Source organism: Perna viridis, chromosome 6 (assembly GCF_037379345.1).
Source record: "Perna viridis isolate PV_CMFRI_1.1 ecotype Kerala chromosome 6, ASM3737934v1, whole genome shotgun sequence".
Lineage (NCBI taxonomy): Eukaryota > Metazoa > Mollusca > Bivalvia > Mytilida > Mytilidae > Perna > Perna viridis.
In genome coordinates this window covers 16,202,139-16,346,317 of record NC_142450.1, presented here as the reverse complement: position 1 = coordinate 16,346,317, position 144,179 = coordinate 16,202,139, and the positions used below count along the sequence as shown (strand labels likewise).

At 33.5% G+C, this 144,179-nt stretch overlaps 4 protein-coding genes and 1 pseudogene across 18 annotated transcripts; 4 read left to right on the top strand and 1 right to left on the bottom strand.

Annotated features, from left to right (window-relative positions):
• The first annotated feature begins 28,628 nt into the window (after positions 1-28,628).
• LOC148613855 (P-selectin-like) lies at positions 28,629-45,400 on the top strand. The gene is made up of 12 exons (XM_088586598.1): positions 28,629-28,674; positions 29,025-29,249; positions 30,875-31,090; positions 32,440-32,625; positions 33,505-33,684; positions 35,281-35,460; positions 40,218-40,406; positions 41,223-41,402; positions 41,617-41,734; positions 42,557-42,660; positions 44,682-44,896; positions 45,371-45,400. The coding sequence occupies exons 1-12, from the start codon at positions 28,644-28,646 to the stop codon at positions 45,398-45,400; spliced, it is 1,854 nt and encodes a 617-aa protein (XP_088442724.1). The 5' UTR covers positions 28,629-28,643.
• A 119-nt stretch (positions 45,401-45,519) lies between these two features.
• Positions 45,520-82,636, top strand: LOC148613854 (receptor-type tyrosine-protein phosphatase T-like). Of its 10 annotated transcripts, XR_015923479.1 has the most exons (15): positions 45,521-45,724; positions 46,190-46,263; positions 46,527-46,563; positions 47,570-47,667; positions 52,393-52,518; positions 54,971-55,119; positions 56,116-56,251; positions 63,310-63,564; positions 66,974-67,195; positions 67,483-67,610; positions 68,182-68,379; positions 68,710-68,911; positions 69,310-69,395; positions 69,835-70,010; positions 78,088-79,215. XR_015923479.1 is itself a non-coding variant. In XM_088587498.1 (8 exons), exons 1-8 carry the CDS (start codon positions 45,721-45,723, stop codon positions 67,022-67,024), a joined length of 675 nt encoding a protein of 224 aa, XP_088443624.1. In that variant the 5' UTR covers positions 45,520-45,720; the 3' UTR covers positions 67,025-67,196. The 10 variants fall into 10 exon arrangements, 2 of the variants coding, with proteins under 2 accessions (XP_088443624.1, XP_088443625.1); XR_015923474.1 differs by lacking the exons at positions 63,310-63,564; positions 78,088-79,215 and adding an exon at positions 82,435-82,636 and having other exon boundaries at positions 45,520-45,724; XR_015923478.1 differs by lacking the exon at positions 63,310-63,564 and having other exon boundaries at positions 45,520-45,724; positions 68,182-68,361; positions 78,088-79,213.
• Positions 82,637-87,278: 4,642 nt separating this feature from the next.
• LOC148613853 (uncharacterized) lies at positions 87,279-92,694 on the bottom strand (annotated as a pseudogene).
• A 1,143-nt stretch (positions 92,695-93,837) lies between these two features.
• Positions 93,838-125,651, top strand: LOC148613852 (ubiquitin carboxyl-terminal hydrolase 45-like). 3 transcript variants are annotated; one of them, XM_088587496.1, is made up of 20 exons: positions 93,838-93,856; positions 98,735-98,859; positions 100,261-100,343; positions 101,722-101,859; positions 102,648-102,751; positions 104,372-104,475; positions 105,776-105,897; positions 108,161-108,208; positions 109,840-109,986; positions 110,235-110,371; positions 111,495-111,582; positions 112,552-112,642; positions 113,900-113,988; positions 115,310-115,366; positions 116,555-116,719; positions 117,700-117,883; positions 119,070-120,119; positions 121,836-121,930; positions 122,205-122,291; positions 123,025-125,651. In XM_088587496.1, exons 2-20 carry the CDS (start codon positions 98,751-98,753, stop codon positions 123,379-123,381), a joined length of 3,255 nt encoding a protein of 1,084 aa, XP_088443622.1. In that variant the 5' UTR covers positions 93,838-93,856; positions 98,735-98,750; the 3' UTR covers positions 123,382-125,651. The 3 variants fall into 3 exon arrangements, with proteins under 3 accessions (XP_088443622.1, XP_088443620.1, XP_088443621.1); XM_088587494.1 differs by lacking the exon at positions 93,838-93,856 and adding an exon at positions 93,995-94,131; XM_088587495.1 differs by lacking the exon at positions 93,838-93,856 and adding an exon at positions 94,008-94,116.
• A 4,454-nt stretch (positions 125,652-130,105) lies between these two features.
• Positions 130,106-142,802, top strand: LOC148613851 (placenta-specific gene 8 protein-like). Of its 4 annotated transcripts, none has more exons than XM_088587491.1 (5): positions 130,235-130,446; positions 132,186-132,275; positions 138,368-138,640; positions 140,134-140,273; positions 141,061-142,802. In XM_088587491.1, the coding sequence occupies exons 3-5, from the start codon at positions 138,376-138,378 to the stop codon at positions 141,154-141,156; spliced, it is 501 nt and encodes a 166-aa protein (XP_088443617.1). In that variant the 5' UTR covers positions 130,235-130,446; positions 132,186-132,275; positions 138,368-138,375; the 3' UTR covers positions 141,157-142,802. The 4 variants fall into 4 exon arrangements, with proteins under 4 accessions (XP_088443616.1, XP_088443617.1, XP_088443618.1 ...); XM_088587492.1 differs by having other exon boundaries at positions 132,186-132,295; XM_088587493.1 differs by having other exon boundaries at positions 131,769-132,275.
• The last annotated feature ends 1,377 nt before the right edge of the window (positions 142,803-144,179 follow it).

The following is a 144,179-nucleotide window of genomic DNA, read 5'->3' as shown; positions in this document are numbered from 1 at the left end:
CCAACTTTGACCCCAAATCGACTTATCAGTATCATAATAAAAAAGAGGAGGGTTGCAGGTTCAGAGAACATTCGGACTACTACCAGTCGAGTGTGAATGAAAATTATCGTATAGCTGCACAACATACGTGACGTCACGTAACACTCCGCCGAAAAAAAATCTCGAAAAAAACTGCAAATTCCATTTTTGTGTCTACTGATTTTCCGCTTTAAACTATGGATTTATAAAAATGTTATTTAAAAAAAACTAACAACAAAATATGGTTACATGTAAGTGTAGCGGGCTACAAATCGATACGAGTAAAACGATACTACAAAAGAAGACAATCCACGAAAATTTGAATAACTTTATCTATATCGCCCTTTAGGTGACAAACTGCGACAGACCACAGTTAGTTTCTATTTCTCCCTTACATAAACTAGGCTATTTCTCCAATGTTCCTATGTATATTGTGGTTTAGGATTGTCTTTCTGGTGATGATCTTGAGGGTTCCAGTTGTTGAGAAAGCTATTAAATTTCGTTTGCAAAAGAAGATCTGTTTTAAAGTTCTGCTTACCCAGTCATTAATGACATCCATGGTGTCAGTTTCTACTGTATTTCCACTTATCAGTTGTTAGAAATTTTAGTTTAAGTTTAAACATATGTATGTGCTCAAGAATACAAGCAAGGGGATTGGATTCAACCCAGCTAGCACAAAAACGTAGTAAAACTGTTTTAGAAGCGTTTCCTTAAAAAGACTGAAAACATTTTTTAGAAATGTTTTTAAAACGTAAAAATGTATTGATGCAAAAATGTTATAATAAGGTTTTCAACAACCATTCCCTATAATGTTATTATGGTTTATTGTTTTTCAATAACATTTTTTTTCAAAACAATCTATGTTATTTTAAAGCACACACAACAGGTTTAAGAGTAATCAAGGGAACCAAGGTTATAGCGGTAATCAAAAGAATGTAATCCAGGGACAAAGACCAGACATGGAAAACAGACATACACAACAAAGAACATAAAGTAACTAAAATCATAAATACAAAGTAACAAAAGTAAATGAGCAACTCGGACTCCACTAAAAACTGGGAGCATGGACCAGGTGCACCGGTAGGGTAAGCGTCCTGTGCATGATATAAGAAAGTTGTAGAGATCTCTATATTTTGTAGATATAGCAACAAACTAAATGAAATTTCAATGATAGGTTTTGTCAGTTCACTTTGGTTTCCTGAAAAAAGATGTATGGAATTAATGGTATAGACACGATATATACATGTATAAGAGTTCCTTAAAAATTATGTTTTGGTTAACTAGTGGGGTGCACGGAGGTTATGTCAGACCATGCAATATTAAAATATTTATATACATGAAGGTAGCTTCATAGTTTATGACATTTTAGTCAGGTTGGTTGAACGCACCTCCATCTAATTAATATTATTGAGAGACTGATTTCCCTCAGGAAAGTTCCAGTGTTGGACAATATTTAATATCTTCACACTATTTAAAAATTCAAACTACCTACATGTATTCAGCTTGAATTGTGTGTCCATATTGCCCCGTCTGTCATGCAGGGTTCTACCTCTGCAGGTCTATCTAGATGCATGTCATCTTATATTTCTGTAAGAATTTCTTGTAACTTTTTACTTTAGCTATAGACTACAAAAGACCAAAATGTACTTTTGATTATGAATTGGAGTAAGTTCCATTATGTTTGATTATCGCTCTCTCCAAATGTTTTAATCCTGCGTTCAGAAAAAAGGTTCTTATTGTTTTCTATTAATAATTTCACTGTCTTATAATACATATTTTTTTTACTTTCGAGTCTCAGAAGTTTCAAGTATGATTTTTAAAATGTCTGCATTTTGATATATATTTTTGTAAGTTTTTTAATACACCAATAAGTCTACACGGTTAATTATGCTCCCCAAACGTAGCGGGGGAACACGTTATTTCTGTTCTAACTTTACTTGGCATAGTCTGTTACATTTGTCCGCGGAAATCCTCTGAAACGGCTGAATGAAGTAAAACCAAACTTGGCACAGAAATAGGGACCATATATAAATTTTCCCAAACATTCAGAAATTTAAAACCTGGCCGCAGTTTAAAGACGGGAAAAATCATAGGATAAAAACATTGTAGGGACTTGATATTTGGTTTAAAAGAACTTCCGATCAGCCAAATTTAAAATTTTAAAAATGGCCACCATTCCAAGATGGCTGCAGGTCGAGAATGTTTTTAAAGAAAATAAAAAAAAACAAATAAACAAATTTCAGGAGCCGTAAAAACTGATTTTAGGATCTCCTGTGACAATAGGAATCCGTGTTTGTGTCCATCACAATTAACACTAGTTTTCGTTTTGTTTCTGAACGTGGCGAACTACAGTCTCGCCTTTTATAAAGCCTTTGAGTACAACATATGGGTGTGAGCTTGACCTTTCAGGGTACTGGAAAGTCTCTCCTTTGTATAATGTATTATATCCAAGACTGTAGTTGAAGAAATATGTCAACTTTATAAACAAGGTTATCCAAGAACGACAAGTACAACTGACCAAAAAGCTGCAGTTTAGTCCCTGCTTAAGTGTCAACAGATGTAATAAAAAAAAGATCAGTTTTACTTGAAACTGTTGAAATAAACTTGGGACCTTTTGTAATTCGTCTTTCCAATAAGGTAAGTTAAATGCAAATTTCACTTGAAAATCAAGAATTCCGAATCTGTAAAGGAGAATAAACTTAAGGCCATCTAACCGAGATAAATGAAATTCCAAGGCATAACAAAACCCTTTCTTTCTATTAATTCAGCTAAATGGACTACATGTTTTATGCATTAAATCATTTAACTGATCCAAACTCAAAAGAATAAAAAATAGGCAAGATGTACTGAGGGGACCGGGACGTGTAAGTAGAAATTCAACTTTCCCTCACCATTGCAAATGTATATAGAAAAGAAAAGGCGTGTCAAAATATGAGGGACGTTCAAGAAATCGTTTCTCTGTTTATCATTCTTTTCTTCAATTGACGTAGGTATATCCCGATCAACAAAGGACTAAAAAAAAAGAAAAATAAAATCAGGAAGAAACCAAAACAAATAAGAACAACACTAATCGTTATAAAAATTGAGCCTAAACAATCCCAAAATTTGAAAGAATGATGTTATTCTTATTTCATTTAGAAAATTCTCTTGAAAGTCTGTTATCAACAATATTTTGTTTTGCAAACTAATTACGCTCGTGGCAATGTATGTGGCATATATATAGTAGATTTAGTAGTATTTTATTGTTGTTTTTGTATTTTGTTTTCCTGCCTAAACTCTAGAATAGTTATTTTCTTGTCGTTACCTTTTGATTATTCTCCCAACGAGGGAAGCTGTACTGACTATTATATCCGTTCTAAGAATGGTGTGATCGGCCTCATCATAGATAAAGGTTTGAAATATATAACGCTCGTAAATTTTTTCTCAATTTTATACACTATTGTTAAAGTCTAACCATAAGAGGAATCTCAGACATAAGGTCTATCTGATTGATAAGGGACTTTATATTGCATTAATATACTAGTACACTCCCTGGATTAATACGAGAAAGTGACAGCAGAAAGGATATGAAGACTATTGTAGGCATATCTCCCCCTCTCTCTTCTACGAAAACCCCTTCTATATCTGAAAGATAGTCAAGTAGCATCCTTCGATAAGAATGTAATGAAATCAAAATTAACTGTTGTCAACGAAGTATACACCAGACTTGAATCAGAATTACAAATTATCACATTTTAGTAAGTTCTTATCCTTTACGTTTTAGAACGGTTTAAATGCTACATTGTATATAAACGGGGATTTGATTGGCTGACAGATTTGCAAAACTTAAAAAGTATCGGCTTACTTTTCAAAAGTAAGCTGATACTTGTTGAAAGTAAGCCGATAGAAATATCCCTATCATCACATGATCCGCCACTCATAGACATTAGGTTTTACATACGTCATGCACCGGAAGGAAATAAAGACCATCCTTTATATTTAAAATTGCGCGTGTTTGAAACTGGATTCGAGTATATTCTTTGAGTAAAGAAAGTAATAAAGATCTGAACTTAAATATTTGTGTCTGGAGATTTTATCATTATTCGGCCCTGTGTAGTAGTCATTTCAGTTCGTAAATCTGATTGCATTAGATACAAGATAATACATCTTTTTGTCTTCGCCATTACACCTGAATGCCTGTTTCCTCAACAAATCTGGCCGTCTTCTGTAGGTCTTCCACAAGTCCATACAGTTTTTCTGTAATGGGGGTTGGTTTATCCCATATCTTCTCTCTCCGTGTCTGGTGTAACTTGGCAGAAAGTGTTCTGTATTCTGCTCTGCTTCTCCATACGGACACACAGGTGATTGTATGACCTCCAAAACTCTGTACAGATGTTGGTTGAGTCTGTTATGTCCTGTCCTGAGCATGAAGATTGTAGTTTGCTCATCATTTTAGTTGATGGTAGCAATCTTGCTTCTGAGGGGTATTGTGCAGACTTGATGATGGTCTTCATCTCTGGGTAGCAGACAGGATTTTCATCTTGCTGTTGTTGAGCGCCTTCCTTTGCTAGCTTATCTGCTTTTTCATTTCCATGGATTCCACAATGTGAAGGTATCCACTGTATGGCAGTTTTAAGGCTCTTGATGGAATAAATAGCTCTTTCAAGTTGTAGTAGTTTGTTGTTGGTAAGTAGATACCGACCCCTCCTTTTGTTGTCGCATTTGTGGCTGAACCGTCTGTGTACACTCTTTCCCACAATTCTGATGGACACTCTTCTTCCAGCATGCTCATTGTTAGTTTTTATGACGATGTTTGTTTGGCACTGAGTAACGGAACTGTTCTCTGAATGGTTTCATTGTCCTCCTTCTCTGCATATAGTTTGTCATTCATTTTACAATCTATAGATTTGACATGCTTAGGTAGATGTTTTTGGTGTTTTCATTGTAATGTTCTTGTTTCTAGAGTGAAGCTGGATCTTTTGAGTCTGCCTGAGGATAGTTGTTTCAGTCTCTCATTCATTGGGTGGTTTGGTAAGCATTGATATTTGGTGGCCTGTATCATAACTTTACATTCTCGTCTCTTACTTATTGGTATTATGTTTATAATTTCCTCCATACTAGCAATAGGTGATTTCATGGCTCCTGTGATGATGCGGAGTGCCTGATTCTGGACTTTATCCAGAGTTTGATGGTGAGACTTAGCTGCTGTCATCCAAGCACTAGAGCCATATTCTAGATGTGGGCGTACATTTCCTTCGTAGACAGATTTCAAAACTTTCTCATTAGCACACCAGTTTTCATGGTGTTTAGTCTTCGTCTGGCTTTGGCTTCTGCTGTCATTATATGCTGTTTCCATGTACGTCTTTTATCAAAGGTTACACCAAGGTATGTTTGCTGATTTTCCATTGTGATATGGATGTCGTCCATGGTCAGTTTGACAGACTGGGTTTTAGGTGAGAGTGTAAAGAAGGTTGCTGTTGTTTTCTCTCTATTGATGCTAACACACCACTCATAGGCCCATTTGACTACCATATCTAATGCTGTTTGTATCCTGTACCTTGCAGTAGTTGCATACTCTTCAGAGCACCAGAGGACAAGATCATCTGCGTAGAGTGCTGATTGTACACCATTTGGTAGCTCTGGAACTAGGTCATTCATATAGAGTATGAAGAGATTTGGTGGCAATACTCCTCCCTGTGGTACATTTTGATTTAGAAGTATTTTTCGGCCATGCTTTCCATCTACGAGTACCCTTACCTTTCTATTGTACAGATATGAGTTGGTCCATTTGTACATTGTTTCACTTACTACAAATCTAAGACGTTTCACAAGAAGGCCATCTTTCCAAGCTCTCTGAAGATCTACAAAGACAGCTAGCTTTACTTTCTTCGATTGAAATGCATCCTCGACTAATTGAGATAGATGTGTTGTCTGATCTTCTGTGCTCTTGTACTGTTTGAAACCAGCTTGTTCATGACTAAGAATGTTCTCCGATTCCAAGTATGTCTGTAGGCGCTTGTTGATTATACGCTCCATTAATTTGCAGCAACTGCTTGTTAGGCTAATTGGGCGGTAGCTTTAGGCTTTCGACTTGTCCGTCCCCTCGTCAGTATTGGCATCTTTATGGCTTCTTTCCAACATTAAGGGACTTGACCTTGTCTCCAGTTTAGGTTGAGAATCTGTAGTAAAATTGTTAATGCTAAGGTGCCAAGGTGTTGGAGCATTTCATTGGTGATGTTATCTGGACCTGGTGTCTTTCATTTTCATTTTTCTGATGGGAGCCTTCATCTCAAACATGGTGATTTTTCTCTGCATAAGTTCATGTGTTGGCACCTTTGATCTTTCTCTCAATTCAGTTCTTACTTCTTTTTTCCGTGATGGTGGTATATCAGTGTTGCTTTCTTTCTCATAAATTTAAAAATTCATTTGCTGCCGCTTCCCCTATGATTGTTTCTACTTCAACTTCTAGCGTGATCGTTTCACTTTTGCTTCCCTCATCATTCAGTGCATTTGTCAAGTTCCAAAGTTTTTTTGTATCTTATATATCCATAGATAATGTTTCCTCTCTCCACCCTTTCCTTTGACATTCACTCTTTGTTCTTAGATGTTTGGCCTTGCACTTTTGGAGTTTGATGTTATTTTCCTGACTGGGATTTAATTCTGCATCATCCCTTGCCCTTGTGAATGCCTCCTGTGTTGCCTGTGTCTCACTGGACCAGTATGGCTTGTAGTCCTTTCTTACACCTCTTGGTATAATTTTCTTTTCTGCCTTTAATACAACAGTGTTGAATGCTTTCACCACATTGTTAATATTCTTTCCCTCTATTTCTATGTCCCTTGTGAGTTCATCTGTTTTAGCTTGAAACATACTCCAATTTGCCTTCTTTTAATTTTATCTTGGTAGCTGAGCATACTCAGATGCTGTTGTTTCTGCAATGAATATCATAACAGGTCGATGATCACTGCCTCCTAGCTGATCACATACCTTTCTACTGATTGTTTGGTGTATATCGTTAGTACAGAAAGCTAGATCTGGTGTGGCAGTTGTATGCCATCGACGAGAATAAAAAGTAGGCGCGTCAGTGGCGTCGTTGACAAGGATAAAGTGGCTTTCATCCTACCAGTCTTCTATGGTCTACCCTCTTTTGTCCATGGTATTATATCCCCAACTTTGTGATTGGCTGTTGAAATCACCTACTATGAGGAATGAACTGTCTGGTATTTGTATAGTGTCTAGTGACAGTTTCCTATCATTGGAACAGTAGAAGTTAACGATGTTATACGAGTTTTTCCCAATAGTTGCATTGATTTCAATGTATTCTGCTTCCTCTATAAACTTTTTTGTCTCTAAGGCATTAATATTGTTTCTTACAAGAGTCATTACACCACCTTTCTTTCTTTCCTTTCTATCACTTATGAAGACTTGGTATCATCTGATCTTAAAAGGTTTGTCCTCTTGGAGATGTGTTTCTTCAATACAGCAGATGTTCACATTGTTTTCATGAAGAAAGTGTTGAAGTTCTTCTCTCTTGTTTGATACCCCTTCTGCATTCCACTGCACGATGTTAATATGTGGTTGCTCTTTTCTTTTCGGTGTGATCTTTATATGGTCAGTAGCTCTCCTTGTTTGTCCCCTGACTTCACAAAACGAAACTAAGGTACCTCCAGTAGCATTGGTTGGGCGGGCTCCTTCGAGACAGAGAGCCCGGCACTGCACCTGCCTGGTGGGTCCTTACGGGGCGAGCACCAAATCGTTTGTTCATGGTTTCAGGTGTCATTTTGGCTGTTTTGCGTGGTGTTGTGGTCTGTTCGAGTGCGCTATATCACCCAACACACCTCCGTCTTCAGCACTCTAGGTTTTCTGTCGGGGTTACCTCACCCTTAGCTTCTGAACAGGAGTTTTGATCCTAGAAGTACAGGAAGGAAGTTACAGATTCCTAGTTCTGGATTTTCCTCGAGGTTGTCTCCTGAAGCCTTTCCTTGTCGAAGGGTGTAGCTGCAAGGCATCGGTGGTTTTATATCAGAGTTTTCCTTCTCCTAGATTGGCTACCCTCCAAGGTTTACGAGCCCCATCTACCAGAGGCTATCTGGTTTTAAGGCGCCAGTGACTCGCCTCCGCCTCTTCTCCAGTCAGTAGAAACGGCCGGACAAGGTCCACCAGGTAATAAACCCGTCGTGAAGGTTGGAGTTGGACTTTACTTGGCTGTTTGAGACGCACATCAAAAGGAGCATTTAAAATGATATTGAGAGCCCATTCCCAACACCACCCCTTGGCTTTGAAAACCTTCCGCGGCCAAGTTAATCAAAGTGCCTGCTTCTACGTAAATATAATTCATTGCAGTCGGTAATGTCATCTATAATGTATTTGTTGACCGTAAATGGGGGTTGAAATGCATTTGAAAAATACAAGAAGATACTGCCTTGTACAGTCATTTTATATCACTACACTGGAACTAACTTGATTAGGTTCAGCTTCTTTGTGTCAATAAACAAAACCTTAGTCCAGTCAGGAATGCTTCGAACTTAAATGACTCATTTGTGATGTATATATGCCTTCTAATGACGGTTGCGCTGTGCATAATGTTTCTGGTCATACCTATCGAAAAAAATCAATCAGACAAATGACATTTTGTAAACAAGATATTTGAGATTGGATGAAAATATTTGCATTTTCTTTAAACTTTTAGAATCTTTTCATATTCACACGATCGGATTTAGTTCATGCACTTGCGAATAAAACCAGTGGCGGCACGATCGTAAGATTAAAGATTCTAGTTGATTTTAGTTGATGACAAAGTTTTCACATAGTTTCATCGTCAAGAAAAAGGGAAGAATGTATTGCTCCAACAGGAGAAGACAGAACTTTATAAACAGTAACAACATCTCTACAGTCAATGCTCGTCTAAAGCATGTAAAGACTAAGTCTGGGTTGATGAGCACAATAATCATTTCCCCTGATCTATGCTTGAGTTTAGTAGTTTCGTCAAGTCGTCAAGTGAGTTTTGAACGATTTTTCACCAATCAAATTGCAGAAAGATTACGATCAACAAAGGATTTTGCCATATAGTCTCCATTTACTTTTGCACTGACCGAAAATGACAAAGCTTCCTTGGTTGCATGTATTCCAGTTGAAGAGTTGATAAGTGCAGCAGGATGTGATTAAATGTATCTTTCATGCTTACGTTAATATTGTTAACAACTAAAGCAAAGCACGATCGTTATCTCATTTCATGCTAAAAGGTTTAGCTTCGCCATGCGTAGTTTGATTGTTTATGGCAAACCTGACATTGCCCTCATTTGTAAACTTATATCTGCACATGATGAGTTATAGACTATTTGATCATTGCTGACTGTTCCCAGGTTATGCTGTCTATTCCACCATTTCGCTTCGCTTCATGTCTTTTATACTTGTAGCATTTTTTTCAACAGCAATATTAATCCATATCCCATGGAAACAACTACAATGTATATATTTGTCGAATGGAATGGTAAGCTGTCATGATTCAAAGGCTGACTTTGATTCTTTTATTCTGTTGGAATATATCATATCAATACAGTAAATGGGTAACCAAAGACAGTAGTTTACTCAGTAATGTTTTAATATGCACTGAGGCGTGGCTGTTCTGGTGATTAAGTCTTATCGTAAAATTGTTAGTATTATTTTAAAAGAAGGTAAAAATTCGTCCCAATACCTGAAAGTCGCAGACGTTTCACAAATCCACTTTCTGAAATGTTCCATTGAAAATGAAGTTTCACTTGTTTGTGCATTTAATTCAATATTGAATTCGTTTCCTTTCATCGTTACAAACAAAGGAAAAAAATGAAAATGCAAAAAAGATATCCTATTGTAATTTCAGCATTCAGAATGGAAAACAAAATAGGAGATGCTCAATGGCTTCATGGAATAAAACGTCCGTGAAATGTACGACAAATCTTTTCAGCGGTTTCAGAGGATTTGTGGATTAAAAGAGGGTCCTCCTTGTTCTACAAATAACAAAGTCCATATTTTCGACAAATGACAAAGATGTGAGGACAGCCTCACAAACGTGTTGACTTTGTATTCAGAATTGTAGACTTTCCTTTCATCTGTGGCAACATCCCTTCAGCACCTGCGTATGGAATGTGCATATCGCAATTCATACGTTATGCCAGAGCTTGCCGGGTTTTTTTTATCGCGCTAGACTACTATAAAATAGGCTTCTGGAACAGAGTTATGTTGCTACAAGATCGAAGTCATCACTACAGAAGTTTTATGGTCGTTATTATGAACTCTTGGATTGCTACAGTGTATCCATCTGCGTCATGAAAACTGATTTGTTCAACGTGTCACAGTTTTCCTTTCCCCTTTCGTACAGTACTGTATATCACGGACATGACTATTTATGAACAACCGGCGGGCGTATCTAGAAAAATTTGCTTTTATTACTTTGTATGTATAATTTTAGTTACTTTATGTAATTTGTTTTGTTTGTCTGTTTTCCATGTCTGGTCTTTGTCCCTGAATTACACTCTTTTTAGTACCGGTATAAACTTGGTTCCCTTAATTACTCTTGCATCAGGAAACCCAAAAAGTCATTCAGATGAAAAAACCAAAACGGAGCTGCACAATAGCATCATGTAATAAAAAACTGAGAAAGTAGCATCAAATGTCTTTCAGCAGTTTCAGATAATTTGCGGATAAAAATAGGACTCATTTTGGTCGACAAATGACAAAGTTTCTTTACCATCAGAAAACCCAAAAAGTTATTCAGATGAAAAAAAACAAAATTGAAGATGCACAATGGTATAATGTAAATTGTAATAAAATAATCTGTAAAAGTTTCCTTTTAAGCGGTTTCAGAGGAGTTGCAGATTGGAACAGGAGAAAGACGAATGTACGAAGAGACGGACGAACTCCAAAAAGATGTCAAACGAAGCAGGATGTGCAAAATGGCATTATGAAATATATAATTTACAAAGGTTTCTTCAAATTCCATTCAGCGATTTCGGGGGAGTTGCGGATTGGAACAGACGTACCGACGAACGGACGGATGGACACCATAATCACTATATAACTCCTGCTCAAGCGTGAGGTATAAAAATCACAATACATGATTGTTGACTTGCAATAGGAACGCGGATATACGTTGACCACTACAAGGGATGCGTTTTTAAGTCGCTAATATTGTTAAAGACTTCTTGCACTAGTAATTTCAGTGCTTATTATTCGCATATTATTTGCATAAATATGTGGTTATACACCACACAATGCTGCAGATCATCACCGTGTTTACCGCCATAGCAGCATAGTTATAGCTTCATACGTGATAAAAATGTACCTCTTAAGTATCACGTGTGTTCTACATGTGTTTCTTGCTTGTACGAAAACGGGAAGTTTACATGAAATGATCGGTTAGATTTGAACATTACCCGGTTTCCCATTCAGGCGCTGAGGCTCGTTACACGACTAAATACATGTAGGTCATATACATTAGCACGCCTCTATTGTTATTTCAGTTATATCTAATTGCCGTCATTATGCATTCTTTGTAATCATGATTGTTTGTATGGGAGATAACCTCCATAATGTTGTTATAACTTGAGTCCAATCCCCTTGCTTGTATTCTTGAGCAAATAAATGTTTAAACTAAGCACGCCCAAAGACCCTATCAAAAACATATCATACACATGTCTATGTGTGTTTTATGCTTGTATTAGAACGGGAAGTTTACATTAAAAGGTAAAACGATCGGTTAGCATTGAATTTATGTAATATTACCCAGTTTCTGAATCACACACAAGCGCTAGTTACAATTGATTGTATAAAGTCATATATATTATCAGGACACAGATAGCTATATATAGCCATTGACAGAACCGAGACCAAGTACGTTGGATATTCGATGTTCGATATTCGACATTCAAACTGAATATCAAACGGTAAAATTTTACCGGCTGATATTCGTTTGATATTCATTCCTGGCTACTTTTAAGAATATAAACTCTAAGTCAATATCAAATGAATATCAAACGCTTATCACATTCTGTTCGATATTCAATTGATATTCGTTGCCGGTTTAAAAATTGAATATAGAATGGACTTGAATATCAAACTGAATATCGAACATGAGTTTGGTCTGTTCGATATTCGTTTGACATTCGTTTCCGGTTTATATATTGAACATAGAATGGATTTGAATATCAAACTGAATATCAATCAAGATTTATTTGCTGTTCGATATTCGTTTGACATTTGTTTCCGGTTTATATATTGTCAGATTTCTGCCTAAGCCTTGTTCATAAAGTATGTTTTTTTGTTGATCTGATGTTCCTAGAGGAGAAAAACTCAAAGCTGTGCAATATTTTCCCCACTGGTCTATATTTCATACCTAGCACCATAGCAAAAGTGCAATTTCAACGGAAAAAACCATAGAAACCATATTTTTAATTAAATTTCAGAAAATAGAGAATAAAGGGCCAAAATCTTCATATTTCATGTAGATTTACTGAATTCTTGAAAATAAACATCAAATTACCCTCAGCAAACACTAGCAAATAAAATTTCTGATACCCAGGCAACCCCCTTCTTAGATCAGTTTATGTGCTCACGTTGGATAAAAACTATGCTCATGTCAAGATGAACCTTTTTTACTTCAACTACAAAGTTTCATCATAATTAATTGAAAAATATATAAGTTATAGCAAATTTAGTATCAGTGGTACATTGCATGACTCGCATGCCCAATGGTCGAAGGAAATAAGGCCCCTCTAAAATGTACATTTTTTTTACATTGGTGGCATCATATTATGTGTATTTGATGCAATGAAGTTCAGTTTATTCAAGTTCAAGCAGCTTTAAGGCCAAAAATTGGGTTTTTATACATGCAGCCATGGTCAATGCACTTTTAAACCATGTATAGGGGTACACATATGAAAACTCATTTTTTGATGCTGACAATAACTTAAATTGATCTCAACATAAAACATAAAGTGGTCTACACATATCAAATGTACACTGAAAACAATAAGAAGTGGATTCAAAGCTAAAACTGTCACTCCAGATCAATTTAAACCAGACCTGTACAGAGCTTGTTCAAGTGTGATTGTGTCCGATATTCAAAGTTAGCCTTTGTTTGGGTTTTGAATGCTAAAAAACTGAAACAAATGTAAAATAATATAAGGTTCTAACCTTATCAGGTACATAAGCAGACAGTCAGCTGTATTTTTCCAGTTTTTCTACAAAAAATATTTTTTTGAAACCTTACAGTGTATGTGTTACTCTTAAATTAGGCGTTTTTAAGACAACAAAGGTATATACATGTAGTGACTAACACTAGATGCATGAATATCAATGGAATGAATATATGAGATTTTGTTTACATTATTTATATTATTTACTAGCAAATACAAGATTCACACCAATAAAACACATATCTGTGATTTTATAGATCCTAAGACAAGCCGGTGGAAACCCCTGATGTTGCCATATTTCATTGGCTGGGTGCATAAAAATTACACTGATTTGTCAGATTTCTGCCTAAACCTTGTTCATAAAGTATGTTTTTTTGTTGATTTGATGTTCCTAGTGTATAGGTATAGGAGAAAAACTCAAAACTGTACAATATTTTCCACACTGGTCTATATTTCATACCTAGCACCCTAGCAAAAAATGCCATTTCAATTCATTGCAAAGTTTTACAGAAATTTGTTGAAAAATAAATGATTTATGTCAAGTTTTATATCAATGGTGTATGTCGCGACTTCAACTTTTTGCAGATTGGGTGAAGAAGTGTCCTCTAAATAGCCTCAATTCAAATATTTGATAGATTTTCTCATTTTTTCTCCTTTATTTCCATTGTAGTGCATGTTTCTGACGTAGAAAACACCAGCTAGTCAGGTTTCTATCTGATTAAAGTCAGAAATATGTGTTTTGATACATGTCACTGCAGTATTAGAGCATTTTCATCTGGTGCAGGGGTACTTATATAAAAACTCATTTTTAGAAGCTGAAAAAGAATGATTCAACCCAAATTCATTTCCAAAGTGCTCTAGACACATTATATGTACTTTAAAAACAACCAGAGGTAGTCTTTTAGAGTCAACTATCAGATGAGGTAATTAAAATCAAGCCAGGATCAGGGTTGTAAAACTGTGGGTTTTGGTAAATATGCCATTTGCACTAATATTTCACCACTACAGCCACAAAATAATGAATTTTTTTTTAAATGCATGTTTTGATGTTTATGTAGTACATATGAACTCAACTGGATGTTTCTTTATCATATCAGGTCCGTTTTTTTTTTTTGCTTTGAGGCTATTAAGTGTATGACTGGCTCCGAAATAACTGTTTTTATCTACTCTGCAGGGCTTTTAGTGGCACATTTATTAAAAATATATGTAAAAGAATGGGAAATCATGATTTTTTTTACATTTTAAAGACATTTTTCTGTCATTTTTCAGAATGTCATACCAATGCATTAAAAGGGTGTATTCCAAGAGGTTGAGACAATTGACATACACCGTATTTTTGCAAAATGACCTTTGCCGCAGATGAATGGTGTTTATTTGCCGTTATGATGACACTATGTATGCAAAAATCTCAAAATGAGAAAGTAATTAGCTCATTTGCCCAATTTTACCTTAATGCCATAAGCAAAATTTCATGAGTTTTACATTGAAAATCCCATAGAAACTCATTTTTGCACTAAAATGAAAGAAAAATTAGAAAAGAAATAAGTATTTTTGCCACATTTCATGTTCATTTTATGAACTCTGAGAAATAAACCCCCTGAACATACAAAAATAGCATGTTTTACAAAAATGTGACCTCCCTTAAAGGTACAAAAACACAGTTAATTTTGTAGTGCATTCCAGCAGACCCATTTTGACATATAAAACAAATTTCAACCCCTTCAAACTCAATAAAATTTCACCAATATGGAAATATGTATAGAAGCAGGTATCTATAAGAGTGCCAGAAAATTCCACATCATTTTTTTTTTTAATTTTTAGCCCCATGCTTTGGAGACCTTGTGAACATAAAATGTGACCTTCTCCCATAGGACCAAATCACAACTTTCACATAAAACTACAGAATGAAAATTTCTACATTTCTGCAGCAAATACTAAGCAATAAAGTTTAATACAGAAAAGAAAAAAAAAAAAAAAAAAAAAAAAACAGGAAGAAACACACTACAATTAAAGGAACTATATTTGTTATCTCATACCATCAGATGGCTGATTTTCAAAATACTTTATTTCGCATGAAATTTTGAAACTAGAATGAATCGAAAAGGGTCTTATTATTTTTACCTTTTTTCTACCTATTCTGTACGTGCTTTTATGCATTGGTAATGTCTAAGTGCCTGATATTTTATAAAACATAGTATTTGGCTGTTAGTTTTGGAAAGGCACCCTTGCTTACTCAGTAGTATTTTTTTTCAATATGTTACCATGGCTACTGGATTTTATAACAATAATCACTAAATTACTTATAAATGACTTGAACCTCCACACACCAAGGATTTTAAAAATATGCGCTTTTTTATCACAAAACTCTTGAAATTTCTTTGCGGACTGCCTCAAAACAGCTTTATTTCAACAAAATTGAACCAAATTTCAGAAAAAATACCTAACTGTATTGCAATAAATTATGGCAAGTTTTCAGGAACCCTACAAAACAGGATTTTCATCATAGAAACCACAATTACAATTCGTTGTGTAGGCGTTGTAGGCTGAGATGAACAGAGTAAAAAAAAAGTAGTTTGTGTTAAGAAATTCAATTGTTTAGTGCAAATTAATTCTTAGAAACCAAATTGTCTGAAGTTTCATCATTTCAAATGTGACGTCATAGAAGATATTCTTGTATCTTCTTGTGATATGTGCTCTTCTAACCTCTTTTAAGTAAAAAAATGTTAGTTCTTTAGCTTATGATAAGTAAAATGGATAACCAAACCAAACTTTGTCTGTGCAATTAAGTATTGCAATGCTGAAAAGAAATTCAAAACAAGCCTTTTAATACTTAGTCCTAAGTTTTTGTAAAACTCTATGATTTTCTATACTTTCATCCTCATATGTTATTTTTTTGGGTATGAAAACCAATGATGAGATCATAAACCTCAAATAAAAACTGTTTTAGTGCCCAGAGTGTGAAAACAATCTGTGTCTTAATGTGTTTTCTCATTTTTGCCATGTTTACAGCCTTTTTTCATTGTATGAATGCATGAAGCAGAACACAAGGCAGAATTATCCCCAATCTGGGGGAGCAGACCAAATATTAGATTTGCTCTAGAATCAATATCCTATGTTCAATCTTAGTGAATCTGGTATTTTTTAATTCCATACAAATAGAGCTTTCCAAAAATTTTAAGACACACACATGTTCAATATATAAACCGGAAGCGAATGTCAAACGAATATCGAACAGAAAAAGATAACCGTTTGATATTCATTTTGATATTGAAAAGTTTGAATGTCGAACATCGAATATCCAACATACTTGATCTCGGTATTGACAGTTGTTTAATCTTGTTCTGGATGATTGAAACCTTTCGGGTCTTAACGGTTACGATAGAGTACGCAATAATATTGAGGGAACCAAGATTGAATTTATGTATGTATACATATATAAATATAATCAATAATTTTACTTCATTTTTTTTTTCTTACACCCAGTGGCAAAATGAGTAAAACTGTCACTCAATTTTTGAAGGACGATTACTCTTTTAAATGAAAATATTTCTAGACTAGCTTAGATATAGAACGACTCTGGGTTGCTCTTCTATATCAGCGTATAAACTACATGTAGTACATAAAACTCATCTGGCAATCGTTTCACGAATCCTCGTAAACTACTTGCGGCCGAAAAGTCCTTACATATACTTTATGTACCAACTTTAAGCGTTTCACAAAACCAACGACCAAGCTCAAGCTAGCGAACAAGAAAGCCAGCGAACAATAAGCCCGATCAAGATAGCGAACAATAAGGCAGCGAACAATAAAGAAGCGCGGGGAAACTCCAATATCTAAAACCCATAGAACATAACAAACCCACAACGGACTTAGCCATTTTATGACATATTGATTGGATATTTCGTTATAAAATTTTTGACAGTATTTTGTTTATGCACGCACTTTTAATGCATTTCAAATTGCTTTATTGAAACTGAGTTTGAAAACTTTTTAAATAAATATTTAAATGCTTATATACGCAAGATAATAGTTTGCATACTGATATGATTAATTAACTAATTTTGGACCCTGGTCTTGGCCCGATTTGTAAATATCTGGGAAATTAAATTGTATAACTCAATTCAGTTAAACAGAAACATAATAATGGTAAAAATAAAAAACAAATTATGACCCACAACTGTTAAATTTCACTCCTCCTCGAAAAAGTAATTATATAAATAGTCAATTCGTAACAAGAATGAAAAAAATATAATGTGTTGGGGGATTCTGATTTGGGAGAACGATCCATATACACAACCTAGAAATTTGATGGTTAACTAAACCAATATATTGGGAACTCAGCCTTTAATTGTCCTTTAAAGTGCATGTACCTTCCCTTACCAAATCATTTGATCGCCAAAAAATAAACTGAAGCATTTTTTGTATTTTGTGGGCACTTTTTGTACGTCGTAGAGGCAAAAATCCGTTTTTTTTTATTCTTTTAACTTCTACTTTCTTCAGAACGAAGGACATTTTGTCAGACAGCTAAATAGATTAGCTTTTAATTGCTTTCAATTGGTACCAAAATGTTGCAATTAAAAAAATTATGTACCCCTACCCCATCGAAAAATCGCTTAAATTGACACATTTTTTTCAATGATATAAAACCCATAGAGTATTTATGCTTCAGTAAAAAAAATGGCTTATTTACTATTTTCTGTTAAGTATTATCATATTCAATACTTCTGGAGTTCTTTTTATATATTGTGTTGATTTTCAAAGTCAAAATTGATGAAAAATTGTAAAAAAAATGGATTTTCGATTTTTTGGACTATATGTAACCTATGGCTTCTAGATATTTCTTACACCAGAGACAATGAATATCATAAATACAAAGTACATATGTAAAACCATCATATGCGTGGCGGACACCGATTTATACAAAAGGGGAGCCTAGGGTGTCCCAAAATGACGTAAAAATGGGACAATGACTGTAATGACCGGGTTCACCGGAAACGTTAAAAAATGCATCAAGTCGGTAAACAGAAATTAGAAGCGCGACTGACCTGAACTCGCATTCCAGGATATGCAAATTGAATATGTAGTGGCTGTGATTTATAGTCGCTGAGACAAATGTTACGAAAATATTCTCACCGAAAATTGCCAAACACCATTTTATAAGCCATTTTGCACGAGTTCAACCCTGCCAAAACATACGCGTAGTAATGGATTTTATAATACATGTAAAGGTCCCCTTACATTATAACGAATTAAGGTAACGAACGTCTAACGGATTGAAAAATAAAATTGAAATGTCAGCTGTCAATCACCTATCAAATGAAGAGTTATTGTTTTGAACGAGATAAAAACGAATATACAACTAGTATACCGCATTCAGAACGATTTCTAATGAACGAAGAACGAACATGAAAGCGAAAATGGATTTGTATACGCATCATTAACGATCTAAACGCATTGAAAACGGGTAGCTAACAAATGGAATGAACGCATAGCGGAAGGATAACGAATGTAATTGATTTCATGAAATTTTGGAATGATAGAATACATAAAAATTAGTACGTTAAAAAATTGAAGCAGTATAAAAGGACGGAAAGAGCAACACTTTTATTTTCTTAAAAAATGTGAATAAGGTAATGGAAGTTGCAGGACCGTCAATGCATGTCACGCGAAATCTTGTTGTATGTAGAACTCGATTGCGGGAGTTTTAATTGATACTTTGGCTTTAATCTCTTACAATGATATTATCGTTACAACTCTACCATATTAGACACTTACATACATGTACATCAGTGTTAAAAAAAATCAGTAGTATATAATTACTCTTTCTTTCTCGAGTTCCGATAAATCTTGATTCTCCAACATTAGTTTGTGCGTACACTACTTAGTTGATATATTTCAATTTTATGCATTGTTTCCTTCATATATTTGAAAAATGAAATGGTAAATCAAAGGAAATCGGCCATACTAACCAAACTTTAATTTGAAGTCAATATATCATGAAGTTCTATAGTCTCACCAAAGTGGTAAAGAGGTAAGTAAGTTTCATTGTTTTCTTTTTTCGTTCTGCTCAATTTTAAAATTCAAGATCTCTAATAATATCATGAGAGATCTGCAGATAACCATAGTCAAAATCAGCTTTTATTGAAATTTTGTGGTTGCTTTCGATTATATTAAAATAAAAATACCAAAATATGCGTCTACTTGAATTGAAATTTGTTAAAGGCTTACACATACCTTGAACGAAAAAAGCCCATTTCAGTTGTAAAGGTTTTTTTATATCAAAATAATGATACTGAAATTAACCCATATATTTCGAAAGTAAATTTTTGTTTGTTTGTTTGTTGGGGTTTAACGTCCGAACAGCAATATTTCAGCTATATTCAGACGATGAACATGAACATGATGATAAAATGAACATGAAATGATAATGAAATGAAAAAAAAAGGATGGGATACAAGGATAATATGGTCGACAAATTCTGATTGTTACCAGAAAAAGAGAGGATGGGTAAGGTCGGGGTATTTAGCCTCCTGTGGCGGAGCTCAAAGATTCCTACTCCTATCGAATACCACAGCAGAGGTTCTTTAACGTGCGAGGAACGTGACATCTTTCCCAACACGGTGCATTACTGTGGTTGCGGTCAGGTTTTCCGTATTATTGTCTGACAACCCCAACAAATAACATGCCAGGGGTACCCCATTCCACCACCTGGGGCACACATCCCAGTTGCTCTGCGGGCAGAGTGCCTAGCCCCGGCTAGGTTTCTGAACAATATTTAATCGCCTTTTACGACAAGCTAAAACGGAAATGTTGATGAAGGGTTGGCTAAGAATATTTCTATGTTTCAAGAGCACGTTATCAAGAAATATGTCGTTCAGATATTATAGTCCATGGGCTGGGAGGGTCCTCAGTGCACCCCACCCCACTCATCAACTTCATGGTGATTTTTAGATACCTTTATACCTCCCATTACCGAATCAATTTGTCGCCAAAGAATTAGCCTATATTTGTACCCCACTGGGTCAAAAAGCCAAGATTTTTGTGACTCTATTGTTTGACAATCTAAGTCTTCCTGGGATAGCATGTGTAAACAAACTAAACATATGTAGGTATTATAATGTAGTCCAATGTCTCAGCTTTAAATGATACCAAACAATTGCGGCAACACTCAGAGTTCAGAGGTAAACTGAAAATAGTGTACCCCTACCCCGCCGATAAATCGCTTAAATTGGCATATTTTTCAATGCCAAAACCGCTCGAGTATTTATGCTTCAGTAAAAAGAAGGCTTATTTGGTATTTTCTGTTTAGTATTATCACAATTTATGATTCGGGGTTCTTTTGAAGGATTTTGCCGATTTTCGTTGTTAGATTTTATCCAAAAGTGCAAAAAATGGGAATTTCGAACTTTCTGTAGAAGTCAGATAAATTCTACTAGATACAAGTTATTCCTCAACTGAAACGTCAAAAATTAGGTATCATTCGATAGATAATTTTATTTTCTACATAAATAAACCACAAAAAAAAATAATTTTCAAGAAATATTTTTCAGAAAATGGTAAAAATATTATCCCTACCCCTAGAAAACTGGTCACAGTATCAAACAGAATTCTCATTCACATCATACCAACAGAGTTGAACTCATATTTTTAGCATTCATTATTAAGATAAAGGTATATAAAACATATCTGATAAATTCATGGACTCATTTGTTTCCTTTTAGGGTGACAATTACTATAAAATCGGAAGAATGGGAAATTTCAGAATTTCAGAATTTTCTTCTATATCACCCGTTCATTTTCTTTTTTTTCAAAATTCCGTAGTTTTAACAAGCTTTTATGTAATACAGCACATTAAAATTATGTCTAAGCTTCAAAATTAATCAAAGCAATAAATATTTGAACTTTTTTCATGTTATATTAGGTGGGAAAATGCCACCCCTATCCATGAAAAAAAAATGCCTCAACGTGAATTTAAATGTTAATTTTTGGCAAATAAAGGGTGTACAATAGACATGTTGGATTTTTTTTGTTAAAATAAGCGATGTATCTAACATTCCCTCTCATTTCAGTTTCAATGTAACAATAATGAGATCTTCATAAAAAGAGGAATTTTCGGAATTTAATATTGTCCTCAATTTTACCAATAATTGTCAGTTTTTTTTTCAAATACTGTACTTCAAACAAGCTTTTGTATATTCAGACACAATTAAATATTGTCTTAGCTTTCTAATGAACCCAAGTAATAAATATTGGAACTTTTCCAAGACCAATTAGGTGAAAAACTGCCACCCCTACCCATGAGAAGAATACCTTAACATGGACCAAATTGTTATTTTTAAGCTTATAATCGATACAAAAAGACATGTTGGGTACTTGTGTTTTACTAGTATACTTCGATGTATTAGACATTTGTTCTCATTTCAGGCGAGTATTTTTTCAGTTTGAAGCTTAGAATAATGATTTTTTTTTATAAAATGGGGACTTTTCGCAATTTCATATGTTCATCCATCTCAAATGTAATGAGTATTGTTTTTCAAGTATCCTACTTCGAACATTGATAACATTTGAGACGTTTCAGTCGAGCAATACAGGGAAAGATAACGTAAAGTTATAGAAGGGTCTGAAAAATTCCCAACGATGTTAGAACTGTCAAATTTGCGATGCCCGAGTGGTCTAGGGCGCTGGATTTAGTGCAGGCGGTGTTGCCATAGATGTCACAGCGGTACGAGTTCGAGTCCCGCGGAGGGAACGACCAAAAATTTGCATCGCAAATTTGACAGTTCTAACATCGTTGGGAATTTTTCAGACCCTTCTATAAGTTTACGTTATCTTCCCTGTATCAATTTGATCCGATGGAGGAGTGTAGCGAATAGAGTCGTCACATTCTTAGACGTTGTATATATATATATATAAGGTTCGTAGAGTCAAAATACTCAAACAAATTATTTTTGCCTCAACGAGGTATAAAAGAGTAATCAAGGGAACCAAGGTTATAGCGGTAATCAAAGGAATGTAATCCAGGAACAAAGACCAGACATGGAAAACAGATATACACAACAAAGAACATGAAGTAACTAAAATCATACATACAAAGTAACAAAAGCAAATGAGCAACTAGCCGAAAAATGCTTCAGTGAATTTTTTTGGCGACTAGGGGTATAAGGGTACCTGAAAGTCATATTTTGGTTGATGAATGTGGGGTGCATGAACTATACAAATATCGAAACAGGAAGATAACGAGGTATAGGAAGAACATAGCAGCAAAATAATCATTATGTTAGAATAAATAAGTAGGCGATGAATCGAAAGTTCTTCGGTCCTCTCTCGGGGAAAACCATCTCTAAAATTATTGCAATACCTTCAAAGATGTCAACAAAAAAGCCATTTGTTCTTCATAACCTTTTTGATTTGACAATATTGACAACTTTCCACTTTTCTCATATTATGTATCTAGTTAATTTGTCGGTTTGCTACAGTAAAATAAGATCATAGGGATGTTTCCTGGTTGCGGAAGCAACTACTGAATCTAGACTTATGCAGAAGCACTTTCCTATCAACTAATACCACCTTTTTCATTGCTCAGTTTAATTATGACAGGAATGAAAAAAAGTATCGGCTTACTTTTCAAAAGTGAGCCGATACTTTTGAAAAGTAAGCTCATACTTTTGAAAATTAAGCCGATAGAAAAAAAAGTAAGCCGATAGAAATGTCCCTGTTATGACATGAACCGCCACTGATAGATTATACTGGTTGTGCATGTCTAACAATGTATTCAATATCGATTCTACATCAGCGATTTTGAAAAAGTAACGAATGCTTTACAAAGCAATCAAAAGTAATACAAAGGATTTTAGTGACTTATACATGTATGAGCTTAGGAATTGTGGTATCGGTGAGTCGATTGATGCTGGCCGACAACCTTTTGCAAAACTGCACGATTCTATGGATAACTATAAGCCAGTGTGAAGCTAGCCGTCAATAATATTCATGAATATTCCTAAGATTGGAAGCGTTCAAACATTTTTTTTAATTTGAAATGCACGAATCGATTTCGATATTCTTAATAATTTGTGTGCAGAAAATAAGATTGATAGATTGTAAGAATATTAATTAGAGTGCTAAGTATAATAAACAATATTCAATATCTAATTAGTTTTGAATGATAATAAAACAAATACTTTGACCCTTGGAACTATGATAGTGTCGCTTATTGTCTCCCTTGAAGGTCATTTTGCTTATAGAAAAAAAACTCGGTCACTAAAAACAAACTTCAAAATTTCTTATAAATATAGATTGATTGATTGATTTTTTTAGTTTAACGTCCGAGCAGCAATATTTCAGCGATATTCAGACGTTGAAATGGATGATAAAATGAACATGAAATGATGATGAAATGAAAAAAAAGGGATGGAACACAAGGATAATAGAAAATGTTGATTGCCACTAGAAAAATGGAGGGATGGGTAAGGTCGGGTAATTTAGCCTCCTGTGGCGGAGCTCAAAGGTTCTTACTCCTATCGTATACCACAGCAGGGTTTTCTGACGTGCGAGGAACGTGACATCTTTCCCAACACGATCCACCACTATGGTTTGCGGTCAGGTTTTCCGTATTATAGCCTGACAACCCCAGCATGTAACACGCCAGGCGTACCCCATTCCACCACCTGGGCCATAGTTGCACTGTGGGCAGAGCGCCTAGCCCGTGGTTAGGTTTCTGAGCACTATTTAGTGGCCTTCTACAACAAACTTAGCGCTGCTGCAGGCCTATTTTAAACACCCGGGCCTACACGGGGCTATAAAATGTAGAAATTAATATTTTCTTAATACAATCATTTTGAACAGTAAAGTGCATGAAAACTTTAAATCTTCTAAATATTACAAAATTCCGGCAAATTTCATGTAGTATACTTTATTGTTGAAAAGTAATTATTTTTCTTTTAAAATTTTATAAGAAATTTTGAAGTTCATTATTAGTGACAGAGTCCACCCCCACTAAAATTTGTGTGTTTTTTTTATAAATCTGCAATCTTGACTTTTTAAAAACTCTAACCAACATAATAGATATTTAGATAATGTAAATTCCTTACAGTAACTTATTGTGCGGCTTTATCAGAATTATTTCTGAAAACTAAACAGAATTATGAATAGAATATCAATATAGCTACTTATTTTATATCCTATTCAACGTTTTCATTATAGAAATAACTTAATTCAAATTTTGAACGCATCGCTCATGAATATTATTGACGGCCAAGTTATTGATGGCTGGCTACCATGCGGGCTGGTATTGACGGCTAGATTCACTTTGATAACTATAAGGTCGAATACACAAATCAGAAAAAAACCAAGAGTGGCTACTTCAAAAGATTCGTGTCTAGCGAATTGATACCTTCATGTATATGTGGAGTAACTTTCAAGCAATATGTGCTGTTGTCTGTTTTACTAAGTAACTAATATTTGGAAATTTTAACATATACCCAAGCCGCAATCTAAATCACCGAGTCTTTTTAGATGGGTAGACAAAACAATGTTGTCAACTGTCCTATTTTAGGGACAGATGTTATCAAATTTTTCCAAGGGTTAGTTAGAAAACATAATTGTGCAAGGTATTACTTTTGTTTTGAACAGAACCTAGCAATGTCTTAAGCTGTGTCCATTTCAGGTTCCTGACATATTTATTCCATAACTTGATTGCATGTACCAAGACATGACCATTACCAATAATTTATCAGTTTTCGTTTTAAATAAATTACTCAATGAATTTTGTTACATCTTTGAAAATACTTTTAATGACGATGATACAATTTAATTAAGGTCCTGCTGAGCCTTTATATTTGGTAAGCAAAGAAATTAATGGTATCATGTTGGAATCTGCTTTTTAATAGGAACTTGACAAATATCATGCTGATGTTCGATACCTAAACACGAGGTATTTCACTTTTCAGTCGTTTTATCAAGAAAAAATCATTCACTTGTCCTTTACTTATCGATGTTTAATATCATTAATCTTTTATTTCTTTAAGGTTATAATAGCAACAATACAGATGAAGTATATACAGAATTGGGTTAGGAATAGACACAAGTTTGTCTTTAATAAAAGTACATGAAAATTTGTTTTGTGATCAGAATGCATCATTTCTTTTTGATATAGACAAAAAAATTCTCACACAATACTAAATGCTTTATACGTGTTATAGTTAGGCTTATCTTCCTTTGTTCTTCCCTTTTAGACGTGTTGTGAAAATATCAGGAACCGCTCGCACATCCAAAGTCACTGTTAACCCCGGCTCCATTTGGGATTCGTGCTGTCCATTTGTCTGTATACATTTATGTAGTATGTGTTCTGTGATTTCTTATTCGTCTGTTTCCATTTTGATTTCCATTTGATTTGGTATAATTTTCATTCGAGTTCAATACGTTTGTATATTGTCATACATGTAACATCTATCATATGGTTTTGTTAATGTAAACGGAACAACTATTAAAAAGTAACAAATAGTTTAACTGCATGATCAAAAGGAAAAACAATGATATAGGAAGTTGTTTTAGTACTCTACTTTCGCGTTCACAAATAAATTATATGTAAGAGATTTGAGCACCAAGATACAAAGATAAAGCAAAGTTTACGGGAGATATGCATAATGAAAACATAAAAAACAGGAAAACTGAAAAACTTTAACACAATTAACTGAATACCAGAATTAAGAAAATATTTTCGAAAAAAGAATACGTTTCGAAATGTTTTCTACTGTTTTGATCGTTATGCCCTTTGTGCTTAGTCATAAAGCAGAGGAAAACAAATATGACGAGTAAAATTTATTTTGCCAAGTAATAAAATTTAAAAATCGTTTGACCTTGAAAACAGTCAATATTAAATGTATTCAATTCTGCTCCACAACTTAAATGAGTATATTTTTGAAAATCCAGGAGCAAGTTCCTTTAAAAAGAAAAACAATATCTAAAAAAAATCTTTTCCATACTCAAAATTTAAAATCTAATTGATTACTTGCTAAATGATGGGCATTTTTTTATATTCATGGAATGTCATTTGGATTCATTTTTCAACCAGAAAATATTCATGGCTTACTTATGACCCTATATAACAGTATAAATAAATGTATTTTTGCTTAAGTTCTTAAATTTCCTATTTCATTTTATATTTAATTTTACTTTAAGTAAAGCGTCCAAGTCCAAGACGTTTATAAAATTATGTTTATTAGTTGTTATATATACATAACTTTAAATCCTTCTTGATTTACAGAAGGTTTGCTGATTACAAATGCATTACACGACAAACGCACAAGCAGAAGAGGTTTCAGACACATTGTCAGATGAAAAATACAAAAAAATCAATCAAAAGTTATTGAAGATGGTGTACATTTTATTTGTAAAAATAATGTTAGTTATTATAAACGGTTGAGATTTGTTTCATCTAATTTGAAGTCAGGATCACATGAAAAAACTGTTGTAGTAAACATCTCAGGAGTCATATTGTTTTAATAAACTTTGAAGTCTTTTGGGTCTGTGCTGATCAGTTCTTCCCATGGTTGTTTTCTGACATTGCTAAATTTATTACAGGAGCATATAATGTGTTTGACTATATTTGAACAAAAAAAAAATCGTCCACAGTTCTCACATAGCAGAGAATGCAAGGGAACCAATATTCTAACGGAAGTCAAAAGAATGCAATTCATTGACAAAGACCAGACATGGAAAACAAACACAACAAAAAACATAAAATAACCAAAAGAATACATACAAAGTAACAAACGCAAATAAGCAACTCGGACTCCACTAAAAAATGGGAGCATGGACCAGGTGCACCGGTAGGGTAAGCGTCTTCTGTTTTTCTAGAAACCAATGGAGTCTCTTCATATTTGACCAAAACACACAAGCCCACTTCATATTTCGCAGGTTGATAAAGTGCTGGACATTTTTAGCGAAGAAAGATGCACGATGCAGCACAACATGTTTTTGAGTCAGTCTAAAAATATCAAAATCAGGGTCCGTAGAAATTTGCTGAAATAAATACTTTTCTTCAGTATCCATGATGGTTTTATTCACAATTCTAGTCCACAATGTCTCTCACTAAGAATTTTACGAGCTAAAACCACACACGTGATCAAGTTCTACTTCGTAATTATATGCATACTTCGGGAATAAATCCACACTTTTGACGCACTCGTTTTTAAACTCCAAAAGTCGGATGAGGAAAATACATTATGTCATCAAGCTGCAATCCATTCTGCAGAGTCTACCGAGGAATAGTAATTTTCATTTGTCTATATAGCACTCGGTTGGAAGTCAACCAAGAAAACTCCACCATTTATCGGAGTATGTCATCCGAGGTACATTTTGAAACTATAGTCCCTGTAAAGTTTTGCAGACATATCCATGGAACGTTTTAAATATGTTTGCGAGTAAATTGGTCAACAGCTCACATCCAAAAAAAATGCTTTGGAATAACACAAATGAAAAATTATTTTGGTACATGTCATTTGATTCAGAAGAAAAGGGTGTATGGTAGTATGGACAGTTAATCTGGATGAACTGCCTCGTACTACTATACATCCTGTACTAAGTTACAGCCCTAGATTAACCCTACAAGGAGAAATGACCCGGCCAGCGGAAGCTATATTTAATTATATAGCCTAGCTGGCCGAGTGGTCTCGGGCGCTGGACTTTGTGCAGGCGGTGTTGCCATAGATGTCACAGCGGTACGAGTTCGAGTCCCGCGGAGGGAACGACCAAAAATGTGAAAGTTCTAACATCGTTGGGAATTTTTCTGACCTTTATAGATATATAACTATCATTAGTTGTGAAACCTGAAGAATGTAGCGAGTGGAGATTTGACTTTTTGACTAAATGTAGTTATATATTTAAAACAGGTAACATGTAAAAATATTGAACTTGTAATGGATAAATATACATCAATATATCATGGATTATTTGTATATCAAAAGACATACAGACCACGTGTCATGCAACTGTTTGAAATGTTATTGGTAGAGCCTTTAAATTGAACGAAAGCGAAATTTTGTATTTTTTTAATAAAGGAAAATCACAATGAATTTAACAACTGTGTTGCAATTTTGAACAAACTATACAACAACGTAGGTATTTCAAAGATAAAGGGTGTTACTGTAAACACGCAAATCTAACGCTTAAATTTAGAAAACAAACGCAGATAACTTTGTCAGATGTTATATCAATACAGTTTTGGAGATAAACATATTTGTGGCTTCTACTTCCTTGTTCTAATATTGTTGAATCAACTATGAGTCTCTTTCTTATATTCTCTTGTATATTGTTTTTTTTATCAAGACCGCACGGGACATATATATACAAAAAAAGTACGTAACTAATTCTAAATAAGACAGTAAGCTAAATTTATTTGGATTTGATATCACATTTGAATGTCGTTTACCGAATCAACATAACGACATTCCTAGAATGCGATTATTTAATTGACATACATGGATGCGAAAGTTCATTCTATTTCTAAAGGTGTCGAATTTTACAAATACCTATTAAGTGTTTTGAATGTTTTTAATGTGATTAATATGTTCAAGTGCCGTGATATTATGTTTGATTAAAGTCGGTACTTAAATAACAAAACAATTTAAACATAATGTAAAAATACAAAATTCCGAAAATTCGTGATCATTATTTTTACAAATAGGGACAGTTTTTAGGGAGCAAGGAAATGGAACGTGTGAGCTTTATAACTTATTAACGGGTCAAAAGGTGTTTCAACTCTCATACATAATGTTCCTATATAGTCGATCAATCAGAAACTCTTCATGATTTTTATTTAGAAGAAATCGCATAAATTGAGTTGCTTTTCATTTATTCAGGGTTAGGTTGCTACTACGCATACAATAACGGATCTAATTATAATGGTCAGCAAAACGTCACAGAATCAGGAAGACCGTGCCTAAAATGGAACGATGTCAGTTCGAAGTTCTCACATTACACTCAAAACCATTCTTACTGCAGAAATCCTTTACCGCTCTATATTTCAAAACCATGGTGCTATGTTGGATCCAACTTTCAGTATGAAAAATGTAACATACCGATCTGTAAGTACATTTAACAAAGTTTAGTCAAATGCACTGACCTGATTATGGACGAGTTGATTATGTTATGTATAAATTTGTTTGATTTATATAATAAATTCCGTTTAGAGCTGTATATTAATTATGTTATGACACAGTTTAGTATGAAAAAAGGCAGAAAAACTGTACTCGTAAATACTGTACTGAATATTGTTTGATTTGTTGTATCTGGTTCATATGGTATAATTCACTTATTAACACTTTATATATAATGATGATATAGAGATTCCTCAAACTTAAACAAAACGATTCCAAAAATATGAATATCGTTTGGCTAGATCATTTAATCTCAGTTTCAGCTAAATAGATGACGTATTATCGATAAACATTCCTAGTTCCGGGGATTTGATACATCGCATCTACCCCCAAAGAACTTGAGATAAAGGACACTACAGACACTAAGTATTGACCAAATTTTACGGCAAACGTGATGACTTTTCATTCAGAATTGTCATCTTTCCTTTCATCTTTGGCAACATTCCTTCAGCACCTGCGTATGGAATGTTCATATCGCAACTCATACGTTATGCCAGAGCTTGCCGAAACTACGCAGACTTTTTGTATCGCACTAGAATTCTAACAAATAGGCGTCTGGAACAGGGTTATGTTGCTACAAGATGGAAGTCATCACTACAAAAGTTTTATGGTCGTCATCATGACCTCGTGGATCGCTACGGTGTATCCATCTGCGCCATGAAAACTAATTTGTTCAACGTATCCTAGTTTCCTTTCCTCTTTCGTCTACCCAGGACATAACAGATTATGAACAACTCAGCGTGTGTTTCTAGAAAAGCAGAGGACGCTTATCCTACCGGTGCACCTGGTCCATGCTCCCAGTTTTTAGTTGAGTCCGAGTTGCTCATTTGCTTTTGTTACTTTGTATGTATGATTTTTGTTACTTTATGTTCTTTGTTGTATATGTCTGTTTTCCATGTCTGGTCTTTGTCCCTGAATTGCATTCTTTTGATTTCTTCAGCATGGACCATGTGCACCGATAGGGTAAGCGTCCTCTGCTTTTCTCGAAACACCAAGTAAGATCATGTCTGGTCTTTGTCCCTGGATTACATTCTTTTGATTACCGCTATAACTTTGGTTCCCTTGCTTACTCTTTTGTATAAATCTGAATATTTTGAAAGGACGACATCATACATATCATTACTTGGCTGCCTTACTTTATTTTCGGTTTTTCGTCGAACACAGGAAATGCAGTATTTTGTATTCCTTAAATTTTAGATATTTTAAATTTTTAAGATAGGTTCTATCACTATATAGTCCATAAAGCTATCTACCATCATATCTCAAGAAAATCAAATTTGAAAACCACAGAATATGTGTGTACTTTATATTTCCTTATGCGGTTTTCTTTTCTTTTAACGGTTGTGTTAATGTTTTTGTAAATGTTAATACTAGAGCTAAACAGTCCAAAGTCGTCTGTCTCAGCTGCTAACTTAAATCGTAACCCCTGTACATGTGAAAAACAAACAATCATCTGGGAATGTTCCTAGAGGTAAAAATCGCCGCTTCATATTGTTACAAAATCTGTTTTGAAATGTCAGTTTTAATCTATTCGACATATTTTACATTTTCAGGTATTGATTGCTTAAATAAGGCAGACAAAGGTGCATCTTACGGTGGAAACATTAGCACAACTGAAAGGGGTAAAATGTGTAAACTTTGGAAGGACAATGAGTTTTTTAAAGAACTAGACCAAAATTATTGTAGAAACCCTGACAATTCAGCGCGCCCATGGTGCTACACAATAGATGATAACCCCCGTTGGCAATATTGTACTATAATGCAGTGTTGTAAGTATTCAAATTACTGATTTTATATTATTGTTGTTAAACATTTAACTTAATTGACGAAGTAGCAATCATATGATATATATTTTGTCAACATAATACATCCTCATCTGCAGTTTATACAAATTTGTTTTGAATAACAGGTTTTAAACTATGTTTATGTGGTAAAGAAAATAATGAAATAAATATTGTAAAAATGTAAATTTCAGTACAAAATACAAAACTACCAATCATACACATTCCAGTGCATAGGAAGATCAAAAACCAAGTATTAATTGTATACAACTAGTACTCAAAACTAAAATGATCAAAATATGAATTAAATCCATCACCGAGAGATTCTACCATGTAAAAACAATAATTGAATCTTCAGTGTTTTAAGTATTTAAAATTTGTGATGACGCAATTTGTTTTATAAATATGATAAAAACAGTTCTGATATAAAACGTTAATTTTTCAAAAGAAATGTTCTGGTTCACCACAAAATACTATGTTTAATTAAATCAACTAATATAATATAAATTAAACTAGATTATGGATTGAAACTAATGAAGAAATATTTTATATTTTAATGATAATATGAATACTTCAAGAATAAAAATCAATAAAAAAAAAAGAAATATCATCACCATCGTACATGCTTTGTTGTTTGTTAGAAACGTTGCAAAGTATCCATGTGATGTCTAAGCTATACCGATACATACAAACGATACGACCGTTTTAGCGCTATTGCGTTCGATTGATTTTTAAACCAACTTATCAACCCTGTTTTGTACATATTTTAGTGTAAATTGCATTTGTTTTATTTACTATTTAGTTGTCGAAATATCAATAAATGATGCAACGAAAAGGAATGCTATTTAGAGAGACATCATAATGTTAGAAAAGATGTAGAATATTCTTTCATGATAAGAAAACAACTCATTAAATGCAATGAATGTCTTATAGTCTTTGTTTGCCTTTTTAAAACTGTCAGCTTAAAAGTAGAAATTCAACTGAAAAAGCTTCTCTGCACTGTTTTCTACTTTGAACCTTAAATGGTTTCATGTTGGACAAAATATTCAATCTTTACAATGCATTAACCTATAAATACGAGGAAAGTATTTTGGACATGCTAATATCGGTTTTATATTTGAAGACGCTATCTGTCATGGAAGTGTTATGTAGACAGGTTGTACGTTTTTATATTGTACAAAGGCAGATTTCATTACATATAATGATCTCGAATCAAGCAATTTCTTAGTTCATAATATTAACTGCTTAGTAAAGCACGCTATGAAAAGCAAACAAAAATTGAAAATGTTAAAATGTGTTCAGTAGTTATTCTCTCACACTTCCACAATTTATTTCAGCCAAAGGAAGAAAATGTTCAAAACCAATACGAAACAGTACTGTGTATATTTTACAACCACAAAATGTCCAATACAGCGTCAATGCCAACGTTATTGTTGGTTGTCAACGTGGATTTACAGGAAATCAAGTTACCATACGATGCATGGCAAATGGTTCATGGTCCAAGAATAATCCAGTATGCTCACGTAAGATTGTAACTTCAAAATATAAGGAAATTAGGTGAAATGGGTATTTAGCATGGATCATACGACTGTGTGCATAAAATATACACAAAATAAGCTCCGCCTTCCTGTTCCCTAACGTTTATAAGATTGGTGTCACATGTATGTTTCAAAGGTGATATTTGAAAACTTAACAGCGATAAATCTATTTTCACATCTAGCCTCACCATGATGTACTGCACCGCGTGGGAAAACTTTATCTGGTCAGTGTAAGGCATTTTCCTTGTTAGTCGGGCATACACTGCTAATTATTGGAAAATGAGAATTTGCCAGATGATGGAAGAATTTCTCTCACTAATGCATGAATTTTCATATGGGGATTATGATTCTAGAAAATGGAATTGAAAACACTGAAAGCATATAAATGCGTAAATAATGAACAACTAGCCTCATAATAAGTGACATGACATTCCAATATTTTCTCCATTGTAAACATGCTTATATCATAAATCAAATACTGATAACCAGCAAACAATACATGCATATAGTAACACATAACCAGGGGATGTAGAGGATGGGAGTGGGTCACTGAAATTTGTTTGGGGTCCAACTGCCTCAGCCTAAAAAATTCCATGACATCATGCATAGGTCATGCGACTTGTGCATGACCTATCTAAATATAACTTTGAAGTTAGGGAAACCAGGAAGGGGAGAACATACGTATCTAAACCTACATTAAAAATGAACATTCAAAATGAGACCAAAGATGTATATATTTTCTTGGTCTTTTTTCTTTTGTTTGTTTGTTTGCTTTTTTTTCGATTTAGTTTATTTGAATGTAGGTCAAATATCCATTTAACTTGAAAATTACACGATCATTTCAATAAAGAAATATCATTCCAGAAATAACATGTTCATCACCGATATCAGATAACAATATATATAATGTACAGCCACCATACCATCAGTACAATTATGATAATCAAGTAACTGTGAGTTGTAAACTTGGATACACGGGAAGTTCGACAATAAGAAGATGTACCGCAAGGGATACATGGTCAAACACTAATCCAATATGTTCACGTAAGTTGAAAATTGCAGGTTACAAAAGTCAGTTAAATTGAAAGCTTTGATATTAGGCTACTAAAACACATTGTCGTAGTCGAACTTTTTATCTGGATTTTTGTAATAAAGGGTTCATGTGAAACAAAACAATATTGAACTAACAAATTCTAGACAAAAATGTACCGCATTTTTCTAGGCTGAAATTCAAATTAAACAACAAGAATAGTTTCATATGAAAATAAAACATCATCATGGTGTGTTTTGTAGCATAAACAAACATTTTCTGGTCTGCAAGACTTGCAACTCGGCGGGTGTTTCTAGATCAGCAGAGGACGCTTACCCTACCGGTGCACCTGGTCCATGCTCCCAGTTTTTGGTGGAGTCCGAGTTGCTCATTTACTTTTGTTGCTTTGTATGTATGGTTTTGGTTACTTTATGTTCTTCGTTGTGTATGTCTGTTTTCCATGTCTGGTCTTTGTCCCTGGATTACATTCTTTTGATTACCGCTATAACCTTGGTTCCCTTGATTGCTCTGGCAGCTTCAATAATCAGAACACCTTTATAAACATATTCGGGAATTTAAAGGCATACGTTTTATGAACATGTATCTCTTAAATTCAAATAAATGTATATAATTTTTTATTTATTGTCGATATCAGGTAAACAAGTATTTTTGTCGAGCTCAGTTGGTGTTTGTTATTATTACCAATAACTGCCCAACAATCATTAAATTGAAAAATTAAACATTGAAAGATCATTGCAAAACATGAATATAATTTTACGGAGAACATCCAGATCACCAATGATAGAAATTTGGTAAATTTGATAATTGCCTACAACACAATTTTGCAGCATTTTTATTTGGGAGATATTTATATATATATATAAAAAAGTATACTGCATTTTAACCAATGGCGATATTTAGACAGAAAACTTCACAAAACTGATTTACCTTTAATAAAAACTAATCATAATGTTTATTTGCAGCTTGTGTGACATTTTTTGTTCAGCTTCAAATCCATACCTAAAAATCAAAACGTTTTAATTAACTAATTTGGAGGGTAAAAACATCTGTTATGTGAACATATGTACACAAAATGTGTATATATTCGTACAAATCTGTAGTCGATATCAGGTCAATATATTTTGTCTAGTCTTTTTAATTGTAAGGTTGTCCTTGTTCATTTATTTGTATTGCTCCTACTGTTGGTCAATAAACCTTCAATAGGAAAATAAACAAAATTAACATGATATGAATATATCCCAGTAATAACATGTTAATCACCGGTATCAAATATTTAGAGTCGATCATGTAAAACCATCAAACCATAGAAATTTGTAGTCGATATATGTTAAAAATTTTAGCCTAGTTTTGATTAAATCATTTAAAATGAAATATTCTCTTTGTGTGTTTCTTTTTATTTTGTTGTTGTTGTTTTTTTTTTTTGTTTTTTGTTTTTGTTTTGGAGGGGGGGTTTGTTTTTCTATATCTGCTTTTGCTTTGTTTGGTTTGTTCGTTTCTTGTTTTTCGATTTAGTTTATTTGAATGGAGATCAAATATCCATTTAACTTGAAAATAACACGATCATTTGAATACCAATAATATCATTCCAGAAATAACATGTTCATCACCGATATCAGATAACAATGTTTATAATGTACAGCCACCATACCATCAGTACATCTATAATAACCAAGTAACTGTGAGTTGTAAACTTGGATACACGGGAACTTCGACAACAAGAAGATGTACCGCAAGGGATACATGGTCAAACACTAATCCAATATGTTCACGTAAGTTGAAAATTGCAGGTTACAAAAGTCAGTTAAATTGAAAGCTTTGATATTAGCTACTAAAATACATTGTCGTAGTCGAACTTTTTATCTAGATATTCGTAATAAAGGGTTCATGTAAAACAAAACAATATTGAACTAACAAATTCTAGACAAAAATGTACTGCATTTTTCTAGGCTGAAATTCAAATTTAACAACAAGAATAGTTTCATATGAAAATAAAACATCATCATGGTGTATTTTGTAGCATAAACAAACATTTTCAGGTCTGCAAGACTTGCAACTCGGCGGGTGTTTCTAGATTAGCAGAGGACGCTTACCCTACCGGTGCACCTGGTCCATGCTCCCAGTTTTTGGTGGAGTCCGAGTTGCTCATTTACTTTTGTTGCTTTGTATGTATGGTTTTGGTTACTTTATGTTCTTCGTTGTGTGTGTCTATTTTCCATGTCTGGTCTTTGTCCCTGGATTACATTCTTTTGATTACCGCTATAACCTTGGTTCCCTTGATTGCTCTGGCAGCTTCAATAATCAGAACACCTTTATAAACATATTCGGGAATTTAAAGGCATACGTTTTATGAACATGTATCTCTTAAATTCAAATACATGTATATAAACTTTTATTCATTGTCTATATCAGGTAAACAAGTATTTTTGTCGAGCTCAGTTTGTGTTTGTTATTATTACCAATAACTGTCCAACAATCATTAAATTGGAAAATTAAACATTGAAAGATCATTGCAAAACATGAATATAATTTTACGGAGAACATCCAGACCACAAATGATAGAAATTTGGTAAATTTGATAATTGCCTACAACACAATTTTGCAGCATTTTTATTTGGGAGATATTTATATATAAAAAAAAGTATACTGCATGTTAACCAATGGCGATATTTAGACAGAAAACTTCACAAAACTGATTTACCTTTAATAAAAAACTAATCATAATGTTTATTTGCAGCTTGTGCGACATTTTTTGTTCAGCTTCAAATCCATACCTAAAAATCAAAACGTTTTAATTAACTAATTTGGAGGGTAAAAACATCTGTTATGTGAACATATGTACACAAAATGTGTATATATTCGTACAAATCTGTAGTCGATATCAGGTCAATACTGCTGAATTTTAGATATGTCTTGTTTAAACGATATCAATAATCTTTGACAAATCATTCTTAGACTGGTTTGATGGCAGAACGGGAAACAAAGTGATTGAATAGAAAGCAAATATTATACAAAAACCCGTTGAAGCGTGAAGAAAAGTTTCAAATGCAAACTACCAGCCATTCTACATAGGGAAAATTACATGACAATTCGTGACTACCCAACGACTTATATTTTTTTATTTACACTGGTCATCGATGAAAACACGAATATTTTAATGCCTAGAAATACGAGTTATTTTGATATGATTTACGCCTTTATACCAGCCTTTATACCAGCAGACAAAGCCCAAAACAACATTGTTTTTGTTTTCAAAACGTTTTACATCCCATGTTTATTATCAGAGGTAGATGTAGAAAATAATAGCTGTGATAAGACCTATACTGCTACCACACCCTCCAAAGAAGAGATTGTGGAAAACCATACGATGACTGTGATTTACCGTCTATGTACGGGATTCCTAAACACCTCAAGAATCCATACAAACAACGTTTCATAGCTGGATTTCTAAAATGTACCACTAAACCTCTTTCAAAACTTTTAACTTCTATACTCATAACTGTCAAAGAAGGTCTGTAGTCGTACCACAACACTTGTTACTCCTGTAGTGGTATTAATTCAATGTGGATCATGAAAAATTCGAAAGATCTTTTGGAGACATTCAGTTCAAGACTATTATCTGAATGTAATAGCATTAAAACTTATGATTTTTCAACACTGTATACTTCTATTCCCCATATTCAGTTAAAATCGTTATTTTTTCCAAACAAGATGGTACACCTAGATACAAATATATAGTTCTTGGTAGAGATTCCTCATACGTTGTAAGAAATAATTCCAAATCATCTTCCAAATATAAAAACGATCGGCATTCCAATGGGAACAAATTGTGCTCCTTTACTTGCTGACCTATTCCGTCACTCTTATGAGGCTGACTTTATAGCTGATCTGATCCAAAAGAAAGAATATCGTTTGCCTAGATCCTTTAATCTCATTTTGCCCTATATAGATGACGTATAATCTTTAAACAATCCTAGATTCAGAGATTTGATACATCGCATCTACCCAAAATAACTTGAGATAAAGGATACTACAGATCCTGTGAAGTCAGCCTTATGTCTTGATATACACTTCGATGGTAAAAGAAAACTATAGACCAAACTTTACGACAAACGTGATGACTTTTCATTCAGTATTGTCAAATTTCCTTTCGTCTGTGGCAACATCCCTTCAGCACCTGCGTATGCAGTGTTCATATCACAACTCATACGTTATGCCAGAGCTTGCCGAAACTACGCGGACTTTTTGTATCGCACTAGAACTCTAACAAATAGGCTTCTGGAACAGGGTTATGTTTCTACAAGATTGAAGTCATTACTACAGAAGTTTTATGGTCGTCATAATGAAGTCGTGGATGGTTACGGTGTATCCATCTGCACCATGAAAACTGATTTATTCAACGGGTCATAGTTTTCCTTTCTAGTCCATGCTCTCAGTTTTTAGTGGAGTCCGAGTTGCTCATTTGCTTTTGTTGTTTTGTATGTATGATTTTAGTAACTTTATGTTCTTTGTTGTGGATGTCTGTTTTCCATGTCTGGCATTTGTCCCGTGGGTTACTATCTTTTGATTACCACTATTACCTTGATTCCCTTGATTACTCTTTCTAATGCTTGCTACAGTATGAACGAATCCTGCACGATTTTTTAAGAGTGAATACGACCAATTTACATGTACGAATGTATAGCCATTGCAAACACAATAAGAAATACTACGAGAATTTACGGATAATTAATAAATAGATTTTGTTCCAATATAAGTGGGAAATATAGGAGTGTTTTACTAACGGTAATGATTTTGTTAATGGGGTTGCATTTACCCGAATAAATTGGTGCCAATACTGCCTCGGCATTCTTCAATTGAACTTTAAGAAAGTTTTGACAAGTTGACGAGAGAAACAAATAGTTTTTTACCTCCTCACAATGACACGGTAACCAAACCCGCTTTGTCCTGGGCAAATTCATCGAATAAACGAACGTAACCTACTTGAAATCATTCCTAAACGAATCGTACAATTACGACTTCATGTGATCGGTTAAAGATGCATTACAAATGGTTAAAAGTGGTATGCAAGCCCTTTACGAACCAAAAACATATGACTCGTCTAATCTCCTGTTTACGAATCGATATTGTCTTCGAATGTTAACGAGATATTAACAGATGTCGGCGAATGATTACGAATTAATTGGTCGTGAAGATCTGTAAGGAAAAAACCCGTTGAAATGAATTTGGGCATTCTGACATTGACGCTTCTTATAACTATATTCTGGAAGAACCATAAAATGTTAACATGAAGCTTAGGTCCTAAATATAAAAAAAATCTTGATATAAGAATATAAAAAAATCTTATTTTCTTAGATTAAAACTATTTACAGTTAGTTTGCCAAAACCATATATTTATTTCTCACCTGTACTTAATAACTAGTGTAACAAATGTTAACAATGGTGTATGTAACAAAGGTGTTATTGTTTTATACATTATTCAACGCATACAATATTATAATATCTAAAAAGACGGATTATAGATATCTTTTTTATGATTAATTTTTCGTAAACATAAAACATTTTAATTTTTGTTTTATTATTTTTAATAAAATATTTGCGATAATGATAAGCATTTTAAAGGGGGATGATTTCATTTCTTCTAGTAGGTGCTGCTGAGCCTTATTTACCCTCATCCTTTTATAGTTTTAATCAAAGGAGAAGGAGCAAGAAAGAGTCTCATTAGCCTTAAATACAACTGAAAATAAAATATAAAAATAAAATCAATTTTGAACTTCTTCTTTAGTGTCGAGGTTTGGCCTATTATTTTTTTCTGGCAACTAACCTGGTCAATGCCAAATCAATTTGATAAGTTTTTTAATCAGTTATATCAACTGTAAACTCATATCATAGTTTAATAGTTTTCTGAAATAGATAACAAGTACTACAAGATAAACGAGTACTACTGTATAATTGATGTTACTTGCCTACAAAGTGGATGATATTTAAAAAAATAAGAAAAAGAACTGACAGAAAAAACAAAGTGTTTCCTACAATGGCTGGAGGAAAAAGGTTCAAAATATATTTTAGATTCGTTGGCCTAACTTATACCATAAACTGCTAACATTAATAACGTAATACACCAGTTACTAGAAGGTATATTAAAAAAAAACAAAAACAAATACAGTATACAACGCTAAACCTCCGTGATTTTTACGGATTCAATGATCGATGTTGTATGGAAAATTATATATACAAATATATATAAATCTTCCTAGCTGCCTCCTTCACCCTCATTTACCATATAGCGGGTAATTTTCTCGGTGGGGCAAATTTATGTGTGTTTAAGCGGGTTGTCTAAAAAGTATAAAATAAATTCTGCGAAATATCAGCATCGATTTAAGCCAAAATGTTGATAATTTGTGACGTAATATCATTTTATCGAAGGTGAACACTGTATTCACGAATCGCTATAGGAGTAGTGTTCTCTAATGTCGTAGAAACATGTACCTAATTAATTTTACTGTAACATTTTTTTCTTTATTTGTAGATCTTTCCTGTCCGTCATTGAGAAAGTATGATCATTTACAGTTTTTAAACAAAACATTTTATTACCTAGATAGGGTGACTTTCAAATGTGATCAGGGATACAATATATCTGGTCACTCATCTATTAAATGCAGTTTGAATGGAAATAATACAATTGGACGTTGGAATGCGAGGCAGCCCTTCTGTCAAGGTACGTTCATGTCTGTTAAAAAATACAGAGAAGGATCCTCTTGCCCCTACTGTCATCGGATGTAAGCTTCAGAGACTATGTTGAACATAACAGCAATCTTGTTACAGAAATATCCTGAAGAGGACCTTTATGGGACGTTAGAAAGAGTAATCAAGGGAACCAAGGTTATAATGGTAATCAAAAGAATGTAATCCAGGGACAAAGACCAGACATGGAAAACAGACATACACAACAAAGACCATAAAGTAACTAAAATCATACATACGAAGTAACAAAAGTAAATGAGCAACTCGGACTCCACTAAAAACTGGGAGCATGGACCAGGTGCACCAGTAGGGTAAGCGTCCTTTTCTAGAAACACCTGCTGAGCTGCCCATAAAAAGTCAAGTCCGAGGTAGACAAACGAGGAAAGGAAAACTATGACCCGTTGAATAAATCAGTTTTAATGGTGCTGATGGATACAATATAACGACCCACGAGTTCATGATGACGACCATAAAACTTCTGTAGTGATGACTTCAATCTTGTAGCAACGTAACCCTGTTCCAGAAGCCTATAAAAATGAGTATAACTTTGAACCTTCATTTCAAAAGTCCCTTTATTTGGGAACAATATGTTCATATAACAAATATTTATAATTTCATATGACTACAAGGATGGATGCAAATCATAGTTGTCAATTGTAATTTAATGTCCTTACCATTATTGTGTGGTAGTGTTTTATTTGTAAGAATATCTTAAAAGAGAAGAGCAAAAAGGCACCAGATTGCAGAGGACACCCTTTAATATAAAAAAATAATCAAAATTGTTTTTTAGGGATAATCTGCGATCCCCTACCTAATGATGAACATCGGTTAAAGCCAAATAGCAACAAAAGTCATCGTTTTCCAAACCAAATATCTATAGAATGTGAAGAAGGGTTTACAGCGTATGAAGCATCAAATATAAGTTGTCTTGACACTGGGCATTGGGATATTCCTTTACCATATTGTATAGGTCAGTATAGAGAACGATTCGTGTCCTATCTTCTTTAATATTTTTTGGCTCCCTGTCGATTGTTCGGCTGTATAGTTATATTGAGCTATATATGCTTCTTTATGTTTGTGTTAAGATGATATTAAGAAAAAAGTTACTTTTTATAGCTTAAATACTAATGTAATAATATATTTCATTTGCAATAAATTTATAAAAATATGTAAATATTTTAAAGACTTCTCTTCTTACGAGAGACAAAACTCGAAAATTAACGGAGGTGCTATTGGTGGAGGATTGTCTGCCACAATCGTCATCATTATCATGATAATGCTAATTGCCATCTTAGTGAAAAGGTATGTGATTAATTTTATAGATCGAGGATATTGTCAAGATCTTACGAACTTTAAGTCCCTTTATGGGCTGAGGATGGACTGATTGTTTGTTAATGTGAAGTGCCATGAAATGCTCTCCTTAGATTTTCAGCTTATTTTTCTCGAGTGTTAAATCATATCATTTAAAAAAATATATAATATTCCTTGTAACTCGATGGGTGTTTCTAGAAAAGCAGAGGACGCTTACCCTACAGGTGCACCTGGTCCATGCTCCTAGTTTTTAGTGGAGTCCGAGTTGCTCATTTACTTTTGTTACTTTGTATGTATGATTTTAGTCACTTTATGTTCTTTGTTGTGTATGTCTGTTTTCCATGTCTGGTCTTTGTCCCTGGATTACATTCTTTGATTACCGCTATAACCTTGGTTCCCTTGATTACTCTTGTAAGGTAATTGTTTTTCTGTATCAAATAAGGATGTTTTGACACAAGAGATATCACTACGCTAGAGGAGTCAAAGTACCGAAGAAGAATATTAGTGTTCAGATGTTCTATGAAATCAAAGAACCGTATATTTAAACCACTAAAATATTTTTGCACTTCTAATTTTGGCGGATGCTAAGCTCGAAATACATAAACTCAGAGTAAATATTTCGCAGAATTTATTTTATACTTTTTAGACAAACCTCTTAAACACACCTAAATTAGCACCACCGAGAAAATTACCCGCTGTATGGTAAATGGTAATAATTTTTCATCTAAAACAGTTTCTACAAAACAAAATAATATATGCATAGCATACACATCATATATTATTATTGCATTATTTATTTAATATTTGTTATAGGAGGCAAAGGCCAAACAAAGATGACACATCAGTTAATGTAAACTATGAATCACCAACCGCAAGCAAAGAAGAGACAAATATCTATTCAGAAATTAGAAAAACAGGTAAAACAGTTTGGTTGATTAGTGATAAGTAGCACTCAAAACAATCATACTGTACAAAAATCACGTTGTGGCTTAAATTTAGGTACCATCAAATAAAATGTGGATTAACGTAATAAATATAATCAAGGGAACCAAGGTTTCAGCGGTATTCAAAAGAATGTAATCCGGGGACAAAGACCAGACATTGAAAACAGACATACACAACAAAGACCATAAAGTAACTAAAATCATACATACAAAGTAACAAAAGTAAATGAGCAACTCGGACTCCACTAAAAACTGGGAGCATAGACCAGGTGCACCTGTAGGGTAAGCGTCCTCTGCTTTTCTAGAAACACCCGCCGAGTTACTCATAAAAAGTCAAGTCCGAGGTAGACAAACGAGAAAAGGAAAACTATGACCCGTTGAATAAATCAGTTTTCATGGGGCAGATGGATACACCGTAACCATCCACGACTTCATGATGACGACCATAAAACTTCTGTAGTGATGACTTCAATCTTGTAGCAACATAACCCTGTTCCAGAAGCCTATTTGTTAGAGTTCTAGCGCGATACAAAAAGTCTGCATAGTTTCGGCAAGCTCTGGCATAACGTATGAGTTGTGATATGAACACTCAATACGCAGGAGCCGAAGGGATGTTGCGACAGATGAAAGGAAAGTTGATAATTCTGAATGAAAAGTCATCACGTTTGTCGTAAAGTTTGGTCAATAGTTTTCCTTTACCATCGATTTCTAAGTGTAGATCAAGATATAAGGCTGACTTCACAGTGTCTGTAGTAAAGAAATAGGTCAGCAAGTAAAGGAGCACAATTTGTTCCAATTGGAATGCCGATCGTTTGTTGAAAAAACACGTCCACCACACTGGACAAATATGTTGTCGATTAAAAATTCCAGCATTTTGTGAACATCTTCCTCTGTATATTTGGAAGATGATTTTGAATTATTTCTTACAAAGTATGAGGAATCTCTACCAAGAACTATATATTTGTATCTAGGTGTACCATCTTTTTTGGAAAAAAACAACGATGTATAATGTTTTTAAGTCGGGATTTTAACTGAGTATGGGGAATAGAATTGAAAAATCATAGGTTTTAATGTTATTTTATTCAGATAATAGTCTTGAACTTATTGTTTCTAAACGATCTTTCGAATTTTTCAGGATCCACATTGAATTAATACCACTACGGGAGTAACAAGTGTTGTGGTAAGACTGCAGACCCTCTTTGACAGTTGTGAGTATAGAAGTTAAAAGTTGTGAAAGAGGTTTGGTGGTACATTTTGCAGATCCAGCTATGAAACATTGTTTGTATGGATTTTGTGGAGTTTAGGAATCCAGTACATAGACGATAAATTACAATCATCGTCCTTGGTAGAGAGACCAAAAGAGGATAGCACAGATTTATGGTTTTCCACAATCTCTTCTTTGGAGAGTGTGGTAGCAGGAGCACATTGGGCTTTGAGGGTCCTATGTGCAAACCCTACCACCCCCACCCTTTGAGGGTCCTATGTGCAAACCCTACCACCCCCACCCCATCCCAACTAATTTAATAAAATATACAAATTTGAGGGTTTTTTGTCATGACGTCGAGGAAGGGTTCATAATTTGTATTTTACTCAAATATTCTCAGTGTCACATTTTTGCTACCATTATGACGCTGAGATATTTGGCTACCTGGTGGTGGCAATATATTTCAATTTACATCGTTTTGTATACAGTAGATTTTTGTTTCAACGAGGTATAAAAAGTGGCAAAACATTACGAAAATGCATGAATTTACTTTGTGTGCTTTAATTTCTTCTTTTTTTGCGACAAATTCATTCGTAAATGGTGGGAATAAAAGTACCTCAAATTATATTGGGTTGTTAAGAGGGGTGGTGCACGGGGCCAACGTACTAGTAGTATTAACATCTTATGACTGTGATTTTTTCCAGAAAATGTTTAGACTCTCACAATAACAATCTTTCAGCCTTAGCTTTAAAAATATGTGTAATTTTAAGTTTCGCCGATGAAATTTCAGGTATAGTGTTTGATGAGGACAAACAACATTACAGCCATGTTGAAATTAATCATCCTAATAAAGATAAAACATATAATAACGAACCAGAAGATGGCACATATTATGATTTTAGTGAAGGACTACAGATGTCTAAAACAGCTGTCTCGATCAAAGACTTCTATACATATGTTGAAAACTGCCGTGGAAAAGGAGGAAGACTTGAAACTGAGTTTTTGGTTTGTATTTTTTTTATTTTTGTAACTGAAATGAATTCATCTTGAAATATTTCGAAAACAAAATACATAAGCACTGGACCAAATCTTCATATCATTTTACAATAAAGTCCAATTACAAGCAATGTTTTTGATATTAGGGTTCGGCGAAAAGACAATATAACATATTCGTAAACTTGATAAGGGGCAATTGTAATATGAATGACATTTGATAATAGGAAAGTATCATTTGCCAATGTCATTTCTTAGGAAAAAAAACAATGATTAAATTAACTAAAGTAAAGACAGTAAAAATGAGATATACCAAAAGTACCGAAAAGTACGTATGTTTATTAGATTAGTAGTGCTATTAATTAATATTTAAAGTTTTAGATCGATGCCTTACATTTCATTTTGTTTATTATAGTTATTGCATGTAATAATGCAACAATGGGAAATCTCAAAATCATCAATTTTGTTTTCTTTTTTGACTTGTAGAAATTTAAAACTGGAATCAAACAACTGTAGCATTGAGACCTGTGAATAAAGTTAAGAATAAATACAAAAACCTGTATGCTTGTGAGTACGCTTCAGCAATGATTGTTCAATATGTTTTACTGTTTTCATTTCAAAGCACTAAAGACGTTACCAAGTCTAATGCAGAAACATCGCATCTAACCCAAATAACTTGAGATAAAGGATACTACAGACGCTGTGAAGTCAGACCTACAATTACTACCTTACAATTGCAAAGGAAAACTATTGACCAAGCTAAAGGACAAACGCAGACTTTTTATGTAGTGATCGTTACGCTGTATCCATCTGCACCATGTAAACTGATTTGTTCGATGTGTTAGTTTTTCTTACCTCTTTTGTCTATCCCGGACTTGACATTTAGCAACTCGGTTGGTGTCTAGAAAAGCAGACGATACACATCTTACCTGTGAACCTGGTCTATGCACCCAGTTTTTAGTGGAGTCTGAGTTGCTCATTTAATTTTGCTACTTTGTATGTATGATTTTGGTTATTTATATTCTTTCTTGTGTTTCTCTGTCTATCAGTTTTGGTCTTTGTCCTGGAATACATTCTTTTGATTAACGCTTAAATCGTGGTTCCCTTGACAACACATTTACAATATCAGAGATCTGCTTTTCGAAGGTTTATAAGACAAATGTGAGTAAAAGGATGTCTAAAACACGTTTCTGAATCAACTTGATAAATTGAATGTTTACGCAAATAAAAGGTTATGCAATATTTTTACTTAAAAAACCAGTTTACTTAGTAATTAGAATGTTTATGGTTTTTCTCTACAATTAGATGATGAAACACGAGTTATCTTAGAGACATCCCCACAGTGTACATCTGATTATATCAACGCTTCTCATATAAATGTAAGTTTAGTTTTCTTTGAACTATATTATTATCGAACTGCAATTTGATTGACCATTTTATGGTTAGACATGTTCCTTTTTATATGGAAAAAGAAAGTTGGTGGCAGTATTCATTAACGTCGTTTTTTTATAATTATTTCTATATTTTGTTTGGTGAACAGAACCTTTGTTTACCGCAAAATATATATTACCCCGCAAAAAATATATTATATATATTATCAAATATTTTACCTAGAAGAACGATGTTCAATGTTTTATTGTAGGGTTATGGACGACTGAAACAGTATATTGCATCTCAAGGTAAACTATTAACTGATATGACTTTAATGATATCGGTCAGCCTTAATTAAAGTGCAAATGACACATTAAGCAGTCAAAGTGGCTTTTTAAAATTCCAATACTTTTTCAACGCAACATTGAACTTTTTTTACCATTAAATAAATAAAACTACTTATAAGGAATTTGATCGGCATGAACATTCTATTGATCTGCACTTATTGATAATGTTAAAATCAGCATCTTAGCCCGAGCAAGTATATCGTCCAGTCAAAGGTTTGATGGATGTTTCTTCAGTAAATGACCTCAATTTCAGATATTTTAGTTTTCACAATCCACAAATTGTTTATATAACTCTTTGAATATACAGTTTCGAAGTAAGTCAGTTTTCTCTCTTTACATTTTGTCAGATACAGTGTTACCATTGTTTCTACATTGTTAGGTATTGAACTAAGAAAAGGTACGTCTTTAAGCCTGGCTACCATGGAAATATTCAAAGAAATACGTGTGTTTTTTTCTGTGTTGAATGTATTTCCTTTGTATGTAGGCTGAACTACCTTTGTGCCTAGTTTGTAAACATAAAGTGTAATAAAATAGGGATCTGATATGCAAAATACTCTAAACAATAATAAAAAAATAAAACGTTTAAGTAGCAAATGACAAAAAACAAGTAAAACTATAAATGGAAAACATAGGAAGGAAACGCAGTGGTTCAGGCATTTCCGATGAATATGGCCAATTGAAGAAGGTTTTAAATCTTTTTAAATTAAATTATCTTTATTACGTTTAATTGTTTCTGGTACATTGCAATACAAACATACAGCACTACATTTGCCACCAGGCATATGAAGACACTCATTGGAAGACGATATCTACATATACACTGAAATGTCGTCTACAGGACGAAATTTACCATGAAGTAAAGAAAGTCTTGATCTGCGAATACAGCAGATTTTCTTAATCTGTGAATTCAATGTTTCGAGACAGATGTTATTGATTTTTTTATGATTAATCTCCTTTCTTTTTGTAGGTCCCCAAGAGAACACTGTAAATGAATTTTGGAGGATGATATTGCAAGTCGACTGTGGTAAAATAGTTATGTTAACAAATGTGTTCGAAGATGCCAAGATACAATTGAATTCATTACTCATATGTTTCGTTTTATCTGCTCCAATACTTTTGCCTTCTGAATAACAATCATATAAATATTGCAGACATCTGTATATTTTTCTCATTTGCACAACTTTTTTTTCGAAGTTCAAGATTGTAAAATAAAACTTTTACTCAAAATCAGAAATATCGAAATAGAACGTTTTAGCCCGCATCGATAAGTAATATACCAGAGCATGCCTGAAAAGCAATTAACATAAGTGTAGTCCCGCTATAAATGCACAGAATGAAACCTCGGTGTTTTAAGAGTTTTGAGCTTTGATTAACGGCACGTTTTTAAATATAGCTCGTTGTCAGACAAATGAATGGTGAATACTCTCGGGGACCTTTGGTCTATCTACAGTGGCATTAATTCAGTTGTTTGAAATATAGTTATACCAACCACGCGCGTCATCTGCGTTTCTAGAAACACTTGTCGAGTTGATCATGTGGGCTAGACGAAAGACGAGAAGAAAACTTTGAACCAGCATTACTACCTAATTACTTTTTCCCTGTTTAAAAAGTAGCAGACAAACATATATCGTTTAGGATCAGTTTATAGTCTGGTTTTTATTTGTTATCGGAAAACAGCATAGAAATATTTCATTCGCCTGAAAATCAATACAGTTTTCGTATAAAACATGTACATAAATTCATATAAATTAAAATATCGTCTCATCTCTGCAAGTACAGCTTTTGACCAGAACTCTGTAAATATCAACTACGGTATACACAGAGTGTAGCACGCATACTTTCCTGGAACTGTGCATTGTTTCCATAACTCTTAAAATTCTTAGTTAATAGTTAAAAAGTGATAAGATTTAAGATGGTAAGGATACCCAGGATAGTAAAATGGCTTGAATTCAACATATTTTGTGTTATTGGTTTTTAATGAGGGGGAGACACTATACTTACATAATATACATTTGTACAATAACATTTTTGGGGGAATTGTGTAAAAACCATAAAAACATAAAACTGATGAATTTCATTTTTTTTCAAATGGTAGGGAAATATATATGATCTATGACATAAGCAGTTAGTTGAATTAATTTGCAGATAAACTTTGCAGTAATTAAAAGAGTAATCAAGAGAACCAAGGTTTTAGCGGTAATCAAAAGAATGTGATCCAGGCATGGAAAACAGATATACACAACAAAGAACACAAAGCAACTAAAATAATACATACAAAGTAACAAAAGTAAATGAGCAACTCGGACTCCACAAAAACTGAGAGCATTTACCAAGTGCAACGGTAGGGTAAGCGACCTCTGCTTTTCTAGAAACATCCGCCGAGTTGCTCATAAAAAATCAAGTCCGGGGTAGACGATAGAGGAAAGAGAACTATGACACGTTGAACAAATCAGTTTTCATGGCGCAGATGGATACACAGTAACAACCCTCGACATCATGATGACGACCATAAAACTTCTGTAATGATGACTTCAATCTTATAGCAACATAACCTTTTTCAAGAAGCCTATTTGTTAGAAGTCTAGCGCGATACAAAAAGTCTGCGCAGTTTCGGCAAGCTCTGGCATAACGTATTAGTTGTGATATGAACATTCCATGAGCAGGTGCTGAAGGGATGTTGCCACAAATGAAAGGAAATTTGACAATTCTGAATGAAAACTCATCACGTTTGTCGTAAAGTTTGCACAATATATTTCCATTATCGTCGATTTCTTAGTGTAGGTCAAGATATGAGGCTGACTTCAACTGTCTGTATAATTTTTTTATCTCAAGTTCTTTGGGGCAGATGCGATGTATCAAATCCCGGAAATTACGATTGTTTAAAGATAATACGTCATCTATATAGCCGAGACTGAGATTAAAGGGTCCAGTTAAACGATAGTCTTTAAAACAACAAAATTAACACTAAAACAAAAACAATAAAATATCAAATGCAACAGCCTCGCTACCTTGCATAAGCAAATTATTGTGCTTAAAGTAACCCTACGGACAAAAAAATAAGACAAATATATAAAGAAAGAAACTTTCCTATTCTTATTACATACACTGTATGAAAATTATCAAAATCAATGAATTTATTCTGGAATATCCCCCCTTTTATATTCTTAAGTCCTTTTACTCGGTAGAGTGAAGATAGAAACTTTTAAAAAAGGAGAGTAATAGATCTATATGTTTGAAAATGTCAGAGTGTGATCCACTAATAGACAGGAAACAGTATACCAGAATATTTTTCAAATGTAGACACACACACAAAGAGGAATAACTCTAAAAAGCATAGCAGAATTAAATACATATCAGTAATTCATTGAAAAACATGTTTTTATACAGTGGAAATCAGACTGATTATGATCCTTTAATATAAGAGTGTGAATTCATATGTTTACTATAACTTTATAACCAAATTATTTTTGTACTATCCTTTTTCCGTCTAAAATTGCGGTTGTGTTATGTTATATTGTCGTCGTAGTTGTTGTCGTCGGCGACCGGGCCGCGTTGTAGTTATTTTCGTTCGTTCCTTTCTGTGAGAAAACTTTAGTTGTAATGGACCAAATGGCATAATATATCGATATATTGTAACTTGCTGATTGAGGAAGCTTGCTATTTCAAATTAGGTAAATAATTCATTTTGTCCTGTAAAAAGGGGTAAGATAGGCATTTAGTTAATTCTGATGTATAAGGTTTACCTCTCATTCAGTTTTTACATTTTTTTTATTTGATTCTTTTTAAAGATTGAAAAACATAATTTAAACAGCATTTAATTTTGATAGTCTATAGGGGATGAAGTGAGGCGACACCTTGTGAAATATAAATTTTATTTAAGGTCTGATATTGAAAAAAAAAATATTTGGTTCCTAATAAAAATCAGATATCTCTCGTGGTTTTCCAGTTATAAGGAATGCGATTTTTCTTCTTCTTCTTCTTAGCAAATGTACTGTATCATACTGGTTACTGAGACACATACATGTTTTGTTTCAGTACACATTCTTTAAAAAATGACATATTCTTGTAAAATGTATGAATGATGCACTTCTGATTTTCCGAAGGGTCTAAAATTAATGATTAATATTTAAAAAAAATAATAATCAAGATTTATATCATGTGTGACATTTTTGTCGAAATTCCTAAAAGTGACAGATTATGACAGTTTGTATAAAGCCCTGATAGATCCTGACAAGGTATGTCTCGGGTCAATACAAAGTCTGACAGTTTAAAACTGTTCTATAACAGCAATACCTAATGGAATCGAAGAGAGGCTAAAGAAGTGATCGCAAATGTTTCTCCAATTATAATGTCAGGATTACAAATCAATACCATAATGAAACCAGTAAAGGAAATCTCATAAACCATTCGCAAAATGTATCCTTGTGGTATTAGAACTGAATCAAATCTTCAAAAATGAAATGGTCGCCTCTTCCTCTTTACATCCACAAAATATCAAAAACTCGCAAAGCAAATACTCCGGAGACTATTTTCAACGGATGTAGTGCACATTCGTTTCAAATTATGTCACCATTTTCGGATATATGTACATTATATATAACACATATGATCCATATGAAATACTAAGGAAGTCGAATCCCTAACACTTTTTACACAACTCCATAAAATATATAATTGAGTAAAATGTACCTGACCCCATAGTTTTCCTTTCCTCGTTTGTCTACCCCGGATTTGACATTTTATGAGCAACTCGGCGGGTGTTTCTAGAAAAGCAGATGACGCTTACCCTACCGGTGCACCTGGTCCATGCTCCCAGTTTTTAGTGGAGTCCGAGTTGCTCATTTACTTTTGTTACTTTGTATGTATGATTTTAGTTACTTTATGTTCTTTGTTGTGTATGTCTGTTTTCCATGTCTGGTCTTTATCCCTGGATTACATTTTTTGATTACCGCTATAACCTTGGTTCCCTTGATTACTCTTTGAAGCTATTTTTGTCCATGTCAACAATTGAATTTAACGACATCCATTTCTGAAAAGGTACAAGAGAAATCTTTTCTTTTAGAAGTTGTAGGCTTTTCTTTAGATTTTTTTCTCATGATCCTGAAAAAAATTAAAATGGCCTAATTATTTTTATCCTTAAATATGGATATTTTCACTGGATAATGAGATATTTTTTTTTACTTTTTTACCTAAACAGATAAGCTTATGTGTGTAACAATGATATAAAATGTTTACAAAATGTAAAATTTAAAACAGCTTAAAACAATTAAACTGCTTATTTCCGACCCTGGAAATCAATACAACCCAATAAATAGAAAAAAAAACAGAAACCAACATTTTTCAAAGTTTGAACTGGGTTGCCATGGTAACCAAGAATTTTTTATTAGATGTGTAACATATTTTTTTTTCATTGTAAACCATAATGATGAACTCTAAAAGGTTTCATCAAAGTTTGGTATATATGTGCCCACTTTTGTTGTTGGTTACAGAGAACTGTATTAATATGCCTATATTCTCATGATGCGATTTCATGTTAATTGATAATGATTGCAATGATTACGGAAAGCGTGTTAAACGAGTATGGAATTAACATCTGTTAGTAAAACGTTGTTTTCAACTATTTTCTAGTTTGAATATAGTACTTTTGTAAGCGACTCTCAGCTGAATGATTCATTATGTGGAATAATTCAGACTTCCTTTTGGTCTTGAATCAAACGAAAATTTATTAACGATATGTTTGATTACCATTTATAGTATCATGTACTTTTGTTTTTTTTTTAATTAATGTAGCAAAAGTGCAACCACTACTGGCCAGAAACTGTTGAAAAATCTAATAGTTATGACGGAATAGATGTCACATTGATGAAGGAAGACATCTACTCTGACTTTACCATCAGGCATATCAACCTACAAAAGGTAGTATTCTGATTTCTTGAATAAACAAAATCGCGTTATTAACAATCATATATATATAACGAGAAAAGGTATGGTAAAAATTTCAAGAGACAACAATGTCACGGATGACCAAGTGATGGCTATTTAATCAAATCTGAATAAACTTTACAACATTGAAAACAAAACAAATTTAATAAACTATATACAAAGTTCACAATGTTCGCCAATAGAAAATATAAAAGTTACTTCCTTTGAACAAACGGCTTTACTGTAGTGTTGGAACATCATATAACGGGTTTTCATCATGATTACGGTATTTAATGTGTACATTCACAATAACATCAGAGACAACGGATGAGTATAAGCAAACGGTAAATCAGTATACATCCACCATACAATGAAGGTAAAGTAAGCTTGGACACACTCCAGAATACGAATAATGAGTTACTGCAGTTATATTACGATACTGTATTACAAATTGCTGTCCATGCCGGACTACGGACTAATCAATACTGCCATTACTGAACTATTGGAACACTATCATTACTGGACTAATGGAATACTATACTGCCATTACTATACTAAAGCTACGGGACCATGAAATGTATAATAATTCCATAGCTAGAATGTTTTGAAATGTCTGAACGCTATATTTACAAGGCACTTCAAAATATATAGAAATACATGTATGTAATATACTGCGTACATACATCAGTACAAAAATAACACTGCTATGTTATGATGTGTTGGATACGACTACTACTATGCTATACGCATGTTTTACATACAATATTACTCCGTGCATGTTTTGCACACTATACTACTCAATGAATATATGGTTTACACAAAAATATAATCTACACATACTTTACCGTGCGTTTTACCGCTTTACAAACTTTCGAAAATACTCCGAGCAAACTACACTCATCACACCTCGAAAAACATGCAATACATCGTGTATTTCAAAGCACACAAAGCATAATTCATATGTACTATAAACTATACTGTAAATAGTTTGAATTTGTAAAACAAAATGTACATGAAAAATAACTTTATAATACAAAAGGTTTCAGCGGAATGATGTCTGACAGTTTAAGCACCGTTTAATATTAAATAAATAAATAAATAAAACTGTGACTTACCATAGAAAGCCAGTGCCACGTCCGCTCCATGCACAAATATCACACACTACCCAGACATGTTGATTCTACTGGTGACCATCGTTAAACTGATGTCACAAAGTAGTAGGTACTTTAAAAGAAAAATATTGTTACAGTCCGATGATTGAGGTATTGCAAACGGTATTTAAATGAAAAATCGATAAATAACCGACACAGTAGAAATCCGTTAAAAACAGAAAATATACAATCAAAACAAACGTTTTGACAAACAATCCTATCGAGATTAGCATGTCAGCCAAAGGCATGGAAATCTCATACCACAGGAAAGGCTGCACATGGTCCCATAACATTAGTACACACATGTACAGCAAAAGAGATGTCCTATATACTATGTAACACACATGTAAAAATAAACTAAAGGAGAAAACAAAACAAGACATACATAGTCCAGAAATTCGTGACTTGGGAAAGGCGGAAACAATGCGGCGGGGTAAAATACTTTGGCATAATCACAATCCTCCCTCTTTAAAATCTGGCCACTGTGGAAAAAATATTACACTTTTAAACACACTTAAAAATCAGTTAAAAATGTCCGAGTCCCTTGTTACAACGTAAATAAAGAAACTGAATATAAAATACTCAAATGAACAATCTCAGCAATTTTTTACATGCCAGCTCCAGACCAGTTTACACCTACAAAAAGTTATGCCCTATTGTATGTAAACTCAATCCCAATAATTCCCATGCGGGGTCAAGAACCACGATATAGCATTAGTCATTCAATAAGTACACAGCCCATGTCATGCTTTAAACTTCTTTTAAATATAGCGTTTTAATTTCTATTTAAATATGGTTAGCTTGTTGCTGTGTCCGGTTTCTGTTCATAGTAATTCCTAATTTTGTCGTTATTGTTATATATCTTATCATTATTAATAATAACATGCCGATCGACAGCGTCATGTAATTTCTTTTCTCATATAGGCACTTGTTTTAAGTGGTATTTTACTTTCTTAGGATTTCAATAGAATAATTTCATTCCTGAATTTTGTATCCTCCCACCCCTCTTACATCGACGTATTTTCCCGTTTCTTTTGGACTTAGACTTGGCGAATTGTACTCTTTTTTTTTCAATTCCTCAAATATCGCGAATATACTCTCGAAAATTTGCCTCTAAACGGTATACTATAAAGCATTCAGTCTGATTACCAGTCCATAGCATACCTTTCTGATAAGTTTCAAATTTTATATAGGACCATCACTGTTTAATAATAAACTTTGCATGATCTCTGTATTGATGTTCAAAAGTTTTAACAAAAAACTAAAAAAACCAAATGAATTCAATGTCTGTTAAGGAAAACCTCAAGAAAACCGTTGTTCAGTTTCACTTTACTGCCTGGCCTGACAAAGATGTTACAAAGTATTCATCATCACTGGTACATTTCCGGTACAAGGTTAACTCTACTGACGTCTCAGCGAAAGGCCCAACTGTCGTTCACTGCAGGTAAAATCAAGAAATAATAAAATACAATTTGTATAGAAAGATGTATCAAACATCACACTCTCAGATAGCATCATATATGCACTACTCGAATTTAATTAAAATTTACGAAATCCGAATTAAAACTTATAAGTTTGTAAATTCAAACTACTTTGCAATGAAATATTGAGGGAAAATCAAAGAAACCAAGGTTATAGCGGTTATCAAAATAATGTAATCCAGGGACAGAGATCAGACATTGAAAACAGACATACACAACAAAGAACATCAAGTAAATAAATAATACATACAAAGTAAAAGAAGCTAATGTGCAACTCGGACTCCACAAAAAAGAGCATGGACCAGGTGAACAGGTACGGTAAGCGTCCTATGCTTTTCTAGAAACACCCGCCGAGTCGCTCATAAAAGTTCAAATCTGAGGTAAACAAACAAGAAAAAAAAACTATGACACGTTGAATAAATCAGTTTCATAACGCAGTTGAATACTCCATAACGCTCCACGAGTTCATGATGACGACCATAAAACTTCTGTAGTGATGACTTCAATCTTGTGGCAACATAACCCGTTCCAGAAGCCTATTTGCGATACAAAAAGTCTGTAGTTTCGGCAAGCTCTGGCATAAGGTATGTGTTGTGATATGAACACTCCATACGTAGGTACTGAAGGGATGTTGCCATAGATGAAAGGAAAAATGACAATTTTGAATGAAAGGTCGTCACGTTTGTCGAACAGTTTGGTCAATAGTTTCTCTGGCATAGCGTAGGAGTTGCAATACGAACACTCCATACGCAGGAGAGTGTAGTTAAGCGTAGGAGTTGCAATACGAACACTCCATACGCAGGAGAGTGTAGTTATCTGCTTATTTCATTTTTTTACTTTGATAAGGTAAGGAAGTTTCGAAAAGATTTAAGTATTATAATGCAAAAAAGGAAGTGTACTTATCTGATATATGCTTTAAAGATGTTTTATTACGTATATATGTTTTCTTCTTTTCTTAGTGATGGAATTGGAAGAACCGGGACATACATAGCTCTTGATTACGCTGTGACTGAGTCGAAGGAAGTCGATTATGTTGATATATTTCGTTGTGTTGAGACTTTGAGGAGACAGAGGGTGAACATGGTTAAGACAGCTGTAAGTGAGATAGTATATATATATATATATATATATATATATATATATATATATATATATATATATATATATATATATATATAATTATTGCACGGCCCTTTCGAGAAATGTAATTAACATATAGTAGACATTTTCACATATTGATTACAACAGCAACAAACTTTCAGCGCATCAACATAGAGATAACTGGGTGAGAGTGCAAACAGGAGTAAGTCTATTCGAAGTTAATCTTATATACATATTGTATAAGCTTATTGTTTTATTTCTGCCCTACAGTGTCCAATAAAATAACAGGGATCGAGAATAATCTCTTGGTCCTCATTTGTCTCCCGCTTCGGTCTTCCGCTCGTACCTTCCTGTTTCCATTCTAAGTTTGTGGTTGCTTATACCTAATTTTGTTAGAACAAATCAGATGTTTTTAACTGACCAGGGCTAAATATGGTTTCATTATAAAATTGTTTTGTATGTATACTAAGTGTCTAGTTTTCATTGTTGTTCAGGTGCTAAATCTCTGACTGATCTCCAATATCTAAGGAAGCCATCTTTCAGACATTTCTTCATCATTAATCTAAATTTTGTTTTGCTTAGTTTTGCATATTCTGAGAAAATTTTACTAATTGTTTTACGTAAAAAATGTAGTATGCAGGAGTACCACGAGTTATCTTCTCTGTCTCCCAAATTTTATACTTATATTTTTGTATGCTCTAGTCCATACTAATATATCAGCATTTGCGTTAAAATGTCTTTATTACGATGGATATATGGCAGTCTCAGAAATTACTGCTATACTAGAACGTAATTCAGATACATTTGCGATCACTTCTAACCTCTCTTAAATTCTGTCAGAATCTGTCAGGATTTCTGTTCTACGACAGCAGATAGAACAGAAATCCTGATAGATCCTGGCAGGGTCTGACAGAGGCTGTCCTGGGTCAGGACACATTTTGCCCGATTCCCTGACAGATCTTGACAGAAACTGTCCTGGGCCGTGACAAAGGAAATACGAAAAGCTGTTTTAAACTGTCGTACCCCTGGACAATTCCTGACACTAAATGTTCTATTCTGTGTGACGTAATTTAGAACAGGAAGTCCGCGATTAATAAACTAAACTGTGTGACTAATGTAAATTAGCAAATCCGATTAGGAAAACAATCTTGATTTCAAAATTAAAATAATTGAATTTCCAATTACAGTGTATATATATAAAGCTCGTTGTGATCATCATCCCATTATCACTCGTAGTTCATGTTCCAATTTTCGTCGATCACGGTCCAATCACCCATCGTTCAAAAATTATCATTGTTCACATGTATATTTTTTACACTCTGTCATACACTTGTGATGTTAATTAAATTAAATTATTTAATTATAAAATTAAAGGTCTATGTTTCTGTTCTAATATAAGTGTAAAAGTGGTAACCGATAACTTTCAGATGTTTGGTAATTCTCACGAAGTTCAGAATTGACAAAGTACTTTTTGAGTGAAAGCTACTTTTAATAACATAAGGTCACAAATCATTCTACAAAATGTTAAAATTGACAATTTTAGCATTAAATGGGAGACTGATACCTAAATATTTCGGTCGAAATTCTTCAAAATGACACTTTTAATTGCGAATACGAGTGTGAACACTTCCAATTTACCTACATGGTTTTATATGTGGAAAATGTTGAAATTAAAAATGTTAGTTTCATATTAATGACTGTGACAACTGTATTTACGTAAAAATTAAGTAAAAAGTTCTGCAAAAAGTGCGAGCAGTTTCATTTCTCATAATGGTATAAAACTATTGACTAAAATGCTCATTTTTTTCAATATAACTATCATGTGGGTGACAATGACGCATATATTTTTGTCAAATTTCTTCAAAGATGTCATATTCTTGCAAAATGTATGAGTACCCACACTTTTAATTTCTACGAGGGTCTAAAATTAATGACTAAAATGCTGTTTTTTTTTCAATATAGCTATTATGCAGGGGTTGCGATATATTAGTTTGAGTCAAAATTCTTTTAAAATGTCATATTCTTGCAAAATATATGAGTGCGCACACTATTAATTTCAATGAGGGTCTAAAATTAATGACTAAAATGCAAAAATGTTTCAATATAACTATCATGTGGGTGACTGTGACACATTTATTTGAGTCAAAATTCTTTAAAATGCCATATTCTTGCAAAATGTATGAGTGCGAGCACTTTTGATTTCCTTGAGAATCTAAAATTTTTGACTTAAATGCTATTTTTGTAATATAACTACCATGTGGGTGACTGCCACTAATGTATTTCAGTGAAAATTCTCAAAAAACGTATATATACATCAGTCAAAATTCTTCAAAAAAATATTCTTTCAAAGCGTATGAGTGTGAACACTTTAAAGTTCCACAAAGGTCTAAAATTTCTGTGTAAACTGTTTAAAATTTTCAATATATATAGGTACTCTGTATCATAACGGTGTCTAGATCTGCAACCAATAGAATTCAGTCCAAATTCTTTAAAGTCAGGGGCATAGCAGGTAGGGTAGGCAACATTTTTGTTGATACGTATACTGCATGCCATACATAAAAGTGGGGTAAAAAATTGAAAAAAAAATCAAGTTCGTACGAATCGGGAATCGGGTGCAATGCCTTTTTTGCGGAATCACGTATATGTACCGTGTGTAATTCAGTCAGATAACTATTTCGAGCTTATGAATGTCAGAATCTGTCAGGAACACTTCTAATCTACGTATCTGTTCTACTTAAAATAGTTCCTGACAGGAGGGTGTCAGGACCCATGACAGATGATGACAGAGCTTGTCCAAAGCCCTGACAGACCCTGACAAGGTGTGTCGCGGGTCAGAACAGTTTTTGACAGTTTAGAACTGTTCTATGGCAGTGACTCCTGAATAACTAATGTCCTTTAATAGCTTTCATTCCCTTGTCATATAGATTTTTGTCGCTTTCACTGAAAGTCCCACTGTCACATAATGTAGTGACATTACAAATCCCAATGCCCCACTTGACACATTCTAAGTCATTATCTCCAATATTGAATGTATCAATGATCAACCTGCCGGTTTTCTTAAATAAGATTATTTATTTTTACATTTACTTGCCGCCAATACAAAGAGGAAATGGACTGTTATTCACTACACAATATAAACGAAAGTTTTACTAGATAAGAGGTAAATATAGACAGGGGAAGGTGACGCGTACATGTATATATGTGATATAAATAAGAATAATGCATTATTGAACAGTAGCCACGTTTTAAAGAAAAAAAAAAGGAAATACATACAAATACAATATAGATAAACGTAAAAGTGTAAAGAATATGGGCCCAAATTTTCGGCTTCATGGCCTTCGTCAGGGGACATACTGTTATTTACGTTCTATTTGTTCCAGCTGCATACGAATTATCTTTGATAGGTAGTGCCAAACAGGATACACAATTATCCCACAACGAACCTTGTGAAACTATCGTTAAGGAGAACGTTTACCAATTTCTCCCTAAAGGCTTCTTCTTTTACGCAATTACCACAAGCCATATTCATTCATTCATTTTTCTAGTTTTATGGGTGTCTAGATAATGCTATATTTGAGAGTTTCCTACATGTATATTAGTTTCGTTAGAATGAGGACAGTCTTTTCTGTACATTGACATGATGATTCGAGATTGTAGAAGGAAAATTGGTAGCGCCATTGTGAAGACTTCTGTGTCGATTGTAACCAAGGGGCAATTGTTTTTCAGTGATTTGCTTTATGTTATATAAAAATTTCTTTTTTGCGAAGTGGGTCTTTATAACAGTCTGAATATTTAACATGGTATGAGTTTTTTTTCATAATTGAGATCCAGTGTATTTGCGTATGTTACACCATGGAGTTTGGACGAATGTTTTTGTCTTATTGAATTTACAACGCAAGTGTACAATGTCACCAATTTCCAACTTTTAGCTTGAGGAACATACCCCGACGGACACTTAGATGTCTTACTACTTGTATGATTTCTTTTCCGTATATCGTTTGTATGCTGCCAACATAACTCAACTTCATTTTGACGTAACGAATTTTCGTTGGATGTTTTCCGCCGTAAATTACTGATAAGCAGAAATATGTTACTCTTGGCTGTTTTTTATAACATGTATGATAATTTGACAATGTAAATACAACTTGATTCTTACTGTTGTATGTATAAATTTGATCAACGGTTATGCATGTAGTAACCAGTGACAATTGGACTCACGTATTCCTTGGATATGCTGTAAATGCCAGCACATGATTTTTTCAAAACATTGTATAAAACGGGGTACACCATATCATATTTTATGATAACCCTTTTACCATTTAAAACCTTTTTGAGCAGGTTTTTATGCATGTTCAGGAATCTGTTTATATATTGGACTGCATATGATACAAGCAACTTGGCTTGGTACATGCATTACGTATGATGTAGTTCATAGTAACTATTATTTACTGTTATTAACCCAACAATGAAGTCTATATATTTTTATACATTTTATTATATTTGGATTTAGCATACTCATCAACAAAATACGTTGGGCACAATGAGTATGGAAAAGCTTCCTCCACTCTTAGTTGTTGGCTTTTCGTTCGATAATACACTGAGTGTATATCAGTCAGAGAAAATTAAAAGGAAAAAAATGATGAAAATTGTATTCTTAAAAAAATTAATTAAATGTGTAGTGAATGTGCAGACTCTTATTTCAAATTAGCATTGATATTGAACAGTGATCCTTAATGAAGCATGAAATGTCAAAAATTAATATATGAAATTCTTAGTACCAAATTTGTGAAATTAGGAGTGGATATGGATTGTACTGTAGTTATTGACTTGTTATGAATGAAACTTTACCAATGTTCATGTATATATTGAAGTATAAAACAGATAACAGAATTAGTCGTTCGTTTTTTTCCTCTGTAAGTAGTTGTTTTACAATGCAAAATGTATCTTAAATTCACTCGCATATTTCCCGTATAATTTCAGTGAAAGCGTCTTTCATTCATTACCAAAGATTACTATCTGTCGTAAAAGTTCAATAAACTCCATATCAATGGCTTTAAAGTTAGTTTAAACGGAATAATGATATCTTTCTTTTAGAGATAACTGTACGAAAAACAACAACAAATGTCATAAACGAATATTATCATGCAACTTAAAAGTTTTTTTTTGTTTGTAAAAAATTGCTTTATTTTAGTTATCAAAGAATGCTTACTAATCATTACTATCTTTCTAGTTTTCTATGACCGCATATAAAATCATCTTTTACACTACTCTAAACCCAAGTACAAACATTTTAGAACTATCTTACTGTCTTTCGAGCGTACCAAATTTGGCTGGTTGTATGCATACAAATATACATTTGTATCCTTAGCTTAAAATTTTGTCTCTCCTAAAGTTAGAAAAAGGAATCAAATCGTTTGCATTTTTTTTCCTTTTTTACAATAAATAATCTTTGGTTTATTAGATCCGCTAGAAAATACTAAGAAATATCAAGTTATAATAACAGCTGAACGACTTACGTACAACCTATTTGGGACAATAATATTTTGCCTGCAAAAGAAGGACGTTACTGCAATAGGTCTGCGGTCGTGATAATTAGTTGAGTGACCGATATGGAATTTCCGTTTCAAACACATTTTTTTAATTATTATTTTTTTCCATCGGAATTGACTTTCAGTGAATAAAATTTTAGGTATCTTTCAAGAAACATGAAACATCTGAGACTAGTGGCAATAAGTTGACGTCGTATTGTTCGTGTTTACACTTTTTGATAAATTTATTTTCTATGATTTGTTATTCGTCTATTGTCCCGGCATCTTTAGAAAAGTTATTCTTGATAAGAATAAGGACGTTGTATGTCGAAATGCAAGAGTTATTTCATGATTTTCACCTGAATTGAGCAAATAAACTAAGACAGAGTTCACGTGAAATTTTGGTGAATGGAGCCTTCACGTGAAATTCACACGAAAAGTTCACTTGAAATTTGTGTTTAGTGAATTTCACATGAAAATCATGTTAATTTCATGTGAATTTCACGTGAAGCTCGATTAACATGAATTTTACGTGAAAAATATTTGCATGTATAGTAGGAGGTCAAAACACCTCTAAGTGTACCTAGTACTTTGTAGATTTAACTTGTGCACGGGCGGAATCTATATCAAATCTGCGCGGTCTTTGGCACTCGTTGGTTATTCTTTCTTTCGAATGAATTAACCAATCAATATATAACTGCAATTTTCTTGATGGATTATGTGCCCATTGAATGTTTAAATTTTGTGTCAACCTCATTCTTTCTTGATCAGTACAATGAAGAACTATACACAGCCTCTCCATAATGATTCAATATTTAAGAAATGTTAAATTTTTAAACAAGTAACAAATAGAAAATAGCACATAATGGCAATATAATGATTTCAGGTGGATATCATTTCTGTAAGACTAAACTACAGAACCGAAAAGCCAATAATCCTACCGCGCGTGTCGCTAATAATACATTTTCGCCATTTTTGTTACTGCTATATGGCATTTATTCACTGAATTGTTTTTCTCTACCTATTACCAGATAAGAATTTCTTTTAATTCCCTGTTTGTATAAAAGCATTTGTGAATTTAATCACGTAGAACAGACTTTTAATGACTGCTTGTCATGTGGCAGTTTAATTCACAAGGTAGAAAAATCTAAAGTTTAAGTACTATTACAAACGGTATGGCTACTGGAAGTAAGACAATTGTTGCCAAGTTAACTGTCAAGTACAATATCGTTAATCAGACAATCAATATAGTGTCTTGTGCACACAAATACTATGTTGATAAGATATTTGTCAGCTGAAAGGAAAAAAGAATTTGTCATGAAGACACGACAAAAATTCCCGGAACATATATCCACCAAGTCGTTTGAAAATAAAAGTTAGCAACTAATTTGCATCACGGAATTTTACACCAAGGATGTAATGTAATAACATAAACCACACGCTTGTTTCATATTCATTAATTTTCAGAAAAAAAACATAGACTTAGCAGTAAAAGGCAGATTTGAAAATATTATTTTTTTATAGGTTCTTTAGTATTTCGGTGTTGCCATAGATGTCACAGCGGTACAAGTTCGAGTCCCGCAATGGGAACGACCAAAAATTTGCATCGCCAATTTGACAGTTCTAACATCGTTGGGAACTTTTCAGACCCTTCTATATATAAACATATCAAATTGCAGATCATCATTATCAGACTCACAATATGGAGGTCATATCAATGTAACACGACATGGATATGTAAACCCTGGAAAGATGCCAGAAAGTATATGACATTAGATGGTAACTATTGTAGAAGAGTAATCAAGGGAACCAAGGTTATAGCGGTAATCAAAAGAATGTAATCCAGGGACAAAGACCAGACATGGAAAACAGACATACACAACAGAGAACATAAAGTAACTAAAATCATACATACAAAGTAACAAAAGTAATTGAGCAACTCGGACTCCACTAAAAACTAGGAGCATGGACCAGGTGCACCGGTAGGGTAAGCGTCCTTTGCTTTTCTAGAAACACCCGCCGAGTTGCTCATAAAAAGTCAAGTCCGAGGTAGACAAACGAGGAAAGGAAAACTATGACCCGTTGAATAAATCAGTCTTCATTGTGCTGATGGATACACCATAACGATCCACGAGTTCATGATGACGACCATAAAACTTCTTTAGTGATGACTTCAATCTTGTAGCAACAAAACCCTGTTCCAGAAGTCTATTTGTTAGAGTTCTAGCGCGATACAAAAAGTCTGCGTAGTTTCGGCAAGCTCTGGCATAACGTATGAGTTGTGATATGAACACTCAATACGCAGGAGCCGAAGTGATTTTGCCACAGATGAAAGAAAAGTTGACAATTCAGAATGAAGTCATCACGTTTGTCGTAAGGTTTAGTCAATAGTTTTCCTTTACCATCGATTTCTAAGTGTAGGTCAAGATATGAGGCTCACTTCACAGTGTCTGTAGTATCTTTAATCTCAAGTTCTTTTGGGTAGATGCGATGTATCAAATCCCAGAAATTAGGATTGTTTAAAGATAACACGTCATCTATATAGCGGAAACTGAGATTGAAGGATCTAGCCAAACAATATTCTTTCTTTCTGATAAGATCAGCTGTAAAGTCAGCCTCATAAGAGTGAAGGAATAGGTCAGCTAGTAAAGGAGCACAATTTGTTCCCATTGGAATGCCGACCGTTTGGTGAAAAACACGTCCACCACACTGGACAAATATGTTGTCGATTAAAAATTCCAGCATTTTGTAAACATCTTCCTCTGTATATTTGGACTATGATTTGGAATTATTTGTTACAAAGTATGAGGAATCTCTACCAAGAACTATATATTTGTATCTAGGTGTACCATCTTTTTTGGAAAAACAATGATGTATAATGTTTTAAGTCGGGATTTTAACTGAGTATGGGGAATAGAAGTATACGGTGTTGAAAAATCATAGGTTTTAATGCTGTTATATTTAGATCATAGTCTTGAACTGATTGGCTCCAAAAGATCTTTTGAATTTTTCAGGATCCACATTGAATTAATACCACTACGGGAGTAACAAGTGTTGTGGTAGGACTGTAGACCCTCTTTGACAGTTGTGAGTATAGAAGTTAAAAGTTTTGAAAGAGGTTTGGTGGTACATTTTGCAGATCCAGCTATGAAACTTTATTTGTATGGATTCTTGTGAAGTTTAGGAATCCAGTACATAGACGGTAAATCACAATCATCGTCCTTGGTAGAGAGACCAAAACGAGGATAGCACAGATTGATGGTTCTCCACAATCTCTTCTTTGGAAAGAGTGGTAACACTGTAGGTCTTATTACTGCTATTATTTTAGTAGGACTCCTGTTGGTGATACAGACAATGATGGAGGTCCCCGGTGTTACACTGATGAGCAAGTATTGGATGGGACCGGTGTAATGTTCCTGTTTGTGGTGGTCAGTTGTTAGTGAAAATGTTTTTTCTTTAAATTGATGCAGTTGCATTTGTAGATGGAGAGATGAAAATCATATTTCAGAAGCGTGAGCAGTGAATATAAACGGGCAGGCGACGCCTCCACAGAGCAATGTTAAATCAAGATAGATGTCGACAAATCTTTAAAACAATAATATTCAGTTATCCTTTTTCTAACAACAATTAAACAAGATTTTTGTAAGTGATGTATGAATCGCCTTTTTAAACATAAAAAAAATCTGCAAATAAATATATGAGATATACGGGCTTTTCAGAGAAAAATCCAATAAACAATATTAACGTTTGTAATACAGAGAAATTTTCCTCTATTGTAGAGAATAGACACTTATTAAACCTAACCTATGGCCTGTAAAAGTATTTATTTTGTAAACTGTTTGATCTTAGTATGGGAAATTTGTATTTGAACAAAATATACTGATAATTTGATTAGTCTAAACGAGCCCTAAATACACATATAGGAGATGCATTTGCTGCCAACAGTATTTCCGGTTAAACATATAAGCAATTGAAAATCATATTAAACGAAAGATGAAGCACCATGAAAACTGATTTGCTTTTGTTACTCTGTGTGTATGATTTTAGTTACTTTATGTTCTCTTTTGTGTATGTCTGTTTTCCATGTCTGGTCTTTGTCCCTTGATTACATTCTTTTGATTACCGCTATAACCTTGGTTCCCTTAATTACTCTCTCAATCTTTCACAGGAGTTGCTTGTCCATTTCTGCATGATTCCAGGCTGTCAACACTTGACAGGAAAAATCAATACCACTTTGGAGAATCCAAAGGTCAATTTCTATGTAGGAAATCTTTTCCATGTCATCATTGTTTCAAATTTAAGCAATTCCTATTTATTTTTATATAGGAAGACATTGCATTGAATCAAACGGTTTACGCTAACTACAAAAGAAATACCCATAACTGCTGGCTAAAATAATGAATGTAGTGACCATGTACAGTAAAAAAATAACTTGTTTGTCTCAATTATATTTTGACTGTCCATGGTCTCTACAGTCATTACTTTAGACAGCAGTGCTGGGTATTTATTATATAGTTAGCATGAACTGCTTATACGCTCATTTTGTTTTTGTAAGTCCTGATTTGACCATAACAACACTTAAAATGTTCATTTGAGACACAATTTGCCTAACTCAATACGAAAATGCGTTGCAGTAGACAGTCTGAGGACATCAATGTTTAATACCTCACGTCAAAAAGTTTTGACAAAGACATCTCATTTTGTGTAGATTGACAAAAATCACTGATGCAGCACCTACTATTGTGATAGACAAAATGAATTTCTCATCGACAGATAAAGCGTTGTTTGAGACATTTTGTGGTTGTATCAGCCAAAAAACGATTATGGATGGTCATATCAGTCCTTATTTTGTCTAGTAGTGCAAGTATTTAGCATATGCCGATAAAAATATTTTAACCAATCCCCTCTATTTATTGTTCCGTATCTAAATGTGACAATGTCACGTTAATGTTGCTAAATTATGAGCGACAAAATTCATTTTACTCGATAAGATTTTATCGTTTTCATTAAAAACATAACGTATTATGCAGTTTAACCATCTTATAATAATTACTTTAAAAATAAAATAATTGCATCGTCCTAAAATTGAAGTTTTGATTTGCAATTGTTGAGGGATAACTCTTTCAATATGAACAGAATTAAACTAAAATATAAGTGAATCTGTATAAAAGTCAAAACACGTTTACAGATTACAGATCATCATCTTCAGTCTCGCACTATGATGGCCATATTAATATAACACGGCATTGCAGTATATGTAAACCCTAGAAAGATGCCAGAAAGTATCAGCCATTAGATAGTAATTTCTCTAGGACTATGGTTTGTGATACAAACAATGATGGAGGTCCCTGGTGTTACACTGATGAAGTAAGTAGTGGATGGGAGCGGTACAATGTTCCTGTTTGTGGTGGTGAGTTGCAGCATTAAAATGCTTTCTGACAGTTTTAAGAAAAATGACTTGACTATCACCTGGTATATTATTTACAAAAAAGAGAGCAATATTAATCATGTTTCACATCATGTTTTGAAGGTTAGTCAATACAACATGTGGTAAAGAAATTAAAAACAAATCTTTTTTTTGCTACTTAAACTAAACAGAAACACAATTTATAAATACAATAAGCTTAAATTAAGATCTTCTACTTTAAGTCGATCTTGTAAACCCTTGACGGACCTAAATTTGTTAACATTGGACAGGAAACAAAATTACAGATATGGCTAGTCCGTTGTTCTCGATAGTGGGGCTGGTTATATCTTACAAGGACATAAATATCTGAATTGCCAATCGGATGGCACATGGAATGATATAGTACCTACATGTCAAGGTAAGACTATGCACCAAATACAAAACAAGCAAATAACTGTAGGTATAATGGCACCAGGTAGAATATTCATCTTGACGAACGAACCTCCATTTTGTGTGTCTTTGTTATTCTAATTTAATGTCAATGGTATGAGAATTTACGACAAAAATTGATGAGATGCATAACATCTTTGTGCATTTATTTTTCTTTATATTTTATCACCTTTATAATCATTGGCAATTCAGATTAAATGTATTATGAAGAAATGCAACTAACTTATAAGGCTCTAAAACAAGCCGTGTCATTCACACAACAATAATATGGGGCAACGAGCTAACAATCTAAACTGAATATTTAATCATAGGTTAAACTATTTTCGAACTTCAATTTATTGAATTTTAATCAACCACTGTAAACGTTAATTGAGATAACAAATTCGAATTTTAGTATCTTTTATGTAAAGTGGAGTAATTCTTGAAATATATTATATGAAAAATGGTACCTGTACGTAGATTTTTCTTTGGAATAGCCTATCACAAAGACATTATTTTAACTTATGAAGTATATACTAGGTGCTTCCTTTGTTTATCAGAAAGTATATGTCCAGCAATTACAAATTCGTCACATCTTTGATGGGAGCCAAAACTGAGGAAATATAAAAGTGGAATTACAGTTAGTTTTAGTTGCGAGACAGGATACGAACTAAATCACAAGGAGAATATCATCTGTCGAGAAATCTCACAATGGAGCATTAGGCAACCGAAGTGTACAGGTAGAAGATGCTAATACAGTAAGCCTTAAATTTCTGCCTTTGTTTTCTGCAAAGATTAAGAAATCAGACTTACTATATAATCTTTAACATTAAACTTGTCCTTGTCAAAGATTAATCAAGGGCACCAAGGTTATAGCGTTAATCAAAATAATGTAATCCAGGGACAAGGACCAGACGTGGAAAATAGACATACACAAATTATCAAATGTCAAATAATCATTTAGAATATGTATAAGTATTTATTATGTTACTTTTCATTAATTTCTCACGAATAAAAGGAAATCTAACTGTTATTTTTAAACAAAATTCAATTTTTACAATTCTTGAACAAATTTACATCTTTTGTAGGCACCAAGTATCCAATATTCAAAACTATTTCAAATGCTTCGTATAAAGTGGATACAAACAAAGTTTATAGATACACAAATACAATACATATATCATGTAACATAGGTTATATGTTACACGGATCACCTGATGTTCATTGTGCTCTGAACGGGAACTGGAGCCCACTGTCAGAGTGTTTATGTAAATTTGACAATGAATACCGGTAAGAAATCTTAAAGCGTCAAAGATAAAAAGACAATTCAGAAAATCTAAATCAAAGTACATGTACATGACCTAAACGTGAAACAGGGAAACCTCACAATTTTTTAAAGTAGGCTGAAGTTTGTCCTGTATTTATTTTGTTTTATTTAAGTACCCAAAACTCATTAGTAAGCGTCCTCTCAGACTAAGATCTGGATATTTTTGCAATCGCCCTAAGGCTGTAATTTGAACCAGAGAATTTGAATCTAAAGACTGGCTCATACATGTATATAGGAGTAAAACACCAGACTTCTTATTCAATCATGCTTAATCACATGCTAAGAAAAACATCCTTTAACAATAATTGAAATCGTGTCGAGTTTTCGGTCTACAGATTCAAATACAATGGTTTATTTTTAGGTTTCATTACCAGGGCGGATCACGGATTTCAGGTTAGGGTGTGAATAGAACGAAATGTCGAGCGATGCAAGACAAACAAAAATTAGGTACAGTTTGTGAAAAGAATCAATATTTCATGCTAGAAAAATAGTTTCCCAATTAAGGGGGGGGGGCAACACCCCTTTCTCTCCTCTCGATTCATCACTGGTCCACTTGCGATGACTTTTTTTATTAAGTATTTATATCGGACCTTTTTCATATTATTTAATGTCAACAGTACTAAAGCACAACTAAATATCTACCCTTGTTTGAATAGAGAAAATGTGCTTTAAAAAAATCGAACTTAATTTTCTTTTAAAAGGAATTAAAACATCTCGTCTGGTATTGCAGTGTCAACTGAAGAAAGCTAATTGTGTCAGTCTAACACAGTTTTAATTAAACTATACTTAGATTTAAATTATGATCATATACATACTTTGATAATCTGTTTAAATAAAGTCAATGTTTTGTGTTCATTTCAAATAGCTGTTTTTCTTTTCATTTCAGGAGTTCTTTGTCCACACATTAAGCAGAGACGTAATGCACTTCCTTTAAATCGGAGCACGGGTTCCGATTCACTGAAATAGTAATTAGTGAATGTGATAAAGGCTATGAAAGAAGTTCCGCTGGTATTGTTAAGTGTAATGCGGATGGGCAATGGGGTCCCTTTTCAGATAGTGTGGGTAAATATATTATTATCATAGCAATTACTATTACACTGTTTGCCAACACACAAGCTATTTGTTAGTGATTATTAAGCGAAATATAAAGTTGTAAATCTACGCATACCCTTTTATTCATACTATAATATAATATAATTTAAGGGATTATTGTGCAAGCAGCTGACAAAGGTTGATTATTTGAAAGAGCCAAAAATAAATGGAACATATCGTTTCCCTGCACGAAAGCTCGCAATTTGTAAGGAAGGATACAAAGTAAATGGGACCTCTACATATTTGAATGTCAAGAAAATGGTTCATGGGCCAATCCTGTACCATACTGCATTTGTTCAGATAAATACAGTATAAATTCTTTACAGGTTCCACGTATATCCTACACTTACACCAAACCGACTGCAGTCACAATTTTAATCAATAAGAGATACTGCTCAATCTACAACTTGCCAAATTTAAATCCAAACCGCCTGACTGTCTGTTCCTCATCGTCCTTTTATTATACCCCCACTGAAAGTTTGGTGATTTTAGTATCGTTGATAATGATGTTTTGCAATATCTTCTTACATACCGTGAACAACACCACATCAACAGGAAATGTAACATCAAAATTACGATAGATGCAGTTGAGGAATATGCTAGGAAATGGGCAAGAAAGGAAAAAGAAGAGGTAGAGATACTCTGTAATTGGATAACTTCTACAGAAGTTTAATATTCGTCATCATGAACTCGATCGTGGATTGTTACGGTGTATCCATCTGCACCATAAAAACTTATTTGTTCAACGCGTTTTCCTGTCATTTCGTCTACCCTTGAGCAACTCTGCAAGTTTCTAGAAAAAACAGAGGACATTTAATCTACCATTGCACCTGGTCCATGCTTCAAGTTTTTGGTAGAGTCCAAGTTGCTCATTTACTTTTATTACTTTGTATGTTTTATTTGGTTATTTTATGTTATTTGTTGTGTATGTCTGTTTTCCATCTTTTGATTTCTGCTAGAATCTTGGTTCCCTTGATTGTTACGTGACGGGAGCTGAGATCATATAACCCCTGTGCACCACCTATTCCCCTTCCCCATCAACCAAAATATGATATTCATCGACCCTTATACCTCCCACTTACAAATCTTTTTGTCGCCAAAACTGACGCGTTTTTGTATTTTTTGGCTACTTTTTAGACCTCAACGAGGCAAAAATCCATTTTTAACGTTTTTTTCTCTTCTAACTTCTTCTTTCTACAATACGATGTTAGCTGATATATACATGTATATGTATGATCATCTAGCCCAGTGTCTCAGTCAGCTTTACAATGGTACCAAGAAAGTTGCTGTAAAACTTATGGTTTTGGTGCAAAATGAAAAAAAATATACCCCTACCCCACCGCTAAATCGCATAAATTGACATATTTTTCCATGTCAAAAACCCTAGCTTATTTATGCTTCAGTAAACAAAAAAAAGAATTATCACAATTAATGGTTCTTTTGCTGAATTCTATTTGCGATTTTGTAAAGAATTTTTCAAAAAAAGCGAAAATTTGGATTTTCGATTGTCCGGTAAAAAGTCACATAAATTCGACTCTTCAAGTTTTTGCTCAGCTGAAACGTCCAAAATTTGGTATCATTCGATAGATTTTTTTTAAAATTTATACATAAATAAACCAGGGAAAACTAAGGTTCAAGAAAGAATTCATAAAAAAAAGTTAAAAATATTACCCCTATCCCTAGAAAACTGGTCTACATTCACAGCATACTGACACCGTAAAACTCATATTTTAGTCGTTCATAATTAAGATAATGATGTACCCAACATATCTGATCAAATTAGGCGCCTAGATTGTCCTTTTGGGATGACTTTTACTGTAAAAACCTAAAAAGGGGAATTTTTAGAATTTCAGAATTTCAGAATTTCTGTTATTCTACCTGTTATTTCCATTTTCAGAATACCGAAGATTAAACAAGCTTTTGTATGATACAGTACTTAAATATAGTGTCTTAGCTTTCAAATGACACCAAGTAATAAATATTTGAAACTGCTCAAGTTAAGTTCAGTGAAGAATTGCCACCTCTATCCATGGAAAAAATGAAAAATACTCGAAGACTGAAATGAGAAGATATGTTGTATACATCGACAATTAAAACAAAAGCACCCAGCATGTTTATTGTATACCAAAACTTAACATTTGAGTTCATAATGAGGTATCTTACCACCTACATTTTTCACCTAACATGACTTGAAAAAGTTCAAATACTTATTATTTGGTCTCACTTGGAAGAAAAGATATATATATATATTGATTTACCGTATCACACAAAAGCATGTTTATACTACGGTGTTCCCATTTTGTTTTTCGATTTTATAGTAGGTATGACCACAAAAGGAAAATCTAAGCGCCTGAATTGATCAAATATGTTGGGTACATAATTATCTTAATTATGAATGCCTAAAATATGAGTTCTACATTGTCAATATGCCGTTTGTTACTGAGACCAGTTTTCTAGGGGTAGTGGTAATATTCTCTTGACGTTAGTTTTTGCGGTCTACTTATTGTACGTTTCAGTTCAGCAATAACTTGTAGAGTCGAATTTATGTGACTTATTACGGGAAATAGAAAATCCCATATTTTGATTTTTTAAAATAGTCAAAATCATCAGAAGAACCCCAGAAGTATTAATTGTGATAATACTAAACTAAACCAAATAAGCCATTTTTACTAAAGCCTAAATATTCTAGGGGTGGTTTTGACATGAAAAAATATGTTAATTAAAACGATTTTTCGGTTGGGTAGGGGTACATATTTTCATTTTCCCCCAAAACCATAAATGTTACCCACCTTTCTGTGTACCATTGTAAAGCTGAGACATTTGGTTACTTGAGAATTTCTAAATTCTATTCTTTTACCCAGTGGGGAACAAATATAGGCTTATACTGAAAAAAAATCTGAGAATATTATCTTGCAACAAATTGATTCGGTAATGGGAAGTATAAATGTACCTAAAAATCACCATGAAGTTAATGATCGTTGGATGCACGGTGGACCCTCCTAGTCCATGGATCATTACTCTTTCTATAAAGTCTTTGATATTATCCTGAATTAGCTGAATTAGGCGCCAAAAAAAGTTACAAAACCAACTCAACTTTTTACGATCTCAACTTCGAGATGACTTTGTTGTGTCGTCATTACGAATTCGTAGTCGTTTCGAATTCACCTATCAAAATAGTTTGTGTATGCAAAAGTTGGATTAAGAAAATGGGTCACGTGCCTGTGCTATAATCCTTTTTTTCTACAGATGATGATAATATGGGTTCCCCTTCTATTTATTGAATACCAAAGTCTCACAAGTGTCCTTACAAACAGAGATATATTGCTGGGACTGCATAACTTAACCCCCATCAAAATTCCTTGCAACTTTTCTCACGACAGTCAAAGACAGACTAACTTTGAAATACCATAATAAATCCTACTGTACAAGTAGCGTGACTCAGATGTGGTTTCTCAAAATGTCAAAAACCTACAAGAATGTCTTTTTTCTAGTAACCTAACTTTTTGTGACAGTATACAAATTTGGTTTCCATACCTTGTACACCACACTGACATGACAAGCTGAATTTATTTCTACGTGATCTTATTGACAAATACTTTTTTACAAAGCAGGGAACTAAAATATATGCTTATCTAGTAATAGTTGGAGAAAATGCTTTTTTTTTGCGAAGAAACATACGGATGTTTACAAAAAGTTCTCAAAGTCTGCTGTTATTAAAATGTTGAATTTGTGGTCGACAACATTTTTGTCGAATTTGGGAGACCTTTATTCCAGCAGACCATCAAAATTCTTATGGATACAAGTTATGAGCTACTCTTAGTCGATCTGTTCGAACATTTATACGAAGCCTGCTTTTTACAAGGCTTTATCATAAAACAGAGAAACGAGAAGCCTGGTCCTTCAGTTTCGGTTTCTGTCATATATATGATGTATGATGTATTTTCTGTGAATTATCCTAGTTTCAATGATTACTTAAATCTAATCTACCCAAATGAACTTGAAATTAAAGAAACTGCCACATACATGGACCTTAATCCTCATAGATAATACAAGATAATACTTTTAATGGCGGGGCCCTAATTACAGTATTGGAACAACTCTTGCAACTATCCCGAAACACAAGCACCGAAATTAGAAAGTAACCTCTAGCTATCACTTCCTAAACTACTCCTGGGCTTCTTAAATATTTTCCATTAGCTGCTCTAGTTAAATTATTTAATCCGTCTTAACTTTCCGATAGTAAACCAGCAAACTGATACAAGAAGGGTTACAACAAAATTACCGATCACTAATTCGATTCGTAATCAAGTCAAGCCCAAAATATATCTGAACAAATCGGTATTACATTACCGAAGCAGCTGGTACCGCAATGGTCCAGACTTGGTACAGGAATTTCAAACGAAATGGTGGGTTAAATCCTGGTTTTACAGCGCGCTAAACCTCCTTCTTCCATGACGGCGTGAATATACCAGTGGTGCTTATAAAGCATGTGCATGCTATTGTCTTAATCGGTAAATCCGCAGTCACATCAGCAAAAAGAACAATTTACAGAAAACAATCATTATTCATTGTTTTAGAAAAGCTGCTTTTATTTTAAACATTTAAATTACCTACAAATTATTTCCGATAAAATTAATGGCACTGTTGTCACATGAACCCACGCCTCCGATTTCATATGTGTACCCTCATGACCAACACATAAAATATAACAAGAACCATGAAAAATACTTCAGTTAACTTTTGCAATATGTGCCCCTTGAAAATTGTAGCAAATTAAAACTCTGAAACATTCTGAAAATTAGCTTCGAGAAAAAGCACATATTCATATTGCTTACATGAGGTTTCTCGTACATACACAGGCCGTGACGTTTCCCTGTACACGGTACATCGGTTTAACGTCTCATCTGAAGAACACATAAATGTAACACAACTGTTTCCTATAATTTCCATTACTTCTGGTTTACTTCCTACAAATAAAATTAGAGTTTAAGTATATTCTACCTCTTTGACTCTCAATGTGTTCTGACACAGTCTTTGCATTTTTTCTGTTTCATATAGCCCTTCCACCTATGTGGCCATGTATTCAAATATTTGTTTTCTGCTGCTACCATTAGCAACTGTAAATACAAATCTGACTCAGAACTCGCTTCGATTTCAATATTATTGAAACTTTCTACTGACATCTAGTCAATATATTTTTGGTTTCTTTATTCTGTACTTTCGTATGGCAGGCCTGTTTTCAATTGTTTTGATACATGTAACAGCCTTTTTTGTTTGGGTCAGTCCCTTTCTTTTCTTGTCCTCTTGGCTTTCTTTTGATTCCTTTCTTCATAGATGAACGGACATTGTCTTCTTTAACTGAGACATATTTTCAAGCCTTCCATTTTCCGTTACCTTCCTCATCGACTTACCGAGGACTGATTCGTTTTCACTGCCTGAAAAAGATTCATTTCCAGCGGGAGATGCCTTCTACTCATCTTATATTTTCTTCTCACTTTTATTTGGCACCTTAGCTGTGCCATCATCACAGTGTTTGTGGAATCTAACTATGTAATTTCTGTAATAAACAACAATCTTAAACATTTTGATACTCGTGCCACATATTATCTTGTTTTTATCCAGATGTAATTCAACCATACCAACATTTCTGTTTGTTATAATTGCTTTCCTGACGTTTCTAGACACTTGTTTTTGACTAACAGTCGTTACTATAGCTATTTTATAGCAATCTAACTTACCTTCAAAGTTTTATTAAACCTCTTTCTCCTTTAGCCTAAGACTACTTTTTGTCATATCAAAAACGCAATTTTGAGCTCTCTGAAAATATATTCTCAAAATACCGTCAACGGTTTTGTCAGCTAGTATATGCCAATTTATGGCAATGTCGATGATGGTTTTCCAAATAAAGTTAAAGGTGTACCATTGACGGTCAGTATCTCTCTATTCATTTGAGTCGTTATATGCGGGCGCACGCTATCAAACAGTTCAAACTTTACGATGGGAGTCACTGTTGCTCCTGTATTAATCAACATTTTCGCTAAGCGCCTAATGCCCTGGCCTAGCTCATGAAGGCTTTCCTTGCTTTTTTTAGCGTCGTTACCGAAGCTGTATTAGATGAAGTTCAGTTTGTTTTGCAATCTCTTTTTAAAAGACCTTAAAAGCTCTTTATAATTTTGCCTTTGATCTTCAGATCTTTCAGTGTCTGAACAATCATTTATATTTGAACATGTCACAACATTGGACTTGTAATCCACCCATGTCCCATTCTAAGTCCTTCACAATCTCTGCTTCGGTTTAATCAATTTAATCCAATTTAACCTTCCGATGGTCAACCATCAAACGGAACCAAATTGCACTGAATTGTTAAAAGCGCCGACGTCTTCAAAAACACCCATAAACTGAGAAAGCGTAGCATACCCTTCCGGAGCATCTGATGTCACTACCCCGTTTTTTTTTTAGTTTGTATTGCTAGCACTTTTTAATTTGTTTGGTAGAAAACATTGCCAAATACACAATATATATATATTTTTAACATTCTACTAGACGCAGTAACGAAAAAGTACAGATCAAAATAGTTATCTGGAACTTACGTTTGTGGAATTAATAGCGAAAACCACTACATTTTTCATCTAACCAGAAGTTCTATTGGCATAACGACCTCATATTTGTCAGTCCATACCTTCCGCATTCAATACAGGGTATAATGTATTCCGGGTGTTGTTATGTTTGACAATAGGACGTCTCACGGTGACTGGGCCATTATTTTGTGAGCAACTTTGCGCCAGACGTGTCTACAGTCTGTATTGTAATTGTAAAACAAAGATGAATTGCTACGTCAGTGTGCGTCATCCCACCTCGAAACATTCCTTCAATGGACGGATCTATTTCTGAAATAAAATAGTTAGAATATTGTAATGGAATCATGATGTTATGGAGGTCAGGGTTGTCTCTGGTAGTAATTTTTAGCATTCAATGTGCTTTAGTGCAGACGGAAAAGACATATCACGTGGTCTTTACATTGCGACATCCTGCGGCGTCCGAGAACCTTTTGCTGAGACAGTTTTTGTCAGAATAGTAGCCAATCTTGATATTGCTATTTTTATCACATGAACATGATTTGGGACGCCAACATTCCTACTGTCTGTTCTACCTCGTATTTAGAGAAGTCTTGGCATAAAACATTGATTTATTTTCCACTTTTAAGATGGAACTTTGTTTACAAGTCGCAATAGCCAAAATTTTGACACCAAACAAGTAAAACAATTTATTGATTCACGGCAAACATAATGATCGGAAAAAAGTAAGTAATCAATGGAACCAAGTTTATAGCGGTAATCAAAAGAATGTAATACAGGGACAATGACCAGACACTGAAAACAGACATACACAACAAAGAACATAAAGTAACTTAAATCATAAATACAAAGTAACAAAAGCAAATGAGCAACTCGGACTCCACTAAAAACTGGGAGCATGAACCAGGTAAACCGGTAGAGTAAACGCCCTCTGCTTTTCTAGAAACACCCGCCGAGTTGCTCATAAAAAGTCAAGTCCGGGGTAGACAAACGAGGAAAGGAAAACTATGACCCGTTGAATAAATCAGTTTTCATGGTGCTGATGGATACACCATAACGATCAACGAGTTGATGATGACGACCATAAAACTTCTTTAGTGTTGACTTCAATCTTGTAGCAACAAAACCCTGTTCCAGAAGCCTATTTGTTAGAGTTCTAGCGCGATACAAAAAGTCTGCGTAGTTTCGGCAAGCTCTGGCATAACGCATGATATGTAATATGAACACTCCACACGCAGGTGCCGAAGGGATGTTGCCATAGATGAAATGGAAGTTGACAATTCTGAATGAAAAATCATCACGTTTGTCGTTAAGTTTGGTCAATAGTTTTCCTTTACCATCGATTTCTAAGTGTAGGTTAAAATAAGAGGCTGACGCCACAGTGTCTGTAGTATCCTTTATCAAAGGGTGATATGATCTCATTTCCTTTTCCTTAATGTAACTCTAGTGGCGGTATTTTTAATTCGTTGTAGCCTTTGAATTTCACCACTTGGGAGTCCACGTGAAAGTACATTCCCGTAATCAAGTCTTGATGTTATCGTCGAGCAAACAAGAGTTTTACATGCGTCTTCTGTGAAGTAACGACGAATACGGCGAACATTGCGAATCTGATGAAAGCAGAAAGCAAGATTTTGATATTGCACTGATCTGCTTTGTCATCGACAGTGTTTTGTCAAAGTAGACTCTTACGTTATTAACACAATTAGTACTACTAACGATGTTTCCTCCAAAACGAAGACTGCAGTTCGAAAGGTCTTTGGCTTTATGTTTTGGTGCGAAAATAGTCAGTTCAGTCTTATCTTCATTCAGCTGTAGCATATTACTATACATACAGATGCTTATATCGAAAAGGCAAGATTAAAGTCGCTCAGATATGTTGTTCCAGTTATCTAGCGGTTGTACTAGATATACTTGCGTATCACCGGCGTAGCAGTGATGACACATGTTGTGCCGTCTACATATTTCACCTATCGGCTTTGAGAATATACAGTATAGTTTTGAACCTAAAACAGATCCCTGGGGAACACCATACTTAAGTTCGATCTCATCAGATATTGTAGCACCAATTCCTATTCGCTCAGTTCTGTCTCTAAGATACGTATTCAACCAACTAAAAGCTGTTCCACATATTCCAAAGAGTAATCAAGGGAACCAATGTTACAGCGGTAATCAAAAGAGTGCGTTCCAGGGACAAACACCAGACATGGAAAACAGACATACACAACAAAGACCATAAAGTAGTAAAATGAAAAAAAGAATGTTTCAGGCGTCGATGGAAAATATTGCGATCGATCACATCGAAGGCGGCCGATAGGTCAAGCATGATTAGCATAGCGCAAGAATGTTTTTTTCAACTGCCTCGGAAATGTCATGGTGTACACGCAGTAGAGCTGTTTCAGTGGAATTGTATCGATAAGCTGATTGAACAGGTTCATAAAAATTATTCGATGACTGGTGACTTTCAAGACGACTTTCAACGACTTTTGACACAAACGGCAAGTAGGACACTGGCCGATAGTTTTTTCATTACACCCTTGAAGTAATGGCAAAAACTAATTAGATTAGAGGTATCGGTCTCCTTTGATTAAAAAAAACGGTGTTTTCACAATATTCTATAGGTATTATCGATATTTATTGCTTCAATTTTGCATTACTACAAACTTATTTCAATGAATCAGCAAAATTCAGTAGAATCAAAACTGAACAAATTTTTGTAGCTAACATAGCTTTATAAATATATTCTAAGAGTAATCAAGGAAACCAAGGTTATAGCGGTAAAAAGACCAGACATGGAAAACAGACATTCACAACAAAGAACATAAAGTAACTTAAATCATACATACAAAGTAACAAAAGTAAATGAGCAACTCGGACTCCACTGGGAGCATGGACCAGGTGCACCGGTAGGGTAAGCGTCCTCTGCTTTTCTAGAAACACCCATCGAGTTGCTCAAAAAAGGCAAGTCCGGGGTAAACAAACGAGGAAAGGAAAACTATGACCCGTTGAATAAATCAGTTTTCATGGTGCTGATGTATACACCATAACGATCCACGAATTCATGATGACGACCATAAAACTTCTTTAGTGATGACTTCAATCTTATAGCAACAAAACCCTGTTCCAGAAGCCTATTTGTTAGAGTTCTAGCGCGATACAAAAAGTCTGCGTAGTTTCGGCAAGCTCTGGCATAACGTATGAGTTGTGATATGAACACTCCATACACAGGAGCCGAAGTGATGTTGCCACAGATTAAAGGAAAGTTAACAATTCTGAATGAAAAGTCATCACGTTTGTCGTAAAGTTTGGTCAATAGTTTTCCTTTACCATCAATTTCTAAGTGTAGGTCAAGATATGAGGCTCACTTCACAGTGTTTGTTGTATCCTTTATCTCAAGTTCTTTTGGGTAGATGCGATGTAACAAATCCCCGAAATTAGGATTGTTTAAAGATAATACGTCATATATAGCGGAAACTGAGATTGAAGGATCTAGCCAAACAATATTCTTTCTTTCTGATCAGATCAGATCAGCTATAAAGTCAGCCTCATAAGAGTGAAGGAATAGGTCAGCTAGTAAAGGAGCACAATTTGTTCCCATTGGAATGCCGACCGTTTGGTGAAAAACACGTCCACCACACTGGACAAATATGTTGTCGATTAAAAATTCCAGCATTTTGTAAATATCTTCCTCTGTATATTTGGACTATGATTTGGAATTATTTCTTACAAAGTATGAGGAATCTCTACCAAGAACTATATATTTGTATCTAGGTGTACCATCTTTTTTGAAAAAAACAACGATGTATAATGTTTTAAGTCTTGATTTTAACTGAGTATGGGGAATAGAAGTATACAGCGTTGAAAAATCATAGGTTTTAATGCTATTATATTCAGATAATAGTCTTGACCTGATTGTCTCCAAAAGATCTTTTGAATTTTTCAGAATCCACATTGAATTAATACCACTATGGGAGTAACAAGTGTTGTGGTAGGACTGTAGACCCTCTTTGACAGTTGTGAGTATAGAAGATAAAAGTTTTGAAAGAGGTTTGGTGGTACATTTTGCAGATCCAGCTATGAAACGTTGTTTGTATGTGAAGTTTAGGAATCCAGTACATAGACGGTAAATCACAATAATCGTCCTTGGTAGAGAGACCAAAAGATGATAGCACAGATTTATGGTTTTCCACAATCTCTTCTTTGGATAGAGTGGTAGCAGTGTAGGTCCTATCACTGCCCTTATTTTCTACGTCTACCTCTGATAATAAACATTGGATATAAAACGTTTTGCAGACAAAAACAATGTTGTTTTGGGCTTTGTCTGCTGGTACGACAACATACTTGTCATGTATAGTAGACAATGTTTTTGCTACATCGGGATCTTTGAAAACTAATGTAGCCTTGGCACTCATTGGCCTACTTAAAACCTTCATTCGTTTCAAAATTAAAGACCTCACGGCCTTTAACCACTCTGACAGAGAATTAATGTCTTCTTGTTTTCATTTTATCCATTTTCTTGCATAGTTTCGTCAAATTCTGACCTCCCTGTTTGGCAGAGTTATAATGTGAAATCCAGCTCCGCCTTCCCTCCCTGTGACGTAGCGTAAATAAACTATAAAATAGATAAAAAAAAACGATTTATTCACAAATCAAGTCGTAGCTCGAAATACAAAGATAGATAGAACAATCAAAGCAAGAAGAAGAAGTAACTAGGATTATACTTCTAGTGTTCCTGATATATTATTTGAGCTGAGGTGTGAATTTTTTCGCACTGCTCTAACATTGCACTATTTCTTAATATTAGCAAAAGTCCGATATGTCTGTCATTGTTTAAAAGTGTTAATTTGCAATGAATATGTATAACGTTTTGATCATTTTAATTACTCTTATTAACTGCAACATGATCAATAATTTCACTCTAATTTTCACTCAATCATGACAACTATCAGTGTTCATACAGTATTCAATACGGATTCTTGCCTGAATAGCTCGTTCGACAAAGTTCGATACCTGCCATTTGCCACTTGAACACCATGTTTAAAGTCTCTGTTTGTACAGTTAACGGTTATTTGCTTTTTTCTGCTGATCTATAAAACCATTTATTTGCCCTTGTCAACTGTCTAATTGACCTCGGTTCGTTCTTATTCTAGGGTTTCAACTAATTCCATTGCGCACAAAATAGGTGATGTCCTGTTCCTCCGTTTAATTTTGTTAACAAAACGGAACATATAAAAGACTAAGAAACGGAGTAAAATATCGGCGAATGTTGACTTTTCATTTCTATTGAATTGAATAGGCAAACCTTTAATACTATACATATTCTCGTTAAAAAAACATAACTGTCTTCTCTTACACTTTTAAGTAGTATTATGCCTACAGTTTTATCCTTTGTTCCAGGAATCTTCTTTTGTAAAAGGATTTATATGGAAAAAATGGGAAATACAACAATGCAACAAAAGTCACATATTGTTATACGCTTTTGTCTTATTTTTGGCTTAATTCTGATAATATCTCCAAGATGTTGAATCATAGCTGTAGATGGGATTTCCTAACGAAAGAAGGTTTTAACACGAGAATTATCTCTTTTGAGCTCAAACATACTGTTTGTCATAGACATTTCAAGACGAAACTGTACAGACTCATATGCGCTGCAATCACAAGTTCTTTTTATATTTAGTATGATGTAGATGGATGTCATGGACGAATTTGTTCAGACAGTACTTATCTCTCAATTTGTTAATCATAGTTACAATCCATTTTTCCTTTCTCTGATTAAATGATCAAAAAGACAATTCAATAAATTAAATGTTCTCTTTTTCCAGCATCAGTATGTGTTTCTCCACGACGCTGTGTTAGAAGCACTGGTGTGTCCGAATTCTGGAATCCCATCTACAGACGTGTACAAATATCTGATGCAATGTGATTCAAAGAAAAAGAAACATAAACTTCATGCCAAGTTTGAAGTAACATCTATACTTAAATAGCGGTAAAAAGTGTACGACGATTATAAGCTTCTTAATGATTTCACATCTGTCTATCAATCAAATTTATTGATATACAGCAGATAATATAATACTTGTATCAAAGTTTATGATTGTATTAATGGGTAATTGGTTTTTCAGCTGCTGAATAGTATGTCTCGGAACCATGACGAGGATGTGTTTACAAAAGGAAAAAAAGTATTGAAAACAAAACAAAATACAGATACAGCAATATCCTTCCAGGTAAGGGGGATAATATAAAAAATACATAAAATCATGTAAAAAATATATAAACGCATACAAGGGCAAAGTTGAAATAGATAGTTCAAACCTGAAGAGCAAATTAAGCAACAAACGGCGTACAGGAATTTAGTTAACTAAAAATAAACAAGTTGTTTAATTGGATTCCAGCATGAACAGGTAGTATTCAGGTAGAGTGCTTGTGTACCTGGTAATCTGCCTGGAAAACAAGAAACAAAAAAACAGAATTGAAAGTAATCAAGGGAACCAAGGTTATAGCGGTAATCAAAAGAATGTAATCCCGGGACAAAGACCAGACATGGAAAACAGACATACACAACAAAGAACATAAAGTAACTAAAATCATGCATACAAAGTAACAAAAGTAAATGAGCGACTCGAACTGGGAGCATGGACCAGGTGCACCGGTAGGGTAAGCGTCATCTGCTTTTCTAGAAACACCCACCGAGTTGCTCTTAAAAAGTCAAGTGCGGGGTAGACAAACGAGGAAAGGGAAACCATAACCCGTTGAATAAATCAGTTATCATGGTGCTGATGTATACACCATAACGATCAACGAGTTGATGATGACGACCATAAAACTTCTTTAGTGATGACTTCAATCTTGTAGCAACATAACCCTGTTCCAGAAGCCTATTTGTTAGAGTTCTAGCGCGATACAAAAAGTCTGCGTAGTTTCGGCAAGCTCTGGCATAAAGAATGAGTTGTGATATGAACACTCCATACGCAGGTGCCGAAGTGATGTTGCCACAGATGAAAGGAAAGTTGACAATTCTGAATGAAAAGTCATCACGTTTGTCGTAAAGTTTGGTCAATAGTTTTCCTTTACCATCGATTTCTAAGTGTAGGTCAAGACATGAAATGTCGTATAATGTAGTTGGAGTGGTGAAGTCGAGGGCTTGGCACGGTTCTTCGACAGTTTGGTGCCTTCTCAGTCCGAAACTTTCTATATTATATCCTTTAGCATACATTTTGCAAGGATATGACATTTTTTTATAGAAATTTGACTCAAACTAATGTGTCATAGCCACTATATGACAGTTATATTGAAAAATTTAGCATTTTAGTCATTAATTTTAGACCCTCTTAGAAATTAAAAGTGTGGGCACTCATACATATGCTGGAATATGACATTTTTGAATAATTTTGACAGAAATATATGTGTCACAGTCACCCACATGATAGTTATATTAAAAAATAAGCATTTTAATAAATAGTTTAGACCATTTTGAAAAATAAAACTGCTTGCACTCATACATTTTGTAGAATTTTTAGAATTAGAATTACTCGAAATACAGGTTCACAGACCATAATATGAAACTAACATTTTTGATTTCTACTTTTTCTACATATAAGACCATGTAGGTAAATTGAAAGTGTTCAGCTAAAAGTGTCATTTTGATGACTGTTGACCGAAATATTTAAGTATCAATCACCCATTTAAAGCTAAAATTGTCAATTTTAACATTTTTAAGAATGATTTGTGACCCTTATGTTATTAAAAGTAGCTTTCACGTAAAATTACTTTGTCAATCTTGAACTTCGTGAGAATTACCAAACATCTGAAAGTTATCGGTTACCACTTTTATATTTAGAACAGAACATAGACCTTTAATTTTGTAATTAAATAATTTAATTTAATTAATATCACAGGTGTAAGACAAAATGTAAAAAACATACATGTAAACAATGATATATAATTTTTGAACGATGATTGATTGGACTGTGATCGACGAAAATTGGAACATGAACAACGATCGAGTGATTGTGGGATGATGATCATGGCGAGCTCTCTATATATTGTTGGAAATTCAACGTAAATTTTGAAATCGGATTTCCTAATTTTCATTAGTCACACATTTTCATTTAATTAATCGCGGACTTCCTGTTCTAAATTACGTCACACAGAATAGAAAGATTTAGTGTCAGGAACTGTCCAAGGGTATGACAGTTTAGAACAGCTTTTCGTATTTTCTTTGTCACGACCCAGGAAGGTTTTTGTCAGGATCTGTCAGAGAATATGGCAAAATGTGTCCTGACCCAGGACAGCCTCTGTCAGACCCTCTCAGAATTTCTGTTCTATCTGCTGTCGTAGAACAGAAATCTTGACAGATTCTGACATAATTTAAGAGAGGTTAGAAGTGATCACAACTGTATATTTTTTTGTGTTTGGGGAATGCTTACTCATGGTAGAGTCTTCGAGGAGTGGCGACTGATGACGCAGAAATTTCTCATTGTTTTTTCTGTTATTGAATTGTTCGTTTTGTGTCTGTGGCGTGTCGGGCACTGCGTTCTTTCGAGACTGGCCTGGTAAATATTATAAGTTATTATCGTTATTTAACAGGTACGTAAACAATTTAATTTGGACATTTAATTTCTTACTTTTATAATTATAATTTTAGAAGTAATGTTTATAGCTTAAGTTCCGGCTGAAGCAATTAAGTAAATAATTTAATTCTGTAAATTCAAAGAATGACAGTAATTTGTTTTTGCATGTACATCATTGACATGTTTTTCACTCTGTATGAAATTTGCACACTGCTTAGTTGGACAAAATTTCACAATACTTGACCCTGTGATCTTGAACTGTTTAAAGTTTAAAACCCCGATATATTGTCATTCTTTTTAATTCCCTTTCTCAAAACACCAATTACTGCATGCAGAAAAAGCATATACATAAAATTTTTATAGTATAGCATATAATACACACCTAGTTTTTATGTTGCAAGATCCAAAAAAGTAGTAAACGTACGGGGGGGTCATTTTGTTAACATTTGGTACGGGGTGCAGCTGGATATGGAAAATCACCCCCCCCCATTCATATATTTATCTTCAAGAAATATATACCCATTCATATATTCTACTTCTGTTTACCATGGACTTTACATTACACTCCCTGTGTGTACCTTACATCTCTTTGAATTAAGAGACCATGTGGGTCTCCACCAGGTTGTAGGAACAAAATTAAATTATACATTTGATAGTAGAAAAACGACCCGTTGACAGCCCAATCATATATTTCAACTCTAGAAAAACAGACCCATTCCAGCGGTACGTCTGTGTATATTGGTATATAGGAAGGGACCCTCCACCCACGTGAGTAAACGCGCGTCATCCAGTATTTTGTATATGGGACGTCCCACGGCCCCATGCATCTTGTCTGGCAAATCAGCCGTCCTACATCAGAGCAATATAGTGTTATGCGGAAATACAGTGGCAATTATAAATCATATAGTGATATCAGATCAGATAAGCGGTTTATTATTTCTATAAAACTTAAGAGGGCTGTGATCTTAGCAGATTTTAGCGGTTCAAAGTCATTTAAATAATTTATAAAGGTGAAGAATTGTATAGTAATATTACACGTAGCTTAGATAAGCCGTTCACTATTTCTATACAACTGTAGAGAACTGTGATATTAGCAGAGGTTGGCGGTTCACAATCATTTAAATAATATTTTAAGGTGAAGAATTATATAAATTATATAGTGATCTTAGATCTCATAAACTGTTCACTATTTCTATAAAACTTAAGAGGACTGTGATCTTAGCAGAGGTTAGCGGTTCACAGCCATTCAACTAATATTTAAAGGTGAAGCATTATATAGTGATCATAGCTCAGATATGCCGTTCATTATTTCTATAAAACTTAAGAGGACTGTGATTTTGGCAGGTGTTAGCGGTTCACAGTCATTTAAATATTATTTTAAGGTGAACATTATATAGTGATCTAAGATCAGATAAGTGGTTCGCTATTTATATAAAACTAAAGGGGGCTGTGATCAAAACGTATTGCACATCGCTAATGGATGGAAAAAAGTACCAACCATGACATCAGCACGATTCGGGCAGCCATGGATAAACAGAACAATCAAAAGAATGTCCAGAAAGAAGCAAAAAGCCTACAATAGAGCCAAAAGTACAGGACTAGAAGAGGCCCAACAAAAACACAATTAACTCCAAAAGGAAACCCAAAGAAAATGCAGGAAAACTCTCTACAACAACGTTAGAGATTTGGTCTCTGATGATAAAAAAAATCCCAAAACTTTTCACCTTCATCAGCGGTAAAAATGTGATAGCAGTGGTGTCCCTCTTCTCAAGAAAATGGATTCACCAACAATGATTCAAAAGTGAAAGCATCCATAATGAACGACCAATTTAGCAGTGTGTTTACCAAGGAAGACCTATCCAACATGCCAACTATGGATACTGAACCCTTCCCTGGGATGCATGATTTATGCATCAGAGATGGGGTAATTGTAATTGTAATCATTAATCAGCTGTAATTGATTACATTTCTTCCTATGACTATATAACTATGATTTTATTCTCATGAACTATGACGTAGTTACAGAGATAATAACATATATACAAAATACAGATATGAATGCATGTGTGGAAATACATGTACATGAATACAGTTACCTAACCTGGAGGATTTATGACAGTAGATATATATTTTAGAAATCTACACAATTTTTCTAGTTCAGCTAAATTATAGGATGAGAACAACTGGTTAAACTTCAAAATAGTATTATTTTGCCAATAACGGCAAGAAAGATATTTCTTCCTTTCATTTCGAAAATAATTACACGATAGTATGTAATGGAACTCATCGCTGATGTCGGGGGAGTCGCAGAGGTGATACAATCTATCCACTCTCGGAATGTTATGCCACCTCCCCACCTCCACCGGTAGTCGATGATTTCCACATCTAAACTTACAGAATGTATATACAAAACTAAATGGTAAAATAGTAATACAATCTTCTAATTCGAAATTATTCTTAAAACGTCTATAGTTTAGACCTTTTGATGATTCACTCATGTTGGCTAACCATTGTTGTCTTAATTGATCTTTTAATCGTTGTTCGACTGATAATACGATCCACTCTTTGGAAAATAATTCTGGGTTGCGCCATACGTTTGACATTCCACAACCATCAAATATATTTTTGATAAATGTTTGCAATTTATTTTCGTACCCATGATTTATGATTTTTGATTTATTCCATTTCGTCCATAGGTGGACATAGGGCGACTACAGTTTCTCTCCATTCGCTTCGGTTTTGGGCGATAGTGTTACAATTCTTCCACGTTAGTCCTACTCTCTTCAGTTCAGAGTTCAAACCCCTCCTCCAAGTGTTCTTTGGTCTTCCTCTTTTTCTTTGCCCTTGGGGATTCCAATCTAAAGCTTGCTTTGTAGTGTTTTTATTGTTCTTCCTTAAAGTATGACCAATCCATTTCCATATTCGGGTTCGAATGGTGTTTTCTATGGGTTGTTGTTTTGTTCTTTGCCAGAGTTTCTTGTTTGTTATTTTTTCTGGCCATCTGATATTCAGTATATTTTTTAGGCACTTGTTAACAAAGACTTGTATAGATTTCATGGTGTTTTCTGTTTCTCTCCAGGTCTCGCAACCATATAACAGGACAGACTTAACATTGCTGTTGAAAATTCTGATCTTAGTAGCCGTTCTCAGTGTTCTACTTTTCCATACTGGCTTTAGAATGGAAAAAGCCTGTAATGCTTTCATCTTTCTGGCTTGTACATCTTCGTCAGTGCCTCCAGTTGTACTCATGACACTTCCAAGGTACGTAAATTTATCTACATTCTCTATCTGTTGGTTATTTACCAATATTGGATCCATTTGGTTTTGTTGGATTCTCATGGCTTTGGTTTTGGCTGTGTTGATATACAATCCTGTTCTTTTAGCTGTTTCTTCGAGATGGTTGACCTGGTGTTGGGAATCTTGAAGACGATGCGATAGTGTGCATATGTCGTTTGCAAATTCGAGGTCTTCTAGACGAGATGTTAGTGTCCATTGTATACCATGAGGGTCGTTGTAAGCTGTTGTTGCTATCCAGTCGATGACTATGAGAAAGAGAAGGGGAGAGAGAATGCATCCTTGCCTTACGCCAGTTGTTACAGGGAAAGGATCCGTCAATGTACCAGCATGTATGACCTGACAAACACCATAGTTGTTATAAAAGACAAACAAAAGTTTATACAATATGGAGGAAATCTTGTTTTGTCCTGCAATATTAAGTCGAATCCAAAATTTCATCATCCTTAATTTTAAAATAATTGAAATAAGAAATCTTCCTGATTCCCCACAAACCGGAAAACTGGGTGTTGACTGTTTCAAACGAAGTATATGTTTACAAATAAAAGAGATGTACTCTTTCTATAATATCTGAATTTTCAAACCCCCAAATTTCACAGCCATAAAGTAAAATAGGATTGATGGCTTTATCAAACATGTCCAATCGACATTTAATTGTTAAATGGTTTGTATAATGCTATACATAGCTTTACTAGCTTGATCACGTGAATACTTTCGAATGGCTAAAAAGACCCACTTTTAGAAAATAATACTCCAAGATATTTATAGCTTTTGACAATTTCTAATTCTTCGTTATTGATAAAGAACTTTAATGTATCTGGTATTCTACACTTCGAGAATACCATAACTTTTGTTTTGTTAATATTAATCTTAAGTTTCCATTTGGTACAATAAAAACAAAATTTATCTAATAATAATTGTAAATATGTACTAGTTTCCGACAATAAAATAGTGTCATCGGCGTACAACAACAGGAATAGCTTAAAATATAGATTTAGTTCATTTTCAATGTCATCTGAAATGGACTTAATACCATTAACATCAAAAGTTTGCAAGTACTCCTCCAGGTCATTTAAGTACATAGAAAACAATAAAGGTGACAAATGTTCCCCTTGTCGCACACCAATTTCACTAGCAAATGTATCGGAGACGTTGTAGTTATGAACAATGCATGATTTAACATCACTTTACATACATTGTATTTTGGATTATTTTAAAAAAATTACCATTAAAATTATTCAATACTAGTTTGTGAAATAGAGAGTTTCTGTGAACAAAGTCTACAGCGTTTTCAAAATCTATGAAAATACAATAAAGTTTTTTCTTCTTTAGAGACAGTAATTCAAATAAAGTATACAAAGAAAAAAATATTGTCTGTTGTAGAGTATCGTTGCCGGAAGCCTGCTTAGTTTTCCTTAAGAATATCAAGTTCATCAGTAAAATCAGTTAATTTCAGATTTAAAATAGAGGTAAAAAATTTTCCCAAGCAAGATAATAATGTAATAGGCCTACAGTTTTTACATGTAGCCTCCATAATATCCCCTTTATTTTTACATATCGGAATTACGTTACCAATTAACCAGGCATCCGACAAGACACCAGTATTAAATATAATTTAAGATTAAAAAACATGACGTAATTTTCAACCATGACGTCAAGAGATGAAGCGATATATTCATTTATTATTTTTTCTTCACCAGATGATTTATTATTTGTCGCCTTTTTTACAGCCTTTTCAATTTCCTCGCTGGTGATTACACTGTTCAGTGTTTCATTTAACAAATCATGGTTCATATCAATGTCTATATCATATTCATCTTGGAAATTATTCTTATTCATATTCTTAAAAAACTCAAATAGTGACTCAATTTTGATATCGCTTTTAACTCGTTGACGTCCTTTATTAAAAATTTTCCAAAATTCTTTTGGATCTGATGACTTTAGATTTTTCATTGAACTTGTCATATTGGCATTATACATTTTAATATTTGCATCCACAATTTTCTTATATAATATTTCACTCTCACGAAGTCGTTCCTTAAACAGTTAGAACCATGCATGATGCTTATAAAGTCACTGGGACTTTCGTAATTCTCGTTTAGCCTTATGACAGTCAGCATTTCACCAATCCTTGTCACTGTTCTCTGTTGAATTCTTAGTTTTGATTTTTATTAATACTGCGTTGCTTTTGCACTTTTAAGAAAAAATCAGATATTTCTGACGTTATAACATTTATATTATAATATGTTTTGTTTCATTTTCCATATCCATATTTAAACGATTGTCTGGAAGTAAGTTAACTCTGTTTCTATCTATATTTTGTCTAAAACTATTTACCTTCTCATTATCCCATTTCTTAATTTTATCTTCCTCAGAATTTTGTTGAATGGGTGTGTTTCTCTTTTAAAAAATTTTCCCGAAGTATCTATGTTCAGCGATATTGCGGCATGTACATCAGAATATAAATTACAAAAATCAAGTATTTCGAATGTGTTCATATATTTAAGAAAGTGTGAATTACATAAAATATAATCTATTACACTATTATGCTTAGTTGCAGGTCTACCTTCGACTCCATCTTCCATTCTACCATTCATAACAACATTTTATTATTTCTACACAAATCCAGAAGTTTCTACCATAGCCATTAACCGTTGTATCACAACTGTTTCTGTTTCTACTTATTTTCAAATTGTCAAGAACATTAACATCAGTAAAGTCAATCACTTCTATGTTCATAAACTCATTGGTTTCTATATTATCACAATAATCAGTCATGTTTGCAATTCTGCTATTAAAATCACCAACTGAAAATCTTTGTAATTTATTTTCAATATCTAAAAAGGCATCGTCTGATGCATAATTCAAGTTCACAGGTGGCACATATACAATACCAAAAAATACATCTTCCGGTAAATTAAATACAATTTTACCAACTTTAAACCAATATACAAATAAATATTTCAGTAATCATAATTATAATCATAAATCACCCAAAAATCTGATTACATGTAATTTAATTTAATCAATTACCTTTTACTCCGTAATTCTGATTACTTTATAATTACATTATGATTACAAAAGAAATATGAAAGCATCAATTACCTTTTACCCTGTAATTCTGATTACTTTATAATCACATCATGATTACAACAGAAGTATGAAAGCCTGAAATGGTATTTATGGATAATGCATCATGTCAACAACAAAAAGAGAGCGAAATAATTATTAATTATTCCATGCTTCTTTGTGTAAATTTTTCATTTGTTTTTTTTTTCTTCTTATTGTGCGGATATTACAAAATGTCAATAAAATACCTACAAGTGAAAAAAAGTCTAATTATTCTACTGAAAAAAAAAATGTTTGTAAGAGCTATCAAAAGATCATATACAATTGTTTTCATGAATTTGATGTGAAGTACAAAAGTAAAGTGCAAGGGTATTATGGCTATTTTCTTTCATACTGAAGTATCCCTAAGGGCAAAACAGTATATGAATCAGGTGCAATGGTTCTTAAAAATTCACGTGAAAGTCACTTGCATATATTTCATAGATCTATGTGGTTTAATAAATTGGTGAAGAAGGTTGATGTTCTACTATACTTTAAAAAATATTATTACCTGTTATTAATTCAAAGAATTTAAGGCCTTATGAAAAAAACAAATAACAAACAAAATGTTCCAAACCCTTCAATTAATATATTATTTGTAAATTCATCGTAATCAGATGCAATCATGATTACTTGCCAATGTAATTATTAATTTAATCAGTTACTTTCAGAAATACTGTAATCATTAATTTAATTTAATTTAATCATACACTTGACAATGTAGTTGTAATTTAATCAATCACATTGAAAGTAATCGGATTCATCTTTGTTCTGCATTGATAGCAAAGGAATAACTAAGTTTCCTCAAGATCTAAATCCTCACAAAACCAAGGGTCATGCATGACTGCATACACATTACCATCAAATTACAGGCCGATTTCTCAAGGGTGCTAATGCTGCAATCAAAAAAATGTTGGAACATGCATATAATCCACAATCAAGTCATGAAACATCTAGACCGACACAGCATATTATCCAACCGACAGCATGGATTCAGAAAGAGGAGGTCATGTGAAACACAGTTGGTACTTACCATTGAGGATCTGGTGTCTTGGATGAAGGCGGACAGATTGATGCTGTGTTGCTTGACTTCAGAAAAGCTTTCGACATGGTCCTGCATCAGTGACTTCTTCTGAAACTGGACCATTATGGAGTCCGAGGAAATGTGAAGGCCTGGTCAGAAGTTTTCTTGAAAACCGGACCCAAGAAGTACTCATAAATGGCCACTCATCATCACAAGCCCCAGTGACATTGGGAGTGCCACAGGGGTCAGTTCTTGGTCCTCTCTTATTTCTACTGTATATAAATGATCTGCCTGGAAGAGTACAGTCAACCCACCAGACTTTTTGCAGACGACAACTCACTGTACATAAAAATTAAATCACCTGATGATCTGATTATCCTGCAAGACAACCTGCAGAAACTGGAGAAAAGGAAACAAGACTGGCAAATGTCCTTTGACCCATCTAAATGCGAGGTATTAAGGAAAACAAAGAAACGAAAACCAATAGTTGTACCACCTACAATACCCATGGGCAACGCTTGCACCTGTAAAGAAATGGAAATATCTTGGCGTAGCAATATCGTCTAGCCTGGAACGAGCATGTGGATTCAACAGCAAAGAAGGCTAACAACAGTCTTGGATTCCTGGGGAGAAACCTCAAATGCCTAACAAGCAAAGTGAAAGCACAATGCTACACAACCCTGGTTTCGACCAATCTTGAATATGCCTCCCAAGTATGGGATTCGCACACTGTTACCAACAACAACATAATGAAACCAGTATACAAAGGAGAGCAGCGAGATTTGTCAAGGAAGACTACATAACAACCAAACATGGTGTAGCACCACAATGAATGGCAAACTCTGCAGCAACGTAGGACCAATACCAAATTAGTGTTGATGTACTGAATAGACTATAACTTGGTGGAAATCCTTGCAGCACAATACATACAAGCAACAAGCCTAAACACAAGAGGAAACACCATCCGATTTATCGTACCATTCTGCATTCTGCTTTCTTTCCATCCATTGTCAGACTATGAAATCAGCTTAATCCATGAACACCTGTTCTCGGCACACACCTTTGAATCATTTAGGTCAGGTCATGTGCAGACGAAGAAGACGTCGCACCTGTTTCTATCGATTTAAAATAGTATACCGCATACCGATTGCAGTCACCGCCGCATGTAAATAGAGCAAAACCTTCGTCACTGTACGTCCACCCTGCACCACGGGGCAAGAAGAGAAGAAAAGAATGATCTTAGCAGAGGTAAGCGGTTCACAGTCATTTAATAGTTTAAGATAGAAAATTATTTACTGCTAGCGGTTTGTTGATGACAGATAAAGAAAAAAAAAAGAGAGCGAACATTTCGACATTCTCGAAATCGCCGCTGGTGTTTTGGTCGAACCGGAAGTTGCATTATTGACATTCGCCATTTTCTAAAAAAATTGAGCCATAATGTGATTTTCTCCTTTCTTCGATTTTCTTTGACATTATGTGATGAATTTGACAAGGCAACAAGCAAAACAGTAATTAAAGACTTGGTAAAATTCATTGATTAAGTCGCTTTACAATCATTGTTGTTTTCAAATGTCGAAACCACATGATGGCACATCGCCCACTTTTAGTTCATCACTACGTGTACCTTTTCGACGATATGGTTCACATTTCACCACAAATTTCCCTCTGACTACAGACAAAACAGTATATTCAGGATTCCCTAGTTATTTTGATACGAGAAACATACTTGCCAGCTGTCACTATTTGTGGGGGTTCCCCCATGTCCATGAAGGCTCCAAAGTTTAAAAATTTCAAGGAGCAATATTGACCATAATTTACAATCCAAGATTCAAGTAAGTGATGCATTAGGTTGACTTTGTCATAAAGAAGCCAGAAAACTGTATTTCAATAAATTTGAAGACCTATGAAATTGTTTTCTTTGTTAATGAGGGCTACTTAACACTTTGAATCCCCATGCCAGCATGAACATTTTCCAACGTTGGCAGGTATGTAGAAAATTTTAGGTTCCACTATATAGATAGGTCACTGAAGATAACTTTCTGACAATTTGGGTAAACAAAATATATTTTTCAAAACCTTACATGATGGAGATCCATGAAAAAAAGATAGATATTATTTTCTATTTTGTTATGAAAATCTGTAGCCATGGTATCATAATGAAATTATACATCAGTTTTCATATCATATTTTTGGTGCCATCCCGAAACTAATTGTCAAAAAACAGGATTTCTAAAATATCAGGCACTTAAAAGCTGCCAGAAAAAGTAAGTTGATATGGTATTATTGTAAAAAAGCAAATAAAAAGTGTACTTTTTTCTGCTCATTTGTTCATGATTTTAATTCTTAAAGTTCGTGTGAAATTTTGCATTTTTGAAAGAGAACGCAATCCGGTGAGGACCTTAATCTCTCTGGATAGCTTAAAGCATTCATTTTACACCTCTTTATTTTCACAAGTATTGCATCTATTCATGTACAAATGCTTTACCTACAATCAATATTTCCACCAAGTTTCACCTTTAATTTTTAAGTTATACAAAATTAGATCGGGTCAGTTTGTGTATGAAACAGTGCACCTGAATCCCATTTGTTAAGTGCAACCTTGCATGTATATTATATATTTTAGATAATTAAATCAATAACTGATCAGACTTGCTGATTTGCTATGATTTTTTCCTTTGCATATGAGGTATAAAGCTATTTATACCTGTTATATGATGAAGGTGAAACCTTTTAACACTCACGAAGAAACATTTATTAAAAACAACTTTGATAATTTTTGTCAGTTCTGATTTGATATGATATGATGAAGATGAAACCTTTTAACGCTCATGAAGAAACATTTATTAAAAACAACTTTGATAATGTTTGTCAGCCCTGACTTTATATATTATATTTATAACCTTCAAATATGGTAAATTTTGTAATGATATATATTTGTCCTAAAGCATTATACTAATTGTCATTTTCTGATATGTCTATTGGCTGAAATGTCTGCCAATCATAAGGAATTATTTGTTGTAATGATCAGAAATGGCTTTGGGTCCAATTCTCTGGCACTGGTAAACATTATGGTTCTTATAATTTGTGAAACGTCATAAAAGATTTCCTTTTTTCAATTTAGTTTCGCTACGTTCTTTTTTTATTTGTATTGTTTAAGTATGTTTTTATTACGATTAGATTCATTTTATCAAATTGTTTCCTTTCGATTCTTTCTATTATCAATTATTTTCGTTTCACAATTTTTATGACCGAGAAATATGGATAATATTTGTTATGTAATTTTCCTCAATGTCTGGGCACCATACTTCAGAGTTCAGACTATATCCTAACTTGGAAAAGCTATGATTCGATTTGTATTTAATTATCAACACTAGTGAATATTTTCCGAGACTGGTTGGCTCTCAATCACATATATACAAGTATATACAAATGAAGCTGCCATTATGCTGTTTTTAAGCTCCTGAAAATGAAGGTTCAAACCAGATATTGATGCTATTTCTTGCCATAAGTATACAGAACCAAGTTGATAATACAACCATAAAAGCTTCTGAGAAACACTCCGTTCGGGAGCGTATTATTTTTGATTTTCTTTTTAACCTGTATTATTTTTAAGATTATTTATTATTTTTTTCCTAAAGCATACAGTTCTTATACAAAAGAATAAAATACATGTACAAAAATTATATACTTGTATTGTTGACAATACTTGGATACATGAATTATGATTGCCAAGTACAGGAGGTTGCACCAAGATTGAACAATTTGACTTTTAAATACAAGTGATCTTCAGCAGTGGTGTAATGCAAAGAGCAGGGCTTTTTTCAAAATGACAAAAAAAATAAAAGTTGTTTCAATGTACATTTATTTCTTAATCATAACACACAGCAACAGAACGTAAAGCAGTAAATTTATCAATTTGGTACATGGAGAAACTCAGATATGGTTTCTAAATGATTAAAATCCATTTTCTTCCGGTGGGGAGGGGATGCCATCATTGATCCCTCTACAAGGGCATTGGCCCCCTTGACCCCACTGGGGGCCTGGCCTTTGGCACACCAACAGAAAATCCATGGCAATCCTTGCTGATCGTGATGTCTTGACTGACAGATATATGCGAGACTTCTACAGTTCTAGTATTGGTCTTTTTTAGCGAGAAAATCGGTGAACTAATAGAAAGTGGATTCCCCTAATCTAATTAAGGATAATATACTGAAGGCATTATGTCATAATATTCAGATATCAAGCAGGAGTATAAGAAAACAAGAGAGAAATAAAAAGGGACACAATTAATGGTCCATGATAGTTTGCTAGCAATTTTATCACTTGAATAAAGAGAATCAAGCTTGTTGAAAATTTATATAAATAAAAAAAAATCAAATTGTATTTTAAAATGAATTTTATTAGACTACAAGAGACAAATTTGTATTGTGTATTCAAAATGATCTTTGCAGTTTATGTTTGTACGAAATATTCATAGGTAGATTGAAAATGTTTTACCATTGCAGTAATTATTATTGAATGCCTTTTTTTCTTTTTGTATTTAACACAAAAATTAAAAGATCATCTATCAAATTATGATAAGTAATTTGACATAAACATTGTCTCTAATACAGGGTAGTTTAACCTGCAAATTTTTGCTGAGAGTACTTTGTAAAAAATAATTCCAAATTATTTTCCAAATACACAGAAGATGTTTTCAAAATACTGGAATTTTTTATAGACAACATATTTTTCCAGTGTGGTGGACACAATTCACTACAGACGGTCAGCATTGCAATGGGAACAGATTGTGCTCTACTTAATGACCTATTCCTTCACTATTATGAGGCTGCTTTTATAGCTGATCTGAATTGAAAGAAAGAATATTATTAAGCTAGGTCCTTTGATCTCAGTTTCCACAATATTGATGACATTTTATTTTAAAACAATCCTAGTTTTGGGGATTTAATGTATTGCATCTACCCCAAAGAACTTGAGAAAAAAGATAATACAGACACTGTGAAGTCAGCCTCATATCTGTACTTACACTTAGAGATTGATAGTAAAGGAACTCGTGGATTGTTACAAAGTATCCGTCTGCACCATGAAAACTGATTTGTTCAGCGTGTCATAGTTTTTCTTTCCTCTTTGGTCCATCCCGGAGTTGACTCTTTATGAGTAACTCGGCAGTTGTTTTTAGAAAAGCAGTTGATGCTTACCCTACCAGTGCACCTAGTCCATGCTCCAAGCTTTTAGTTAAGTCTGAATTTCTCATTAACTTTTGTTACTTTTATGTATTATTTTTCTTACTTTATGTTCTTTGTTGTGTTTGTTTTCCATGTCTGGTCTTTGTCCCTGGATAACATTCTTTTGTTTTCTGCTAGAATCTTGGTTTCCTTGATTACTCTTTGACAGCAGTAATTTTTTATTTATTCAGAGGCTTCTTTTGGATGTGATTGTCATTTGATTAAGAGCATTCTTTATTCAACACTTTTTCTAGTCTTAGTAACTTTCAGTATACTTATAGAATAACAGAATTAGAATTATCTAAAATTGATACCTTTAATAATACATGTAATAAATTAGAGGTCTCCAGAGTTATCTAATCAGGTACATGTACATGAACTAGACAACTCTCGTCGTAAAATTCATGTTTCTAAATATTGGCAATTGCCAATTTTCAGGAAGTCATTAGTGTGGAGCTTACATAGGTGCATGTAACTTTGACCATGGTCTGTTTTGACTGGATCAGCAGATGTCACCTGCCGAAAATTAATTTGTAGCCAAAGTGGGGTGACTGATTTTTAAACTTGTCAGCCATGTCATAATTATGATCAGCACTGGTGCATGTAGCAAGATAGCACAGTATTGACATGGATAGTGCAGCGCTCAAACTCAATGGCGCTGTAAGTGCAGGGCTTTAAGGGGGAATACTGAATATACAATGTATGTAATTCATATAACAGTTTTCATATATTGATGTTCAAATTTTAGTAATATTGACTGTAATACTACCATGAATAGGAGTTGATGAATTATTTTCAGTTATTTCATATATTCCTAATGAAATTTGAGCAGTTTTTTTTTCTTATGGTAGTAATGCGCCTTATTAATGACGTAAATCATAGCATTGTTGATTTGTTTCAGGATTTAATTTTGAGGAATGAGAGTACAAGCTACAGAGGCCTCACCTTCGTACAGTATGGGAAAGAACAAGAAGCATAAGATACGCAAGGCAAAAGAGGCTTCTGATTCCTCAGATGAAACCACAGGTATGCATAAAGACTCCTTTAGGACCAGTGCACCCTTTAGTAAAAAATCCATTTGACAATTTTGTACAACCTCAAAACATTGCAATCATGTAATTGTATGACAGTTATCATCATGCTGCATCTATAGACAATTTTGTTTTTTGGTTATAGCATGGTAATAAGTTTGAAGATCTTAATAAGATTCAACTGTATAGCAGATGGGCTGCTCTTTTTGAAGCTTTTGTCTACCCCCAGACCCCATAATCTGGGAGCATTTCCCAACTATACCTGCACAATGTACATGTATATAAGAATCACTGTTTAGTGTTTCTGTTTAACTACATGTATATACATGTTTCTCCTCCTAAAGCATACCATGGTATCTTCGAAACTTTATTTGAAGATTAGATATGATATGTAGCTGTACATAAATGAAGATATACATATATGTACTCCCGGTGGGGTGGTTGTCTCTTAGATATATTCACCATATCCATTCTTACAGTATAGAGCTTGTAGTGAACAATGTGATCCTGTGAATTCTTAAAAAGAAGGATTTTATAGTCCCACTAAAAAGCAGTTGTGTAAGAAGTGGTTATAGTTTAAAGATAACACTCTTATAAATGAAAACCTTCTATTTGTTGATACACATGTAATGATAAAAATATGACATTAGGTTTTTCTACCATCTCATTCGTTTGGTAATACATAACACAAAACAATAAATTCAGATAAATATGCATCATGTTGATGTATCCAGCGGTAGCAAACAGAACTTAAAATGGTCTTCGGTTTTGAATTTTTTCAACTTTTAATTCCAGGTAAAATAAAAATGTCGCATTCAGTGTTCTAGGATTTTTTAGAAATTGAGGTTTCCTCAGGAAAAATCCATATAAAATCAACTTTCCCACAGTCAGTGACTGCTTTCTTGACAAAACAAATCATTACAGCATATGAAGTTTTCAACTTGCCACTGGAAAGTGTAACTAAGTACCTAACTTTTTCTGACCCAAATTTCACTTGCCCCGGGTAATGGGAAATAGGAATCCTAGAACACTGTGCATGCTTGTAAGATGAGATTAACAACCAATCTTAGGTTTTCATTCAGTTCTATGGATTTCATAAAAAATCTAAAGAATTTCCGAAATCTTTGATTTTGATTTAAGCAATCTGATTGGTCAAAATCTGAGTTAAGGTGGAGTTTTGAGGAAAATCTCAATTGGGGAATTTTTATGAAATTACATTGTAGATCTAAGAGCCTCAATACTTTAAAAAATATCAGTGGGATGATGGAGACATAATCTAATTCAATGTTTTGATATGTATTAAGAGAAAAATGATGTTTCCATTCAGGGGCCTGCTCACAATACATCATAGAACATATACTGTGTTGTAACAAGAAATACATCCTTTCTCTTGTAGTTACTTGTAACCATGTGAATATGTCAGTCAATTTTGCTCAGATGAAGAAAGGGCTAAGTAAGCAGACATTTGGAGAATGTGCAGTAAGTGTTATTATTAAATTTTCTTTAGGCCGTGGTTTATCATTATATATTTTGGCCACTTGTTATGCAGTATATACAGTGAGAACTGTCTAAACCAGACCCTGAATAATCAGATACTTTTTAAAGTCCCTTCATTTGCACCAGCTCCATGCTTCCAGTTTTTAATGGAATACGAGTTGCTCATTTACTTTTGTAACTTTGTACATATTATTTTGGTTATTTTATGTTCTTTGTTATGTGTGTCTGTTTTTCATGCCTGGTCTTTGTCCTTGGATTACATTCTTTTGATTTCTGCTAGAATCTTGGTTCCCTTGATTACTCTTTTAAAAGACGTTAACATTTTTTGTAAAAATGATCAGGAAAAAAAGTCAATGTAAATCTATTATGAACCTTGGTAAACTGAACACCTGTCTATATCAAAAACATTTTAAAGTAAAAAAAAGGTTCAGTTTAGACAGGTTTCACTGTATAATCTGCTCAGCCGCAGTCCTTTTCACTAAAAAATCGTAAGTGTAAAATTAGTCGTACGTTATGATGTCATAATAAATAAAAGTATTGTGATGTCATAACTTACGACTAATTTTAATCTTACGATTTTTTGTGAAAAGGGCCACTGGTTCATAATGCAATACCACACAGGTTGGTAGCTAGGGAGATGAAAGGTTTTGAAATGACCTCTCTCTATCCTGGAAAACAAAAAAAAGGGTTAAAATTGAGCTTGAAATTGGTTAACATGGTTAAACCAAATAAAAGTTAAGAAACTTTTGTCTTTGCAACCCCCATCCAGAGTCTCCTTAAGAAATATCTGGAATTGGTCTGTAAAAAGTCCAAATTGCTACATACATGTATATCAGTGAAACCCACCGAAACAGAACCCCCGTTTGGACTTGGAGATTTGTTTGATTAAGTATAAGTGTTGGTAAAAATCAGGCAAAATATAAAAAATCAAAAACATGCATGTTAAAACACCACCAATTTGACAACAGAATATCATTCAAGGATGCTTTCTTTATTTGAAAAAGAACATTATTTGATCTCTGCATCACTGGATTTGCTCAAAAAATTTTCAACTGAATGTAAGAAAAGTGAGGTTTTTGACAGAGTTGTCTGTCCTTCCTTGAAATGTTCATTTTCAGTGCATTTAAATGAAATTATAACTCAATGCACTAACATGATAATGAGAGTATTTGTCTTTTTTACTTGAATCTTATGGTACAAATAGTCAATGACCCATGACCTCTGACACTCTAGGTCAACTACCTACCACAAGACTATTGATACAAATTCCGAAATTTTGGGTTTGATGAATGATTTGCACTAGCATAGCTGTTTATTGATTGTTACATACCAGCACTTCAGTTTCGATGTTAATTTTCAGTCATGTAATAAAGAACTAACTATTAGAAAGCCAGACAAGTCTGGTGATGGGATGGCAGCCAGTGCTATGTCAGCTGAAGACAGCCTGCTTGGTGATATGGAACCAACTATGTGGGTGTGTCTCCAATGCGGTCATCAGGTGTGTATAGCTGTTGACGTTACATTTTTGTAGGTTACAGTTTCTATTGGTTTTGTCGGGCAATCTGTTGATGAATTCTAATTTCTAATGAAATTACAAACCATTATAGGGGCAAGTAAACTCATATGGTAGATTCTCATCCAGCCTTCACAAAAAAATATAAAGAGGGAGGATTTTATCTTTTTTTGATAATTTCTTACCAAATATTTGCTAGCCTAATTTTAGCTATTTGTAGTATAGATATGCTCTAAATCCATAGCCACATTAGTTTGAGAGAAGAAACATGGTTTAAGTCACCAAGAAATGAACGATTTTTTTGTTACGACATCTCATTACTAGAGACTGACACAAAAAAAATCCTGATGTTGAAGTTCCCACCCCAATTTTTTAGGGGCGGGAGGGGATGAGAATCTACTTACTAGTATTATTTGGCTGAAACTAGTTTATGATCCTTTTGTATTGCCATCGGAAATAACCCAAATAAAATACCCACCTCATTGTCCTTGTAATGTGTACCTTCGTCCATGCAAAGAGAGCTCTTAATAATTTTAAGGCTCAATGGAAAGGTATGAAAGCATACTCCCTCAATATGCTTCATTTAAATAGCTTAAGAAATAAGAAAGTGACTTTAAATGGCCATTTTGGCAAATTAATATTGTATTTTTTCTGGTGAATTAAATACCTAAGCTTCCCATCTAAATTGTTTTTAAAGTTAAAGAAGAAATAACCTTATAACCAATTAATTCACATTGACTTTACCTGAGTTGACACATGGTTTTATTTTCTAGGGTTGTGACAGGAATTCCTATGAGAAGCATGCTCTGAAGCACTATGAGACGCCTAGATCTAGCTGTCACTGTATTGTGATTAATACATCATCATGGTCCATATGGTAAGACATTATTTAGTTTGGTATGCATTGAATAGGCCTAAAAAAGTTATGCTTGTTTCTATTTTGTCAAAAAAAGGCCCAAAAAATAGGTACATGTATGTAGGTACTTTTTTTAGCTTAATTTCAGGTTAAAAGTGTTAAGTCCAACACACTTGGAATCATCTTGTCTGTCTGTCTGTCTGTCCAAATTTCCCCACAATTATCTCAGCTCCCAATGGATGGATTGCTTTTTAAATTAGGTGTGTTGCATCATATACATGTATAGATGGGGCTTATGTTGTAAGAGTTTTTGGGTGCTGTTCAATATTAACTCCCAGTACAGGTGGGGGTATTACTTGCACAACAATGCATGTAACTTCATGTTAGATTTTGATTTCAAATTTTCCCAAATTTTTGCCAAAAAATCTTTATATCTAAAGTGCCTTTATAAGTTATATCCAAATAAACAAGGAAAAGCCACCAAGTATTGTTTATTAACCAGAAACTGGTTTTTATAAGATGAGACCTATTATGGTATACTGTTGTATGCCGTCCGTCGTCAACACTTCAGACAATAACTCAAAAACACTTTCACCAACTTTTTATGAAACTTTGGTGAATTGTTCATATCTCCCTTTTGACTTTTATAAATTTCAGACTTCTTGTTTGTGTGTAATGAAGGGGGATTTTCACGTTTCGGACAATAACTCAAAAAGACTTTCACCTACTTTTATGACACTTCGCTGAATTGTGTATATCTATTGACGTAAGCTCTGTTCGATTTTTATAAATTTAAGATTTTTTATTTCCGTGTAATAAATTTTTATACTTAAAAAGGGGGATTTTCAAGTTTTCGGACAATAACTCAAAAACACTTTCTCCAACTTCTATGAAACTTTTGTGAATTGTCAGTATCTATTGACATAAACTCTGTTTTGATTTTTGTAATTTCAGATTTTTCGTTTCCATGTTATGAATTTTATGCGTAAAAAAGGAGATTTTCAAATTGTCAGACAATAACTCAAAAACACTTTCACCTACTTTTATGAAAATATGTTGAATTGTTCTATTGAAGTAAGCTAACTTCTTATTTGTATAAATGCCAAATTTTATGTTTCCTTGTTATGAAGTTTTATTCTTTAAAAAAAGACGGAAATGGCCAAGGAAATTTATTCGTTCAAAAATTGTTGAAAACAGACCATTTGTTATGATAGTGCCAAATTATGTGTACATTTTTTATTTCCATTTTTTGGGGTGGGGGTTGGGGCTTGGTTATTTGACTGGGCACACAGCATATCTAGTTGATCATATAAATTCATTAAAAGCATAAGGACAAGATAAAATTAATGATTGGTTGATTGAAGCTACTTATTTTTGCTATAACATTTAAGAATATAGTCCAGGATTATTTGAATACAATGCATTTGTGAGGATTGTTTTATTATTTGTGATATTTTTTTATGAACTTCAAAATTGCCTACCGTGTGGTGCCATGTAGAAGTTTTAATTGTTCATTGCCTGGCATTTGGTGGATTACTGTCTCATTGGCAATCAAACCAAATCTCCTATTTTAATATAAAATGTCGGAAGAGAAAAGTTTATTAATTGCATCAGAGAATACTTTATTTCTATATATTTCAGGTGTTACAAATGTGATGATAATGTTCCTGTGGAGAAAAATAAAAAGATTATTGAGTGTATAGACTTTTTACGTAAACAGTCAGGGTTACCAGTTCTAGAATCAGGTACTTGTATCATTATAGTATATAGTATATAGTGTATTATATAGTATTTTTATTGTACTCGACGTCACATACAGCACATTTTCGAATTGAAGCTCTACTTTTTAAGCCGTCGGGACTTACCGCTAGAGTTGTCTCTCTTCTATTTAATCTGAAAATAGTTTGCATATATGCATGATATGTTAGTACCAAGAGTCACTTATTGGCTTAAATCTTGCGTAACAAATCCTTACAGGAAAATCCCATAATAATATCCGCTATGTTGGTTTTTACAAGACGATTTGTTTACAAACAAAGTTCGTAAGTTCCCGTCCAACTATGGTGACAATCGTCTGCTTGATCAACTTCTTGGTATTGTACATTGTTCGCGTAAAATAAATCCGAGATATCCAAACTTACGCTGAAATGCATTCTGGGTTCTTCGGTTTTTGGACAAACCATTTAAACGTAAACAACATCTGCTAGCAACCTGATCACTGTAAACATGGTCGACTTTCAACAATGTAAATATTTGGACAGAGAATTAAAATCTCACCGGAATTTATCAATTCAATGTTTAGGGAGAAGCCGTTTGGCTAAACGAATGAGCAAGTCATTTAAGACAATTTAAACGACGGTAGGTGTCAATAAAGTCGTAGAAAATATTTTTATTCAAATTTGAACAGTATCTTATTTATGTGACGCCGAGTATAGTACATTATTGTATCTGAAATCTTAAACAATATAACTTGAACCACACAAATTTACTCTTATAATCTGTACATGTATGCTCATTAGTTAGAATATTGTAAAAATTAATTAGCTGTCCAGTCATAAAAATCATGCAAAATTAGAAACACTTCATTAATATCAGAACGATTTTTTCTACGTTAATTTTTTTAAGTACTGGAATCTGTAAGAATCAGGCAGAATTGATAAATAATGAGTCATGCTTAGAAAAACACAAGAGTTTCATGATGTAGGCTCATTGTTTATGATCTGTTGCAGAGGCATTGACAGTTCTTTCGTGATAGAAGTGTCAGAGGATACAGAAAATCCACTTCCAAGTAACAATAGATTGATTGGGGAAAAGTGAATTATCTCCCTTTGATGATGAAATTGCAATGCATTTAATATTATTTATACCTCAAATTATCGACACTTAAAAAAGTGATGAGTGCCATTTCTCCATTTCAGATAACATTTTGAATGGAAAGACATGTGTTTTTCCCATTATAATTTATCCACTGCCTGATTATTATGTAGGGTAGCACCAAATTTGTTAGAAATTCATTCCAGTTCATGATGTTTGTATTATTTTTAGCCAAAAGGAGTAGCAGTTTTAGTGCCTCTGGAAGCAGTAGTGTGGCAGATCATGTAAAAGAAACAAGTAATCGACCCTTGACCCCTAGGGGTCCAGCACAGGGGATTTGTCATAAACTGAAAGTAAGACTTTTTTAAGCATAAGTCCAGACTCTAGTACCACAAAACTTAAAAAAAAATATGTAAGCCTGAGAAAACAAATATTCTGAATTTTCTTTTGTACTGCAATAAAGGAAATATGATTTTGTAATGTTACAAAGAATATTCTTAGACTGGTTATTACAGATATATATTTTTTTTCTGTAGCATATACTGTTTTACCCTCTCCATCTATCTGTCCCTCCATCTGTTTATCCATCTGTTCGACCCTGTCTCCGTCAATCTGCCTCTCTCTGTTTATCCGTCTGTCCATATATCTGTCCATCGATCTGTTCATCCATCTCTCCATCTATCTGTACCTCCATCTGATTATCTGTCTCTCCATCTTTCTGTCTCTCCATCTATCTGTCTTTCCATCTGATCATCCGTCTGTCCATTTATCTGTCCCTCCATCTCTTCGTCTGTCTGTCTATCTATCTTGCCCTTGATCTGTCCCTGCATCTTTTCATCCGTCTGTCCATCTATCTGTCCCTCCATCTGTTTGTCCGTCTCTCCATTTATCTGTCCCTCCATCCGTTTGTCCATCTGTCCCCCCATCTGTTCATCCGTCTGTCCATCTATCTGTCCCTCATTCTGTACATCTATCTGTTCATCCATCTCTCCATATAATTGTCCCTCCATCTGTTCGTCCATCTCTCCATCTATCTACCCTTCCATCTGTTCATCTGTCTCTCTATCTATCTGTCCCTCCATCTGTTGTTCGTCTCTCCATCTATCTGTCCCTCCATCTGTTTGCTCATCCCTCCATCTATTTGTCTGTCTCTCCATCTATCTGTCACTCCATTTGATCATCCATCTCCATTTATCTGACCCTCCTTCTGTTCGTCCACCTCTCCATATATTTTCCCTCCATCTGGTCGTCCGTCTGTCCATCTATATGTCCCTCTGTCAGTTCGTCCATCTCTCCATCTATCTTTCCATCCATCCATCTGTTTCTCCATCTGTCTTCCCTCCATCTATTTGTCTGTCTCTCCATCTATCTGTCCCACTGTGTCCATCTATCTGTCCCTCCATCTAGTTGTCCCACTCTCAGTCCAAATATCTGTCCTACCATCTCTCCATCTATCTGTCCCTCCATCTCTTTGTCTCACTGCCCATCTATCCATCTATCTGTCCCCAGTATGTCTGTCTATCATCCGTCTCTCCGTCTATCTGTCCCTCTGTCTGTCCCTTCATCTCTCCATCTATCTGTCCCTCCATCTGTTCGTTTGTCTCTCCATCTAACTGTCTCTCCATCTGTCCCTCTGTCTCTCCATCTATCTGTCCCTCTGTCTGTCCATCCATCTGTTCATCTGCAATGTTGTGTCACAGTCACCTGATAACTTGACATAAGCTTTTTGTGGATATGCCATGTTTTGGGATTTTATTTGGGCGACTTCAATTTCCTGTAATGCAAATATCTGTCCTACCATCTCTCCATCTATCTGTCCCTCCATCTCTTTGTCCATCTGTCCATCTATCTGTCCCTCCATCTCTGTCCGTCTGTCCATCTTTCCATCTATCTGTCCCCAGTATGTCTGTCTATCATCCGTCTCTCCGTTTATCTGTCCCTCTGTCTGTCCCTTCATCTCTCCATCTATCTGTCCCTCCATCTATTCGTCTGTCTCTCCATCTGTCCCTCTGTCTCTCCATCTATCTGTCCCTCCGTCTGTCCATCCATCTGTTCGTCTGCAATGTTGTGTCACAGTCACCTGATAACTTGACATAAGCTTTTTGTGGATATGCCATGTCTTGGGTTTTATTTGGGCGACTTCAATTTCCTGTAATGCAACATGTTTTTTTTTACCATCAAATAAAATTTGGATGTGCCATATGGGTTATCTTGTTGGCACTATTCTTGTTTTTAAAGTTTTGTGTGACCAAAACCTAGTTACATGTGCTTGTTTCAATATGACATAGGCTCAAATGTTATACTGTTTTTTGTCAGTCTGTCTGTCTGCCTATTCTAGTGTTTTACAACATTTCAGATATTTTCTGAAAAATGTTGGTTTTCTTGACATGGCTTTTTATTTTTATAATTGATTTAAAATGTTAAAGTTCAGAGTAATTTATTTTAAAATGAAAAAGATGATTGTGATGTGACCCATTTTATGTTTGATTTCGTTAAATATACTTTGGTACATAGAAAAATCTTGTAAATTATATTATTGAATTGTGAATGAGTACTTAAGTTTATTTCTAGTTGCACAAACTGAAACTTGAATGTATATATTATTTTTTTTTGCAGGGTCTTAGTAATTTAGGAAATACCTGTTTCTTCAATGCCGTTATGCAGGTGAGTCAGTGGTGACCAATTACTTTATAATTGAATTTGCAGCAGCAAAACTTTACTCAATGTTTTTATTTCTAAAATTTTAGCACTAAATTATCTAAAAGCTATTTTGTTCATTTCTCGCCTGTGACAAAGTCCTACAAAGGAATACTAAGTGAATGCTTTTTCTGGCAACAGCATCCATGTAAAGATTTTAAGGAGGTAGACCTAGGGTATGGGATATAACTCTTGAAATCAGTGATATGTTTGTATCAAATTCAATTTCACAAAAGCCTATCAAGCTTTCATTTGAAACAGAATGAAATCAGTCCAAGTTACTTTGATGCTTACATGAGCTTGGTGTGAAATGCTGAATACAAATGTTCCACTGATGTGTAAGAGTTGTGCCCCTTACCCTAGGTTACTCCTTAATATTAAGTTTTCTGATTACATCAGTTTAGTAGGACCACTTACGCTTGGTTTTTCATATTAAGTATGCTTGCATGTGCATTAGCATCACTACATCATGATGCTGTATCCATTTCATGCATAAGCCATCACAGTCATGACCTTTTGACCGAAATTTCTTAAAATGATATTTTAAGACATAAGATTTTAAGTGTCAGTCTCTGTAAGAATCAGGCCGTGGGGTAAAACATGGTATGGAAAAAAAAAACATCATTTTGATAGTGTAATTTGACTATTTGTACCATCGGAATCAAGGAAAAAAGACAATATTTTCTATATCATTTTGGTGCATTTAAGTTATAATTTCACTGAAATGCACTGGAAATGAACACTTCAAGGGCAGATAACACTGTCAAAAACCTCATTTTTCTAAAAGTCTATTGAAAATTTTCTGAGCAAAGCCAGTGATGCAGAGATCAAATAATGATCTTTTCAAATAAAGAAAATATCCTTGAGTGATATTACATTGTCAGATCAGTTGGGTTTTGACAGGCATGTTTCTGATAATTTTCCATTTTGCCTGATTCTTACAAACACTTTGATTCAATGTTAATTTTGCTGAATACATCAATTACACATGAATCACTAGTGCAAGATGAATTGTATCTAGTTTATATTAGCTTTATCATCAATGTATTATATTTTCATATCTGTTTTATGCATATGCCCCTTCATTGATGGCAACCATGTCCAGCTGACAAGTCATATCTCTGGCATAGTAGTGATTTATTGTATTTTCCCTGTGTGTACAATTTCAGTTATTCAAACTATGAAATAAATTCTGTAATTTCACTATTAAACTTTCTCCTGCCAAAATGTCACAACACAAAGTCAGTATTACAAAAATATGAAATAATATTGAACATAGCAATAAGCTAAGGAGAAATATGTTAAATAGGATAATCACTTAATTATTGTCAGTAACCAAAATATAATTACATTGTTTTTTGGTGCCATAAACCCTTTAGCTTGTTCCACACTCATTAAACCTAAGTTATCCACTCTTTCCAATTAATTATCCTACTTTTGATATCTTTTTTGCAACAAAAACGTTTTTCAGGCCACCACAAACACAACTTTATAAGTCCGTCATTTGATGAAGTGCTGTTCCCCTGTCTACTTGTACAGTCGCTTGAAAAATCTTGACAAATATGCCTTATTCATACATTGATGATTTTATTTTACAGAATTTGACACAAACCCAATCCCTAGAAAGTATTGTCCAAGATCGAAGTAAAAAAGGCAAGGCCGTACACATCGATGGGAAACAGCTCAGTGACTCAGATGAAAGTTCAGAGGAGGAGGATGAAGATGATTTCATTGTTAAGGAACTGGTTTGTAACTGAACCTATTTCAAAAATAACTATAGAATGTTTTTCATTCAAAAATCTAAAGTTGGTCCAATAACACAATTAGTTCCAATGTGTTGATAGATATATTTGAATATTTTGTCGTGTACGTAAGGTAGAAAAATATCTGTCAACCAGATCAAAGAAATAAAGAACATATTATCAACAAAAATGCATATGTATTTACTTCTATATATGTCAAAGTATATGTTGCTGTAAATTTCTCCTTTTAGCCACCTATTGATATAGTATTACCTGAGGCAGGAGCACTGACACAGTCTATGGTCACATTTCTTCATGAGATGAACAACACGTCAAATCGTAGTAGTACTGTCAATCCATCAGCATTGTTTGGACAAGTCTGTAAAAAGTAAGCTTAAGTGTCCTGACAAGCTAAGTCTCTGGTTATAAGGGAAGAAGTACATGTATGTGTATGAGGCCTAAAAACCAAGAATATAGAAATGAAATGTTTATTACCACTCATTGATAACTAAAGAACTTGGAAATGTTCAACTTGCTTTTATAATTTGATAGACTATTTTATTCTAAGAAGTACGCAGTTTTCACTGTCTTTTCTAAGTTAATCTTCTATGTTTTCTGGTGTATTATGTTTATCTCTATTGGAGACATTTTGAATACTGTGAATGAAGTATTGGATGCAGAGAAGTATCTTCTGCAGCAGAAACATGAATGCTACAATAAAATTGAAGTAGATATCTGTAGCAAAAATGTATTTATTCTGGTATTATTTTTCTTCATTTACCAACAAATAAAAAAAAAAAAACGGATATGATGAATGGCAACAAATGCACCAGATTATTAATTTAATCCAAAATTGTAAAACTTTCAGAGATCATCAAAAGGGTTTGGTTAAGACACCTTTAAGTAGGCTCTGAAATGCCCCAACAACATAAGTAATAAAATCTATGGAAACAGAACAATGACCATTCTTCAAAATCAAACTAAAAATAATATATCAACACAATACACATATGTCCATTGTATTGATCCTGACTGTGGACAGCCAGCAAAGTGGTTGAACTAGTTTTATAAGGCCTTAATTATCCTGCTTTAATGTATGGTAAAAAAATAATTGATTTGATTTTATAAAAGAATGCTAGCCTTAGTGGATACTTTAGGTATAAAGTGTTGTCTTATCATTGATTTTCAAAAGTAAATTATGTTTTCCATTTTGATTTCACATATTAAGGAGGTAGACCTAGGGTAAGGGACATACTTTTGTAGTCAGTGATATGTTTGTATCATATTCAATTTCACCAAAGGCTATCAAGCTTTCATTTGACACAGAATGAAATTAATCTAAGTTACTTTGATGCTTACATGACATTGATGTAAAATGCTGAATACAAACGTTCCAATGATTTTTAAGAGTTGTGTCCCTCACCCTAGGTCTACCTCCTTAAGTCCACTAGGAAAGCCAAACCAGAAATTGATTATTGTCTCTAATATGTCATGTTATTTTTTTTTTCTAGAGCTCAAAGATTTAGAGGGTTTCAACAACAAGATAGTCATGAACTTTTAAGATATTTAATGGACAACATGAAAATGGAGGAGATTAAGGTAAGAGCACAGAAAAAGGAAAGAGTAGAGTAATATTTTAATCAAACTTTATATACAAGCAGTTAAATATTTAGAAATTTTGTTTTTTGGTCGGACCGAAGCTATATTCTGTTTGATGATTTGTTTTATATTTTGGTCTTATACTAAAGTTTGGGTGTTGGGTATCACTAATGAATATTGACCTACATTCCTTGTTTTTTTTTTAATTTTGTATATAATGAACAAATAACATGAACATATCAGACAAACAAAAAATTAAGGAGGTAGACATAGGGTAAGGGACATAATTCTTGAAATCAGTGACATGTTTGTATCATATTCAATTTCACTGAAGCCTGTCAAGCTTTCATTTAAAAAAGAATGAAATCAGTCCAAGTTACTTTGATGCTTACATGAGATTAATATAAAGAGCCTGAATACAAACGTTACAGTGATTTGTAAAAGTTGTGTCCCTTACCTTAGGTCTACCTCCTTAAAATTGGAATTTTGTCTACCACACCCTGAATACTTAATTCTAAACCTTTCTTACTAAAAGTGGTAGTGGTTAGTTTTAAAATTATTACTTGAATAGAATAGGTGATGTGAAAATATTTTTAGACATTGATGTTCAAAATTCAAAATAAGCTAATTTGACTGAAGACTTTAACCAGTAAAATTGTCGACAGGCCTCTAAAATGTCAAAAGTGGTGGTTTGACTATCCAAGAAATATTGTCCATCAAATAATTATAAAATTTGGGCAGATAAAATTGCATGCTTTTTTGCCCAAAAAATAAACTAATTTTCTACCCAAAGAAATAACATGCATTATGGTATATCCAAGAATGTTAAAATTTAAACTGAAGTCAAATACATTAAAATCCCTATTTTTCAATGTCTTTGAAACCTTGCCTTTAGATTGGTTCAACCTTAAGTGGTATTATAACTGAAAAAAATAATATCATACTAGTTAATTCTGACTTTTTTTGTAGAGAGGGCAGGCAGCCATATTGAAACACTTTAAGTTACCAGAAAATGTGAACCCAAAAAAGGTTAATGAGGATACCAGAATGAAAATCAAGGGTAGGTAACTCTTAAAGTATACAATTATGTAGGGTGAAATTTTAAGATTTACTGGGTGAAAAATGTGGTATTGGTATGAATTATGCTGTAGGTTGTCTAAAGATTCTTTGCTTATTGAAGAAGAGACTTTAAGATTTTTGGTTAGGGTTAACTTTCACTGATATTTTGCAATTACAGATGAAAATTACCCAAGAGTGAAAATTCTGCCTGTACTATGTATTGTAGAATGGTTTGAATCAGACACTATAAACTTGAGTATAAATGAAAAATAACATCAGGCTGCTTTCATACTTATATTGATACTGAAACGTTATGAACGTCACAAGGACGTGACGTAAGTACAATGAACGGAGCCTACAATCCCCGACGTAATGTACAGTATTAGAGTAAATCTGACAGAAATGTCTCTTACCATAATTTACTTTGGACTGTCACTAGGATACTTTGGCTATTTGAGATTGGGTAGGTTAGATTTATTGAGGACATTTTGACACCAAATTGGACTATGGTGTGATTAAATTTGATGTTGTTAGATTCTTAGAAAATAAACTTTGGTTAGGAAGGAAACTTTACTAAAAGACCATGCTGAGGTCAAGGTTAACTAGTAGAAACCAGGAACAGATATGTTAACTGTTACGGATGGTCCATATTTCATACTAAGTTAGACTGCAAATTAATAATTATTAAATGTTAAAAAAATCACGAAATACTGGATTTTTTAAATAATTTCATAAAATGCAGTCAGAATTCTGTTGGTCATAAAGGTGCATGAACAGGTTTGCAAAATCATTAGGGCCCCACCCAGACCTGCTGCAAGTCCTTTTCTACTACTTATCATCATAGTGTAATGCCGAGCACCTATAACAGAAAAAAAGGACATATGGAATACAATTAAAATGGTACAAAAGAGTGGTTAAGACCTTTAAAATACACATGTAATTACAGCTCCATAGCTTAAAGTCTTGAAAACCATATGAAATTTTACACCCACTGAATGAGTGGATGGTATTTTTGAATCACCTTTTCGGTCTGACTGTCTATCATTTTGTCACAATTGTCTTGACTCCCAATAGATGGAACGATTTCAAATTTAACATGTGACTTTATATGGACAGGACCTACATGTACATGTATGTTGTAAACTGCTATGGTTACTGTTTAATATCAGCTTCCTGTGGTGGGACTTTCCAAAAATTCAATCTGGAATGAGTGAGGGTATACCTTCAAGACAATGTGCAACTTTATATTTTTTTACAGAGTATGGAAGACAAGTGAAGCATACATTTGTAGACTCCTTGTTTGGTGGACATCTGCTAAGTACTGTTATGTGTGAAGAATGTAAACATGTAAGTTTCCTATAACATTCACTGTTGGTTTTTGTCTGGGTTAACAAAAGCAAATCACCAATTCTAAATAATTATGAAAAGTAAGGGGACAGTGCATTTCAGACAATAACATGAACACTAGAAGCCCTATTGAAAGTAGTTCTAAAGGGTACTCTCAATCTCTCAACATGGAGTACACAGCCAGATTTGCAACATATGATATTTATTTGTTGCTTGATACGTATGATAATCATATGATTTTCATATGTAAATGTTGACAATCTAACTTATGATTTTCATATGTAAATGTTGACAATCTAACATATGATTTTCATATTTAAAAAAATATAACAACATATAATTAACATGCAATAACTATATGATAATCATATTACGTAAACTGAGAATTATGAAAAGTATTACAAGTGTTTAAAGTACATTCGAGTCAGGTCTGAAAACATTGATTTTTGTGGTACGGCATGTTGCCATAACAATAATTTCCTATCTTTTTTAGAACTGAAAATGGATACCGAACTGATAAATATCTACTCTCAATATTCTTAGGTTACGACTTGCCAAAAAAAAAAAAAACATTCTCCAGAAGTGAACAAAGTACTGAGCCGAGAAATCACGTCTTGTAGAACATTTCACTGGCTTCTTAACCTGGTTTTCAAAAAATTGTGCCTGAAAATTGGGAATTTTCCTCCCTTTGGAAAAAATATTTTTCAACATTTTGGGAAAAGTCTCTAGGGGAAATTTGGTATTTGGCTGCAATGAAAGGGTAACAAAATCACTGCACATGCATGCTTACCTATTCAACTTTTGGCTTTGGACTTTGAAAATTGTAGCATTCGACTAAACCTTTTTTGAAATGTCACCTCTCTTTAGAAGTCACTTTAACCATTTCCCAATGGAGGTTGCTCTGCATGTCTTTTTCTTGAACTCTTGTTGCTAATCTATTGAAGTTCAGTCACACTGATAATAGAGTCTGACACAACTATATATACATGTATTTGCAATTATTGCATTGCATAAATACATGTTAACATTTTTCTTGGTTTAATGGTCTAATAACCTTGAAAGTTACACGGGTACTGTTTACATGTATTTCTGCAGTTTAAAATTGATGCTTGTATGTTGCATTGATGAAATGTGAAATGGCAAAAAGTAATAGAGACTAATGGTTGTGATTTTTCAGCAATGAAAATATTTTTAATAACAATAAACTTTGCTGTAAATCAAAACAGCATTGTGTCCAGAATACCAGGCTCCAAGATATTTCGAAAATTGTGAACATTGCTTTTACTGACTGGATTTGGATTATAATTATTTTCGTTTGCAGATAAGCCAGATATTTGAACCATTCCTTGATTTGTCTCTGCCAGTTACTGAAGAAAAGGTAGGTTTATTACTGAAGAAAAAGTAGGTATATTACTGAAGGAAAGGTAGGTTTATTACTGAAGAAAAGGTAGGTTTATTGAGTTGGTATGAAACATATTTGCCTACAATAGAAAATTGCGTAGCCAAATATGGGCACAAGTAGGGCATGATTACAAAAAAAAACAATTGTGATTTATTGACGTTCTAATACAACATTTAGAATGTTAACTGCATAGAAAATATTCACTTAAAGGATATTTAAGGGACATCGTATATTTTAAGAAGTGGCAATAATAAAAATTTTGTCTATTGAAAAATAACATAAATTTGCCATGCGTATATTGTTTATTGCACGAAGTGCCAATTCTTATAAATTAATTTTAAAACGTATTTTTATCTTTAAACGTCAGAAAAGTAGCTCTGAATTTAAGTGAATAGGGGGGTGTCAAGATTTTTTTTATCCATTGAGATATAACAAGATTATTTTAACCAATCAGATTTAGTATTTATCTCAAATTAATTCATTTAAATGTATATATGTAAATGCTCTGAAACATGAATGGCTCAAAATCATTCCGCTGGAAGTTACCTATTTCGGAAATTAATTGGCAATTAGGAATTGATTGTTTTAACTTTTAAAGCAGACACACTGCATGTGTTATAGTACCTGTCCATCTATTTGTCAAACTGATCTATTTAACTGGTGATTGCAGCATGTGACCACTGAGTGGTCAATATATTTTATAGATTCAGTTGTATCGTTTGTCATTTTTAACACATGTTTACATAATGCAATAGATTGAAGTTGAACTTAAATCAATCACTTTTATATTACATTTGTTGTATTTTTTAACAAAAACAATAAATGGATTTGATATCGTAAATTTAAGGTAAATTCAATATGGTAGCATATTGGATTTGTTCCAGTGGAAATTCTTAAATGAACTGATCAAACGTCATTTTACTTAACCAAACCGCAGTCAGGTAGATCACCGGTTATCAGGTTATGGATCTGTCATCGTTCAATCTGTCAGTGGTCAGCGATCTGTCAAATAGTTGCACAGATCAGTTCAGGGACTCTTAAGTCTTGTATATTCCCAATGATCAAGATATCAGCCATACAATATGGGCAGGATTCATTATTTGTGAGTTTTGCCTGATTCTTACAGATCTGTATTAAAAAATACTTAAAACATTGAAATTTCAGCCTCAGAGACCAAACCAAGTTCAAGCTGCTAGGAAGAAAGAAATAGCAGAGAATGCTGAAGATAATATCAATGGAAATGCTGATGAAGGAAGGACTTACAAACCTATCAAGCAGAGCAAACAGGAGCAGAAAAGGCTTAAACGTCTAGCTAAAAAAGATGCTAAGGTGACCCTCAATTATTATCTATGTGCCAGGTTCAATGACATTGAAGCTTGTTCAAATTTTGTCAGAAAAAAAAAATGAGATAAGCTGGTACTTGTTTGTAGGGTATGAATTGTTTATTTGGTTCAGACTAACCACATAGTCAAATTCACAATCAATAATAAAATTTCGATTGAAGACATGAATGTTTAGAAAATCAAGAATTTCCTAAACCTTGAAACTGATTAAAGTTTGACAAACCACATATAAAAGTAACAGTAAGATTGTTTGATATTTGTTTTAATAGCAGCTTTAGCATGATGTTTTTAACTGTATACGAAACTGTATCCTTGTTTTAGCATTCATTGCTGTTTACAATTCTCTGTTTTTTTTCCCTTTGACCTTAAAGACACTCTTCTATGGAAACGCAAGGCACCTGATCTCAATTCTGCTTCTGGATTGGCGAAAAAAATGAAAACTTGGTGGTGTTTGAAAAAAAAAAAACTGTATTGAAAATTGAAATTGTGGGCCATGTGTTATTTTCGTGAATGAAGTGTAGAAAATTATAAGTAAAAAGAACAAAGTTTTACATGTGTCGGCTATTTTTTTTTTTTTTTAAAGATAGTACTTGTTTTTCTTGTTTCATTGATACATGAAATTAACACCATGGAAACAATTTAGTTAGGGCAATTCTGACACTGCTTTTTTATGGAAATTTTTTGGGCATATTATGTCATCTTATTTATAGATAAATTTTAAATTCAAGACTAGTAAACATTTTTTTATCATCATTTCTAACCAGTCATTTGGGAAATTGCATACAATTGTTTTTCAGACTTGTTGCAATTTTTCTTGATTGAGCAGAATTATTTTCTTCATTTCACTTTTATGAACAATGCACTGAATAGTACATTAAAAATTCTATAACCAAACAAAATATTTTCAAATTTGATGAAACAATTTACAGATAAAAGTATTCAATAAATCAATAAATTTGCTTGTAGAATAAGAAGAAGAAAGGCTATAAGAATAAAGTAACTCCAGGGGATGCTGATCAGGAGGAGGCTGGTGAAGGGGAGGCAGACCATGAGGTTGGAGAGGATGAAGAAGATAATGAGGAGGACAAGAAGTCGGAGGATCAGAAATCAGCAGAACAGGACTCAAGTAATAAAGAGGATGATAATTCAGGTAGGATATAGTAAAATATAGCAGGAGTTTTCAGTGGAGGGTTATTTCACAATTAGAGGATCAGGCATTTGCAGAATTTGAAATAGTAAAAGGGTGATAATTCAAAAAGAATGTATGTAGATATTGCATGAGGTTTATGCCAAGGGTAATGTCTTGGTATGATAATACTATATGTGGTTCAGGATAACAACAATTGGAGGAAGTTAAAACCAAAATGAAATGATGGTGATAAAATATTTGGATTCATTTAAAATGTTGGGGGTAGGATCTAAAGTTTAACTGGGTGATTGTGCAGAAAAACTTTTACAAGAACATAACAATGTAGATTATAGTTGTAGATAACAAAAAGAGAGATGCAGGAAGATTATAATAAAAAAAAAATGATAATAGGATCATTAATTGGAAAGAGTGAATAGCCAAAATTTGACCACAAGTGCCGAAGAAGTGCGGAATTTCGCTAATTGAAATTCAGATTTTACTGTTACGATTCTTTTTTACTGTTTATTTGTTTCCGATTTTACCAATTTCCATTTTTTTATTACACATGTACGTCATAAAATCATCCCTGCTTCCATGATTAGTTGCTTTTTTCTAAATGAATTTTAGAATTTTTGAACGGTGTATTGATATTCGTGTTGTGACGTTTTGGCTGGAGGAAGTGAATTTATCAAATTTTATTCACAGTGTAAATAATCAAAAATTTTTATACTTGGAACATTCAGTAAATCACTGCTATCTAAATGATAAAAAATGGAATGTAATGATAGAATAAAAAATAAAAATGTATCTAAAACTTATAAAGGAAAAATCCTGTAATTCCTGACTTGATACATCATGCTGAAAATATGAAGAAGCAGATAGACTGGTCCTATTGTCGATGTTTTTGTTGAACTCAGGAGTTGCTTGAATTTGTTTTTGGATTTAATGAGAGGAAATGGTAATAAAATTTGATTTTACCATAGTGGTCTTTACTCCTAGTCAAAAAGAGTGAAAATTAAAAATATACAAGATTTAAATAGTATGATGTCGAACCTTTTACATATTCGTACACATATATACTTAAAAATTTACAACAGGTAATATTTTATGATATTGATTTTTTATTTTTTTTTTATCATGGATCTTGGTCTTATTGATTTCCCCATTCATCTGTTGTGTGTAAAATATACTGATTTTGACTTTTCAGATGCTGATGTAGAAGACAATTTAGAGAGTGATATATCTAGATGTAATACTTTTGGTATATTGAGTACTATTAACGATTCCTCATCTGACCTCCAAGACAATAAAAATATGACAGAATCCATGGAGTCACATGACAAAATAGATGGTAGTCAGCTGACCAGTAGTACGTCAACCTTACAAGCAGATAGTCTTTCTAGCAATATAACAGATGTGCCTAATACAGGGTCCAATCTAACACTTAATGAGTTTACAGAATGTGGTACGAGTCTAAGTAATGACATTGGGAAATCGGAAAGTGTCGAGGGTAAAGATATTGTTAAACCAAAGCTCATAGCAAATGCAACCTTTGATGATGTAGGAGCAGAACTGGTCAATGGTTATTGCCATGAAGAAATGGTCACTGATGAAACATTCAACAAATTAAATGGAGGTCATTATGCAAAATTTACATGCTGTGATACTGAGAATGCAGTGAAAAATGACATAGCAAATGATCGTATTAAAAATGATTGTGACTTAGTTAATGGTCATGCTGAAGGAGTTGGTACTCATAAGATTACAAATGGTGAACTTAGAGAAAATTTAGAAAATTTGACTTTGTCGGAAAATGGTGCTGTAAATTCAAATGAATTGACTTCAGGATTAGAAAATTTAACTGTTAACGATCATAATGTGCCAATTTATCAAAATGGAACCAATGATATTCATGAATTAAATGAAAATAGGAAACAAGAAGTTGATGGCAGACATGTTGATTTTCCAAAACATACTGAGGAAGAAAGTGAGCAGAGGGGTCAAAAGGGTGCAAAAGTTTCCCCTCCTCTGTCACGGCAAGGATCGGCAAAGCATGTCAGCACGAAAAGAAACTTAAAAAAGGCGGCTCAGGTCAAGTCTACCACTATGCTTGGTCAACATTACATTCCTTCGTCACGGGAATGTTCAGTGATGTCGTGTCTTCACCAGTTTACCTCAGCAGAACTTCTGACAGGAAATAATAAATTTGGTTGTGCAAATTGTACAAAAATTAGAGACAGACACCATCCAAGTAAAGGTAAATAGCGGTATATTCAACATCTTATCATTGTTTCTCTGTGTCTGATGTTTTTTGTTATTAAATCCTTGCTGCTGTCATCAACATTATTGTAAATCTTGCTTGACTGTGTCAGAAAAAATAGTAAGACTAGAAACAATAACTTGCCACTTTGTAATTACTGAGGCTAGAATATTTCTATTTTTAGCAATTTGCGTTTTTCTATACAGCCTAAAACGGGCAAAAAGGGCCTGAAATTAGCATTTTCATGACATCCAGACAACAACTTAGCTATAAGTGAATGAATCTTTATAAAATTATACAATAAGATGTAATACTGCAATGTGTCAGACTCCCCACCCTTGCCCTTAAAAATCCAGAGTTACATGTATTTAGTTTCATCTAATCTGCATCTCCCCTGAAATTGCTGAATAGAATTTGCTGAAACTTTGAGGCATTCTTGATCACTTACATGATGGTGTACCACTTAAGGAGTAGCAGTAAATATCTTTTTAGTCTTTCAAAACAATTATATATTTTTTTCTGCATTTTAAGTGGTTAAGTTTACTGCTCACAATGCAAGAGAAAGAAACAAAAAATCTTTTATAGAAAAAAAATGTATTTAGAACCACTCGAAGAGTGGTTTATCACTATGTCTGTGTTAAGTCGGTTCAGTATGTCTCTTTCCTGTACTGTAGTAATGACAAGGTTACTAAATAAATATTAACATAAGTGATATCAACAAGTACTCTAATGTTGATTATTGTACTGTGTGACAGTTTGTGTCAAAGGTTAAGTTGATACTTGATTTATTAATTTTCAAAATGGTCTTACTGAGAATCAGTTACATTTAGTTATGATATATTGGAATCGCCTCGTTTGTTTGTCCGTCTCAATTTTCATTGCATTTATCTCGGCTCCCAATGGATGAATTGATTTCATATTTTGTGTGTGGCTTTATATAGATGGGGTATACATGTATGTTGTTATCAACATTTGTTGCTTTATGCATCTTCCTGTAGTGGGTTTATGCATAGCACAACAATGCATGCAACCTCATCAGTGTTCTAGGATTTTTCAGAAATTGAGGTTTCCTCAGGGAAAAATCTATATAAAATCAACTTTCCCACAGTCAATGACTGCTTTCCTAACAGAACAAATCCTTACAGCATATGAAGTTTTCAACTTGCCACGGGAAAGTGTAACTAAGTACCTAACTTTCCCTGACCCAAATTTCACTTGCGCCCTGGGTAACGGGAAATAGGAATCCTAGAACACTGCTCATGTTTATTGCTGGTCCTACATATTTAAAATTTGTTATACATGTACATGTAAAATATGTAGTAATTTTATATAGTATTTAAGTAGCAGTCTTTGTAAAAATCCTGCAAATTTTCTGTTTACCTAAGCATTTTAAACAGACTACCAAAAGTAATAATTTTTACCTAGTGACTACTCAAGCATCAAGTATCTGTATATATGTGTATTTAATGTCAAATAATTAAGAACAGGTATTTATTCATCACTGAGTTAAAATTCAAATCATCAAATATAAAAACAGGAGATATGGTACATGTATGCTTGGCAATGAGACAGTCGTCCACTAAAGGCCAAGTTACGAACATTTGACCTAAGTCATTTTTATATTCTTCAGTAACAAAATGATCCTCCATGTTATATATACAATGTATATTTATAACATAGGACCCACTTACAGTAATTTTTTTTTATTTTTAGAGAAGAAAGAAATGGTTTATTCAAATGCATCTAAGTACTACTTGATATACACCCCCCCTGCCATTCTAACACTACATATGAAGAGGTTTGAACAGGTAAGGATAAAATGTTCATTGTAGCGTCAACCAGCACATCAATCTCAATTTTGCACATGTTGCATAAACTTCAAAACTTCTAGGCTTTTCAAGTTTAATGGCTGGATATAATCAGCCTATCTATATGAATTTGTGAACTATTCTTTTGAACAATTAAAAATTGAACTTTTGAACACAGGCAGATATACATTTTTGTAGACAAAAACAAACTTTCAGTCATTATCTTGCTTTATATCGCGTTGTAACTAATCAATGATGTTATATTTCATTTCAGGTTGGATTTAGTTCCAGGAAGGTGAACAGACATGTTGACTTCCCATTTGTATTGGATCTAGCCCCATTCTGTAGCTCCATGGGTCAGGTAGGCTAGTTAACCATGAAAATTGAAAATGTGTGGTGTTTTCGTGAAATACAATGCTCATATTGTGGAATTTAAGTATGAATACAAATGAACAAACATGTCAATTGTTTCATAGAGTAATCAAGGGAACCAAGGTTAAAGCGGTAATCAAAAGAATGTAATCCAGGGACAAAGACCAGACATGGAAAACAGATACACACAACAAAGAACATAGAGCAACTAAAATCATACATACAAAGTAACAAAAGCAAATGAGCAACTAGGACTCCACTAAATACAAGGAGCATGGACCAGGTGCACAGGTAGGGTTATTCATATTATTAATTTTGTTATGCCATTTGATCACTTTTAACTAATATGCATTGCCTTATTTAGGCCAAATTTAGGTAAAAAAAAATTATAATCTTGATTCCTGCTACCAGCAAGACAAAAAAAGGGTATATAGGTTCAGAAGTTATTTTATTTTCAAAGATAGTTTACATTGAGTTAAACGGGCAACGATCTAGACTTATAACAGTAAGCCAAAATGACCATAAAATATTTAGGGTAGGGGCAATAAAATAGGGTAGGTAGAGATGTAGGAAACAGCTCATATTATTTTTTGGCTTACATTGAGGATGCATTTTTATAATGTAGGCCATAATTTGCAGTGGAGTAATAATAAAGAGTGTTACAATTTCCTAGACATTACACAAATTCCTATAATTTGATTATCATTTTTTTAACATTGTAGGGTGTCAAACCAGGGCAAAATAAAATCCTGTACTCTCTTTATGGAGTGGTAGAGCACAGTGGAAGACTAAATGCAGGACATTACACAGCATATGTAAAAGTCCGACCAAATATAGGAATGATATCAAATTTCATCAACCAAAGTCATCCAAGCTTCAGCGATTATATTCAGCGGTACTCAGAACATGTCGTTAACAGCCACAAGGGGGAGGGATCAGAGGAGAATGATGTACAGGAGGAGAAACTGGTTCCACCGGGACGCTGGTACCATATAAGTGACAGCCGTGTTAGTGAAGCTACAGAATCAGCTGTTCAGAGAGCTCAGGCATATTTACTGTTTTATGAACGAATTTATTGAAACAATTTGTTTTTTAAATTTATTATTATAAAATGTAATTTGATGACTGAAGAACTAATTTACCAAATTTTGTATTTTAAAACATACATGTACTTGATATATTACAATTCGCTAAAACAAATTTTTGCTTTCAAAAATTAAGTAGCAGTCTTTGTAAGAATCATGCAAAGTCTGGAAAATGTGATACCCCCCCAAAAAAGCTACATATTTTTATTTTTGTAATTAAGTTATTTTATGGGTCTAAGTTCTAAAAGTGAAACTATTCATTCAAATCTGCCTGCTCTTATGAGAATAACAGAGATAATCAACATCGAAAATCAAATAGATTTTATTGACTTTGAATATCATTTACAGAGTTAACTCCCTTAATTTTGAAATCTACAGTGCATTCTATATAATTTTTATTATTGTTATATAAAAAACTGAGTATTAATTTCTGTTTACTATACCAATTCAAACAAAATATCAGAAATGAAAATATGTAGGCTTTTTCATTTACTCTCGGAATAATATTACCATATATGGTAAAACAGGAAAAACGTAGTTTTCCAATTGAAAAAAAAAATCATGTCATTGTATCATGTGTATTAAAGCATTTTGAAAAAAAATCTTATTGTTAATATGAGGTAAAATTGATATTGGGTATGGGTTTTATCATTTAAATATTTGAAAACCTTAGATCACATCATTTTATTTCTCATGTGATTGATTTATATGTAGTCCTTTATTATCAAAATATTCTTGTGAAAAAAAAATAGGGAGGGGGTGCTGGCTAGACGTAATTAGTTGTGGAAATGGAGGGTATTAGATTATAAGGTATGATTTCTTCAAATTTTAGAAATCCTCAGCAGCAGTACCTCAACAAATTCCTCTATAAAATATTCCAATTTTGTATATTCTAAATGTAAGAAAGTCAGATTCAAATATAAAAAATGTACATGTATTATTATTGATTTAAAAAAAAAAAAATAATACAGTGTTCTAGAATTCCTAGTTCCCGTTACCCCAGGGCAGGTGAAATTTGGGTCAGGGAAAGTTAGGTACTTAGTTGCACTTTCCTGTGGCAAGTTGAAAACTTTATATGCTGTAAGGATTTGTTTTGTTAGGAAAACCGTCATTGACTGTGGGAAAGTTGATTTTATATGGATTTTTCCGGAGATAACATCAATGTCTGCAAAATCCTAGAACACTGAATAATAGTATTTTCTTTTGGGATGGGAATATGAGAACATTGCATTGAATAATAAAACCAATATAAAATATTGAAATAGTGAAACCAATATATTAAATTGCTGAAAATACAACATCTCAATGTAAATATCTTGCCCATGTATCTATAATATTGCTTATATTTTGTTACATTCAGAATCATATAAGTCATAATAAAGGACAGTGTTACTATTTATAGTGAAACCTGGCTAAACCAAACCTTGAATAAACAGAAAACCTGTCTAAAACAGGCATTTTTGAATACTATAATTTTTCATGTAGAAAAAGGAGATATCTACATGATAGTACTGAACAATTGTTTAACAATACATTCATTGGGAGGGTATTAGTATTGTATCATTACTAAAAAATATTTGACTTGCTTTACTTACAGGCAACTATGATTTGAAGATTATAATAAGAAATTGAGATAAAGACTAATTTACACAAATACCTCAGTAGTGTAACAAATAACTAATGATATGCCCTCCCCCTTTTTATTTTGTGTTCATGAATTCTGAAATGAACAGTCAAAAAGCAATAAATAATGAATCCCTTTCCGATTGTTTGATTTGGTTTGGTGTAGACAGGTGTTCTGTTTACTCAGGTTAAAAAAAACATTTGAGGAGGTTGACCATGGGTAAGAAATACAACTCTTAATAAATCATTAGAACGTTTGTGTTCAGCTTTTTACATTAATCTCATGTAAGCATCAAAGTCACTTGGACTGATTTCATTCTGTTTCAAAAGAAAGCTTGAAAAATTTGCTGAAATTGAATATGATACAAACATATCACTGATTTCAAGAGTTATGTCCCTTACCCTAGGTCTACCTCCTTAAATTAATATGAAGGGACATAAAAAGTTAAATTCAATATTAGGCCCACTGTGGACAGGTGGAAAAGATAACTGTCACCTTGAGGATTAGTGTAGTGCACAAGTATTGTTATTGTTTTTATTTGTTGATTATTTTGAAAATGGTTGCTTTTTGTTAAATATAGATTGTTAAAATTGCAATGAGTTGTTTAAAATTTAATGGTTTTGTATATGAAAATTGAGGCTTGGTTGTGAGGAGAGCTTTGAAGTGAAAGTGAGGGGTTGAGAAGCAGAAATTAGGAAAAAGAGAGTAAAACGGGCAAGATTGTTTTAACTTGACCTGGTTTGGAAGTGAAGGTAGAGGGAAGTTGGAGGTAAAGGTAGAGGGTAGAGAAACTGCTACCCTCTACCGACCCTCTTTCCACCCCCACTATAAAACTGAGAGTAAGTGAAGCTCTAATCTTATGAAAATCTACAAATTAATGTTAAACTAAAATACACTTTATTGCAAATATTGCATCTACAAAATGTAAGTTGTTATTGCAAACATGAATTCATATTATTGCAATAATTACATTGTACCGGTACACCAAATTTGTTATTGCAATATTTCAAACCTTGATTTTGATGGAAGTATGTCTGTCATGTGTAACTTTCATGAAACCACCAAATAATTTTTTTTTTAATTTTCCCTAATGACAGAACATAGATGTATTTCCCCTTCAAAGTTATTCTCAGTTATGCATTTGAAAGTTCTGCTTTTTTGCTGGCTTTCTTTAAGTTTTTTCAACTTTCTTCAAAGAAGAAAGTGCTGGTTGGCTTAAGAAGTGGCCTGCTTCAGTAATTTAAGAAATACAGATTATCTTGCATGATTGAGCGGTTTAGATTATTTCTTCACTGGGGGTGGTTGAGTTTCCTCAGGAGGATTGCCTACAATTGTTATGGATTTTACTTTTTTAAGAATCATGAGAGGAACAGGTTCTCCTCCACCCTAAGTCTCTATAGAAAAAAATAAGATTAATCTATCTCAGATTGAAGCCATTCCTTGCTGAAAGAGACACTAATAACTATGATAATGGCATATATGAGTAATTGTATGTGTCAGCATATTCTTTTGTTTTATCTATTTCAATGCTTGTGCATCAGTTGTCCAATGTGATGTATTTAATTCAAATTTAAATTGTTTTCGTATAATTCTGTATTGCAAAAAAATTAAACATTTTTTTTAGAAATTTGCTTGTTGTTTTTTAAGCTCTGTATGAATTTCGTCATGAGTGACACACGTAGTAGAAATTATAAAGATTCATACCCGTGGAACCACTATGCCCCCAGATGTCTGCCCATTTACTGATATCAATAAATTTGAACATGAACATGTGCATAATTTAATTATTGATATTAATAAATTGTGAAATTAATAACTTGTGGATAAATATTTATCAGAAATTTCACCTTGCAAATTTTGAACAATAAGGACTAAGAAATTTCTATTTTTAGAAATCTGAATCACTGGCCAAACTAAACCATATCTGGTATTTAAGGGTCATATTTTATAGAACATTTAAATTGACAACTGAATATCAACTCGAATTCACTTGAAAGGATTAATTTATACGATTTAAGGAGGCAGATGTAGAGTAAGGGACACAACTCTTACAAATCATGCTTGTATTAAGCATTTTACATCAATCTCATGTAAGCATCAAAGTAACTTGAATTGATTTCATTCTGTTTCAAATGAAGCCTTGATAGACTTTAGTGAAATTGGATATTATACAAACAGCACTGATTTAAAGAGTTATGTTCCTTACCCTAGGTCTACCTCCTTAAGATGATTTATTTTAATTCTATTGATGTTGTAGAACAGTAATTGTCTTTTATTTTACCAAAATAACAAAAAAGGGGGGTAATTTTGAGCTATTTGCCTATGCAAAAACCTTTAATTCAATTTTGGTATAAAAATGGAGTCATATGGACCATTCATATCACAAATTAGAAAAACAATTTTAGAAAACTTCAACCTGTAGTTTTTATTATATTGAGGTACAGCTTAATTGGATAAAAAATATTTATCAGTCCGACTAATGGCTAAAATCATGTAAGTATTCAATATGAAGAATACCTAGAACAGGTATAAAATTATGATGTCTTATATTAAGTAAAGTGCATTGACCAGAGCACAGAATGATGCTAGGTAATATCACATTTTCTGCATGATGGGACAAATTTATATGATGGACAAGCCATATGCTGACTCAGCTGCATAATGAAAGCCTCATAAAGAATTATAAAATAGTAACTTTTTTACTCTAAAATGTAAACAAGTAACTTGCTCGGTTATTGGTTAACCATACAGTCTCATTATGATAGCTAGTTTATACTTTTTTCATATTTCTATTTGAAACTTGTATCTAAAGGAACTCTTTGTATGCAAAAGATGGCGTTATTTCTAACATCTACCTAATCACACCTGCCAACTTTTGAAAATCTCCATGGGTTTTTTTAGGTCATACAAGGGTGAACTGACATTTTCAGGACATATTTTGCAAACTGCATGGGTTTTACTGTAGTAATGTATGAATTAGACCACCACTATAGCATTAAAGGGCCTTTTTCAGTTGAACAACATGTGCATATACTGTAATAGATTGATGTTTGTATGCTCATTTTTTTGTGGTGGATTCCTCCAAACCTAATTGAAATTCTGAAGTTTTAAATAAATGAGAAAACTGTTATTTACACTCTAATGCATTTCTACTATTATAAAATACACGAGTCCATTTTTCCTTCATTGCATTAATGCCAATTTAAGTGGAGTCAATGTTCAGTTTTGAACTTAAAGGGATTTAGTCCAAATAAGTTTGGCTAAACACCCCAGTCGTAATTGTAATTTTACCATACCAATTTTTATGTAAAAATTCATTAAAATATTTTGGATACATTATTTTTACATCTTTCAAACATTAGTAGTTAATTGAAAATATATTTGTCCGTATGAATTTGCGAGATGACAGGAAGAATGGTCTGTGTAATAGGTATTATCTTTTTTTTTATTTTTGTTGCAGTATAAATTAAGACAATAACCGTGCAAATTTAATATACGAATTTGGCGAGAACTGATGCAAATGCTCAGCACAGCCTCGCGTTTTATTGCGGTTTTGAGCCTCATTAAGACAAGTCGGTGCACTGTTATTCTATATATATTCATCAAAGGTCTGTTTTTGTATAATGAGCATGGAAGGGTCCGACACTTAGTAGGAATTAATTTCGTGAAAAGTTTTAACAAAAAAAATAAGCAAACAATTAAAGCCTCCTACCCCTTTTTCAAAATTTCTGGATACGTCTCTGTTGAGAACCTTCCGCAAAAATATATATATAGGCCCAAACCTGTAATAGATGCACATCTTCAATATTTAATATATAATGCTCCAGGATACTCTTGGAACTATTTTGGATGCTGGCATCTCTGCTACCAAGTCCAACTCAAAATTCGATAAAAGTTTCATGAAGTTCAATTACTTTTAGTAAGTGATAATAGAAAGATACCTCTGCAGAACAGAAATACAGACGGAAGTTCAAACTATTGCTACATGTATACTGAGCCCGACTACATTTTTGTAGGTTACCTTTCGACAAATATGGCGTCAATTTCACCACTTGTTTCCATATACACGACTATAGACAAACCTGTGTATCTAGATGATTTATTTTGTTTGTTTGTTGGGGTTTAACGTCCGAGCAGCAATATTTCAGCTATATTCAGACGACGAACACGAAATAATGATGAAATGAAAAAAAAGGATGGGACACAAGGAAAATAGGGTCGACAAATTTTGATTGCCACTAGAAAAAGGGGGATGGGTAAAGTCGGGCAATTTAGCCTCCTGTGGCGGAGCGCAAAGGTTCCTTCTCCTATCGAATACCACAGCAGGGCTCTTTCATGAGAGAGTTGCATTCATGTTATGAAAAATTATATCAAAAACTGGTCTGATGTTTGCTGTTTTGATTTTATTTATTCTGTAGAGAATGCGAACATGAAATAACTCTGGGTAATGTTTTGAGATGTGCCTTACCTATTAAAGCTAAACTATATTCACACTGGCATGCTTGTCAATAGAAAGACAATAGTCACCTGTACACATTAGGTGATTGAATCTGTGTAAATAAGTGGACCATATCAAGTTAATCTCAGGTGTTTATGGCAAGCCGTTGTGGAATTTATTCCCCATTTATTGAAATCAATAAACATTTAATAACATGTCAATACATGTTTAATAACGTGTTAATAAATATTTAACAACATGTGCATAAATGATTTATTAATATCAATAAATAGATGAATTATTAACATCTTGATAATTATTTATTAACGTGTTGATAAATCATTTATTAATATCAATAAATAGAACGAATATTATTAACATGTTATTAAATCTTGTTCCGGAAGACTTGCATGCCGAGTAATATCCAATGTTATTGTCATTTCGATACTTATCGGTTTCGGCACATGACATGCTTTGTTTATTTTGCACTCACTGAAGAATTGAAAAAAAAAAATAACCGTACAAAAGTCAAGTCATTTATTGATATAATTGTACATAAACTTGATGCAACTTTTTCATATCTATGGGATCGATGCTATGCCTTAACAATTTTCTACATATCAGGTTTGTCTGTAGGCAGAAGGAAAATTTGCGCTGAAATTGGGTCACATTTGTCGAAAGGTAATGATGAACCTTAATTGGCAATTATTTAATCGAGCAAGTAAAAGTAAGACAAATATCAGCCAATAATCACCTAGCTGGACCCCCCTTTTATGACGTTTGGATCTGCCACTGTTTAGCATTGTATACTGTAAACGTATTTGTCACACATTCAATAGGTTAGAACAATTTATTTGATATTGTTTTGGATCCGGAAACAGAAGAATATACGGACTAGCCGTTTGGAACAAAGATTTCTGCCATGCGCATGTCTCTTTGATTACGGATATATCTTACACTTTGTTGGGGTTAACCAGTTTCAAGTCCGAGCTTACAGGTAAATCTAAACTTTTATATTTTATGAATTGAATTTCTGTGTACCAAAATAACCAATTGGTGCTTTTGTATTTGTATTAACTACGTACAAATTAAAGTTATAATTACGGTATAAATGCACAACAATATCGATACACTACGCAATTACACGCACAATCAGTACATATATGATTTCGATTTTTACTGTAGAGATATAGAATAAGTGCATACATGTACGTACACAATGTAATCATTTAGCAGGCGTGCCAATGATTTATATGCATTTCTGTGATCGCATGTTTAGCGAGTTGTGCAATACAATTTTCACATATGTAAGGTCTACCTGTACCTTAAAAATTTGTTCTTTGTGCTAATTTTATCCTTCATAATACTTAAAAATAAAATGTCGGAGTATACAATGTATGATATGTGATCCATGCATGATTAATGTGTAAAGAATTTGTGCAGTCAGTAAATATACAGTTCGAGCCTACAATGAAGTAATTTAAAACATCCAATACATGTAAGAGTGGAATATATCACATATATAACTCATTCTAATGAAATAAGGCCAAATTAATTTTCTATGTCGCATAAAATGACATGCTATTTAGATGAACAGGGAATATATTAAATAAGGGAATTTGACTTATTTGGTTGATGAATGTTTAAATACACATAAAAAATAAAATACCTACAATTACTCCCCGTCCATTGCCGATTTTGCGGATGTTATATCTCAGTTGTATGGAAAAAAAGCCCTGTCCCTCGCAAATCATTTTTCGTTTTTCGCCGATCAATATTTAGTTTATTTGCCAAATTAAGACAGCTGAATTTAACAACTTTTAGCGCAAAAGCTTTGTAGAATATATTGCAAAACGAACTAAGTGCAAATTTAATTTTTTGACTCTTTATGCATGAAAAATCACCTGTCGCAAAACTCGCTCTAACTTCCGTAACCATTTCAATTCATGTTTTAGGATATAATATCAAGCTGCTGAATTTGATAACTTCTGAGAATAAACAAAGAATGTCTTTTATAACAAATTAATAAAAAAACATACCTCGTGTTATTGGCACCAACTACATGTCTCACAAAATCAGAAATATTCAAAATTTTTAGTGTCTCCTTTATGAAACTAACTTCCGTAACATAATTTTTCAAACGAATGAAAATTTAAGTTGGTCAATGAGTGCCAATGGTACATCAATTTTCAAAAAACCCCGATATAGCAAAAACTTTGTCTACTATACATGACAAATATGTTGTCCTACCAGCAGACAAAGCCCAAAACAACATTGCTTTTGTCTGCAAAACGATTTACATCCAATGTTTATTTTCAGAGGTAGACGTAGAAAATAATAGCAGTGATAAGACATATACTGCTACCACACTCTCCAAAAAAGAAATTGTGGAAAACCATAAATCTGTGCTATCTTCTTTTGGTCTCTCCACCAAGGACGATGACTTTGATTTATCGTCTATGTATTGGATTCCTAAACTCCACAAGGATTAATACAAACAACGTTACTTAGCTGGATCTGCAAAATGTACCACCCAACCTCTCTTTTAAAAACTTCTATACTCACAGCTGTCAAAGATGGTCTGCACTTGTTACTCCTATAGTGGTATTAATTCAATGTGGATCCTGAAAAATTCGAAAGATCTTTTGGAGACAATCAGTTCAAGACTACTATCAGAATACAATAGCATTAAAACCTATGATTTTTCACCATCAACACTGTATACTTCTATTCCAGATACCCAGTTAAAATCCCGACTTAAAAACAGTATACATCGTTCTTTTTCCAAAAAAGATGGTACACCTAGATGCAGATATATAGTTCTTGGTAGAGATTCCTCATACTTTGTACGAAATAATTCTAAATCATCTTCCAACTATACAGAAGAAGATGTTTTCAAAATGCTGGAATTTTTAACCGACAACATATTTGTCCAGTGTGGTGGACGCGTTTTTCAACAAACGGTCGGCATTCCAATGGAAACAAATTGTGCTCCTTTACTTGCTGACCTATTCTTTCACTCTTATGAGGCTGACTTTATAGCTGATCCGATCCGAAAGAAAGAATATCGTTTAGCTAGATCCTTTAATTTCAGTTTCCGCTATATAGATGACGTATTATCTTTAAACCATCATAATTTTGGAGACTTGATACACCGCATCTACCCCAAAGAACTTGAAATAAAGGATATTACAGACACTGTGAAGTCAGCCTCATATCTTGACATACACTTAGAGATCGATGGTAAAAAAAAAATTTACGACAAACGTGATGACTTTTCATTCACAATTGTCAACTGTCCTTTCATCTGTGGCAACATCTCTTCAGCAATTGCGTTTGGCGTGTTCATATCACAACTCATACGTTATGCCAGAGCTTTCCGAGACTACACAGACTTTTTGTATCGCGCTAGAATTCTAACAAATAGGCTTCTGGAGCAGGATTATGTTGCTACAAGATTGAAGTCATCACTTCAAAAGTTTTATGGTCGTCATCATGAACTCGTGGATCTTTATGGTGTATCCATCTTCGCCATGAAAACTGATTTGTTCAACGTATCATAGTTTTCCTTTCGTCTTTCGTCTACCCCGGAAGTGACTTTTTATTAGCAACTCGGCGGGTGTTTCTAGAAATTCAGAGGACGCTTACCCTACCGGTGCACCTAGTCCATGCTCCCAGTTTTAGTCCGAGTTGCTCATTTGCTTTTGTTACTTTGTATGTATGATTTTAGTTAATGTTCTTCGTTGTGTATGCCTGTTTTCCATGTCTGGTCTTTGTCCTTTGATTACATTCTTTTGATTACCGCTATAACCTTGGTTCCCCTGATTACTCCGCTTAAGCAATTTGGTACAAGCTAGCGCAGATGTCCTTTAACTTTGAATAAGGCATTATAGAATATTTTATTTTTGAGATTAAGTAAATGTATATGAGTAAAGATATTTGAACTACTTGCATTTCCAATTCAATATACTAACTTCTGTAACTTCTAACCTCCGTAACAGTATGCTCATGGAAATCCATGTCTTACCGGAAACGGTATTCCGTTTATCTATTAGATTTTATACATCACCGGATGTTGATATCTGAGAATGCAGATAGCTTTTGCGAAAACAATTTTATGGAAAAGAAGCTAACTGAGTAAAAACAATAGGTAAGTTTTAAATAATCAATGCACTGATGACATATTTTTAATATCTGTATAGCAAAGTTTAAGTTCATTCTCGATTTTGATAGAATTAACCAGTTATCAAAAATATACACGTTTTTCGTCTGCTAAAATACCGGAGCAATATGAAAAAAAATTGGCCCCGAAAAATTTGGACCGGGCCGTTACTGAAGTTATGCATTGGCTAAGTGTAGTGATTCATGGTAAAACTTATAATAGCGAAATCTACCATCAGAAGTCGTTTAGGGAGGTTCAAAATTGTATTGTTATTGATCAAATGATCAGAGAGAAAACAATTATGCCCGAAATAAATGTTGATCTATGAAAAAACTCGGAAGAATAATGAACTATAATGCTAATACACTAAAAGGCTTTCCAGATGGTTAGATACTGCCACTGTAATCAACATATGCATTTATAAAGACATATGTTATGAGAGGTACACTTTCAAATTTTTCTATTGAATTTATGCAATAAATTTTCTAACTGACTTGACAATTTTCATTACCGGCAATTTATGAAATAGAGAAAGTACAACTTATATCGCTTATACTAAAGAAAAAAAACTATAAATGTATCCTTTGTTATTGTTTTGCAGCTGGACATGGCTTTAAGAAATTTTGTGAGACAACGAAAATGGAGACAGAAACAAATGTAGACTAACATGAACAATCTTATGAAAATACACCGAAAAAGAAAACGAGAAGCCTATGTTCCTGTTGCAAATTTCGTGGAAAAAGCTCACACAAAAAGAAAAAAGGGTGGCCGAAAAAAATATATATCAAAAATATTATCAAGTAAAAAATACAAAAAAAAAACAAAAAAAAAAACAAAAAAAACAAAAACAAATGGAAGTCGTAAATTCCCCGAATGAAGGCCCATCTACATCAATAAGATCAGCATCAACAGAACGCGGTTTTCTTACATCGATACTACTAAGGTTTCCGACAAAGGGAAAGTTTGTTAGGAAAAGATACAAGTCTTCCTTAAAGAATGCTAATAGAAAAATAGAAGAATTACAAGAAAAGAATACAGCACTCATCAGGAACAACAAAAGAATACAAAAAAGGTTAGACTCCAGGCAAACGAGTTTAAAGAAATGCTTGTATCATCAGATGGAGATCTTGATACAACAGATGGTACATTGTCACAACCTGAATCGCTAACGTTAACTCCTAGATCCAAAAACAAAGAGTTTGTGAATAAATTGAAACTTACAAAGACCGGACGAAAGCTACTTTGCAAACGAATTCTATTTGCTGAATGCATAATCCGCGACTTAAACAATCTATGGGGTTGGTGAATAAAAAAATCGTTTGAAGGGTAATCAAGGGAACCAAGGTTATAGGGGTAATAAAAAAAATGTAATCCAGGAACAAAGACCAGACATGGAAAACAGACACACACAACAAAGAATACAAAGTAACTAAAATCATACATACAAAGTAACAAAAGCAAATGACTCCACTAAAAACTGGAGCATGGACCAGGTGCACTGGTAGGGTAAGCGTCTTCTGCCTTTCTAGAAACACTTCCGTTCTACGCAGCAAAAAAGTACAAGCTTATGTCAAAACTGAGCAGACAAACAGGAATCATCAGAAGAATAGACAAGAAGAAAATGGAACCATCTAAAAGATTGATAAGAAAGGAAAAACTTAAGGAAACAATCACGACAATCTTGACCCGAGACGACAATAGCACAGTATTAGTTGGAATGAAGAGAAGAAGTCCGATGCAGTTCGGATAAATGAGACAGAACACCAAAAAAGAATCCTAAATGATTACACACACAATCTGCACGAAAAATTTAGGTTAGAAAATCCTACCGTGAAAGTTTCAAGAGCAACGTTTTATAATGCACGACCCAAGTATCTTCTGCTCGCAAACTTTGCCTCACGGAAAACATGCCTTTGCTTCCGCCACCAGAATGTTGCGCTCAAACTTAAAGCTTTGAGAGCCTTAGTCGTTACTGTTTCAAGGAGTCCTGATACCTTCATTAAAGAAAACGACACAAATGAGAAAGTTAGAGAAACAATCAAACCAAAGTTACCGGAAAATGTCAACTTTCAATCATGGAAGAAGGTGCTGGGAAACAACAAAAACAGATGGAAGGAAATAGAATAAACTGTATCAAAGAATCAGTTACTGGAAATAATTGACGTTCAAACCTCAGATGTTAGAGATCATGTAAAAAGAGTACAGAACCAGTATTCTGAAATGATAAAACTCCGAGAAAACTTGCCAGAAAAAAGAAGTAGTTCTCTGGATGGACTTCGCTGAGAACTTTATGTGTACCTCCTTTGAGGCAGTCCAATCATCTTATTGGAACCAGGCCATGGTAAGTTCGCATACCATGAAGGCGTATTTTCCCCAAGATGAAGACAAACGCCCGATTTTGAGATTAAATAAAATTTATGGGTTTCGTGTGCATACGAGAGTAATTGGTACATCGGACAGGTAGTAACAGTTGACCATGATGATCCTGACAATGAATTTGAGGTTAATTGTTTACAAAATCAGGAAAATATGGGAAATACAAATGGCCCACTCCTGATCGTGACGAGATTTGGAGGGCTAGAAAACACATTCTGACCGTTTAACAACACGAACCAAGACCATCTGGAAAGACTAAATGCACAGTTGGTACATACGAAAATGACTAAAGAGAAATTGACAATGCAGAAAAAGTATTCAGCCGATATAAATAGACTTTGTGGTATCAGAATCGGTTAGAATTAAATTAGTCGGACTTAACGATGTAAATCAAAGATATATGAAGAATGTTGTTAAATATTCATTACGTTTTAGCTGTAAATTACGAGAATTTGCGTTCTAATTGTTCTTAATAAATATAGATTGTAACATTGGTTGTATCGACTAACTTCCGTAACACCACAACCTGATTCTATCAAAATTATCGCTAATAGTCATACATTTACATTCTTTTTGGCAGATTAATGTTGAATATAACTTCCGTAACAGGACCTTTACACCTACCCTTAACTAAGTTATAAAATTAGAACTAATCAATATTTGTTGAGGATGTTTTATTGCTGTCTCGTCCAATAGGTATGCATGAAATAAATGTTATGATTCAGCACTTTTGGTGAATTATTATTTTCGGTTTCATTTTTCAATAGATTAATTTCATTGGAACAACTGATATGTGTACTGCGTCACTAATGACGTTATTTAGAAGATCATATGGATCGAAAATTGAAGTACCAGTCCACATAAAATTCAGACACCGCCAATGGTAAAGTGATTCATGGTGTAGAAAAATCCAAATGAACGATGTTATTTTCTGTCTATATATGCTATATTTTCACAAAGCAATAATTATTTCTGTATTCAGATCTGCATTTTTGAGAAAAATCATACATTTATCTCCCACTAAAATCAAACAAAATCGAGAACGATAACTCTTGTAAAAACCCAATTTCATGTACAATCTATATAAGTACTATCTCAAATAATCTCTATCTCTAATATAAACAATAGAGGGAAAATATCAGAGATGGTAACACAAGCTAAAAATAGGTCAAAATGCGTATAATAGCCAAATATGAGGCTCCTAATGGAACGCTATAAAATACGCTGGTTTCGACGAAAAATACCGAGAAACCACACATTTTCCTCATGCGCGTGTGTTTGAAAATAGATAACTTGATCATGATCAGATCACGAAGATGGGAATAAAATTATTTTGATCCTTAATTCAATTCACTCTTATCCGAACATCATGCTTTTAAGTATGTAACTTAATAGTTTGATTCAATAGAGGATAAAGAAATTTGGATATTCCCTGATTTTTCCTGGGTTGTTTAAAATATTGATTAAATTACATGAACTTAATTATGTTTAAATAATCCGACTTCAACATCATTATTGTATTGCATTTGAAATTAATTCGAATTCAACATCCAGATTAAACATGTTAAAGGCATACATAGATAAAGGTAAACCCTATGGCGATGCATCACCTTTATGTTTGGCGACTTTGCTTAGACTTTGACTATACATACATACATATATATATATATATATATATATTTGGTTTCTGGGTAAGGGGCTTGGGCATGATTTAGTGAGCTTGGATTAAGGTAGTCTTAATAAAACAGTTATACATTGCTTTGTAGAAAGAAAAAATAGAGTTCACCGACGTGTGAAATGAGTGATATTCATAAATGTTTGACATATATGCGCGCAACTTCATGTTTAAACCTGGTGTGAATTTAGGTGGGGGTGCCAGTGCCTAGCGTACGGTCTCCCTTGAATTATAGTATGGGTTGAAGCATAATAAAAAAAACGAGGAAAAGTAAAGTAATTTTAGTATCACGTGAAATTAGGAATATATGTATAAACACACACCCTCTGATTTAGTAGGGAAAGCAATCAGAAATTGCAAAACGTCATTTTGGCATTGCTCTGCTCGACATCATATACTTCTTTAACTTTAAATTTGGAATACACGTGTCCCATGTGGAGTACTAGATTTATGATTGTCTTGTCCATCTGTTTGTTTTTGTTTGTTTAAATTTGTATTGACCTTTGGAAGTTGGTTTTTCACAAATTTGTTACCTTTTATCGAAGGAGAGAGATTAGACGATACCATTATTTTTATATCGTCACTTAGTTGTTTGAAGAAGTCAGCTCATCTTTATATGCATGTATATATAATGTGCATGCATAATGATAATGTACATATTGTGTTATTCATATTTAACTTAGTATACATCTTTAATACATTCAGATTAAGTAATGGACCCATCACAGGTAAATGATCCAAAGTATTCTTACGATGAACCAGAGGTCAACTACGGGCCGTCCCCTCCAGCATATGGAGGGGCACAACAAATGACCCCATTCCCGTCTCAGCCGCAACATTCGGCGTCAGCTTCTAACGTGACTGTGGTTGTCAACCAACCGACAACACAGCAACAGAACCCGTTAATGGCAACGACATTGGATGGACACAGAACTTGGACAACGGGGTTGTTTGATTGCTTCGCCGACATGGGCAGTTGTAAGTGTTTTGATTACCATAATAATAAATATACTCATGCTTCCATTTCCCATCATGCCCTACAATTTAGAGAAGTGAAGTATTTATCAGTTCCTTCATTAACAAAATCTCATTTAACCAATTAACTACTTGTTATGATTTGTCTAATCCTGAATGATATCAGATTGTTATTATCATATTTATATTAATTTGCAGTCATCATCATCATCACCATCATCATTTCATGTTCATCATTATTTCATTTTCATTTTATCATTCATGTGATGTTCATCGCCTGAATATAGCTCAAATATTGCTTCTCGGGCGTTAAACCACAGCAATCAATCAATCAATCAATCTAAATTTGCAGTACGACAAATCATATTATAAATAAAATACTGAGGCTTTGTTCCTTGTATTACACATGGTAGAGCTTCTCTGTGATATATTTGGCTTCCTGTGTCGATCTTTCTACATATTTGATTCTATAATGCTGCTGATGAGATTACAGCATATCGAAATTTGCAATATATATGTTTGGTAATTTTCGTAATTTTTGGATGAAAATTTGGGATTGGTCATGGCACAAGTAGTTATTATTGGTATTCACAGCTATAATTCAGAGGTTCACAGTGATTCTATTGAATGACTGTTTTCTGTGGAAAGCAGTTATAGAATTTCAACCGCGACTTAGTGCCATCAAATAACACCCTAGTTACCGGTAAAACACGTTAAGTTTTAAAATGTCGACTTGATTATGATTGCTTTTGAAAAATCACGGTTAAACCATATCAAATGTGTTGCTGATAATGTCAAATATTTCTTCAGCCAAGGACCAACATTTAATAACTATATAGACCTATTGATAACATGAGATCGATGATCCATATCATGCATATGATTCTGCGTATCAATGCGTCTGATATGAACAATATTGTTTACAATAAACAGAAATTACATATCAAGGAATTTTAAATTTGTTCATTTCCAACCTAATAATATAATCATTTAAAATTTGGCTTCGGCAAAATAAAATTTAGTCTTACTAGTATGATACTTAGGTGTCTTAGACTCGCGCAAGTGTAAGATTCTTCATAGAGCCGAATCTTCAGCGACATTCTATTTACCTAAGAAATTTATGCTCTTAAACGTGAAGGCTCAACTTTGGTCTGTCGAAGTTGCCGTATTTCGGAAATGGCGTTTGTAATTTGAGAACAATAGGCAAAGCCTAAAATCACATTTTTCATGACGGAATTAGGGTCCATAAGGGGTAAACATAGGCAGTAGCTTATGGATTGGTATGAAATTTCAGTTTTGGGTTCCATACAACAACGAAAAATATTCTGATGAATTTAAAGATCAAATGGCCATTAGCTTTTAGTACATATTTTCTATTTTAATCAATAGCAAATCTAACAATTCCTGCAAAATATCCTTAATGGACGCCTTCAAAGGAATAAAACAATCAGGAAGATTAATTAGGAAGAATTGTCTCAATATTCTTTGTTTTATAGGTTGCTTAACTATGTTCTGCTACCCATGTGCAATTTGTAACATTGCATCAAGATTAGGAGAGTGTTTCTGTGCTCCGGCGTGTGTTCCTGGAGGGGAAATATTACTAAGGAACAGAATCAGAAGTGTTGGTGGCATCAGGGTAAGATGTAGCTTTAACTTTATACCTATGTGATTGCGATAGACACTTCTGTGTTATCTTTCGGGTTATCGACGTGCATGCTGCATGAAAATTCTTTTGTTTTACTCCATACCATACCTCGCGTAAGTATACGCCATGCATGCTCATCGACTGTGAAACGTATCGCCATTGAAATGATATATACATTCTACTGTAGGGCCTTTAATTACAATGATCACCAGTTTAAGTAAATATATCGAGAATGGGATTGTGAATATGTCAAAGATATAACAACCCCACCAGCATGAAAAATGTGAGCTCAAAGCCACCCAATGAACGATTAAAAAACCCCCACACCACACCAACTGGCCCCAAAATAACATTATACACATATATAGCCGTATATACTCCAGCAACATAACAGTAAACTGAAAGTGCATACAGAGGCCAGAAATTTCCGACTTCGGACCCACAATGCACCGGATTTAAAGCATTTAATTGACGTGATCACAACCCTCGCATTTTAAACCTGACCACTGTGGAAATTATATTACGCAATTAAAAACACCTAAAGATCAGTTTAAAAATAAAGAAGCTGATAATACGTTACACATATGCACAAGCACATTATTTCTAGCAGCTAACTAACCAGACCATTTTAAACCTGCAATATGTTATGCCCTCATCGTAGGTAAATTTTATTTCAATTCCTTCCTTTCTTTTAGTACGAACATAATTTTGTTTAGATCGGTTTCACTGCATTAAGACGAAAACCATGTCGAAATATTCATCTAACCTACTATTTCAGGGTACTATGTGTGATGATTGCATGGTTGTTGCCTGTTGTGGACCATGTGCTGCTTGCCAAGCAGCCAGAGAGCTCAACAATATGGGCATACCATAAGACATGTTTAAGTTCGTCTATAAACCAGAAAGGGACAATACCAATCGTTTATAGACTGTTATGTAGTTAAATGTAAACAGAGACGAGATCTGTGGAAAATGTACATGACTTTTTCTTTTTGTTTTATTGGAGATCTGTTAAAATGTAGATATTTGTTATATAAGAAAAAGACACAAAAAAATTCAAAGAAAACAAAAGAAAACAAAACAAAAACAAAGAACAAACCTGTAGAGTTTTTAGATAATCATTTTTTTCTTATTGACCAGTGCCATGAACATTTCTAGAACCGGCTTTGGATTATGTAATATCGAAGCCGTTCTGTGATCTGATTTTTACAGCATAATATTCAGTGCCATTGTATATTTAAATTGTGCATACATTTTAAAGTTTCATCATACTTTATGTATTATTTTACGCAATTCATATTACACTGGAAAAATTACAGCATATGTTTTCATTTTTTTAAAATTATGGAAAGATATGTTTTGACTGGTATGGGCATATGTGTTTTTGTGCATGTCAACACATTGGAATAAATTACCTTCATTATCGAACTAAAATCATTTCGAAACAAATATTTACCATATGGATATAATAAACTCTTCATGAGTTAATTCCAGTCTTTATAAGACTCAGGCAAAATGGAGCCCATTGATCTGATAAACTTAGCACCTTTATTCGTATTTTTTTTAAATGACCATTATTTAATTTGTGCACCACTGAATTTGTTTTTATGTATATTGATTATAATGCTAGAAATTTGACGTTTTTTACACAGATGCATTTTACTGAATTGTAACTCATTTTTACCAAAATGAAACTTTATTTCTTGATGCTGATGGTAGATATAGTAAAATAACACGTCAAAGTGGTGGAACCAATGTTTATACCATGTTCCATCCACTGCTCGACCTCAACAGAACTGACACTGCATTACTCAGTCCATGTATTACATATGTTAATCCAAAACAAATGAAAACATATGCTAGAGTTTGCCTGTGTAGATAACATTTGATATTACAGTTGCAGTCAGCAATTTAATACAATGTCATATTAAATTACCAGCTTGCTTAAGTGAAAGTTTTTGTAAGAATCAGGCAAAATGGGAAAACCAGAAACATGGAAGACAATTTTATCTTCTTTTGTGGTAAATGATGTTTTTCTTTTTTTTTGTGTTGAATGATGTTTTTCTTTTTTTTGTTTTTGTCTTGGCAAATAGAGAATTGAATTCTTCAAAACTTGATGTATTCCCTATTATACTTATTAAAGTGTCTTTTTGATAAAAATCTTTAAATGGGTAATTTTGTATTCTTCCTGTATTCTTTGACAATGTTTCGAAAAAAAATATCTGATTAAAATTGGAAATTGTCAACTGGAATGTGATTTGTTACATTATTACAATCTCTCCAATAGCGTATGTCTCATATATTCATATAATATATTTATGTAACTGGAAACATGAATTTATATATAACACGATTAGTTTTGTGCATGTAAGTTAATGCTTGTGCATGATTTTGTCAAGTTGAAGTTAAAAAATCCTTACGTTGAGGTTATTATTTTTGCACATATGTATGTTAAAATCATTTATATATGCACTGGCGTAAAAGTGCTCTTTGTTACTTGATATTAAAAAAGCTAACGAATTCCTGGTAGAATTATCTTAATGTTAGTAGTATGTTGTATTTTGTTCTTTAAAATAATTAGGAAACATTGAGGGGTGAAACTTAAGTGTAAGTATTTGTAAGAATCAGGTAAAATTGGAAAAATCAGAAAAATACTTGTCAAATCCCGTCAAATCTGATAATGACATATCACTTAAGGATTTTCTTTATTTAAATAGACCAACATGATATGGAAAATATTGTCTTTTTGTAGTTGTAGACTCCTTTTTGTATCGGGTTATAATTAGGCTTTTGGAACAGGGTTATGCCCCCAGTTTTTATGGTATACTGTTGTCCGTCCGTCCTGTCGTCGTCAACACTTCGGACAGTAACTCAAAAACACTTTCACCAACTTTTATGAAACTTTTGTGAATGGTTCATATCTATTGACGTAAGTTCCCTTTGGATGTTTATAAATTTCAGATTTATCGTTTCCGTGTTATGATTTTTTATACTTAAAAAAGGGGGGATTTTCAAGTTTTTGCACAATAAATCAAAAACACTTTCACGAATTTTTATGAACTTTGGTGAATTATTCATTTCAATTGAAGTAAGCTCCCGTCCGATTTGTATGAATTTCAGATTTTTCGTTCTCGTGTTATGAAGTTTAACTCTTAAAAAAAACGACAGAAACGACCAAGGAAATTTATTAGTTGAAAACCCGATGAAAGAGGACCATTAAACGCACAAGGACAAGTTAAAAGGGCGACGGGTGTATCATGCGCTTGAGAAATATAGACCGACATTTTTATAGACCTTAAAATAAGTATAAAAAGTCAAGTCCGGGGTAGACAAACGAGGAAAGGTGAACTATGACCCGTTGAATAAATCAGTTTTCATGGTTTAAAAGTTGTAAAATCATCGGTAACGGACACGCTATCACAATCAACTTGTAAGTCAAATAACGACACAAAGACACCTTACTAATCAACATTGTCATTAGGCGAAATCATTTATTTCTAACCAAGCGTAGTTGACAACTTGGAATTAGTAGACAAACATCCGAAATCGACAAAATTAGATTTAAGGCAACAAAAAAATCACCAAAAAACATGCTTCATTCATGAATTATATTGTAAAAATTTTGAATTAGGCCTTTAACTTAATATCACAAAGCAATAAATTGTGCGATTGTTAACAAAGCAGGGCCATAAATATACTAGTAGATGAAAAAAAAAATGAAATGCAGAATAGAGTTCAATCGAGAATATTAAAATTCATTATGGCGTAAGGATATTCGTGTTTATATTCTATGAGCATTTTATTTTATTATTTATAGACCAAAACTGAAAATAAAATGTGTTTTGAAAAAGTCAAGCCACGGAATAGATACAAGAGCAAAGTTATTAAATATTAAAG

What these genes read in the sequence shown, in the direction of transcription:
- LOC148613855 (XM_088586598.1), top strand. Translation starts at nt 28,644, where the DNA reads ATGGATGCGAAAGTTCATTCTATTTCTAAAG. An exon ending in TTGTACTATAATGCAGTGTT is followed by an intron (nt 31,091 to 32,439) that starts GTAAGTATTCAA and finishes AATTTATTTCAG; the next exon opens with CCAAAGGAAGAAAATGTTCA. An exon ending in GAGGCAGCCCTTCTGTCAAG is followed by an intron (nt 40,407 to 41,222) that starts GTACGTTCATGT and finishes ATTGTTTTTTAG; the next exon opens with GGATAATCTGCGATCCCCTA.
- LOC148613854 (XM_088587498.1), top strand. An exon ending in TCAACGCTTCTCATATAAAT is followed by an intron (nt 46,264 to 46,526) that starts GTAAGTTTAGTT and finishes GTTTTATTGTAG; the next exon opens with GGTTATGGACGACTGAAACA. An exon ending in GGCATATCAACCTACAAAAG is followed by an intron (nt 52,519 to 54,970) that starts GTAGTATTCTGA and finishes ATGTCTGTTAAG; the next exon opens with GAAAACCTCAAGAAAACCGT.
- LOC148613852 (XM_088587496.1), top strand. Translation starts at nt 98,751, where the DNA reads ATGAGAGTACAAGCTACAGAGGCCTCACCTTCGTACAGTATGGGAAAG. An exon ending in TTTGGACAAGTCTGTAAAAA is followed by an intron (nt 110,372 to 111,494) that starts GTAAGCTTAAGT and finishes TTTTTTTTCTAG; the next exon opens with AGCTCAAAGATTTAGAGGGT. An exon ending in TGAAAATGGAGGAGATTAAG is followed by an intron (nt 111,583 to 112,551) that starts GTAAGAGCACAG and finishes CTTTTTTTGTAG; the next exon opens with AGAGGGCAGGCAGCCATATT.
- LOC148613851 (XM_088587490.1), top strand. Translation starts at nt 138,376, where the DNA reads ATGGACCCATCACAGGTAAATGATCCAAAGTATTCTTACGATGAACCA. An exon ending in CTTCGCCGACATGGGCAGTT is followed by an intron (nt 138,641 to 140,133) that starts GTAAGTGTTTTG and finishes TTTGTTTTATAG; the next exon opens with GTTGCTTAACTATGTTCTGC. An exon ending in GAAGTGTTGGTGGCATCAGG is followed by an intron (nt 140,274 to 141,060) that starts GTAAGATGTAGC and finishes CTACTATTTCAG; the next exon opens with GGTACTATGTGTGATGATTG.